The sequence below is a fragment of the Molothrus ater genome, chromosome 16 (assembly GCF_012460135.2).
Source record: "Molothrus ater isolate BHLD 08-10-18 breed brown headed cowbird chromosome 16, BPBGC_Mater_1.1, whole genome shotgun sequence".
Taxonomy (NCBI): domain Eukaryota; kingdom Metazoa; phylum Chordata; class Aves; order Passeriformes; family Icteridae; genus Molothrus; species Molothrus ater.
In genome coordinates this window covers 6524764-6668942 of record NC_050493.2, presented here as the reverse complement: position 1 = coordinate 6668942, position 144179 = coordinate 6524764, and the positions used below count along the sequence as shown (strand labels likewise).

The following is a 144179-nucleotide window of genomic DNA, read 5'->3' as shown; positions in this document are numbered from 1 at the left end:
CCTTTACCACTCAATTTCCCAGCTGTGGCTTCTTTTCCAGGAGAAAGCAGCCATAGGTAGAAGACTCTTGGGCAGATGTGTGCCCTTGCTGCCTTGCTTTGTGTCTGTGTGAGTGTAGCACCTCTAGAGTGACCCACAGGCTCCTGTCACCCCTGTGTGCCAGTGCTGCAGTTCTGCAACACCAGCTCTTGTCTCAGCTGCTGCCTGGAGCTGGTGGAAATGAATAAACCTAATCAGGGAGGACCAGGAGAAGGAAAGTCCAGCTGCAGGGAGAAAAAACTTCTTCCTGTGCGTCTCCCCTCCCACGAACAGTGCCAGCATCCCTCGTTAGCGCTCGGGCTGCCCCGGGGCCACGTTGCCAAAGTGATGGAATCGGCTACTCTGGCTATGAGTGAGACAGAACAGGCTCTGCTTCCCTCAAAACTTGCCAAGGATTTGGTTCCATGGCACCACAGCTGAATCCTGACTGGGTCAGTTCTTTCTGACTCTGCTGATTCTGATTTATTTCCCCTCTCCAAAATCCCCCACCAGTATTTGGGTCATAGGGATGGGTTTGCTCCTTGTCCCAGGGCTCTGTGTGTGCCATGTCCTGAGCAGGGCTGCTGGGGGGGAGGAAGCTCCCAGAGGAGACAGCAGGGATAACCTTTAGGAGTTGCTCTGGACTGTGCAGAAGCTGCATTAACTGCACAGATCTGATCTTGATGGTGAGGAGAATCATTCATGTTTTGATGCTCCCCTACTTCTGTATTTCCATTTTTCCCTGGGGTTGCTGAGTCTTTCTGGTTCAGCACATTCCCCCAGCCCTTGTGCCCAGACACATTTGCACCAAAGCAGTTGCAGAGGGTTTTCCGTTGTGGTTTTGGTGAAAGATGTATGTATTTCATTTCAGAGGAAAGCCTTGATGCTCAGATTGAATCAATGCAATTTTTTACTGATATAAATGAAAGACTAATCACTTATCTTCCTGTAAATAATTGTTTGTATCTTGGACTGCATCAGAGTAGTAGGAAAACAAAACTAGTCCTGTTGTTGGAGCACCATTTTTGTCAGTAAATCAGCAGTAACTGTGTTTCTGTCTGGTCTATTATTTTTATTCCAATATTATAGATCTGAAGTTCTCTGTTCTTACTCCAGGGAAGAAAATAACAATTCTGCTATGCCATAACTTTTAGTTAAGTCTTTTTCCTACTGAGCCATCACACTGTTGCTCACTGGTTAAGTGTGCTTAGTGAGACATTTGCTGTGGGCATTTTTCAAGTTGTCATCTCTTAATGCAAAACAAGACTTGAAAAAACCAAGGCAATATGGTTCTTCTCTTTTGCACAATTTTCATTTTTGTGTCCTGACCCTTGCAAAAGAGCAGGCTTGGTTACATTTTCTGTCTGTGGTGTTCTACCATCTCTGTGCCACTCTGGTGGCCAAGAAGAGCCTGGCATTCCCATCTTCATCAGTCTCACAATGGTAATAGAGGGGGTGAATAAAAAATAACTTGAGAAGCATTTTGGGTAAAATTTCATCTACCAATATTGGTTTCATTGGAAAATACAGGATCTGAGTTATTTGGAAATAGACTTTGCCAGACAAAAAGAGGGGAAAAGTCTAAATGTTTTCTTTTGGTATTTCAAAATGCTGGGTTTATTTCTGTCTAGGTAAACAAGTGATTAGAGTTGCAAAGATTAAGCTGTAAGAGAAATGTCTCCAATGAAATTAGTGGGAGAATGTTGGAAGAGCTGAAATAATTATAAATTTCTGTGAAGATGGAACAACTATTTCTTTATCTTGGATTAGCTCTGGCAGGTTTTTAAGGGGGTTTTATAAAGGGAATTTGCCCATGACCCTTCAGAGAGTTAATTTGCCTGGGTGGTCTCAACTATACATTTATAATTAGCTCTTAGAAGGAATGAAGTTTCTAAGCAATGTGAGTATGGACAACTTCATTCTCCACTGGCTCTTTCCAAGAAGTGTTTGCGGATTTTTTTTTTTTGTGTGTGTAAGGACAGTACAGTGAAAAAAAGAGAAAAGTATTCCCTTCAGAGTAGATTAATGAATTAACAGCCCTCTCTGGAGTCTTGGGCTTTTCTTACTTCCCAATAATTAAATTTTCCAGGTTCAAGTCAGATTTCAGGCTGTCTTGAATTACGAGAATCTACAAATTCCACTTACCAAAATTACCTACAAATCCTCAATGTAAATAAGAGCTGTATTTGAAATTCATATTATGACCTAAAACTCCTCTTTGTTGACTCTTACCATTTTTGCTGGCATTCTGTTACTTTGTTCAAGTAGGGAATACAAGCAGTACAAGGAGGCCAATGACCTCTCTTCAGCAAAAGGACACCTGAGTACTTGGCTGCTGTGCTGGGGTCTGGATTTGCTCTTCCAGGTACCTTTTGAAGATGGGCTATGTGACACTCACTCAAAAACTGATGACACAAAATTCCTTTTCTTCCACCTATTAGAAGTGCCTTTCTATCAGAAATTTCTTTAAAAATTAAGATTTAATTATTCTTGCAAAGTGTAACGTAATACATTAGTTTTCATCGTAGGAGGTATTATCACGCTGTAAATAATTGAAGAAACCATAAATTAGAGTTGATGATCTAAATGAAAGAAGCACATTTTCTGATGATTTTTTTCTATGAGTTTCCTCGCTGAATTCTGCAAATTAGCAAGTAATTTGTAATGCTTATCCTGAACATTATGTGAATTAGAGAGAGTCCATTGTAATTAGATTTTTTAAAAACCAATTAGCAAGTGAGAAAGGTCTCATTGTTTATTTAGAATTACTCAGTAAAAAAAGGAGTATAATTTTATTTGTACTGTATTTTTCCAAGATTTTAATGCTTTTATTTCCTCCTAATAAAGGGAGGGCACAGAGAAGAGGGATGATAAAATCCTAAGTTACCTCCTTTCCTGCTATATATGTAGGCTCCTTCTATTTTCAAAGGTTTCTGAATCAAATCAAATGTGATAAATGCAGTGTTCTATAGGGCAGGGAATTAATTCTGTTTTCTGCAGATACAGTCTAATGTCTTCACTTTGAGATAATTCTTTTTCTACATGTCTTTGCACGCATCATCCTAGAATGCTTTTAATTTCCATTTTAACAGAAATAGAACTTCTTTTTCACTTAATAGTGAGTGAATTGCAATAGAAGCAGAATTTCATGAGTTTTATGTGGGGAGATAGAATGTAAGAAAATAAAGGTAGTGCAGAAGGTAACCTCACCCCTGAAGAGTTGCAGCTGTACTAATGACCAAAGATTAGGAACAGGCCATGGCTGGGTCTAAAAAGGATGAGTGCTATCAAAGAGTGGGTTAGCTGGGTGAGGAGAGAGCTGGGGCTTGTTGGTTGTGCTCTGAGGAAGAAGGAGTCAGTGCTGTGAGGAGATGCCCATGAGAAACCACCGAGAAGGCATGGGAGCTTTGTGATAAAATGACAACATGTCCATAGAAATCTTTAGTTTTCTTCTATTTTTCTATGAAGAGTCTTATGATAAGAGCCTTGTTTTTCTTTGCTGTTGCCTCAGGATGTCAAAGTGAAAAGGATTTGGCTGCTGTATATTCATGAGTTGCTATAGGAGGCTGGATGAGCTACTTGGCAGAGATTCCTGGAACAGCTGAGATGTTGACTTCTTGGCTACTGCAGGAATAATGTGGACACTACAGCAGGGTGCACAGCAGGGCTGCAGCCATCAGCACCAAGAAAAACTATTTTCTCAGTTCAGAGCAGGGGCTCAGTCCCTTCCTTCTGTCACATTGCTGGGCACCAGCGTGCCAGGTGATAATTGGAATCTGTGGGTGATGAAGGGCTGGAGATCCTTGGCGTGAAAGATGTGACCTGGGTCTGAGGTTCAGAGCAGTGAAGATTTTCACATGGTTTTGTTTGCACTGGAAGGCCAAGACCAGCTGAGGGATCCAGTTGTTCCTTTGCGAGCCCCTCCACGGATGAAAGTCTCAGGCTGCAGCACAAAAACTTTTTTTTCTCTCAAGTCTGATTTTATTCCCAAGATTCATAATGAGATGAAGTCCTGGAGATTTTTTGTGCATTATTCAGCTGCAGAAGTATTCTCCTTTTCTCCTTTAAGCAAGGTATTTTGTTTCTTTTTCTATTTCTCCTGTGAAAAAGAAATGCTTTGTAGTTTAAGTGTAGTAGTGTGGTCTGTATGTGTCCTTTTCTGCACTGTTTTTGCTGGGTTCTTCTCCTCTTGGTTTTTTTTACCATCTTCAACAAATCAGTGGGAGAGTTCAGCACCGAGATGCTCAGTAAATTAGAGCAGTTTAGTTTATTGATGGGACCAGGCTTAGAAAAACTGAGTTAATGCCCAAAGCTAAGTAAGTGTTTCTTGAGTAGATGTCAGGAGGAGGAGCAGGGAGAACCTGGCTGCTGCTGGAGGCACTCGGGGCTTCCCTGGCCCTGAGCCCTGCCAGAGCTCGGTGGCTGGGAGGCAGAGCTGCTGTGATTCCAGTGGTGGGGTGCAGGCAGTGGAAATAACCTGCTGGTTCTGACTGTAAAAAGTCTGGAAAAGACAGAAAGCTCTGGTAAAGCTTTTCTTCCCCAGTCAGGGTGCCTGTAAGAACTGGCATTAACTGACAACAGAGGAAATCACAGGAAGCTGCAGAGAATTGTGGAATAGGGCAGATGCATATAAAAAAAGTTAACCTGTGCTAGAACAAATTGAAGAGTGACTGTTGTAGCATTTATCATGTTTCATTACAAGCTGACTTACTGACAGCTTCTTTGCTTGAGATTCCTCTGATGCTGAGACTTAACTGGCTGCCTCTGAACACCTCACACATCTTTAATAGTTTTAATGGTTTGTTTGGTTGCTGTTTTTTTAACAACTGAATTTTGTGGCTTCTACAGACACTACTTTTCTTTTTCTGCTATACTTTGAAATGCTCATCAAGAATTCCAGGCAGTTTTGGTGGTGGAAGAGAATTTTGCTAAGTACAGCAGTCATAGTAATACCTGAACATCTTGCTCAGGTTTTGGAGGGAAGAACAGGTGGGCTTGAAGATGGGTAATTATGTGACATATACAGTATCTGGCAGAAAATTCCAGTAATTTCCTGCTCTGATACACACTTATGAATAGATATATCTTCTGATTAACCTGCTGTGGATCACCTCTTGCTCTGCATAAAGGTAACATCTGGCTTAAATAAGAGGAGGGGAAAAAAAAGGAGCAAATTACCCAGAAAGTAATATCTATCTCCTCCCATTTTCCAGAATAGAAGCTTCAGTAGGTAGTTTAAATTGAATGGCAAGTACTTAAAAGTCTTCTTTCTGAAATATGAGTTTTAAAAATCTAAGCAATGCATGAAAATTTTAAAGACAGGAAAAGAATTTCAGTTCTGGTTCTGAGCTCCAAGTTACTCCTGTTTGGTCTGATTCTTAGAAGGAAGAAAAGTCAACCCACTCTTTAAAAACAAACATCAGTAGGATGTGTGTGTGTCCTGGTACCTCTAAGCAAACCAAGAGATTTCACATTACATTAATTTGCACGGTTTGCAAACATTTCTGAAGCAGCCTCTTGATTAGATTTCCCATTCCTGAGTAATGGGATCTTTACAGGGAACTTAAAAAATGTATTGTTGGAAAAATACCTTAAATTATTTTCTTAGCAGATGAAGGGAACTATTGAGAGAATATGGGCACAATGTAAATATCACCTGGGCATATATAGGTAAGAATGTGTGGGAGAGAAAAGGACTTCCCATGCTTACTGCTCTCAAAAAGAGATTTGTGAGTCTCATGTAACATTGATAATAGTGGCAGCCTCTTCCTTCCTCTCAGCAGGAATAGCTATCAAAGATGAAAGTATCTTTGTAGGCCAGCATGAACTGATTTCCTCAGTCCTGTGCATGATAATATTTTAATTAGGCAATTCCTTGTGGTGGTGAGGAGATTTTCAATTAACCATGTTTAAAAAGCATTCTCACTTTCTCCAATTACATTACTTTAATTTCTTAGTGAAGGAATAAATCTCATCAGACAGGAATTCACTCACCTGGATTTTGGGGTGCTATAAATTTGGTAGAAAAGCCAGAAAGCAATATGCAGTGGATGAAATATTAATGACTACTCTGTTTCCTATGCAAGTTATTTGTGATTAGGAAAACGGGTGATGTGTGGAATTTCTTGCTTTTTAGAAGACTAAAACATGAGACATTTTTTATAGATTGAAAATACTATAATGTCTATTCCTTTGGCCACCACCAGTTGTCAGCTCAAACCTTGAAAAAACAAATTATTTCCCGATCAGTGGAATCAAACATGGAAGAAGTCAAAATGTTTACCTGAAGATCCTTGCATCAGTTTTTATTAGCATTTCACAGAAGTTACATGGGGGTTAATAAGCCACTAAGAGATGCTACAGGTGTCATGACGTGTCACACAGGCCTTCAAGTGCTTGGACCAACAACATTTCAGATGTTGTAGAGGACTATAAGTGAATGAAATCACTTATTTTATATATAAACTGATTTTTAAAAAGTTTATATGTAAATTATAGGCAAATGCAAGTGCTTAGACTCTGCAGTGACTTTCTCACAAATCTATGAAACATTTACATGTTTTGCACACTGTTGAAGTAGAATTTTTACTGCTCCTCTCCTAGTTCTGAAAAATGAAGTATTTTGATTGTTTCTGCGTTTTGATACACGTAGCAGCTTAATTACTCTTTTGAAACCCACGAGCATTTCAGAGGAGATGAAATTAAAAGCAGGAATTCTTATCCCAGTGGTTAGTGGGCCTTTTAGTAGTGAAGAAACTGCCCACTGATGAGAAAAATCTCATCAAGCAGATTCAGAAACAATTGGGTAAGGCTCAGCTATTCTTCACAAAAGGAGAAAACCCCTGGAGATATTCAGATGATTACTAGCTCATGGTTTTCCAAAGAGCAAGGATCTCACTCACACTGGCCATAACTAGAATCTAATTATTTTCTTCATTTTTTAAATTTAAACCTTTAGTTGTCATTATTCTTGCCTGAAGACAGGAAATATCGTTTGTCTTTTTTAGAAGTTGTCATAGGGACAGTGGGGACCTGGTAACAGGATACTGAAACTAAACCCAGTTGGAAATGTTTAATGGAACAGCTCTTCCAGTTCAAAATATAGCTTGAAGGGTGGCAATCAGGATTTAATATTAATTAGAACATGTTGACATTTGACCAAGAATTCTGATAAGGAAAAGCCCAAATAAATATAAATATATTTTTTATTTTCTTGATTTCATGCATTTCTATGCCAATTTATATTTTAAATAATATAAATTATATAATAGATATTATATAATATATAATATGAAACTTTGATAGCAGTATTGTTATTTTATAAAGTTTTTTCACATTTGAAGTATTTATATTTGGTAGCAAATAATTTTATCAGAATTTTCTTTCTGCAGCTAAATTAAAATTTTGATTTTATATTCCAATTCAAAATAAAACAAGATTTTGAAATGGCAGCTTTTCCTGCAGGAAGAAAATTTGTCTTTTTAAGCAGATGTATATTTGTCTTAATATAGTTTCAGTATCAAAAAGATTTTCACTGCATTTGACTGATTAATTGGAGGGGACAGGTGGTGGTGGCAGTGGGGAGGAAATCTCTCCAGCATTGTGTAGAATTGATAACAGGATATGCAGGACTAGAGCTGGTGAAAAATGCATAAATATCACTTATGCAAGAAATTGATTAGTTGAGATTACAAAAAAAAAAAAAAAAAGAGAAAAAAAATCCCCAGTATAAATGTAAACTAAAAGGAATAAAAAGATCCTTTTCTGTTGTCTTCATGAAGAATCCCTGGAAGTTAACTCTTGTGCCCCTGCACTGGTGAGGTCACACCTCGAGTGCTGGGCCCAGTTCTGGGCCAAGAAAGGTGAACCTCACCTTCATGGGGGTGCTGGAGCAAGTCCAGAAAGGGGCAGCAGAGCTGGTGAAGGGTCTGGAGGGAAAATCCTGTAAGCAGCAGCTGGGGGTGGATTTACTTTGGAGATCCACTGGTTTTGCCAAAGGAGAATGTGATCTGCTGAGCTGTCAGGCTGGTAAACCAATGGGGTTGGTTCACAGAAACTAAGTAGGCACTGATTCAAAGCCATGGTAATTAACTTTCAAAAGTTAGTATTTATTACCAGAAATCATGTCATGTTGTTGCTCATGTTTAACTCTCATAAAACAAGGCACAATTGAAAATTTTCAGAATAGTGAGATTTTTTTTTCATGCTATAAATATTTATTTCTAGATAACTTAGAGAGAAGAGAACTATGTAAATTTATATGAGGTACTGAAACAAAAGAGTAGCTGCCTAGAAGTAGAGAATGGTTGTTTGGTGCCCCATGGCTTGGAAAGCAACTTCTTTCTAAAGGTGAGACTCTGCTTTCCTTCCCATAATTTCTGCCTTTCCTCCAGGCACTTGCTCAAAGTGAATCAGCTCAAGGATTAATACTTCTGCATAAGGATTTTGACAAAGTGTGTGATATCAGACTGTGCGAGCTCAAGCATTGCTGAGAAAGGGATTTTGCAGAGGAGCAATATTGTACCTTGGAACACCTGTGTGAGCCACAGAAATACTTCAAACCCTTTGACAAACAGCTCTGGAAACAGAAGTGAAGTCTCTGCCTGCAATACTGGAGAGGAGGACCAAGAGAATGGTTTTGCCCTTTTTCCAGCAGTGGGTTCTCAGTTTTCTGAGCTCCTCCCACTTTCAGCAGTGCTGCTGAGTTTGGGCTTGGTGTGGCTGTGGTTTCCATCAAGAATAATCAAGTTGAATAGCCCCTTGCTGGTGGTGATCTGGAGTGGTCTGGGTTTGCTAGGGCCAGTTCCCAGTTGTGATGTGTGTAGGTGGAGCAGATGCACAATTTAAAACTCTGACCCTACGTCTTGTCCCTGTTGGGTTTTTGGGGGGAGACATGGCTAAACCCTGTGGTAGAAGTGGTCTGAGGGAGCTTAGCTGTGGTGGGGAGAGACTTTCCACTCCCCCAGGGATCCCTGCTGAAAAGGGCTGCTCGTGGTCACGTCAGGTAATTTATTTGACGTTTGTTTGGCAGCTGGGTCAGGTTTGAGGGTGCAGCCAGGGCAGGATGGAGCCTGGTGCGGTGCCCTACTGCAGTTATTCATCACCCCTGTACAGAACCTGCAGCACTGAAGCAACATCATCACTGACTTATCTAGGGATTGTGTGGCTAGAACACTTCCCTGTGCTGCACTGCAAATGAGAAGCTGATAGGAAAAGGAGAATGGTGCAATGGGCTCTCCTGAGCAGAGCTGACAGGCTGCTGCTCCTGCAGGGGCACATCTCCCATGGCAGCTTCCTCGTGCATATGGAGATGGTGATGATCCATCAGTGACTCACTGAATGCTTTTCACTTCATCATAGCAAATGATTAAGGAAAAAAAAAAAGGAGAGAAAAGAAATAATACAATTTCCATGTACTTATAAATGCAGTAGGAGGCTGTGATTAGAAAGAAGCAGCTTAGCATGCAAAGTAAGAGCACGGCAGCAGTAGCAGCAGGTTGGATGTTATTGCTGTTATTGAACAGAGCACCAGGGTGACCACACTTTACAAGGGCTTTATTGGTTCACTCTAGTAAAAATGAATCACACCTCTCTCCCTCAGCTCCTCATCTTTTTCCCTCAAAAGACTGATAGGAAAAAGGATGATTAAAAACCTCCAACATGAAAAAAGTTCGACTTTATACGTCAGTGCTGTGTACAGATGGATGATTCACCAGAATCCATCTCTGTGTTTTTAAGCTGTTTTTTTGTTTGAAGTGTTAGCATGTCAGACTTTATAGAGATTCCAGGTTTGAGCCTCTGCTAGTACCTGCTTTTATCTGGTAAAATGTTATGTGGTGGCACAGAAGGGACTCCTGCTGAAAAGTGCTCCCCTTTGCTAGTTTGATGGAAAAATAAAGAGAAATCTATGTGGAGTCTCCATTTCTGTGCTCTGAGGGATTATTTCCATGGAGGTTTATACTGGGCACTTAAATGGCATCTAGAGGTGCTTTTCAATATCAGATACCCTCCTTTGCAACATTGGAGGGGGTGAACTAGACAATTTTCCAACTCTCAATCAATTTTTGTGACTTTCCAGTTTCTGTTAAGCAGCTTTTAACTTTTGTTGCCTTTACAGTCTTGGGAGTTACAGGCAGCAGAAGGCTCAGCTATTCACCATTCACCAGGCAAGAGGCTTCATGCCAGGGAGTGCAGTGGCTGAAAGCCATTATTTAGGAGCCCATATCCTAAAAGTACTTGCAGATGTAAAAAAGGATGGGGCACTAACCTACAAGCAGGAAAGAAAAATTGAGTTTATAGTCCTGTCATATGTGCATTTAAACTGAGTTTGTCATTGTTGCTACTTGCAACAAAACTCTACCAGTCAATGTTCAGCTGCAGCAGCACCACTTGCCAAAGTGAAGCCATCCTGTCTGTGACATGAACACATCTGCAGTGCCTGGCATCTGACAGTCCTGAAGCATTTTGCAGCACAAATGCTAATTAAACTTTACAACAGCTTTGTAAAATAGGTAAATGCCATCAACAGACATTTCAGCTGAGGCACAGGGCTCCCTCTCCTGTGGAAGGGTGTCAGGGTGTGAGAGGGGGCATGCTGGGTGGGTAGCCCAGTGTGTGGGGCCAGATTTGTGTTTGTGAGAATAGGTCTTCAATTGCTGCATGACCTTTTGTGCTTGAAAATTGGGTCCTACGTCACAGCTGGGACCTCTGCTGTGGTTACAGCAGCAAAACTCAATACAGCAATAGAAATGTTCCACAGACTGGAGTAGCACTCTGGTCTGTCTGCCAGGGAATTGTTTTGGATTTCCCCCCGATGAGACTGTAGTTCAGCTTTTGATATGCACCACATCTCCTCTTGCTCCCATGAGCCATTCCTTGTCCCAGAAGTGTGCCCCTGTCCCTGGGCTGTGGCCCTGTGTTGTGTGTTCTGGCTCTGCACAGCTCTCCAAGAGCAGCCATGTGCCCTCTGCTCGGGTGTGAGCCTTCATTTCAGCCACCCTGCTCAATTGTTAGCAGTGTGTGTGCATGCTGTCAGCCCTCCATGTCCTCCCTTCAGTGCTCTCAGTTTCCTGGCAGGAGCAGAAGATGCCCCTGGCTTGTAGCTGGAGCCCTTTGCTGTCACATGTGCCCTCTCTCACCCAAGGGCGAGCGCTGTGTCCCCCAGCCCACCCCTGAGCTGCTGTCTGACGTCCAAGGCTTGTGCTGAGTGTTGTTCAGACCCATCTGAGGCTGACGTGTAAACCCTGCAGAATCTCATGGCACAAGGCTGTGAGGGAGGAGGAGGAGGAGGAGGCAGACAAAGTGCCCAGTGCTCTACTTAGCAAACGCCTAAAGCCTGGCCCGCTGCATTGCCTGGTCAGGCTCTGCATGCTGCAGAACTGATTAAACAAAACCCCGACGTGTTGGGGCCAGAAATTGCCCGGTTCAATGTTAACATTGTGTAAACACTCTCCAACTGACTAAATTCTAGCAGATCCAAAAGTTGCCAGGAGCATTTTCATGCCTTCCCTCTCTGCTGAAGCTCTGCCTGCAGCTCCAGCTCCCCGGGTCTCCCTGGGACTCATTAGCATGGCACCGCTGCTGCTGCTGCTGGCACAGGCAGCCACGGGGGACAGTGTCACACGTGCAGAGAGTGGCAACCTTCACACAGGAGCAAAACACTGAAGCAAAACTGTGGTGGAGGGAGAGGATCATGTTTAATAATATGCAAATCAATGTAGCATCTCACAAAGATTTGATTTGCGTTTCGAGGCAGCTGCTAAAAATGTTGTTTTAACCCCTCTTGGGAGCGTAAATATATCCACTATACACAGACTAGATGGAGGGTGATTACATTTTCTAATAACTTTAATTTTACAAAGCAGAACATTTGAAAGCTGACGTGTCTTTCATCCTTGGACCAAGTGTGTTTGGGAGATGCCCATGTAAAGGTAATTGCATCAGTGTTAATTCAGCACAGCCCTGCCAACCGCACAAAGAAATGCCCTGCAGACTTGTCAGGATGTGAGGAAGTTTTGCTGTACATAATGAAATGTGAAATATCATTTTTGATGCACAAAGGACATGCTTTCTCCTTGCTTTTTATTGTTTCATCACAGGCAGCCCAGTGCTCAGTGGTGCTTCCTGGGCTCAATTGTTGTGTCCTGGGCTGTGCCTCTGCCTCGCTGAGCTCAGTGCTCACAGACTGACTCGGGACAGTCAGTGAAGCCTACGTGTTGTCCCAATTATGAGGGTAAATGATCTGGGTCCTTTGCCTTCCTGTAATCAATTCCACACATTGTTAAGCTTGTGTAACTCAGGTGGCTTTTTATTGCCTGTGCCTTGCAGAAAACAACACTAGGCTTAATGCAGTTGTTTCCATGTGACACAGCTGTAAGAAAGAGCAATATTATGGCCCAGTGGTGCTGAGAAGCAGAGAGGTTCCTCTGGATGCTGAGACCTACACAAGGGCTGGCTGGGCCCCTGGAGCCAGGAAATTAATAAATGAGCAGCACACTGCTGTGCTAACACTCAGGGAAGGTTTGTGTCCTGCTCTGCTAAGTTATTGTTCAGGAGATAGAAAATTGGTATTTCTGTGGCTTGGATCCATTTTGATTTGTTTTCCTGTATTCAAATCATCTGCCTCCAGCTGCTTCTTGGGCTGAGTTAGACAGAGATGCACAAACTGTCTGTCTCATGGCTCATCTTCTAAAGAAGATCTGTAGTTTCCTCTCTTTAGTTTTTGTTTGGGGCATTTGTGGCAGCAATGTCACTGTAAGGGACCAGGATTCCCTGCTCTGCAAACACAAAACCAAAAGGCTCAGGGAGTCTCCAGGCTCTACTTTGTTTAGACATATGTTATTGATGGCAAATACAAAGGTATTGATGGACTTCGTTGTACCTCAATGCTGCCATTGACAAAATTTTCTTATCAGCTGAAATGAGGCCAGGTTGAATGAGAAAGGGGCTGCCCAAAGGCTGTGCCATACTCAAACAGATGGAAATGTTTGTATAGGTCAACCAGGAGCCCATTTCACTTCAGCCATGCAGGTCTTGCCACCTCCTCACGCCCCTGCAGGCGCCGCTGTGCTGAGCTGCAGGATTGGTGCTGATCTCTGACTGACACTTGGTGCCTTCAGCCTCTCCATCACGGGAGGGATGAAGGAAGGGAGGGAAGGAGATTCTATCACCTGGAGCAATCTGCTGTTTCCCTGGTGTTTGCTCAAACATTTAATTATTCTCTGTGTTACATGTCTTGCATGGCACTGTTTTGAATTTGTCTCATCTGATCAGATGAAGGAAAATTTATTAACAACTCTTCCCCTCCTGCCTCTCCTTCTCTGAGATCTCCATACACTGCAAACCAGGCAGCTCTTGGTCTCTGTTTTGGGCTCTTACAAAACCAGGAATGTGCTCTTATTCTCTGCTTTGCACCTTTGCTGGTTTTCAATGTTATCTTTTAAAAGTGAGGTACTGGGGGATTATAGAATATTCAACACCAGTCTCACAAGTGCTGCAAATGGAAATATATTTACCTTCATACTTGTCACTTGTTCATGCATCTAAGGATATTTTTCTAGGTTGCAGTCCTCTGTTCTGTAGCTGTGCCTAAATACACTTCTTGTTCCTAGATATACAACCACAAATCTGGCTTTAAATGAACCTGGTGAATATGAATGGATTTCACTGAGATATCAACATTTATTAAAAATTAAAAAGATCTCATCTAACTCTGCTCCAGCTCCTCTGTGTAGACTCTCCTTAGCTGGCTTAAAATGTTTATTCCTAGAACTTTAACATCCTCCTTAGTTACTCAAGGATTGGAAAACAATTAATTTTCCTACTGCCATTTTCATAAATGGAAAAAAATATGTATTGAACATGTTATCTCTTCTGCATTTTAACTTTTCTGATTGTGTAGCTGCTGTGCTGCTGAAGTTCCTTTGCTCTCTTTAATTCTGTCCTTAGCCAGGCCTGAGATGACTTTTTCCTTTGTCATTCTTAGTTTTCCTAATAAATATTTCATCTTTTCTAATATTGTTTACAGCAATTCCTATTGATTTCCTCCCTCTCAGTCATTTTATATTGGCTTTTTGCTCCTAATTGCCTCCTTTACTTTTCGTCAAATGAGACTTTGCTTTTAGCCAAACTTGTTTGGGTTTTTTTTTAAATTGTGGTATTGTGCCTCTTATCTCATGATTTTTTCCCCAAGAACTCCCCAATCTCATCCTCTCTACTTTTTCAGTCAGTTTTTGGGCATCTTATGTTCTTTAGTTTTTGGGCAACAGTTCTTTTGAGGCCTCTATAAAATTCTGTATGCCACATTTACCCTTCTTTCTCTTTTTGTCCTCATTTTTTAATATTTTTGGTCACTTTTTGCATAGTGTAACATTAAACTGCAATATGTGGAGCAGCAACAGTCTTACCTACATGTTTGAATAGCACTTGAAAATCATGTCCCATATTTTTGTAGTCCAGAATCTTTGGAGAGACTGTTTTCTGTTCTAACCTTTTCTCAATTAGTGCAGGGAAGTTGGAACTTCCTTGGACTCCAAGGAATTTTGTTGCCAGTTTGTTGTTTTCATTTCAGCCCTGAAGAAGTTCCCACTCAGGTTCTTCAGGCCATAACTGTGTCTCTTTTCTATATAGATCACTTAGAATAACAAAAGATATTCCTCCTTGCTTGCATCCTTACTTTCCTACAGCTACACTATTGGAAAATAAGATTTGGTTACAATCCTCTTTAGCAGACTGCACTAAACAAGGTTTCCTGACAGTGGGAATATACTTCTGCAATGGTAATTTTATAAGTGGAAGAGACTATCCCAGGAATAAAACCTCTTGTTTGAGGGCCTGAGTTATGAGACCTGTTAAAAGCTGAGGGGTGGCATAAAACCAGCATTTGCTCATAGATCTGCTTCCAAAGCCACTGCTGCACCAACTGCTCCTGTTGTGGCAGTGATTTTGGGTAATGTCTGTCAGCCCAGGCTGCCAGAATGACCTTGCTCTTACTGCATGGCTGTCCAGTGAGCCGTGCACAAGCTGTAAAGCCAGGCACTCACTGATTTGCAGGAACAGGGCAGTTTGAGTTGGCATTCCTGAGTCACCTTGCCTTGTCATAGCTGAATCACTGACACTTAATGATGGAAAGCTTTTCTCACACAGCAGCTGTCAGGCCTTGCACAGAGGTCTGGTGAGTGATCCTGGGCTCCAGGACTCATTGGGAAGGTTCTTCAAGTCAAACCAACATAGAGACAACTTTACTTTTCCCATACTGCACCCAGGCGTGCACCCTAAAGGATGCTTTAGTGGCTGAGTGTGGTCATATTGAATGCCACGATCACCATTTCCTGCAAGTCTCCCCAGAAGTATATTTCTTGAAGAATTTCTCTGAGATGTGAGAGGGCATCATGATTTTCCATGTGACAGAGGACATCTGGTAGCCGCCAGGGTGTGAGTGAGGTCATTGTGCTGTGTAGCACGAGGTGTACACCTACCCAGAGGAGACCCCGAAGCACAACCAGGCTGTATCTGAGAGGCTGATGACAGCCAGCTCAGGCTTGCAGAGCATTCACAATGTGGTTTTTAGTGCCTGGGAGAGCTCTTACTTTCACAGAAAATTTCTTGGAGATCCAGATTTGAAGAGTGTCCCTGACTAAGGTCTGCTGCCACTGAGCTTCTCCTCTCCCCCTTTTCCTACCCCACAGCTGTAGCTGGAAAGGAAAGGAAAGGTAGAATCTGGCCCTAACTGTCTGTGGTGATGCTGTGCTCTATTTGGCATTTGTGCAATATCTCTCCCTGCTTTTTTCCCTCCCTCCCTCGAGTCCCTAGATTTTTAAACACGTCCTACCAAGAGCACTCAGTGAGCACAGAGCAGATTGACTGCAAGCCCTTGTGATGCTGAATTCAGCTGACAATCAGCTCCTAATGCCAGCAGCTATTCCTGTTTTGTATCCTCTTCCTTCAATCTGATGCCGACAAGGTCAAGTTTAGAAACTTCTAACAAATGTTACTTTCTCATTAGCAGACAGACTGTTGGGTGGCAGCTTCTGTTTTGTGTGTGCCAGTTGCCATTTTAATCAGCTCTGTTCTTCAAGCTTTGTGTTTGAGGAGCTGGCCATGCCACCAGCAGGTCCCTCTGAATGTGTTCAGCTCTTCGTGGTTTTCCTAAGAATTTATATTTGAATCCCATTTTCCAAGGGACCCTGAGTGTTCTCTGCTCTTTGAGAAAGAAGGGATGAGGTGACATCAGAGAAAGGAGGAAGGGAAGGCTGGCTGGAGAGCACCATGGGCAGGTTGTAACTGGTCCACAGGGCCATGTTTATTCAGTGAAACTTCCTTCTCTGAAGGAGTCCTGGTTTCAGATTCTGTAATTCCCATTTTTCTATACTGCACCTCCAGCATCCTCTGCTGATCCACCATTGGCAAAGGGCCACTGAAGTTTGCAAGGGACTCCAACCCAGTGAGTACCTTCAGTTGTGCATCCTGCACAGGAAAGAAAATGAACTCCCTGCTGTATTAGTGTTGGATAACAGGCTGAAGTAAGAGTCCTGCTTTATTGTGACCTGATTAATGTCTCTTCTCACCTAATGATCACAGTGATCTCTAACCTAATGCAGCAGGCTTGGCTTTGGATATGCACCCATGGCAATTACATAGGGTAATAAATCAAATGTATGTATATAAGATATATAATAGGGTGATTTAAAATAGTATTGTGAAGATGTATATGGAGACTTAAAGTTTTATCAAACCCATTTTAGGTATTTGGGAGTATTTCCACTGCTGTCATAGAATCATAGATTCATTTTGGTTGGAAAAGATCTCTAAGACCTTCCACTCCAACTCTTGGTAGCCTTTGCTTTGTCCTCTTAATGATTTGTCTTTGTTCCCGAGTTATCCAGAGGCTGTTTTCCCATGGGCAGTTCAGGGCTGTCAGGTTGGAGGATGCTGTGCTGGGGTGACGGTCCTGGCAGTGAGCATCTGTTGGTGATAGAGGAGGGTGGGTGGGATTGCTCTTTCAGTCCTGATGAGGGGCAGTCTGGCTGTTTAAGGATGAGTGAGGGTGGAATGGCTTTCCACAGACTGGGAAGAACATCTCCAGAACAACATTCTTATCCAATATGCTTTGGAATTGATACCCACCATCAGCTGCAATGAAATGGCCTCTCATTAACGCTAATCACACTTGCCTCTTACTTTCTTATTAGATAATGAACATAGTTAAGTAGTGGAAAGCCTGCTCTCTCTTTTTCTGCTGTGACAGCCTTAGATTGTTGTGATTTATACTCTTCATATAGGTAGTAATATGATTATCCAGTTAATCTATTATTCATTTCACTCATGATCTATTCTTTTCACATCCTTATTCTGTGAGTCAATTTCTCTCTCTGCTATTTTAATAGAGTAGCATTTTAAATTGTGAGAACACCGCATTAAACATGTATAAGATTTAATCTAATTTAAAATGCTTTCTTCTAGCAGGATATGCCTAATAAGCATAAAACTAATAATGTTCAAAATGCTATGGGATATTAACATGGCACATTGTGAGGGATGCATTTTTCAAGTAAAGCTAAGCACTAATTAATGAATATCTAAACCACTTTCTTATTCCTTATCCTGAAACTGTGTGATTGACATGGAAAAAGGCCTTTTGACAGAATACCATTGCATACAAGCTGCGTTGAAGTTTACAAATATTTTTCCTTGCTGTGTAATGTGATATCTTTAAAATAACACACATATTAATGTTATATGGACACTGAAATACTTGGGAATCATTGATCTGCACTTGACTTAGTGCTGGATGTGTGTGTGTGACCCACTGGATGAAATGGATTTTATGTTTCCTCTCTGCATCTTTCTGCAGAGATCATGGGTCTGTCCCAGCCTGCAGTGCCACAGCCTGGCTGTTGTATTCTATGTTTGTGGTTTTAGAGACGTTTGGAAGAGTTTAATAAATTTGGGCAATAATTATTTTTGTTTCAAATTTGTTTTACAGTAAAATGAAGTTTTGGGTTGAATGTAGATTTGTTTGAAGCAAATTCAGTCTTCTATCTGCTTCTGCTGCCTGAGAACTGAGTAATTTTGTTTTATGTTAAATATTTTTGTTTCCTGCTTTGAAACCAGGCTTTCTCTTAGAAGTTAAGTCAATGTACTCTTGTGAAAATAAAAAACCTGCCCAGATGCAAAAAACCCACGTTTTAGTATCAATTGAATAGAACTTATTCTAACTGAAATAGAATCTTGTTTATTTGTTGCACTATTTTTAAGACCCCATTTCATGCTCAGTTTTTGACCACATGAAGATAGAGAAAACAGTAAACACTTGATTCTGCAGAAAAATGATGGTGAAACTTAGGGTTTATTTAGTCTGCACTGGCTGACAGGAACCTGTTTTTCCTTTCTGGGCCAAGCACAGCAGAGGGCAGGAAGGCAGCAGAGCCTGGTCCCTCACTAGGACACTGGATTTTGGCCAAGAGCCCCCACTGTGCAGATCTGGAAGCCTCCTCAGCTCTGCTGATTTCCACGGAGCCGCTGGGAGCCGCTTTGTAACCCCCAATGGGAAAACTCATATAATTAAGCACATCTTTATGTCTCTGAATCTGCTTTGTAAATCTCCTCTTCGTTCTCATCGCATCAGTTATAATTATAGACCTTCAGCAGAGGCTGACATGCAACAGGAGGGCAAATTGCGGGTTGGTTTTCCGGGATTGCTCACTCCCTCCCAGCGGGGGCCTCCGGGCACAGATGGTGGCATCGGCCGGTGGCTCCAGCGCAGCATCCCCGTTCGCTCTGCGCCGCCACCAGGGCGAGCCTGCAGCGATGCAAAAGAGCCCTGGGCAGGCAGGTGATGTGTGGAAAAACGCCAACCTCTTGTTTTTAAAATTTTAAAAGTTTAACAGTAATAAATGGCTATAAAAATAGTAATACAATTAGAGTAATAATGGTTTGGACAATTTGAATTAGGACAATATGAGACAATAGAAACAAAGTTACAGATGTCTGGGTACCTTTTTCTGGGCAGCACAAGCCCGAAAAAAGACCCACGTCGTTAATAGAGGATTAACCCTTAAAAACAATAGCCTGTTGCATATTCATTCATCTCATACGTGATGCATAAATTCCATTCAAACACAGAATTCTGTCTGGTCATCATCAACTTCTTCCTCATAATCCTAACAGCGTCATCCTGCCCGAGAGAGGTAGGAAGAAGTTCATTTCTTCTGATAATGGAGCAATAAATTCTCTTTCTCTGAAAGATTTAGGTGTCCTGTGGCTGCTACCTCACTGCAAGTCCTTTCTTTAAAAAAAAGTATCTTACATAGCATAGTTTCTGTTTTAACATTATGTTATAACCTAAAACTATATGTAACACAGTACTAAAGAGAATTAATACAGCATTACTTTCTAACACAACACATACAATATTCATTTTAATATTTTAAAAAAGTCAATCATAAAATACCCATTTTTCACAATGAGCATTGAGACAGCTCACTGCAAGCTCTGCCTCTAATGGTGTAGAGAAATGACTAAGGCTGTGAGTTCCAGAATACAAACTCCAGAGGTATCAGGAGTGCTAGAAAAAAATTCTTTTCTGTCAAAGAGGTCAGGAGGATGTTGGTTCTGAGCATGGATTGGATTCAGCAGTGTTTTTCCTTAAGCGTGTTTGGGTTCTTGCAAGGTCAGAGCTTTGCTGAATATTTCTATTTATTATTTGTGGCTTGCTAGTTGCTATGTACTGCAGTTGTAGTATAGGATCCACTGTGCTGGTGGTGTTTGAACATGAGAGAAAAATAAGAGTATATTTGAGGAATGTATTAGGAGTGTACTTAACCCTATGTTATCTCTGCCCTGGAACTTGCATGAAGTAAGCTTTTATGGGTAATTAACTTTCCTGAGCATTACAAAGTTTGAGTGTGTATTTGAGTGTGTGTTTATGGTGGTTTTTTATACTGAAGAGGTAGAATTCCCCTTTGTAATTCTTTGTCCCAGGAGATACTTACACAAACTGAGTTACAGGGGTTTGAGAAACCCAGACTGAGGTGCTGGGGCTTCAGTGATGCTTCCTGGTGTGCTGGGGAGACTCACGGGGAAACTGTGGCCACTCTTGCAGACATACAAAGTTAAAGAAATCACCACTTTGGAACTGGGAAGGAATTTTACCTGTGTATTCCCCAAATGCTGTTAGGTGCTGCAGATCCTAAGGCTGCCCACCCCACTGTTTCTCTAACCCTGCAATCCCAGTGAATTTAGGAAAACCCAGTGAGTAGGTGATTCAGCTTTCTGTGTCTGCAGGTGAAACAGCATAACTTGATGCCAGTCCTTCTGCCACCAGGACTACAGTTCTATTTGCAACTACATCTGCACCTCCACAGCACTGGCAAACAAGGTCAGCAGCTGACCTGCCCTGCCCTGAATCTTTGCAACGTGCCCCAAAGCCCCCCAGAAACCTCCAGCAATGAAAAGTGCTATTATAGCATGGCTTGGTTTCACAAGACACTGCTCCATGGGTGACACCCTCCAGACAGTAAAAGGGTTGGCTTTGGTGTATAAAGCTCTTCCTATTTAGGATCCTGGGTGCCTGGGCACAGACTCATCTCATGTTGACAGCTGGTGTCACTGACTGTTTGAGAAACTTAGGCCTTGGGTACACAGAGATGCAGCACTTTTGTTTTTCATGTCTGCTTCTCCTCACATCTATCCATCTCAACAGTGATGTTATTTCTGGCCTTCATTGTTTTGTTTCTGCTTTCAGCAAATAACAGAAGAGAAAGGTCTGTGACAATTTTAGGAAGCTTTATAGAAGGAGGTTATTGATGGCTGCTACTTCTTCCACGGGCACTTGGAGAAATCCTTGAAATGATGTTTGCTGGCGTTGTGAAGCGAATTATTACTATGGTAACAGCTGCTGAAATGTTACAGGAAAGTTTAACTCTACTTTTCCTTTTTTTTGTTTGTATGCTGACATGAAATCTTGTAGCCTTATTGCCAAGACGGTGGCCTATTTGTTATGCAGCTCAAAAAAAAGAGGAGAAAGCTTGTCAAAATCTTCATATTCAGGATCTGAGCAGCAGCAGAAATAAACACCCCTCTACCTAAATAAACTAAAAATTGGGGAGGAAGGATCTATACACATTGACTGGAGGAATCTTACTTTAAATGCTAGCCATTTTTTAAAATTAAAGTATTATTTCATACTGGATTGATGTCCCAATTCTACAGTTATAACTGTGCTTGAGCTAAAAAATAAATTGTCTCTACAGTATAATTTTAATCTTTTTCCCAGCAGGGCCAAATCTGCTGTTTGGTCTGTGGGTAAGCAGTAGAGAAAGAAGAGCTGAGTGCTCTGCCTGCGCATTCTGGGGCGGATTTGGCACAAAATGTCACGTCCTCCTTGCCGGAATAAATGGCCCTAAATTATCAGAAGTGTAAATGTCTGCATGAAGAGAGACAAGAAAGTAAGCTCTGGGCCTCTGAGTGTAGAAGTCTCAGTTTAGTATCACAGTGGACACTAAAGGACATGAGGTGGAAGTTCAAAACAAACGTTAATAGAAGTTTATTGCAGCCTTTCTTAAGTGGGAAGAAAGGGTGGTTTCCTCATTCAGTTTTGGCATGTAAATGATGAGGACATAGAAGTGGTTGTCAGTGGAGGTGGACACAAAGAAGTGAATGGGCTGTCTTCAGCATCCAGATGTATTGGTCATCATGGACAGACCCCAGCCCTGGCAGCTCATCCTGCTGTAGGGGTGAAAGGAACCTTGCCAAGCTAAGTTCATTTATCTGCACTTGTGAGCATCCTCTGCACTCAGGAAAGTTCAGCACTGACTCAGTTATGAAAGTAGCTTGAGAAATATGGAGCTGTTTTTCCTTATGAGATTGGAGAAGCTTTGTAATGAAAAAATGTACCCACTGTGCTGGGTACATTGCAAGCTCTGCACAGTGGTTTTCACTGCTCATTCTGGAAGAGAAGTGGAATCCAAGTCAAGGGCAGCAGCTCTTTTTAGCACAGAGATTGCTGATGCTGGTGCTCATGACCAAAAGAAGATGCCAGTCTCTAGGTTTTCTCCTGGACACTTGACTTATTATTTATTGCAGGAAACAAACTCGTGCATCTCAACAAGGTGGAATGTCAGAGTTTCTGGGTTTCAAAACTCAAAAGTGGGGCCAGTCCCAATGCTGCAGGTGATACCAAACCAGGAGCCTTTGTCCAGGTGTTACCAGCCCTGGAGCCCCAGAGTTTGGGGCCACATGATTCCCTTTCATCTCCAGGCTGTGTTAGCACTTGCAGAGCTGCTGTGGGAGTGTAAAACCTGCTATGTGTACTGTAATGACAGGCAGTTCAACTTCTTCACTTTCCTTATTTTTTACCAGTATTTTTGGATTAGGACAATGTCAGGAAGGTGTTATTGAAGACACAACAATCTCAGGAGAACTGAGGGCAGCTCTGACTGTAGTCAGCATGAGCACAGTCCTGCTGCTTAACCACAGATGTGGGGAAACCCTGCAAAGGGACATGGTTTAAGGATCTAAACCCAGGTTTGAGACAGAGATTCATCATGACAATGGGGAGAGAGGCAAACTGGAGTCTGCTCCCTGGAGTGTTCCTGGGAATGTTTGGGCAGCTGATGCACGACTTCACATCTTGTGAGGCTCAGCTTTGGTTCAGTGGCCTGACCCTGGTATGTTAAAAGTTATTGAGGAGTTTTATCATTCAACTTCTCTGGAATTCTGGCCAGACTTACTGTAAATACAAGTACCAAATAGGTTCAAGTCTTCATCTCAAGGAATGGCTTCTGCTCTGTCCTTTCCAAAATCCCATCTTTAATGTACTTTTTGAAGTTAAACCTTTTGTGATGGTTAAGGTGATGGGCTTTGTCCCAAGCCACAATCACTTAGAAATATTTGATTGTATATGACCCTAGCAAATACTGGGAAATTACTGGCAGCTTTACTCCTTTATTTGGGATCTTAGTCCTTCTGCAGCAGCACAGAACTTAAAGTAATTTTGCTTCATGTAGCAAAGGCTGCTTGGGGCTGTCTGGCTACTGCTAATTTAAGCAATGGATTGAGGAACTTTGTGCCTGGAAAATGAAAAACTACAAGTGGATCAGACAGTGGGAGGAAAAGTGGGTTTGTGTTCGCAAACACCCCAAAGCACTGGCACCAGGGAAGTTTTTTTGGCAAATCCTGAATCTTATCCTCTATAAATCTGTGGCAATTAGGAGCAACTCCAGTGAAATGAATGGGATTATTCATGTAAGTAGAGATGAGATCGTATTTATGCTACTGTGCAGCTAGTCTTAGCAGGGAGTGGTTCCTGAACAAATTGAGAAGATTCAGGTTTGAATGCATTTTAACTATCCTTCCCATCACTCCTGCCCCTTTAAATCCAAAATAAAATATTGCATGGAGTGCTTTCATAAATAATTTACTTTCTGCCTGACACCAGTCAGGGAGGCATAAAGCTTTCTGTGTGTGCATGCTGCTTCCAGAGCTCAGCAGTAACTAGATCTGAATTTAAAACAAAAAATCTGAAGACTTTTGTTTTTCTATGAGGATAGAAGAAGTTCAGGGACTTTGAAAGAGTCAATTCAGGCCCCACCACATCAAACACTCTCTGTGGTGCTTGAAAAAGCACTGTTCATTCATCCTGAACCCCCAGATGGGAGAGGGATGACGTGAGGAGAACTGCCCTTGTGGTTGAGGAACTGGGTGGAACTCCTGGGATTTTGGCTCAAGTCTCTGCTCTGCTCTAGGTGATGCTGGCCAGACACAATGCACTCCTGTGCTGGGATTTCCAGGCTGCTTCCAAACAAGCTGGGAAGCAGAATAGCTGCATTGATATGCTGTGCTCTGGAAAGATACCTGCTGCCCATCGGGCTTAGCTAACACAACGGGTGTGTCTTGTTTTCCCAAACGACCTTGCAAAATTGCTACATTTCCAGAAGGAGAGTATACTGGGCAAGTTGTGGAGTTGGGAGGTGTTTTTCCAGGAGTCTTTTATGACCTTGGGCAAAGCACTCTAGGCAGAAATGTAGTGAGGTATTAAAGCATTTCAGTCCTATTGAGGACTTATCTCTGGTTCATTTCAGTGGGATTTAGGGTTCCATTTTCTACTTAAGCACCTAAATAATTTTGTGATCCATAAAAATCTTAAAGTTTCTCTGTGGGGAAAAAAGGGAATAATAAAATATCTTGTCTCATAGGGGTGTTTTGAGAAGAAATTAAAGATTGTGAAAAATCAAAAAAAAAAATCAGGCTATGTAGGTGTGATAAAGAGAATGATCATGTATTCCCTAAAACAAATCCTGGAATACATACGTGTCCTGAGTGTTGTACAAGTGTTTCCATGCTGGCAAGAGCACCTGACCCACAGTGCACAAAGTTAATTCTATAATTTACAGCAAACCTCTGGAAAAAACATTTCTTTCACTTAAAAAACCAAAAAAACTCTGCCTGTGGCGTGGCATCTGGAACATGCTTAGCAAGCAGCAGGAGCTCTTTATAATTCATCAAAAAGGCCACACAGATAATGAGACAAAGTTCCTCACTGTAGCTAAATATTTCTTCCCAATGCTGCTTGAAAACACAAAGTGCCAGGGTGGTGGGTTTGGGGAAGCCTCACTCCAGCCCCAGGGTCTGGTGTGCCCCAGGCAGGAGCAGTGCCCAGAGCTGGGCTCGTGTCTGGTGGCGCCATTTGTTCCCCCACTCCAGGGATGCTCCAGCACAAAGCACCAAATCATAAAACTCTGGCACAGAATTTGGGCTGAAGTGCCCAAGCTGAGGCCACATGAGCTTCAAAAAGCTCTCGGAGCTGTCTTGGGAGCTCTGCTGCTGCCCTCTGCCACCACCATGCTTTCAGCTGGGCTGGGCTGGGAGAGTTGTCTGCTTCCAGACAGACCCAGAAAATATTGTTGGGAGAGAGGGCAAGCTGGGTTTGGGCTTGTTTTGTTTCTAGGTGACACCATGGACAGGGCTGAGCTGAGCCTGCCTGTGGCCCTGGGGAAAGAAAACGTCTGTGGGAAATGATGCTTTCACTTGGCACCATTTCCAGTGGGAATCAGTTAGGATTTCAAAGATGTTCCCCCTGATGTGCTAAAGCTTAGCTTAAAAAAACAGAGAGATGAAAGGGCAGCCTCCTCTGGCGTGCACTGAGATGTGACGGGGAGAGCTGCTGTAATGAGCTCCTGGAAGGGGAGTCACAAGCACTAAAAAGTCAAATGAGCAGGAATGGCTGTGTGCAGGGGGATTCCAGCCATGCCAGGGCTGCCTGGGCACATGGTGCCTTCAGTCCCTGCTCCTTTGCACGGCTCTGGAATTCCATGGGGTTGGGGGGGACTCTGAGGTGTCTGGGGGGAGAGAGAGGGAGAATTGCTGTACCCCAGAGGCTTGCTCTGCATTTTGGCCACCTTCCCTCACTGTGTTTGTTAATTTTTTTCTTTGTAAGTGTAAACTGCAGAGACTTTGAAACTCTAACAGAAGAGAAAAGTGAGGCTCCTGTACTCCACTGAAAAGCTGTTGGTTATTCCCTGCTCTTACAGCTGTCTTTTCCAGTCTGCTGTAACTGTGGCTGAAGCTGTAATGCAGAGATAGGGAATTTTCCATCATGTTGTGTGAATCTGGGTGGGTTGTGAGGCTCTGTAATTCTGCAAGATTTTAGAAGCACAATCTCTTCATGGGGTTCTGTCTCTGTTCTCCCTCCTGTATTGTGGCAAACTTGTAGGTGTAGTGTGTGTTTCCATCAATGAATCCATGCGTTCCTTTTTCCTTTTCTCCTGTTTAGTTTTGTGAATCTGTTAGAAATTAGTAAGAAAGACTAAGAAATTGCCCCCTCCCAGTGTCCGTGGGGTCCAATGTCAAATGGAAGAGGGCACCAAAGGGGAAACAGAACAGTGGAGAGTATGAGGGGATGGAATGCTTCCACCTGCTCTGCCTTCCCTGTGCAAGCTCTGTATCTGGTTGTAAACTAAGAATGGGAAGCAACATGACAGAGATGTGTTTGAATGATTTGCTTATAGTTGAAAGCAGAGGTTTCCCTCTCTCCTCTGTCAGTTTGGAGCATGCCTTGTGGCCTCAATAACACTGATGAGAGATGTACACTCCTGCCTTGGGGATGATAAATGGCTCTCAGTGGTTAGGAATGGAACTACCTTCATCTCTGGGGTAAGTAACTAAGCTAACTCTGTACACAGTGGGGATGGAGGAGTTATTGTGGCAATAACCTGTTGAGTCACCACTTTTTATTGTACAATTATTTCTGTTTGGGTCTGATGCCTAAATGATGTGCAGTGCTGAAACCTTGCAAAAAAAGGAAATAAATGCAGAGAGCATTGCTGCACATGGCAGAATGGCCCTGATAAATAAAATCTATAGCTATTTCCCTTAAGCTGTAGTTAATAAGGTTCAAAAAATGATGGCTGGACTCCTCAGGGACTGACATCGGAGTGCAGTTCAGAGGAGTAGCCTGAAGTTCAGACACTTCTCTGAAGCCTCTCATCCATTTGAATGTCATAGGGTCTTCAAAGCTGGGCTGAAAACCCTGTGAGGACACTTCTCAGGTAGCCCCTGGAGCACAGAAGTGCAAAGGCATGCAGAACTCATGCCATTTCAAGCCTGAACAGAGAAGTTTGTGGCGTATTGGTAATAGGCAGAGATTTAGGGCGGAGGAGCATCTTAATGACTGGTTTCAAACAATGGAAAATCTCACCTTTGTTTAAAGTATGGAGTGTGCAAGGCTTCTTAATAACAGAATAGGGAGGGCTTTGCAGCCTGTCCCTGTTTACTCATTGTTCATCTGCCTTATTACCTATCCTGTCTAGTGCAAGGTTGGTTATCATAACCCAGCCCAGCGTCAGCACCCTAACACAAAGATAAAACACACTCCCATGTTTGAACTGCTGGGTTTTCTCGAGGAGCTCAAATAGCACAGGCACATCCTTCAGCACACACAGCCCCAGGGCCCAGTGCTTTTACACAGACTGAGAAACAGGCAGGGCCCTCCTGCAGGGCAGCAACATCCACACCCCTTGGATGTGGTGCACACATGCCTGCAGGACATGACCTGGTCACATGCAGATCTAGGCTGTGGCTTTCCACAAGGCAGCACCCTTAGGAGGCATGGCAGGTTTCCATAACAGATCCACTTTCAGTAGGAGCCTTCTATTCTGAAGAGAATTCCATTCTTTTTTTGTGTGAGAGTGAGTGAGCAAGCAAGCCACACAGAGCCTAGCAGCTCTGGGTTTCTGGATTGAATTCCTCAGCACAAGAGCTGGCAGGCTGTCAAGGATAGGCTTTAAGTATGCACATATATTTTTGCAAATTGGACACTAAATGTCTTAGCAGAAACCTGGTACAAATGGGAGATGTTTCCAATCAAAAGTCAACATGCTGCTGATCCAGCTCATTGCTGTATCTTGCCCTTGGGGAGTAAACACGTGTACCTGGCTTACATGAGAGGACAGATAAAGGAATTGGGTGGTTGGGACAATTACTTGTTGACTCACGTGTCTCTCAAGCTGCCACAGTTCCTGCACCAGCCCTGCAGCACACTGTTCAAAATACCAGCTTTATTCCCTTTCCTGTCTCTGGTTTACCTCCAGTCTCCTGTCCTTGAAGTCCTTTGACACCAGTGTGAGTTCTGAAGAATCTTTGTCTGAAACATTATTTAGACTATTTAGCAATTGTGTGATTACAATTGTGTGACTGTGTGCCAGATCTGTGAGTGTTGTCTGGGGCTTTGAAATAAAGCACACATGAAGGAGCGAGGAGGAAGTGTATGAAAATCCTTGACTTGGGTTTAAACAATGATGACTAAGGATTGTCTATGCAGGAGTTTCCTGTGCAGTGAGGTAGGTTTGGAAGTGAAATGCTTTACTTAGCTGCCATTTCCATCTGCAGTGTCTGGATCTATCTCTCCCACAGGTTTCGGAGGTAGGAGCATAGCTGAGTTTTCCAGGGACAAGAGAGTGGCACCTGAGGTGCTGTTAATCAAGACCTTGCACAGAGCGTACACAAAACTGGAAATTCATATTGTTGTTTAGAGGTCTGTATTATTTGTGATATTGCTGAAAAATCTGTGTTCTTTAGAATATTGGAACAGAGATTGGGAAAGTTCATCTGCAGTGCTTATGGGGCAGTCAGAGGCAGGTGGAAGATGCCCCTTGTCATATGATCCACACATATATATTTACTGTATGTCTCTAGAGCTTTGCATTCTAAGAGCATCTTTGCTGCTTGCCCTGAGTTACTGGCAGATCTGCAGTGCCTCCAAATACCTGAGACTGTACAGCTAGCATGGTACTCTGCCAAACATTTCTAATAACTCGTTATAAAAGTCCAAAAACAAAGAACTGCAAAGGTGCATTCAAAATAAGTGAAATTCTGCACTTGTGGGTTGTTTATTTCATAAAAGCCATCTTGATAAGCAGGAAAGTAGAAGCACAACTTTCCAAAGCAGAGGTGGAGTTGTTCCTGGAAGGACCCCTCCTACTTTGTTGGCTTTCAGAACTGCCCATGGCCTTACCTCTTCTCTGGGCTTCTAAAATTGTCCATGCACTATTGACACAATTTTGTGATAAAAGATAAAAATGCTTTATTGTGTGCAATTTCCTCTCAATCCACTAAAACAAAGCCCCTTTTTTGTTTTGTTTTCTTTTCAGATGGTCTATGTGACATTCATCTTCTAGGCTGTGGCATTAAATGCTATATTCAGGTATTAGAGAGAGGAGGAGAATGTCAACAGCAGAATGGGTTGAGGGTTCTCAGGTGAACTGCATTCAAGGTGTTGGAATGTAAGGACCCTTGTTTTCCTCCCTCCCCTCATGGCGTCTCTGACTCTTGCAGAGCACCAGAGCTCATCCTCCTTGAATCCATGGAGAGAAGGTGAGGAGTTGTTTCAGTGCACCCTCCTGGATCTTTGATGCACTCTTGAAGACTCTTTGATTGCAGTGTTATTTCCTCTCAGAGCTGATGTGATTCTCTCTGCGCCACAATAAAACTTAACAATCTTTCTTCCCTTTCAAGAGAAAGGAAGCAATTTTAAAAAATATATTGCCACATATATCCCCAGCATTTCTAGGCTAAAAAATATATCACATTTAAACTGTTGTGGCTTTGGCTCTGCAGGCTTTCCCACATCTGAACAATGCAGTGTCATGCTCCAAAACTTCATGACTCGTAAGATTCAGTGCTGGGTTGGTAACTTATTTGTTGTATTTTTTGAAATGTTGCAGTGTTGTATATCATTAGAAAGAGAAAATACTTATTTGTCCTCTGATACTGCGCACTGATTGGTAGCCATGTCATATCTGAATTAGAAATATTTTAAATTGTGGCACTCACCAGCATATAAAAAGTATATTAGATTATCTTAGAATGCTTTTATGGCTCCATGTGAGTAAGTCGACAGATGGTACAAAGGCACTTGGTTATAATGTTAAAGGAATGTAAAAAATTGTCTTGTTTAAAATAAGAAAGTAAATTCTCAGAAAATTCTACAACAGTTTCACAAGTGTGCTATGTGCTGCATAGATAAAGGAGTGAATGTGAATCCTTAATGCCATGCCTGCCTTAGAAACTCAAGTAAAATCTCATGAAAGTAGTAACGTTGTCCCACATGTACACTGAGAAAACATTTGCATTCCATGGCTCTGTATCTGTCTTGAAGATCAATGTGCATATGCAGGTACAGGCCGTGTTCAGAGAGTACATGAGTTAGGGAGACGTATCCAGCTGCTGTGAAATCAGGCAAAATTTGAAGCACAAATTAGGTGGAAATTTTCCAGATTTGTATTTAAAACCAGCGTACTCAAGAGCTTTGGAACTAAACAAGCCCCATCTGTTTTAAAAATTATACAGCACTATGAAACAGCCACAGTATACATCAAAATTTGGATTGTTGTGTAAGAAACAGCAATTTCTAGAGTAGAAAGATTTTCCAAAAAATTTTGTATGTCTCTTCTAGAAGTAGTTGATTAAATGCACTCATTGCCTTAAACAGTATGCTAAGTTTTTCATGTTAATTGTGAACTATTTCCAAGTCTGACTCTCTGATGGAAGTGTTCCCTCACACCTTATGGCTGAGCTGTATTAGCTGGTAGGTCCTGCTCAGCTAGGAGAGGGCTCTCTGTGGCACCAGCCAAGCCATGGTTAGTGTTGAATGGGAATTTCCAGTGGAATGTGTATTTTCCACTGTCTGTGCATCACATAACTGTGATTCCTGGGACACAAGGAGGAGAAGGGGCTCAGGAGCAGCCGGCACAGATTGAGGAAGCAGGCCTGCCTGACCTGATTGCCTTCAGTGATGAACCAACAGCATTTTTGGGTGGGTGAGGAGCCTGCCTGTCATCTGCCTTGACTTCAGCAAGGCTTTCATCAGTCTCCTAGACGGTCTGGCTAGTGTGGGACATTACATTCTGGATGGACAGAGAACTCAAAGAACCAGATAACTTAGCATGTTGATCCCAGGCACACCCATAGGCATATACCAAGTGTGGTACTCTGGTATCTGTCCTGGGACCTGTCCTGTTTGTGACCTTTACCAGTGACCTGGAGGAGGGGATGGAGCATGCTTTTGTCAAGTTTTCAGGTGACACCAATTTCCAGGTGCTATCTGTCTGTAGCTTGAGGGCAGACTCGGAGGGACCTTGATAGGCTGAAAGGCCAGCAGGAGCCATACGAAATTCAAGAAGGATCAATACAAACTCTTCATGTGGGAATAAAAAGCCCTGTAATGGTAAAGTCTCCAAAAGGCAGAGCCAGACTCTCCACTGAAATTGGTGGAAGGATCAGAGACAGCAGGCATAAATTGTACAAGAGAGATTCACACTGAGTGCAAGGAAAACTGTTTTCCCAAGATGACGCTCAAGCAGCAGAGCAGGCTGCTAGCAGGGCTGTGAAGTTTCCATTCTTGGAAGCTTTCAGAACCTGACTGGACAAAGCCCTGAGCCACCTGGTCTGACCTCAGGCTGGCACTGCCTTGAGCAGCAGGTTGCACCACATGGAGATTTCCTGGGCTGCCCTCCAACCTGAATTACCCTCTGTGATCCTCTAAGAGCTGAACATTTGGGATTGAATATTTTTCAGGCTTTTTAGCTGATGTTAACAAGAACTGACCACGGGGGAGTCAGACCTTCATATATGAGCCTGGGATTTGGTATTTCAAGTCTCCCAAAGAGTCTGGGACATAACAGGAGATGCAGTTCTGTAAAATGACAAACCTGCTGTACATTTATTGATGGAGTCTAACAGGCTTGCTCAGCTCTGTTTTCTTTCAAGTATCTCTGCTGGCTCAAACACTGGAATGTGTTACTGTAATAAACAGGTGGCCACTCATCTGGGGTTTGCAGGAGGGCATCTGTATGTTCATTTTATCCAGGAGACACTATTGCTTGAATTACTGATAGTAGATTTGCTGTTCTAGCAAGAGAGGGAAGAAAACAGAAAAGTTGACTCAAAGCTCCTGTAAACAATTAGTAGTGAGTAGAGCAGGGTGTGAGCTGAGAGCACATCAGCTAAGGCCCTGAATTCCTCTGTGTGAAGCAGCTGATTGCACTCACAAGGTGCAGCAGGGGCACTGGGCAGATGGCCCTCTGCAGGATCAGCTGAGCACACAGAAGATGCTACAGATTCAGGTGTGTTCCCCAGTGCTGCTGTGCCCAAGGCTGCTGCCCCTTCCTCCTTGCTGGCAGAAGGGGTTTGCCCGAGCACAGACACCTTTGGTCAGGCAGCATCAGCACAGGTGGCACAAAGTAGCCATGTGGTGGGTGTGAGCTGCTCCCAGGGGACTCCCAGTGTGAGCCAGGGAATGCTCCTGTGGGCTGCTCAGGGGGGCAGAGCCAGGGCAGGGGCAGGTGCCAGCAGCACCTCGCATGGAGGAGCATCTACCTGAAAAAGGAGAGGAGCAGATGAGCGGTGAGTTCACACCCCTCTCACTGCACATTGGCTTTGTCACTTCCAGAGGGTGATTAAATTGCTGTGTCACTGCCAGTGAACGATGGCACCCACCCACATTTCCTGAAATGTTGTACACAGGCCTTGATTATCATTGTCTTCCTCATTGACTCTCAAGAGTATGACTGTTTTACAGAAGCACAGATGTTACCCAGAAAATTCCAAAGTTGTAGAATTCCCTCATACTCTTAATGCTTTTAGCTTCACTTTGATATTTCCCTGAAGGATGTAATGCCTTCTTACATCTCTTTCTGGACAGAAAGTCCCTTTTTAATGTCCTTATACTGCAGCACTTTGTTTCTTCTTTTTCTTCTTTTTTTTTTCTTTTTTTTTAAATTTAAAAGCTTGCTTTGGGAGTTGTTTCACCTTACATGACAGTCAGTCCCCAGGAATTATTTTGCTTTTACATAATGTGTTCTGTCTGTGGTGTGAAAACCAATAGAATGTTGGCTGTTAATAACAATATCATACAATATATATGTTAATAACATATATCCACTGCTTTCCTATTGCCCCTATGACCCTCCCCAAAGTCATTGACAATTCATCATCTTGTAGTAACTCCTAATGAGCAGCATGTAAGGGATGAATTCCTGCTGGTTTAGTGCGGCTGTTGAGTGTCCTCATTGTCCCTTCTGTCCTGAAGGGTTCTGTACTCCAAGGACAGTTTCAGTTCACCTGTCACCCAACTGGGACCACCTCTGCAATGGGCATGGCAAGTATTGAACAGGCTCCATTTGATCCAAAATAGTCTCTAAGAGTCTCTAATCATCTCTTGATGATTATTTGTGGCAGAAGTTTGCCTGTCCTGCAGTGACATGGGAGAACAGCTCCTTAAATCACAGGACTGCCAGCAGCTGCAAACATCTGCAGATGTGGGATCTGTAATCTCTCCTCTCAGACCCTGACATTGCTGCTTAATCTCTCGTATTTGCAACTACACTTTTGTTTTTATTTTATTTTTTATAGAAGTCACATAAAATCCCCGGCAGGAAGAAATCACTGCACGTTTCTCATTTGAATAGCAGTAGATATTGCAGGAATACATGTATATGCCTGGATGTGTGTATCTATACACACATACAGACATATACATATGTAAATAAAACCACAGGGAGCTCTAATGCAAACATTACCACATACTGTGAAGCTAAATGGAGGTAACAGATACAGAGGCATGGGAAGGAGGTGTTGAGTTTTCAGGTGGTACAATAATGAAAAGTTGATGTGCCTTGTTGTCCTGGTGGTGACACCCATGAGAGCCCAACACCTGCCTCAAGGACAACGCACCCAGTGAGGTGCAATCGCTCCCTATTAAAGTGCTCATTGTTTTGGAACCAAGGACTTCCTTTACTGATCAAAGAGCTGCCTTTGATTAATCAGTTTTGAAATAAATGAATTTCGAAGTTCTTATTTTTTGCTTTTCTTAGGGGAAATATTTCAAAAGCCCTTTGATCTTTGGTGATAGGCATTTAGTAAAAGACAGTTATGCTTTTACAAAAGGAACCTGGGAAGTCTTGTTGTAAAGGGTAACGTGTATCAGAAAACATTCAGAACATGTTCAGCAGGTCTATTGGCTTCATAGACCCCTGCACACTCACAGAGTTGCTCTTATGCTCATTCTTTAACAGGATCAACAGTTTTAAAAGGTAAAATCAGGCTGCTGGTTTGTGAAAAAACGGGGCAATATCTACTGCAAAGGTTAGAAAATATTAATGTGGCATCTAACACTAACAGAGTACAGGCAGCACAAATCTCTACAAATAGGCATCCTGCTGGTGACCAATTGAAATGTAGGAGGTAGTTAATGTCTTTCAATTGTAAGTGTCATTTGATCCCCAGGGAGACATTTAATGGATGGTATTTTCCTACTGAGTCCTGTCTTTTCTTTCTGTAGTTCATTAGTAATAGTTCAGGGTCCTCATGTTAATAAAAAATGTATGCACTGCTTACCTGATTTTTCACATTTCACACGGTGTATTAGGAAAATTGATGTTTTTCTTACAGAATTAAATAGAATACTTTACCTTTAATTATATGGTGTCTTCCTGTCTGCAAGCAGGTTTTCCCCACTACTTATTAACAAGCCAAAGAGAAGGAAAGAACAGAACAGAAAAGATAACAGTGCCTGAATAAAATAATGGTTATTTGCAAATCAGCTTGCTGTGAAAGTTTCCCCCCCTCCCCATCCAAGCTGTGTGGTCTAGATTGGTCTTGGGGATTGTTCAGAATGCAGGGCCTGTCTGAGGTATCTCTGGGAAATGGATGCCTCACTTCTGCTGTGGAGGTGGACCTGTGATATGAAACACTCATTTACCAAGTATGAATAATTTTATCCATAAGTGGAATCTTGTAGTTGTTTGACAGGGTAGAGCACTGATATCCTACTGCCATTAAAAGGGAAAAAAATCACTCAAAATTCCACAAGTAGAGCTGCCTGGAATAATTTCAGATTCAAAACTCGAGCTGTTTCCCTCTAAGTGTTTCCCTGGTGGCTCAGGGAGACTACACTGACCCATCTCCCTTCCCCAGGATCGGGGTCTGGCATTCATTTTCTGATACCATCTTGGGTGACTGCTGTCACATTTTCACAATGTTTTAACTCAAACTTACTTTCTGGTAACCTTTAGGAACTCCCCAATAAGCAGATAATTTAGTAACAGAAATATCTTATTTTAATGGTCTGACTAAATACAAAAAAAACAGTCTAACATGCAAATAGAGAGCATAGAGAGCCTGTGTTTCTGTGTTGATGGGGTTCAGTTCAGAAGTGCAGCTCAATCCCTGTTTGTGGCTGCAGTTCCTGCATGGGACACTTGTCTGGGATGGCAGAGAACAGGCCATGCTGTCTGTCATAAACCAGTCCCCTATGACCCATGAAAATACCCTGGATTCATTGCAAGTGAGTTCACTGAGGGTGGGAAAAACCTGATAGTGGCTAAAAAGTGCTTTTTGGTGTTAGACATGAGTTCTGCAGGCGCAGGAGCTCATTGCACATGTACAGCACAGTCCTGAGCACCTGCTCTTGTGCTGCTCACCTTTCCATCGGGCACTTTCCACCACCACAGGGAGCTGCCCCTCCTGTGTTTGCACTGACACACGTGCTTGAGTGCTCTGCTGGAGCAGAATCAAGCGACCAGTTTCAATATTGACTTGTTTTTGTAAAGTTGAGCATGTTGTGTTTTGTTACATAGCTTGCGGTGGTGAGAGAAATCCATTAAACTTGAAGTTAATTAGTATGGGAAGACTGTAATTTATCGAGATTGCCTGAATGGAAGTAAGGGCATTGCTATTTAATTAGCAAGTGCATTTGGATTTTTAGATTATTTTTCCTTTTTGATTTTATTAAAAATATTGTAAGTGCTTTGCATATAATGAAAGAAGAATAGATTAAGGACAGGCGACTGAAAAGACATTAAAAACCTATGGCATAATATTCATTTTTTTTGCTATTAAGTGCGTGCTTTTGATCAGATAAGAGAACTTTTATTGCTGTGGTCTATTCTCATTTTGTATCTTAATTATGCCTGAAAAGATTCCTTAAATGACAAAGTCCTAATTTATATTACCACAAAGGACCAATCTTACATAGTTATTAAACCAGAACATGCCTGTTTGTTCCTCCTTCTGCTTCCCTGTTTCTGAGACCTTCCACTGAAGTCATGGGCACCCTCAGGTGATTTCTATAAATGTTTACACTCAGCTGTGTTTTATTCTGTGGGCTGCTTTCATTGTTGTCCTTAATTTAGGTCATTGTAAATTGAAATGCCCCTAACATCACTACTTCACCAAATGAAAAATGATGGGACAAGAGGAATGGCCTCAAGTTGCACCAAAAAAAGTTTTAATTGGATATTAGGAAAAATTTCTTCACCAAAAGGTTATCAAGCACTGGAACAGGAAGGCAGTGGAGTCCCCATCCCTGGAGGGCTTTAAAGGATTTATGGATGTGGCACCCGGGGATGTGATTCATCGGTGCCCTTGAAAGTGCTGGGGCAGTGGTTGACTTGATGATCTTGTTTCCAACATCGGTAATTCTATAATTCATGGGGAGTGACGCTGCTGCTGCTCACAGGATGGACCTTGTCCCTCAGTTCCTAATCACACAGCGTGTCCCACTGAGGGATGGTGGGACGGGGCACTCAATGCACTGAGCGAAGTAGAGAAAATTCTTTCTGAGGAGCGCATAGCATGCTCAGTCCATCCATCCAATCCATCCATTTAGTGAGGGGCTGGACAGGACAGCATTTTGGCACAGCGGTGACCTCGGCCTTCGGGGCGGTGATGACCCCGAGTGTGGTCTCAGGGCTGCACGGGTCGCCGCTATTTTTCAGGACGGCGGCCGCCCCTCAGCCCGCCCCTTGTCCTGTGTCCCTGTCCTGTCCCGTGTGGCGGCCATGACGCTGAGGCGGCCGAGGGCGATCCCCGCGCGGCGGGCGCCCCCTGCCGGCCGGCGCATGCGCCGCGGGGCCCGGCCTGGGCCCGGAGCCGCCCTCACTCCGCGGGCCGCAGCAAACCCCCGAGCCCGCCGGGGAAATAAACTCTAACAGCGCCTTTTTAAACCCTCCGGGGTAGATAAACCCTCTGACACCTTTTAGTGCCAGCGAGGAAGGTGCTGCTTTGTTTTTGCTCAAGAGGGGGGTGTGTGTGCGGCCGACAAAATTTTCTGGCCTCTGCACAAGATGCTGATACAAAACTTCTTCACCTGTTTGTATATTTTTAGCAAATAAAGAGATTAATGTTCACTGATTCCAAATCACATAATTAGTTCTTTAATTAGCATTCTGTTCTCTCTTGGTTATGGATTTCTCACTGTTCCCGCTAATTCATATTTTTAGTTTTTTTAGCTTCTTTTTTCCTCCAGCAGGGATTTTCCAACACAAATATACTGAGTCTTTCTTATCTTCTTCTTTACCTTCTGGTTCTTAAAAACATCTTTGTAGTCCACAAATTCTTCCCTTCTTGTATCCAATTTCAGCAATATGTCACTCTCTCCCAGGCCTTGCTCATTGAAGCATATCAAAGTTAGCTTACCAAAACTTTAAGTTTCTGTAATTTTCCCGAGCTGTATTCCCCCAATACCTGCTCATGCTAAGTTCTGGCTAAAAGTGATTTAACACATTGCTTATAATTAATACACTGGTTATGATTAAATAAAACCAATTACTTTAAATTAATTAAAGTCATTAATTAAAAATTAGAAAAGTTATCTAATTTCAACAGAAGGACAAGGATTTGGTAGATGGCTGTAATCTTTTTAATCTCGAATTTTATGCAGGTATTTGGAGCTGCCTGTGCTCGAGCAAGCTCCATATCTCTGCACGGCTCCCTTCTGCCTCCTGTGAGCTGTGATAATATCACTTCTCTGCCTCCCAAGACTGCTGTGAGTAAATGCATTAGAAAATTATTTGGCTGGGCTGGTCTTTTCTCTAGTGCTCTAGTATGGTTTGTTCCTGTAGCTGGGACAGTTGGACAACTGCAGTATTTTATGAAACACCAGACAGAGGCAGGGTGTTCTGCACCCCTCAGGTGAGACCCCAGCACAGAGCTGCCCCCAGCACAGCACAGGAAGGACCTGGAGCTGTTGGATGAGTCCAGAGGAGATCACCGCGGTGATCAGAGGAATGGAGCAACCCTGCTGTGAGGGAAGGCTGAGAGAACTGGGATTGTTCAGCCTGGAAAAGGGAAGGCTTTGGGCTGACCTGATTCCCCTACCTGAAGGGAGATGACAAGAACAGTGGAGAGACTTTTTACAAGAACGTGTAGTGACAGGACAAGGCAGAATGGCTTCAAACTGACAGAGAGGAGGTTTAATTTAGACACCACTGTTTACTGTGAGGATGTTGAGGCCCTGACACAGGCCCAGAGTTGTGGATGCCCCATCGCTGGAAATGCTCAAGGCCAGGTTGGATGGGACTTGTGGCAACCTGGTCTAGTGCAACCATGGCAGGGGTGTGGAATAAAATGATCTTTAAGGTCCCTTCCAACCCAGGCCATTCTATGATTTCATGATTCCATGATCTGCTGTGACTACTCTCCTTGTGCACGCTGCTGTAGGAATTACACATGCTGGTGATGAGTATACCCAGCTCTGAAAGAAGTTTCTGAAACTTCTGTGTTCCCCACTTTTGTGGCTGCAATTTAAAAATCCACATTTGTAGTGCATGGTGTGTTGTCAAAACTGAGATCTGCAGGATCTGAGCAATTTTGTGACAGCTGCAGGATGGCATTTCAGTTTCCGTGGAAACTGGCACAAAAATCAAGGTGAAGTGTTGGCTGATTATCTAATAATAAAGCTGAGCATTTAAATATGAAGTTCTTCACCTTCCTTTTGCTGAGAAAACTTCTGTTCCTACAGCACCCAGCAAACACTATAGAGGCCTCGTGTCTTCAAACTGTGGACACAGCTTGGGCTGTGTAATCTCCTTTCCAGAGAGGAAAGACAAAATTCAGCCTTGACCCTATTCAGCTGTGGAGCCTTATGCTCTGCTTTTAAGATAAAAGGCTGATTTGTCCTCACAATTACTGCACAAACCAACACCATTGTTTACATGACAAATTACAGAGTAACAGAAGTTCTTTTGCTGTATGTTTTTCTACTGTGCATTTCCAGAACCTTTCTGTGCTTAAATGCATTTCCTTGTAAAAAGTTCTCATTGCATACATTTTTTATCTGCCCACACTCTTGCTTATCACCTGAATTTAATGGCTCTTTGGCTTTGCACTCACTGGACTCTTGTTTTGACTCAGTGAGTTTGATCCTTGTGCTGAACATTCCTTTTTCAGGTCATTGATTTCTAAGGTTAACAAAATGAATCCTCCTTCTGATCCTTGCTACGTCCCACTAATCTCAATGCTATATCCTGAACTGCTCAATTACCTTTTGTCTTCAATTTCAGATGCATTTATCAAACTCACAGATCAGTCTTTTGTGCAGGAAGCAGTTTCATATTGGATTCAAGAACACATTTGTGTGAATATTTCTCATACTTATATTTCAATTTGCTAAGGCTGTTTAAATTTTCTTGGTTAATTTGCTTCTTGACATACCCTTTTAAGTCTACTTTCTCCACTGCTTATTTTTTGCCAGAGATGTCTTTCTTTCTAACCTCTATTCTTTTCTGCTCTTGAAGAAGTGTCTTCCAGTATTTGATAGTGTTGACTTTCTACTTTGCAGCACTTTATCTTTTCTACCCTCCTGAATAATTTGGTTCATTTGCCATCCTTTCTTCACTCTAGGCAGAGAGTAAGAGCCAATGTTCTTCTGAAGGACATTTGCTCTGTTTTTCTCAATAGGAAATCTGGGATTTTCTTAGGCCTGTCTTCTGTATCTCTAACTCCATGTCCCACTTTTTTGATGGGGGTTTGATGCCTACTTTGCCAGGTTTGGCATGATCAGTGGTATCTTGGCTTGGACATATGGAGGAGAACACAAATGCAAAAAGTTCATGGCCTAAGTCCCCACGACACCCTTTGGATCACCTTGGTATTAATTCAAAAGGGAGACAAGCATAAGTCTTATTCCTTTCAAATGACCTGTTTCAAACCCAAAGGATTCCAGTTTCATGCATGTATAACAGAGATACAGATAGAGTCTGCTCTCACAGATATTGTCTTTGCTAGCAGTACAATATGGAGAAGAAAGGGCTTTTTACACATCCATTAATGTGTCAATGGGTTGTCTTTAAGTCTGTTACAACAGCAAGGGCCACATGTCTTTCACAAATGTAATAAAAGAAGCCCAAACTAAATTCTGGTTGCAGAAGCCCCTGTGCAGTCTCAGGACTCTGTCACTCCGAGCTGCACTTTGCATATCAGAAATCTCTTCTTTCCACTGCCCAAGGACCATGTAGCCATTTACAAACTGCACTGACATCCCAGAACAAGTCACTGCCTTTGGCAGTGGCTCAGAGGGCTGGGATCTCAGCAATAAACAATTAATCTGAAGCTTTCAGGCACAGTAGCTTCTTTGCTAAAGAGAGGCACATTCTTAGCAGTAACTGAATATGGCTGAAGATAAGAGTTTGATACCAGAGCACTGAGAAAGAATACAAAGAACACCACTCTCAATCAAGCTTGCTTAGAAATACCATTTCTCAGGAAGAAAAGCTGAAAGAAGTTCTGCTTTGGAAGGGATTTTTTGACAAAAACTTGGGTTTATAGGATTTGTTATCTTACATGATCCCATTTTATTTTAAATGTATCAAGTCAATTAAGGGTCATGTAATTTCTTTCACAGAAGAACTGAAGCTCTGGGCTCCTCTGAGGAAGCATAGAAGTTGAACATGTGAGATGACTACCCCAGAAACCTCATGGTAAATTCCCTCACATTCAGACAATTATCTTCTCATCATTTGAGATGCTATGAAAAACCTTAAGCCCATAATACCCATATGCTTTAAACAGAGGTGAGGAGGGTGTGTCACATTTAAAAAAAGAAGTGGACACAAAGGCACTGCTGTTTAAAAGCCTCCAGGGTACTCTGAAATGTCAGTGGTAAAGCCTGGCTGAGCAGGAAGCTGATAGTAGATGATAGTCTGCAGCAGGCATGGAGTTTATACAGCCTTGAACATTCATTAAGAATTTCAATTAAATATGTTTTGCTGAACAGCTTTGAGCTACTAGTTGTTGCATTTTTTTGGAAGAGGACCTTTGATGGCTAATTAGGGAGCAATATGAGGTATAAAAGAAGCATGAATAGCCAAAAACCCCCCAAAAACTACTTATACAGATTAGAGTGGTATTCTGTTTTAGAAAGTGGTGGACATGTCGAGGGTTATGCAGGACCAAAATACTGCTAGCAGGTGAGTATGTCACTACCACTGCAGTCTGACAGAAGTCCATTAGCTTAAAAAGGGGTCTTTTAAGACAGGAAGAAAAAAGGACAACATAATTAGGTAGTCATTGGAAACACCTCCTCTGTTTTCAACATGGACACATCAGTTCCTTGATAGAAGAAATACACATTCAACAATATTTTGGGTGACTTCCATTTCCAGTAATGTTGTTGTACATAGGAAAGGAGGTATGTTTGTCTTAGGCATTTTCTTCTTTGGAACAGAGAACAGAAGGAACAGAGAAATTACAAGAGGTAGTGGATTTAGCAAACCTGCACATAAAACAATCTTTCATAAGAATAAAATGCTGCATTTACAGCTGTAAATGTACACACCCGTATACGTTAAAAATACAAAGCTACTTTTACTGTGTTTCTTGTTCTTTTTAAGTTCAGAAAATGAAGTACTCAAGTGCTGGACTTAAAGTGGTGAACCTCATTGCATTGGTAAAACCAAACCATTCATGCAGCACCAGGCTTTTGACTTAGGTTAAGTGAGAAAGTTAGACAGTTAGTGTAACCAAAGTGCAGTTGTGTTCTTCACAGTGTGTACATTTTGACTGGCTTGTAAAGTGAATGTAGAAGTTCATGACTCTCCCAGGCAGCTTCTTTTGATGGTTGAAGAAAACATGATCTGCAACATACTGGGCCACAGCCTGACTTGGGATGATTAGACCGGTGTTCATCAGACAGTGGAGAAAAGTCAAAGTCAGCTACCTGGGAAAGGAACATCAAAAAGATAATTTTTAGTTCAATTCCCACTGGCTCAAGTCCAGCAAGAGCACATTGGGCTGCAAATGGCACTTGGTCCTCAATCATTTTCACTCAGTCACTAACTTCAAATAGACTTCTGATTTATACCTGCTGTGCACATGGCTTATAGACAGTGTCTCTAGAGGTGTATCATTATTGTGGCACAGTGTAAAGGGTATTAGGTACTTTCCAAAGTACATGAAAGCTGCTTTTGATTTAAGAACTTATGCTTATTGCAAACACCTTTTGTAGCAAGTGAAAGTATATTAGAGATGGTAGGCAGCTGGGGAGATGAAGGCTACATACAAGGGGTAGGTAACAATTTAGGGCTGCTTTAGGTAACATACCCCTCCTTTTTTATTGTCCTGTATCCTCCTGCACTGTCTTCTTGCTTTCTTTCATGTAACTACTCTGAGGAAGATCCTCTGGAATGAATACTTCAATGCAAGCCTCTGCTTGGGAATATTAAAAACCTGCCCATTATTATTCTGGCAGTTTTGAGTTGTCTGCATGGCTGTTTCTTCATTTGCCTACACTGCTTGGATTTTTTTTTTTTTGTGGAACAGATCACAATTACCTAGGAAATTCTCCCTCCCACTCTGTTTGTCTGGGGATTAAAGAACCTTTCATATCAGATACCTGTCATGGCTGAGAGCTGCCTAATTACTATCCCAGCTCAAAGTAAGAGTAACTGAATACCTCCACAAGATCTTTTTGTTGTGTGTGACTTCGAAAAGTTGTGTACAGCACCAGTACCAGCATCACTGAAACCAGAGCAGTGCAGAGCAGGACAAAGAAAGCTGGGTGGATTCCTAGGAAAAAGCACAAGGACACATTTCTGAAATGACAAAATATCCCAGAAAAAGGCAACAGTGAGAAGGAAATGATGAAGAAATTTTAGGAGAAGTTTTAGAGAAAAGAAGGAATGTGTGTAAGAAGGAATAAACTTTTCAGCCCTGATCACTCCAGATTTTTCTGAAATCTCAACAGTGGGAGAGGGGTTTGTGAGGATCTGTCCCTTTATGCCCTCTTTTGCACTTCTCCATCCTGTTACATGTTAGCCCCTGACTCCCCAGGGTGTTTGTGCTACCCCAAGAGGGCTCCGAGAGGATGGGAAGGACTCTCACCTCCACAGAGGATTCAGCCCTGCATGCTCACCAGTGCCTTCTGCAGTGAGATGCCCTGTCTGAGCACAGCTGGCTCACAGTGCCATGGTGTGACCACTCTGTGTCACAGCCGGGCTGTGCCCCATCCTCTTCACCTGGCCACCTATCCCCTCTCCGAGGTGGTTTAGGGACCCCAGGAGGGCCATGTGTGACCATGCATGGGGGTCACTGGCAGGAGGGACAGAGACTTGTAATGAAATGGAGGCCTAGAAAAATCTACCCTCAAAATTCCATAACTAAACTAAGCAATAAGAATTGAGACTGTTTAATTAAGATGGTGTTACAGACACATTTTCCTAGTTATTCTCTCTAACTACAAAAGCCGGACTATTTAAACTGAAAAATATTTCATTTAAGTAATACAGCCTTCCCAGAGTACTTAGTAGCTTCAAGACACTCTTGGGACTAAGAGTTCAGCAGAACACAAGAAGCTCAGAGCAATTACAGCAGGCACATTATAAATTCTCATTTCCCTTTTTGTTCCTCTTGTTTTAGGATCTACACCACATTCCTGAAACCTCATCTGCAGGCTGGTTAATCCACGCTTGTCCCTAAGCTGTTTGGGACTCTCCGTGCTGCTCAGACTCCCTGTCCCTCACCTGCTGGCCGCACTTTGATCCCGTGGTACGTCTGCAGCATTGTCACGCCGTTCTCCACCCTGACACTGAGGCAATACTGCCCCGCGTCCCTGAAGGTGTGGCTGAGGTTGTAGCAGGAGCCACTGATCTCCACCAGATGGCATTTGTCACCTTCAAGTGGAATGCACTCAGATTTTATTAGCCAGCATAATGCCAATGGTGGGCTGAAACGACAAGAGCAAAAAGGCAAAATAAAAAAAAGGTGAAAACTCTGCAAAAAAAATTCAGCAAAGTGCTTGGTTAAAATAGCAGAATAATTTTGAAACTAATGAAGCTAATTTAAATACAGATAAAGAAATAATCAACCGCACTGTTTGGTTTATAGCATATGCCAAATGGAAAAGTTCTTTATGATGCTTCTATAAAGGCAGGTCTTTCAGCTGAGAGCTGAATACCTGCAAGGGTCATCAGTGGGCCACTGTGTGTAGAAAACTCCATAGTCCTTCTTCAATAAAGATAAAAGGAATCTTTTTTCCTGCACTTCCAAGGGAAGGTAGCTTTTTCTTTGTCCTTCTCACACAGAGATCACTGTCTGTACCACTGAAGCACACACAAGACTGTTTTAATTAAAACACCCTGCACATGAAACTGGAAAGAAGATGAGCTCTGAACAAAGGACTAATAGCTGGAAAATGTAAGTAAATTTCAAGGATCACAGCATTCCCTAACAATAACAAAAGGGTTTTTATTTGCTCTCAAGCAATTTAGTGCACTTCATGGCCATGTGGCTTCTCATTTAACTGAAGCCTTTTTTTACCTTTCCAGATCCCTGTTTCAACTGATTCTGCTTGAACTCACCTTATGCGCTATAGACTGATTCTGGCAAACAGAGATTTTCTTTACCCTATTTTATTACTTTTTTGTTTCTTATCTCATGATTACATTCTTTGCTAAAGAAAGCATCAGGTTTATGTGTTTAGCTAATTTTCTAGCTTTGTTTTTGATAACCCATCTCTTTGTCACTGCATCTCTATCTTAAACTCCTCTTGCATCAGCCCCAGTCCTGTGACTAGGAGGTCACCAAATCTGTTCCTAGTGATCTCAGGTTTACCTGTCATAGTTTTTGGCTGTTCATCTTTACTGGGATGCCATCTCCAGTTCCCATTCCTGCCAATATGCCTTTCTGAATGCAAACTGTGCTGCTTTGTCTGTTGGGACTGTTTATGCCTTTGGTAAATGACTCTGTTTGCTGCTCACTGCAAAACTGTGCTCTAATGCTGCAACTTGAGAGAACTTGTGCTTGGACTGAGGTGCTCATAACTCTCCTATTTTTCTATGATCCTTGCTGCATGAGGCTTCTGTGTCTTATTCATCTTGTGGCAATCTGAACTTTGCCAGAATCATTCCCCAAACCCATTAATCCCCTATGCCGGTCAAGCTTTGCTGCTATGCAACAGGACCTGGAATATATTTTAATTTAATAATAGGGAAATTAGTGAAGGAGAAAAGTTCAGAAAGAAGTTTTCAGATGTATTTTCCTCCCACTATTTCTCTGGCTACTTGTCTTTTAACATTCCCTTTACAAAGATTAAAAAAAATAGCATTTGCTTTACATAAGAGGATTCTTTTCTTCTGTAAAGATGCAGGGTCTTTCAGGCTCTTAGAGCTCATGGCATTTCAAGTCAGGAAATGCAATATTCAACAGTATTTTTGGGGGGAAGGAGGTGGTTTTTTTTTTTTAATAATTGTTCTGTGGGGTTCAACTGACTATTTTTAGGAAACACTGGGGAAAAACACTTAAAGAGACAATTTTAAGGAGGAAAGAAGTTGTGTTTGCGACTTACGTGCCATTGATATGAAGAGATAAATTCAAGTTTTCCATTACGTGAGTTTCTCTGGAGCCCACTATGTCAATACTTTTAACAGCATCTGAGAAGAAATGAAAAGCCAGCATGTCACACTCCACATGTAAACTTGAGTCTCGCTGGTTTCCCAGTGAAGGTTTATTTCCACAGACTTGCAGATTGGAGCCTCATCAGTGACACAAATAATACTGTTTGTCTCACACCTCTAAAGGAAACCTACACTAGAGATGTTGTAAGTTTCCTGACTTTTTGTCTGTTTCCTTTTTATATGTATAATCAACTTTATTAATTCTTTTCATTTTTAGTTCTGTGTTTCTTTACTCCCGAGGCTGATCAAATCAATGAGATTTTCCTAATGCTTGATTTAACTGATTTATTGTTTAGGGATAGCTGGTGTAAATTAAACAAACAAATCCACCATAAGTTACCATAAATACTTTGTTGTTTGAATGGTATGTAAGACTTTTACAAAAGACAGTAAAATTGAAACTGAAGATTTTATCAGTTTCCGCCCGTTTTTCTGCCCTAGAAGAGCAAGCAGTCAGTTCTGCAGTGGAAACACTTCACCGAATGATGTTGACCAGTCCTTGCACATGAAACAATGTTGAAGTTGTGTTACCATGCCAAAGCTAGATTGTATCTGTGCATACTACATTGTATCTGTACATACACAGCTCGTTTCATGATTACCCAAGAGCTCCAGAGCTGTGGTAAAATCACCAGTTTTCTGCATCACTTCTCTTTCGTGTATGATGCTCCCAATCTGCTCCCATTCAGCCACGACCTTCAGGTGCACCGTGCGGTTCCCCATGGAGGAGCAGTTGCAGTAGACAAAGGGTTCCTTGGTAATCTGGTAAACTCTGTGTGCAACAGGAAAAGATTTAGAATCAAAACTGCCTTTTACCAAGTGCTTGCATATTTCTGGTTTAAAAAGGGACAGGTTCTAATATATTTTCTTTGCAGACAACATTCTAGTGGCTGTGATTCTAATTCTACTTTATGTCCATGTAAACAAGGATATATATTTGTGGTATTTCCTATAGAACTACAAGACGCAGAGTAAATCTCTGCATTTTTAATTAAAGAAACTAAAGATAATGCTAAAAGAAATCACAAAATTGAATAGGAATAGTCAGTAGGTTATGAAAACAACATTTATAGCAGGCGGACTATTAGCTAACTGATCTTATTGGGATTTTTCTCTAGATGAACATCTGAATCAGAGCCACCTTGAATATTCATTAAAGCAAAAAAGTAACCACACCTACCCATCTCCAAAATCCCAGTTGTAGACAAATGATGCTGACTTGAAGTAATGACTTGGGTCATGAAGAGAGAAAGAAATCCGGGTCACTGTGTCTGTGGAGGAGCTAGAACCATGTGTGGCAACTCTGCTGTCTTCTATCTGGGCTATAGTGAGGTTCCCTGTGATAAATTCTGCAGAATAAAAAGGGGAAAGAAGAATGACAGCATCCTTCCACAGTATGCTCTGTGTGTGTATCAAAACATTCTTTCAGATGTACTGGGTAAGTCTTGCTGTGTCCCAGTCCAAGTGGTTAAGTGTATTTTACATCTATTACTCAGTGTTGTCATGCGTGTGAACGAGGCAGTGAAATGAAAATATTCATTGAGGGTTATACAATGGGTTATGATAAAACATCCAACAGAACGAAGAGAAATAATCCTAGACTGATTGAGCTCAATATAAACTTTTACTATTTATTTTAAAAAACTGGTATTAATAGCAAGCATCTAGATTCAGAGTCAGGCCAGTACACATACTCATCATGTCTGGGATGGTGGTCTTTGTTTGTTTTGTGAGGTTTTTTAATGTAGCTTCTTTTCCCCCTTAGTTTCAGCTATTTCTACAGAAATTAAGATTTGACTATTGTGAATAACAGATGTGCTATATATTATGAATACAGAAAGGGGGGAATGTTTTTATCTATGAGAGGTTCTTTGTTGGACAATGAGTGGCAAGGACTGATCTAAAAAATCCTCCCTAACCTACAAAGAGATATGATGAGACACCACCTCATTATAAAATTAATGGGCTATTGATTACCAGTAACAGACTCCTATCCTGTTAACAATTCATTAAATCTGGTTAACAGGCTTTTTGGTGATGCACAAATAATAATTGCAATTACTGTTGGAATGGGGCTGTAAATCCCTGTATCAGAGATTTGGTTAACCATAGCACACCAGTAGTTAATTTGTAAATAAAAAAGCATATTTATAGTAATAGTTATTTATAGCATATTATAGTTACTATAACTTTATAGCTATGAATATTCCCAAAAAAATGAAGTTGCAGTTAGCAACATTTAGAAATGCAGCCATGATTTCAGATCCAATTTCAATACACTTGGACAGAGCTTTAAAAGAAAATATAATGCTCTGCTGTGCTGATTTGCTAAGATTTGCTGTGTCATGCAACAGGGAAAAGCAGCAGATTGGCACTGCTGATGGTCATCCTAACTTTAGGCCTAGAAACGCTGGAAGGCAGTAGAAGAAGCATTGTTCTTGGAGTTTGGACATTTCTGAGCCATGCTGATGTGTGAACTGCAGCTGCTGAAGCACCTGATTTCCAGTTCAGTTTCTCTAAGTGACAGAGGTAGGAAAACATGGGCAGCACCACACTTTCCTGTTGCTATAGGACACGAAAGAACACAAGCTCACACTGCTGTTCTCAAGGTGAAGAAAAAAAGAAGTTTATTTTCTAACTCTAACATTTATAGTTTTCCAAGAGTGACAGTAGATTGGAGGGTGACAGTGCCACCTCTCCAATAACACTAAACAGACTAACAGTCCATCAACTTTCTCTTCCTCCATAAAAAAATGCAAAACAGTGAATTATTTACAAAAAGTGTGTGAGAAAGTTCACTACAAGAATGTCAACATCAGAAAGCTTAAAAAATCTTAAAAAACCAGGGTGACACTTTCCTCCTGGGTGTAGAGAGACTAGAGCATGGCTGTAATGGTACTGATTGCACCATGCCCCTCAACCCACCTTCAGCCCAGGGCTACAAATCAAATCTGTTGTCAGATTTGCCATATTTACACTGGCTTTCTCCCTGATGCTGCAAGGGCATATATACTGAGCTCCTGGAGAGGTACAGGTTGTAAAACCATTTACCCATTTTACCTGTAATCTGGAGCACGGTGACGTTCTTGCAATCGGCCGACACAACCAACAGTTTTTGTGAGTCACCCAGACAGACACAGGGAAAGTGCCAGGGAATTCACCAGTCACATTAATTGTGGAATTAAACTGCTGCTCAGATTTCTCTTTCAGAATCAGAGGAGCATAGACCCAGTTAAAGTGATACCAGTTTGATGTGGCATTTTCATTCTTCATTCTTAGCCTGGCTTGAACAGTAGCTTGAGCTCCCGTTGTGATGGGACCATTGTTGGTAATTTCCAGGCTATACAACTCTGTGGAAAGCAGAAGAAAATGAGTAAACCAAACCTTCTTGTATGGCATTTAAAATTTAATTTATTTATTTATACATTTGAACTAGTCAGCTCTAGTTATATAACTCACAATGACACCTATCCCAGCAAAGAATTTACCACCATCACTTTTTACTGTTTAAATATCTGGAACAGAAACTGTTGCATATGTATATGAGTTCAAATAAATAACAGTAAACAATATCTCAGACTGGGTTCTAGAAATGTTCATAGTAGAGACAGCTTCAGTCTAGAACATCACAAAAGCTTTGATGAGGTTTTACACCCAGCGCTGGGTGCTGGCTATAGGTTCATTGTCACTAATGATCTAACATGATCACTGGACTTGCAGCTACTGGAAGAAGCTCAGCTCTAATCTCTGTCCTAAAGATGTAAACTTTCAAACTCAGGTGAGATTTCATTCACTAGATTCCTTTGCCAGCTCTGTTGAAAAGTTTATCTAACTTTCCTGATAAGTAAACATAAAAGAAAAAACCTCAGTAAAAAGCATCTTCTGTGCTATGGTTCACCTTAAATTTCCTTTTATAAGGAAGGACCAGAAGTCCTAAGGCAAATAAAAGATGTACCATGCTGTAGTGGCAGATCAGTTGCTGTCCAGAGGGACCTGGACAAGCTGAAAAAGTGGGCCCATGGGAACCTCATGCGGCTGAACAAGGCTGAGTGCAAGGTGCTGCCTCTGGATGGGGGTAACCCCTGGTATTCAGTACAGGCTGGGTGATAAAGGGATAGAGGAGGACTTGGGGGTACTGGCGGATGAAAATGTGGACTTGAGCCAACAATGTGCACCCAAGAAAGATATGAGGCTGCATAAAAATCAGCCAGCAGGTTGAGGGAGGTGATGTTTCACACTGAGGGTGGTGAAACACTGGCATGGGTTGCCCAGTATAAACATTCAAGGTCAGATTGGACTGGGCTCTGAGCTACCTGATCTAGCTGAAGATGTCTCTGCTCATAGCAGGGGGTTAAACTTGATGACCTTTAAAGGTCCCTTCCAACCCAAACTGTGCTATGATTCTATGAGACATGAAGGCATGAGAGGTGCAGGACCTGTGATACTGAGCCAGCTCTGCTGCTCTGAATGACTCACCATTATCTTCTCTGCCATGTTTACTCAAATTACTTACTTCAGATCTTGCAACTACTGCAATGGACAGCGTTGAGTTTTGTGGAAAGAATACGTCAGACTTTTCCCCCCAAAAATAGCAGTGCAGAAGCAATAAAGAATGTGCATGTGTTAAACAACAAAATCAACCCCCAAGCCTCAAAACAAAAGGAAATGCAAAATAGCTGTAAACTGGGACAGAGCTGGGAGCAGGGTCTGGATGCTTGCCTCCAACATGGAGCATGTTCCCTTCCCTGTCAGAGCTCTGCCTGGTTCTGTCTCATCAGCAGTGCTGGGCAGAGCAGCAGAGCTGGGGGGCTCTAGGGCAGGTGCCTTTCCTTATCCTCTCTTTCAGCAGCCACCAGACTGTTACCAGGGACCTGAATCTCTGAATTTCTCCTTTAGAAACTGCATTTCTCACTCATTCGTGGCCTCTAATGTGAGGGGAGCACTGGGGCTAGCTAACTCCTGTGCTGGTTTTTCTGCACCCATCAGCTTGGGATGAAATGAAAGAGATGGCATTTGTGCCTGCATTTTATTTTACAGATCACAGGTGCTGAACAATTCTGGAGGCAGAAGAACTGTGAGAAATGAACTGTAACACTGCTGCCTGAGAAAGAACTCCACTGTTCCCATTTCACAGCACAAGAAATGGCCCTGAGTTCAGTTTTCTGAGTTAAAAGAGAAATGCTTGTGATTTGATTAAATCTGACAGAGGGATGTTTCATGTCTCTAGAAGATTCAGGCTATGTTCCACTTAGTTTCCGCAGAATTCATGGAAAAAAATAGCCGACTGCCTCATGCTTATCTAGCACTGCTTGGAGGTTATCACTGTGCTTTACAAATCAGGGCCATACCAGCCCAACAGCTGCAGCAGCTGGAGGTTCAGTGGCTACGCCAAGGTCACCCAGGGAGTGACCGGCACAGCAAAACACTCCATCCAATTCAGGGACTTCTCCTGCCTTTCCGACCTCTCTCTGCAGAATGGAGCTCTGTGAGAGCCACAGCGAGGGACAGCACCTGCCCAAGTGCCCTGTGACCTGTGGCTCGGGGTCAGCGGGGGAAGCAGAAGCTCAGCTTTTGGGTCAGAAGTGCAAATCAGAGCCCCGGCTTCCCGGGATGCCCCACCTCCACTGCAGGCACCAAGATCGCAGCGCCTGAGAATAAAGTCTGGGATGGAGGGAGCGTGCCCAGAGCCGCTTCCATCCCTTGTCACATCTATCAGGCTCCGGCAGGGAACCACCCCCACCCGTGATGCAGCTCAATATTGAGGTGTGAGCCCTCGCCCCCAGCACCCCGCACCCCTCGCCCTCTCCCCGGCGGCGATGCCAGCGCAGAGCGGCGCTCCCTTACCTGCGGCCGGGGAGCGGCCGTGGCCGAGCTGCAGCCGCAGCAGCAGCAGCAGCAGCGCGCAGAGCAGCCACCGCATGCTGGGGGCCGCGGGGACGGGCTCTGGGCCGGCTCTGGGAGCGGGAACGGCTCTGGGCGCGCTGGGGCCGCGCTGCCCCCGCGGCGCTGCGGCTCCCGTGTCCGCGCCCCCGGTGCGCTCCCCCGCGGCAGCGCCCAGCCCGCCTCTCCCGGGGGAAGCTCCTGCGGGATCGCCAGCGCCGCCGGGATGCAAAGCCGCCGGCGGTTTAAACAAATAGTCAATAAAAACTACAAATGCCTCCCATATGCCGAGAGCGTGGGGACATCCCGGAGCGTTCGGGAAGGGGTTTGTACTGCGCTTTGGTTGAGGCAAGCACATATAAATGAAGTATTCCTGCGGTGGCGCGGGGATGGCTCTGCCGGGGGCGCTTCGGCTGCTGTTCCCGGTCCCACAGCGCTCGGAACGGTCTGTAACGGGTGCGCTGCTGGAGAGAAGCGACAGCAAAAGCGCCGGAATGTGGTTTTCTAGTGTTCTTTTTTTGTCGTTTTATTTTGTTTTTTCCTGTTTTGTTTTGTACCTTTTGGTTTTAATTCGTTCACTTGTATTCTTTTTATTTTCTTAAACTCAACGTTCGAAGCCCTTTCTCGCTCCGGCCCGCCGTTCTGTTTCTGCAGGCAGATCAGTTTCTCTGCGCGCTTCGCTTCCGGTGGTGCCGCCGCTCCCCCCGGGACACCGGCGGGGCGGGGTGGGCCGTGCCCTGGCCGGAGGCACCGGCCGCGGCCGCCTCTGCCCCGGTAACCCCTCGCCCGCTGTTTGCGGCGGCCGCGGCGCCAGCGGAGCCTCCGGGGCCGCGGGGACGGGCGGGGCGGGCCTCAGGCGGCGGCCCCTGGCAGCGCCCAGCCGGGGCGGGTCGAGGCAGGGCCGTGCGAGGCTGGCGGGGCCAGCGAAGGGAGCGGGCGGTGCCGCGCCCGTCTCCGCCCGGGGAGAGGCGCGGGAGGCGGCACCGGGAGGAGGCGGCCGGAACTGAGCTCGGGCGCTTCCGTCGCGCCCATGCGCTGCCGGCGGCCTCCGGGAGCAACAAAGGAGGGAGCCGGGGGGCCGCGGCCGGGCGGCCCCGGGGAGCCGCGGGGTGAGGAGCGGAGCGGTGGCGCCCCGGTGGGGCCCAGGCCTGGGCGCGGTGGAGCGGGGCGGGGGAGGCGGGAGCGGCGCGCTGCGGGCAGGAGGGGCCCCGCCGGAGGCCTGGGGCCGAGCGCGGCACCGGGAGGGCTGAGGGACGGGGGAGACGCCGCTGCGGCCGCTCACGGTGCCCGTGTTCGCAGGGCGGAGATGGGCTCGGCGTGACGGCGCCCTGGCAGCGGGGAGCGACCCGGGCGAGCAGCGCTGCGGCGGGGAAGGTGAGGGCGCGGGGTCCCGGGCTGGCTCGGCCGGACCTGGCCGGGAGCGAAACTGACGGGGACCCCAGGGGAGGAGGGAGATCACCGGTCTCTCAAGCCAGATGTGATTTTAGGCTTCTTTAGGAGCGAGACAGGCAGCCTGTGGCGGCAGGACAGCTGCAGGCGCCCCTGGCAGCGAGTCCCGCAGGGGTGTGTCCGAGGGGAGCTGTAGGTGTGCGGCAGAGGGCAGGTGATGACAGGTGTGCGGTGTCGGGAGCATCCCTGAGCCTGGAGCCTGCTGCTGGCAGAGAGGAAACCGCGCAGAACACGGGAATGGTTGTGCTGTGAAGAGCTCAATAACTCCTCTTATCTGTTAGTGCACTCCTGTCACAATGAGAGCTCTGCATGCTTGGTGTTGTATTTGTAAGCCTAAGTAAATGTTAGTAGTTTTTGGAAAAGGTCGTCCTCTTCAATATGTTAGAAGAATGGATGTAGGTGATGGGATAGCTGCTGTTTCCAAGTAGTGTAAACTAACAAATACTTCTGTATTCTTTTGTAGGTTTGTTGATTTTGATTTTATGTACTGAAAGCTGATCTTTACTCCTCCAAGATGGCATTTGTTTCAGCACAAGGGCCTACGGTGGTGGACCAAACCACTTTGATGAAAAAATACCTTCAGTTTGTGGCTGCTCTTACAGATGTCAATACACGTAAGAGACTTTTTTTTTCTTGTAAATTGCAGCTCTTCATTAGTTTCACAAGTGTTGCAGACTTGTTTGGACAGTTGGTGGAAGAGACAGTGAAATCTGTCAAATTCACTTTGAAATCTGTTTGAGTTTTGATTTTTGAAGAAGCAAAATGATGAGAAGCACTTACATGAGCCAAAGTGAGTGAGATGTGTGTGTATGTGTGTGCAGTTGTGTGGTGGTTGTATGAGAGAACTGTGTGTATTATAATTGGGCAGTGATAGCTAAACTGATAAGATCTGATTGCTTCTTTGATCAATGAGTTTGTTGTTTTCCTTCATGACCTAGTTTTGCACTCAAATTTTTCTGCTTAAATTTCCATTTTCAGCTGATGAAACCAAATTGAAAATGATGCAAGAAGTCAGTGAGAATTTTGAGGTAAATAAAAAGATAACCCCAAGCAACAAAACTCCCCTGACTTTCTGCAATGGCAGCCTTTCATGCGCTTAATGTATATTATCTGAATTTCTGATGTTATGCAGTTAAAATATTCATAGTAGTATCCTGTGACTAATGATTTATATGGTTACAAGTCATTGATTCTAGGTTTGTATTTAGGAATTAACCAGGTTGTTGAAGAATTGCATTTGGACTTAGTGAGCTTTCATTGCCAAATCTTTATTCATTAAGCATTTAAATAAAAGTGAAGTAAGAAATTTTTCTTCTGTTTTTTGAATGCTATGAAATGCCTGTATTTAAAGCTTTCTTTTATTTAGTTCAAATGAGTATTGTGCTCTTGTGAAACAGAGGCCCTTCTGATTCCTCTGAGTATTCCATGGTGTGGAAGTAAGAGAGGAGTTGTCAGATGCAGAATCTGACATCAGGAGTGGAGATGTCTCCAGTGACATCTTTTGCATGGTGATGGACCATCTTTTTAGATGAGCAGCAGAGAAAATGTGAAACACAAGTTAACTCAACCTTGTGTTAGCAGAAATATTTTACTTTAGTTGAATACTTAGTTGTCATGTGCCTGTTCTGAAGTTATAGCAAACTAAAATAATTCTTGTGGAGTTTTTTATTTGCTTAAGCTATTTCTGAAACAATTTATCTGACTAAAATAATAGTTTTAACTGCTTAGTCTGGTGACCTGTTAGAATCTGAAGACTTTGTTGATTCTCTTTGCTCTTTCCCTCAGTAGGGAAAGATTTGTATTTATTTTGCTAATGTTCTCTTGGAACTCACGTGGTTCTGTAGTGTCAGCAGATACTTAGTCACTGAATCTATTCAAAATTCACTGAAAATGTTTAGTAGTGGCTTTGATTGTAACTGAATGTAATCTGTGTGATGTCTGTAACTCCCCATTTTTTGTTCTTAATTAGAATGTGACATCATCCCCTCAATATTCTACGTTCCTGGAACACATCATCCCTCGGTTTCTCACCTTTCTTCAGGATGGGGAAGTTCAGTTTCTGCAGGAGAAGCCAGCGCAGGTAAAGTGTGTAGAGCATTTCCTGCCTTTTTGCTGTCCTTGATTAACCTAATGAAATGATTTAAGACTTGCTAAAAATAGATCTGTCATTTGGAGTGGAACTGAAAAAGTCCTGTTTCTAAATAAGTTACTTATAAACTTTGCTAATCTGGGCTTCTGTGAAAAAGGAAGAAAAGTAGGCGCAACAGAATTTGCTTTCTTACTGAAATACTGCACATTGTTACAAATTACTGACTTTACTGAAGGTTAGGAAAGAAAGGCAAGGGTTGAATCTTTGTCATTAAATACTTAAAATTGCATTCCTTAAAAAAAGTCTGATTTTCCAACTGTAGATTAGTTAAATTTGCCTCATTCACATAGATGGGTAGCAGAGAGAGTTATGTCTTTGTATACAAGCTTATGTCTAGATGAAATAAAATGGCTTTTTTTTCATTTCAACATGCAGAATTATTAAGCTGAAAAAAATACTGCAACTAATTGTTGGGTTTTGTGGGCTTTTCAAAAAGTTCTGTCATATCATTACTTTTCCTTTTTTTTTTCTCTTTTTCTACAGCAACTCCGGAAGCTTGTGCTTGAAATAATTCACAGAATACCAACAAATGAACATCTTCGTCTTCATACCAAAAATATCCTGTCTGTGATGTTCCGATTTCTAGAGGTATTTTTTACTTCCTCTTAAAACTGCTTGAAATTTTCTGAAATATTTTCCTCTACTTTCTTCATCTCCAAGCTTTGCTGGAGTAGGATTTTCAATAGCTGTGCTGCTGGAGCAGGAATGGAAAGACATTCTATTTAGGCTTCACCCATGCCTTCTCTTACCATCTACAGGTTTTCTGCATGTTCTCTTCTGCCCTTTACAAACTTGGATTTTACAAATGCAGGGAGCTGTTCTCATGCTGGGCAGGATTTTCTGGCAGATAGCTGATTCTTGGGAGTTTGTTTTCTGTCTAGGAATTCACAGCACTCTCATTTGAAGCTCACCTGGGGGTCTCTGTTTGAGGGGCAATGAGAGCAGACCTGATGGTACAGAGTGGTTGAAATGTCTGGGTTTTACTCCCCCAGGGGTGGATTTAATTTCAGCCATACTCTGGGACTGCAGGGTATCCAAGGCAAGGCATCTTGCTCACACAAACCCATATTAATGGGGCACTTCAGACTGTTGAGAAGAGCATAATTTTTATAATTTTACAGGATTTTGAAGTACCCACTGAGTAGTAGGAGAATTCAGCAGTGAGCTCACTAAAAAGTTTCTTTTTTTTTTTTTCAGACAGAGAATGAAGAAAATGTACTGATCTGCTTAAGAATAATTATTGAATTGCACAAACAGTTCCGACCAGCAATCACTCAAGAAGTAAGTCATAACTCTTGTTACATGGTATAAAACTTGCTGCCATGCTCTTCAGAATTGCTGTTTTGTTCAAGTGGGTTGATTGGTTTGTTTTGCTGTTGTCCTTTTATGTTGTCTGACCTGTTGTTGTAACCATGTGTTTAATATTTTTCCCTTTTTTTAATATTAAAGTGATTTTTTTAAAAAGAGAATTGCATAATGCTAGCTCTCCTGGGGAAAAAACCAAACTGTTAAACTTTAGTTGTACTTGGTTTAAATGTTTGTGGACAATATGAGCAGTCTAAGGAAAAAAATTCCCACACAAAGGAAGAGAATTGATGCCCTTTTAGTTTGTAAAGGAAAATCCTGAGAAAGGAATTTACTCTGACTGACTTCCCCCTGCCTCCCCTCTTCTCTCCTGTGACACATCAAGGGAATTTGGAAGTTTGCGTTGTTATTCTCTTGCTTTTTGCCTTAATTTTCTCTTGGGAAGACTAAGTTGTTTCATAGTTATTATACCTAACAATACTTTATTGGAACTATGTAAAGATGATAAGTAGATCAGATTCTTTCCAAGTGAAATTTGAATTAATACTAACAAAGCAGAAGGAGGTAGGAGAACACTTTCAGATTATTTTCAGTTATCATGAAAAATGCGCTGTACCGAGTGGAGTTTTATATATTTGTACTGTTAATACAGAGATTCTAAAATTGTGGTTTTAAAATTCATTTAAAAAGTTTCTTTATGGTAACTGACTTCTTCCTTCCTAGATTCATCATTTTTTGGACTTTGTGAAACAGATTTACAAGGAACTTCCAAAAGTAGTGGTAAGCTTTTTATTTCTTAAATCACCCTTGCTATAGTCAGAAAACTAGCTTTTATTTCTCAATTTTATCTCTAAAAGATACTGACATAATTATTTTGCATCTAGTGATGCAAAGTAAATATAGTTTTAGTGAATCCATTTATCAATACTATGTCTAAAAATGGAGACGTTTAGATTTTGCTTTGGAAACACCTTGTGTTTCTGGCACACTGTTAGTGGTAGGAGAAGATGGAGATGAGCTGGAGTTCTGCAGCAGGGTGAGGCTGGCTGCAGTGGTCTCCAGGTGCCCAAATGTGTCTGTTTTTGAGGGAAGGATGAGCTGGAGTTCTGCAGCAGGGTGAGGCTGGCTGCAGTGGTCTCCAGGTGCCCAAATGTGTCTGTTTTTGAGGGAAGGATGAGCTGGAGTTCTGCAGCAGGGTGAGGCTGGCTGCAGTGGTCTCCAGGTGCCCAAATGTGTCTGTTTTTGAGGGAAGGATGAGCTGGAGTTCTGCAGCAGGGTGAGGCTGGCTGCAGTGGTCTCCAGGTGCCCAAATGTGTCTGTTTTTGAGGGAAGGATGAGCTGGAGTTCTGCAGCAGGGTGAGGCTGGCTGCAGTGGTCTCCAGGTGCCCAAATGTGTCTGTTTTTGAGGGAAGGATGAGCTGGAGTTCTGCAGCAGGGTGAGGCTGGCTGCAGTGGTCTCCAGGTGCCCAAATGTGCCTGTTTTTGAGGGAAGGGTGAGCTGGAGTTCTGCAGCAGGGGGAGGTTGGCTGCAGTGGTCTCCAGGTGCCCAAATGTGCCTGTTTTTGAGAGAAGGGTGAGGTCATGAAGGGAGGCTCCAGTCTGATCCTCCCTCCCTGATACAGAGTAACTCCTGGGATGTTTTCCTTTAGCTCTGCCTCGGCTGGGGGACCTTTTCTGCTCTGTGCAGGGCGGGAGGTTGCAGGGTGTGTGTCTGCCCTGGGGAAGATGCTGCAGTGCAAACATCACTGCAGAGAGGAGAAAACGGCTCCAGGGGAGGGTTATATGGAGAGTTCTGAGGAGATGGATGGCCTTTTGACTGTTACTGGCATTGTGATATTTTTCTTCTGCTCTTTGTGTGTAGAATCGGTACTTTGAGAACCCTCAGGTGATTCCAGAGAACACTGTTCCCACTCCTGAGATGGTTGGCATGATTACAACCATTGTGGTGAAGGTGAACCCTGAGCGAGAGGACAGTGAAACGAGGACAGTGAGTGTTCTGACTGCTCTTAGCTGGGGGACTCTGTAGCACAGGACCACAGATCGTAATGCCAGGCAAAAATAACAGACTCTCTTTTTGCTTGTTTTTCCTATCAAAACTTTTCTGTAGAAGCTGATTGAAACTTTCCAGGTATTTTCTATGCAGCTGTAATTACAGGTTTTTTTTTAATGTAATACCCAATGCTTTTTTGTTTTAAAAATGTTATTGTTAAATATATTGCTACTAAAATGGGTAGTTTCTGTAAAAATGTGTTTTACATACTCTTTTGAATTAATAATTAGACTGTTTATAAAGCATGTATTCTTTCTTTCAGCATTCAATAATTCCCAGAGGATCTTTATCACTAAAAGTCTTGGCTGAGCTACCTATTATTGTTGTTCTCATGTACCAGGTTAGTACACTTCAGTATTTTGCATGTAAATACTTCATTACTGAATGGCTCATGTAACTTCTGTTGGCTATCATATTAGTAAAAATGAATGTGATATACTTTTGAAATTAAAATATCATCTAAAAATAAAGCTGGTGAGATGCCTTAATTTTTTTGTGATTATATCTCCAGTAATTTGACTGCAAGTGTGACTTGTGAATTTCTCTAATAATACTTTCTTTTTTTAAGCTCTACAAACTGAACATTCATAATGTAGTAGCTGAATTTGTGCCCTTGATTATGAACACTATTATAATACAAGTTTCAGCTCAAGCAAGGTAAGAGCATTTAACAGTATTTTGATGATATTTGAGATAAACTACTTAAACCTGTCACTCAGTATTGCTCAAAATATTTTTGTCTTCTATCTTGTGATTTTTTGATTCTAGTCTTATGCTTTTAATCTTAAAAGTAGCAATGATTATTTGACTAAAAATTACCAAGTTTCTGTAGGTGAAGTAATTGTCATTATATCTCATTGGTAAAGTCCATAGTTGTGCAGTATGTGCCAGTTTATTTGATAATGAGTAAGTATAATAAAAAATTATGATTTGATCATTTTTTTAAAATAGAGCTTCTGACAAAAATCCACATTGTCACAGACAGTGATGAAGACCCTTAGAGTGTGGACATTTGTCATTGTTTAATCTTCTTCCATGCCATCAAGGATGGATCTGTGCTCTTCAAGGTGTAGCTTACATGAAGCCTTGTGATGTTGCAGGGAGAGGTGCTGCTTCTCCTGCCTCAGAGAGGGATGTTTCTGAAGAGCAGCAAGGGGTTCTGGTCAGGGCAGTGGGAGCAAGATCTCTGCCTCTCCCTGTCTGCCTGGATGACCTGGTTACGTGGTTGGAGCTTGAGAGAGACAGACAAGTCTGTGGGAGGGAATATTGCCTGGAGAAAAATTGGCCCCAGTTAGGGGAGCTGAGCCAAATGTGTGCTGCCTTGTATTGGCTTGGCTTTCTGTAGGAAGGTGCTGCTGGGAATTTGAATGGCAGAGGGCTTGTTGAAAATGGGCTCTTTCAGAGAGATTGTATTCTTTTAAGGAGCAAGAAATTCACTACAAGTTGATGTAATTTGAAGCTTCACTGAATTTTCTGAGTGAAGGCACTGAAGGGGAGGAGCAAAATTGTAACCACTGTTCCCTTTAATTTCAGACAACATAAACTTTATAACAAGGAGTTGTATGCTGATTTCATCGCTGCTCAGATTAAAACATTGTCTTTTTTGGCTTACATTATCAGAATTTACCAGGTAGGATGAATTTTTAAAACTTTGGTACTTAATGCATCAGGTTTCGAGTTGCTTTATGGCAGGCAAGTGACCTGCGTGACTGCAATGCATCAGGGGCTGGAGATGGGTGCATTTGTGTGGAATATCTGGAGGTGGAGCTGTACTTGGTTATCCTTTCAAAAGTATCCTCATGTGAATACAAAGTAAAAATATGCCATTCCCCCTCCCTGGGCATTTATGGAATGACTATTGTAGTTTAGTTTTAGGATTAGATTTTGCAAGAGAAACTAGTGAATTTTAGTGGAGTGCTATTTTGCAAATGTAACATAAACCCTAAGAATAGAACGTTGTAGTAGTTGTACTCACGTTACTCTTTTTTTATTGAAGGAATTAGTGGCTAAATATTCTCAGCAAATGGTAAAAGGAATGTTGCAGCTACTTTCCAATTGTCCAGCTGAAACAGCACACCTCAGGAAGGAGCTCCTGATTGCTGCTAAGCACATCCTGACAACAGACCTGAGGAGCCGTATGTAGCACTCTCTACAAGTGTACCTGTAAACGGGGAAGATTTCTGCTATTGCTGTCAATTCTAGAAGCATACTACTTATTTGTATTGGACTATCACAAGGTGCCAGGCCATACAGAATTGTTGTGCAGGGTTGCCCCATTTGTCATTTCCAGTAACTCATTAGTTGTATACGAAACGTTTTTCAAAGTTGTAAATAACCTGAGCCCTTTTTTTCTCTTTGCAAATACAATTGGCTTTGACTGGGTACTGCAGTGTTACTCAAGGGGCAAGTGTCAGTGGAGTAGACAGTCACAAGAGATTGTTTAAAAACTTCCTTGTAAATGGCACTGCCTTTTAGAAGCTTCAGGAATTAATTTGTGGATAAAATCACTTTCTAACTTCAGATTTAAATACCGAAGTTAAGTGGTCTCATGCTTAACTATCTTATTTTGATTATTTCCTTTGCCAGTTGTTGTGTATGGCTTTTTAATTTTTCTGTTTTTTAAATTCTAGAGTTTATTCCATGCATGGACAAGCTGTTTGATGAATCTATACTGATTGGCTCTGGATACACTGCCCGGGAGACGCTGAGGTATGAGAAAGTTGAGAGTAATGATCTGAGTGCCTGCCAGGGCTGCTTGAAAATCATTAATATTTACAGCAGCTTCTGTATAGGGTCCTAAATCTTTGCTTCAAATAACCAATTTTACTAGATTGTTTTATTGGCAGAGCTTCTGCTGCTGTAATGGTGGCTTTTGTTTACCACTGATGGCACAGCATAGTAATGTGAGTGTCAGGACAAAATAAGAAAAATGGGTGAATGAAGATGATTTCAGTTTTTTGAATTGTGGAGGACAACAAAAACAGGGAAACCAACTCTGTATCTGCCCAATATTTCATGAAACACCCTAAGTCTTATATCCAGTGTAAAATCTGAATGAGATTTAAACTGTTTTGTCAATGAATGCTTTAAAACTTACTTGTTTGCAATTGAAGAAGTAAATGGAGAGAATACCTAACTTTCTGTGTCTTCAATAGTCTAAATTTTAGGTGAGCTTGCTGACCAAATTAGTATCTGAACTAGGAGAATTACTTCTTTTTCTTTAAGTATCAAGTGTACCTTACTGACAGCATGTATTAGATTTAGAAGTATTTTCTCTGCTAGAATAATTTATGATTAATTATGAAACAGATTACCAGCACTGCTCAAAATGTGGCTAACATGCATGTTAACTGCATGTAGATGAAAATATGTGGTGGGGTGTTCTGCAGTGAAGGAAGAAAGATCAGAGAGGCAATACCAGAGTTGTGGGATAGATTGATGCATCATGGGTTAAATTGCACGGCTTAAAATTTCCTCATGTGACTGAAAAAGCCTTGTGAGCTCTGGGTTTGCATATGGAAATAGAAAACTTACATTGAGAAACTTGTAAGTACCTTCAGGCAGTATTTATTTGTTTAGTGAAATTAGGAAACTTTTTAGTTGTGCTCAGTGTGTTTTCCTCATTCCTTGTTTTGGCTGTAGACCCCTTGCATACAGCACCCTGGCAGACCTGGTCCATCACGTCCGGCAGCATTTGCCTCTCAATGACCTCTCCCTGGCTGTCCAGCTGTTTGCCAAGAACATTGATGATGAATCCTTGCCAAGCAGTATCCAGACCATGTCTTGCAAGCTCCTGCTAAATTTGGTAGACTGTATCCGGTCTAAAAGTGAACAGGAAAATGGAAATGGTAGAGACATCCTTATGAGAATGCTGGAGGTATTGATTTGTTTAAAGCATTTGATAATTGCTTGGATATCCTGTTTTGTAGTATGTTGTCAATCACATTTTACTTTCTCCTTTCTTCAGAAATGAGAATATGTAGGAGCAGCCTGTGTACTGTATTTCACTTCAGTGCTTCAGAGGAGGGCTCTTTAAATGCTCTGCAGCTGGGATAATATCTCAAGTGTAGTGGAGATGCTTTGTCAACTCAGCTTCATTCAGTGGGTAGTTTCAAAGCAGGAAATTGAATGCCTGTTTTAAGTAGCTTGGGTTTTTTTAAAAAATAATTTTATTTCTAATTTTAGTTATAATTTTTTTTTTGTTGTGTAGGAGTATGCAAGAATTGTATTTTTTAATGCCTTATGGTTATGGGTGTGCTTTTTGGTGTGGTTTCTTTTTTAAGCCCTGAAAGAGGATCTTCACATAGGTCCTTGGCGTGGCACAATACAATCTGTACAATTAGAAATATCTGCTCTTTGAAGACCTAATGATCCTTTTTAAGAATCTTTATTCGGAGTTTTTTTTAATATTTTTGAGAATCAAGGGTGCACTACTTGTTTGAAGAAGGCAAACTAGTTTATTGATACACTTAAAAATGTTTGCTGTCATTTGAATGACTTCAAAAATAGCTGAAAGTTTTATTGATCTCACTATGCTGACTTGAAATATCTGTACTATTAAATTTAGGATGGTTTTTGAAGAAGCAACTTATTTCTTTTTCTTTCCCCCTCCTCTCTGCTGCTTGATCTGCCTCTCCTCCTTTGCCTTAGGTGTTTGTTCTGAAGTTCCACACCATAGCACGCTACCAGCTCTCTGTCATTTTTAAGAAGTGCAAGCCCCAGTCTGAGCTCGGGGCAGCTGAAGCCGCCTTACCTGGAGTGCCCACAGCAGCAAATGCAGCCCCTGTTCCTGTCCCATCTCCTGCCCCAGCCACTCCTGTGGCCCCTGCACCTGTACCTGTGTTTGAAAAACAAGGGGAGAAAGAAAAAGAAGACAAGCAGACATTTCAGGTCACGGATTGCCGGAGCTTAGTGAAAACTTTGGTCTGTGGGGTCAAGACGATCACATGGGGCATCACCTCGTGCAAAGCTCCTGGTGGTAAAACTGCATATTTAATTGCATTTATCTCTCATAATTCTACAGAAAAAGCCTCTCTAGAATGAAAGCAAATAGTATTTTTAATGCTGAACTATCTTCTTCTTCTTTCAGAAGCACAATTCATTCCTAATAAGCAGTTGCAACCTAAGGAGACTCAAATCTATATAAAACTGGTAAAATATGCAATGCAAGCATTAGATATTTATCAGGTATGTAACCTGCCCACATAGCACTTCTATTTGTACAGTTACTGTATGTTAGATCCTTTAATAAAGATTTATTTGTCAGCTAAACCACAGATTATACATATAGTATATTTTCACTAAGTCTTTAATTGGGACCACAACTGTTGAGAAATGCTCATTATGAAGAATTAATTTCAAAAGTGAATTTCAACCTACTTAGTATTTGCAAGCAACAGGTTTTTTTCTCAACAGCCATTTTTGTCTGTTCATGCAGGCAGGTCAGACTGGAAGTAATAGTCTTTCATGTAGTGAAGTAAGTCCATGAAAGAGATAGTTTAGCTAACAGTTGAAGCATTCACATGTCTGTGTTTGTCTTGTGTAGTTACACAAAGTATTAATGAAATGTAAATGTGTTTGGTTGGGTATTAAGTAATTTGTAAGTACACTGATATTTCCTACTGTTGTTTTTCTCTATTTTTAACTTCCTAGTTTTAAATTATGTTCTGAAAACGCTTAGTTTTAGTATTTTTAGTATTTTTGTCATGGTTGGCTCTTGTGCCCAACTTCTACTTGTGTGGGGCATGCATGTAAAACCTATAAAGTCTTGGTTACTTTCAAAAGCTGTTTTAAGAATGATGGGGAATAAGCTACTCAAATTCTGTAAGCAGTGTATGTGTTTTCTCAATTGCTGTAGGTGCAAATAGCAGGAAATGGACAGACATATGTTCGAGTAGCAAACTGTCAGACAGTCAGGATGAAAGAGGAAAAGGAAGTTCTGGAGCATTTTGCTGGTGTGTTCACGATGATGAACCCTTTAACTTTTAAAGAAATCTTTCAAACTACTGTTCCTTACATGGTGGAGAGGATCTCTAAAAACTATGCTCTTCAGGTATGTTGCTGTTTACTTTTTAAATTGATAATGAACAGCATGTAGGAAAGAGCTTATGTCTTGAGGTACATATGACTGATGTAGAATTATAAATAATATTGAAATTAGCACGTGAGATTTGAAGCAGTCTCTACCAAAAAGAATAGTCTATGAAAATAATTTAAAAATGGATTTTCAAAAAACCTTACCTAAGTGATTCAATACAAACACAAACAATTCAGTGTAGAAGATATGAATGGACTTCATTCTTGAAAAGTACTGAACTTTATGGACTTGTTTTGTTCAGCTTGTTGTGCTAATGTTCTGCTGTTTTACAGAATGCAAATCCTATAACATCCATTTAAAATTTAACCTGACACTTCAATATTAAGCTACATACATTGTTGTTTTCCACTGAGGACAAACAGAATCACTTGGGTAGCAGTGGAGATGCGGAGAGAAATTTATTTTAGGGTTTTTTTTAACGGATAGTGCATTTATCCTTTTGTTCTTTTTATTACAGCTGTAATAAGTTCTTTGTGGTTTCCTTTTATAGATTGTTGCCAATTCTTTCTTGGCAAACCCTACTACCTCTGCTCTCTTTGCAACCATTTTGGTGGAGTATCTTCTGGATCGTCTGCCAGAAATGGGCTCTAATGTGGAACTCTCCAATCTGTATCTCAAGCTGTTCAAGTTAGTCTTTGGCTCAGTTTCACTATTTGCAGCTGAAAATGAACAAATGCTGAAGGTAAAGGTCATTTCTTTTAGAAATAAGTCTGCTTTAAAAACAGCACTCTTAGGAGTTTTGCAGAGTAACATTTGAGAGTCATTTAATGTTTGAAGCACTATTTGTGACACATTTCCATTTTTTTCCTAATTCCAAGTACATTGTCTTGTTTATAAGAGATGCTTTCTGTGAATATTTTCTTTATATATGAAACTATGGAATGATGTACTAATTCTGAGTATAAATGGCTGATTCATGACTATGGTCTGTGATTGCCATAAGCCCATGTAACTTCATGGTCAGGACATGCATAAATTCTTGCACATTTTCTCTTTGTTTCTGTATTAACTTAAGAATTTTGCTTGGATTGAAATCACTTTTTTGAGTGTTGGTGAATCTTGTTCACTCATGTCATATTCAGTGACGTGTACTTCTTGAGTTAGATTTTTCTATGCTCTTGGGAAGTCTGGGCTTAAGGAATGCTATTCTTTCTACTGACAACATATTATGTATTCCAAGGATCTATTTATGTTGATGAGATCATCTCATTATTCAGTGAATTTAGAAATGCTGAGCTTGTAGCAAGAGTGCACTTTCCTCATAAAAGCAGCAGCTGCCTGTATCTAGAAAAGACATTAAGAATTTAATGGAACACTGATTGTTCTCTCATACTTTCTCTTTGTTTTTCTTCCTTGTACTTTATACCAAACAAAATTTCTGATACAGGTAACTGTAGAACAGAGTGGGGATTACCAATTTCCCAGAATCTTTGAAAACTAATAGTAATAGAAAGCAATATTCATATAATCTTGCTATAATTCTTGCAGTTTGTCATCAGAATCAAGGTCATTTGGATTTTATAAGATGGTGATGAAGTTTAAAGAGTGTAATTTACTACCTTCACAGTTTCATGCTTCTGTTACTTTTTTTTGTTTCTGTAGGATGAATGGTAGGGGCCTTGGGCAGACAATGTAATTGAATGATGAAGGCTGTTTGCAGCATTTGCATAGCAATGTAGAAAGCTTTTTAGATGTTAATAATATCCAGACACGTTGCTGTTTGTCTCTAGTCCATGAGGTTACTGATATTCATCAACTATTTTTAATAAATCTTGTTAGGTGTTCATGTCCTCTGCTCTAGAAAGGCCACCGTAGCCTCTTTTACTTGAGAGAGTTTGCTTTCAAAATTAAATTTTAGCATTAACAACTAATGATGAAATTAGATCAGGGGTAAATTAATATTGTTAAGTGTCCTCTCTTTTCATTCTGACACCTCTGATTTCTGCTCCCCATTCTCAAGTGCTTGAGAGGAAATATTTTTCATTGTGTCAGATTTGCAGAATCTCACGCTGAACTCTTGTACAGTACGATGATGACAAAATTGGTATTTTATTAATCTTCAAGCTTTATTTTCTTTATAGCCACATTTGCACAAGATTGTGAACAGCTCTATGGAACTTGCACAGACTGCCAAAGAGCCCTATAACTATTTCCTGCTGCTCAGAGCACTGTTCAGATCTATTGGAGGAGGCAGTCATGATCTGTTATACCAAGAATTCTTGCCGCTGTTACCAAACTTACTGCAAGGTAGAACAACACCTTCTTTCCCTGCCCCAGCTTCTGATTTTTTTATGTGAATAGTAGTAATAAAGTTATGTTATGTAGTTGAAAACCTCTCAAAACTAAAGCCCTACCCCTGATAAGTAGCTTCTGATTTTGAGTTTAGTGATTGATTAAAATACATTGAATGTGCTTATTTTCATTTACTATCAGCTGCTTCAGGCTCCATAGTTTTGGCTGCTTCACAATTTCTGCTGCTTGTTTTTCTTCTTTTCATTGTGGGGCTGTTGGGGTTTTCTTGTTTGTTTCTTTTACTTTTTTGGGTTTTTTTGCAATGGGTAACTTTGCTGGCATAAAGCATTTGGGGGATAAGTGAGTAGGTGAGGCAATGCTGCCAGGCCACCGCTGGTTTTGTGGGGAGAACATGGCAGTGAAGCTCGGGCTGTTCTGCAGTTGAGGGCATGTGTGTGCACCTGCAAGGGCATGATAAATAGAAATTCAAGTAGTGCCAGACTGCAAAAAGAAATGTAAATAACAATCAGTTTGGTTAGTTGAGCATTTATGCTTGCAAGAACTGTGTTCAGAAGTACTGAGGGTGAGCAAGGAAATTTGGAGAGCTACTTAAACCTAAGGACAAGGTAATCAGAGCTGTTCCAGGACTGTAGACTGGTTCAGAGCTACAGCTGTAGGGACAGTTTTTATTGTAGTTAGCAAATATATATGTTATCAATAAATCATTATGTAAAACTTATGCCAGTAGATTTTTGGAATATGTGAAATATTTATGGGGAGAAAAATCACTTGCGGAGTGTGCTTAGTCTGTATGGGGCAGTTAATGCACTTGAACTCGCTGAATGTTTCTTTTCAGGATTCAAAATATTTTTAAAAAGTTCTGTATGGGTTTATTTTTTATTGTTACAAGGCTGAGGTTTGAGTCAAATTATCTTTTTTTCTTTTCTATTTGCTGTATTCAAATGCTGCCTTGTTGATTCTAATACTGAACTTTAAAGTATGTATAGATGCCTTTTCTTCCATATGTGTGTACATAAAAAAGCGTTCACTGCTTGACATCCTTAGATGTAAGTTAGAATAATGAATGGTAATAATATTTTGTAAATCCATTATTTACAGAGCTGTAAGCTCTACAGTGTTTAGAAACATCAGATTCTCTTGAATTGAGGACATAGCAATTTTGAACAGCAAACTGTGGACTTTTTTCCTGTGAGTGTATAACTTATCCGTAACTTTCAGGACTTAATATGTTGCAAAGTGGCCTTCACAAACAGCACATGAAAGACTTGTTTGTGGAGCTCTGCCTCACTGTGCCCGTTCGTCTGAGCTCGCTGCTGCCTTATCTGCCAATGCTCATGGACCCCTTGGTGTCAGCCCTCAATGGATCCCAGACCCTGGTTAGCCAGGGCTTAAGAACTCTGGAATTGTGTGTGGATAACTTGCAGCCTGACTTTCTGTATGACCACATTCAGCCAGTTCGAGCTGAGCTCATGCAGGTAAATGTGTTGTTTCCCGTTAGACCACAAGAGGTCACTGATTTGCTGAATAACATCAGAAATTTGTGTGAAGCTTTGGTTACAAAAACTTGAAAAATCTGTCATGAGACCCGTACCAGTCTGATGTGAGTGTAGAAGGATAGTTGATGTTTTGCTGTTAAGCTGAAAACTCTGAAAACTTAAAAAGGAATGAATTGTTTCTCCTATATACTTTGTTAAATGGTTGCATTCTATTTACTTTTTTTTGCTTCTGTATTTCAAAACCAGCTCTGAGCTTAACTCAGTTTAGCCTTAATTGGCCTGCTTTTTTAATTAACAATGCTGTTTAATATTCATCATAAACATGAAACTACACTCCAAGATAGCAAAGATGTTCTAGCTGATGACAGTAGTCTAAACTAAAACTGCATTTAGGACAACCTTGTTACAAAGCACTTGGGCTGTTGTGATCTGAGACTGCTGATATTCAGCTTTGATAAGAAACTTATGCAGGGTCAGTGACCCAAATACAAGAATAAAGTGTTTTCTGTGACTTTTTTTTTACATTACTACTTGAAAAATGTTGGGAGTAAGATTTTTTTTTTGACATGAACAATGTTGAAGTAAGCCTGGACTGCCCATGTACCTTAAACCCCCAGGCTTTGTGGAGAACACTGCGCAATCCTGCTGACAGCATCTCCCACGTGGCTTATCGTGTGCTTGGGAAATTTGGTGGAAGTAACAGGAAGATGTTGAAGGAATCACAGAAACTACAGTATGTGGTCACAGAAATCCAGGGACCCAGTATCACAATTGAATTTTCAGACTGTAAAGCATCCATTCAGCTCCCAATGGAAAAGGTAAGGGCTTAAGTTACTTTCAGTGCTGAGAAACTGACTTAAAAACTATCTGTCTGGAAGTTCTTTCTTGATTTCTTCTATAAACTGTAAGATTTCATCCCCAAAATAACAGATGTAGGTATGCTGTACTGCTCTTGCAAAGTGATTGCAGTATGGGTTAAACTGCCCCAAATAAATGTTTTCACAGAATGGGTAAGGTTGGAACTTCTGGTATATTGCTTAGGTTAGGAGCAGGATCCTCATGGAAAAGTCCCTGTTTGCTTTTTGAAATGTATCAAAACTTCACTGTAGAAATTCTTCAGTGGTGATTGTTCTCATGACTCCAGTGATTTGGTTTTGTTTGCTGTCTCTAGAAGCACTTTGTACTGTACTGGCTTTCATCTGGCAGTCATGTTGTATCACAAGTGCTTGGTTCTCACTAATTACAGCAATCTAATATCTGAGAGTGAAGCTGGATTCTGAGATAATTTGGTCTGTAGAGTTTTAATACTTACCTTTTCAATTAGACTTTCATAAGTAGATACCATCTGAATGTAGCAAGCAATTTTCTTCACAGGCAGCTGGCTCTCTGGCTCCATCCAGCCAACAAGCTTAAAAATAGCTTGGAAAAGTGATTCTTAAAATGAAGATTTACTGATTTCTCCACTGTACTGAAGCTGATGAATTGAATACATATAAATACTGTAGTTGCTGACATATACCTGTCCTGCTAGGTTTAATTCAAACTAAATTTTCCGAAGGATTTTAGCATCTAACATTGATATGGAGCAGTCTGCAGTTGCTCAGTGTTGATCATGAAAGTGCTATCTGCTGAAGACTTTGTATCTATGAAAAGGAAATGTCAAAGTACAAAGAAAAAAAAGGTGGAATAAATTGAAAACAAGAAATCCTTGTTTTCTTTAAGTGCCCTGGTAGACTTTTGTGGTCTGTCCAAAACTTATTTTTCTTTTCATTTAGATGCTGTGATAAAAACTTGGGATGATAAGTTAAGTAAGTGGAAATACCAAGGAAGGAAATGCCCAGTTTGTAGCAGGGGCTTTTTCTGCATAGACTTATTAAACATGGATGGTTAGATTTTACTTGCAATTGATAATTTCTTTTTTCATGCATTCCAGAACAATTTTTACTTTTTTTTTTTTTACTTAATGCCCATCTCATTTATCTTCCTGTCTTTTGTGGGAGAAGGATAGAAATTAGGCAGTTGTGCTTTTATGTATTATCTCTACATATAAGCACAAAATAGAAATTTCCCAAAGAGATGTACTCCCCCTTTTTAATCATCCTCATGTCTTAAAAGATTGATTTGAATTATTCTCAAATGTATTAAATCTTGCAAAGGAAGAGTACTATTTCCATTAAATAACTGGTGTTCAGAAGTTGCTTACAGGGACGTTTCATCATGCATGGAAAGGTACCTTTCATATATGGATATAAATGCATTATATACTTGCAGTATAAAGGGATTTGATGCAACGATTATTGCTGAAGGGAAGACAAGGAAATTTTATTTTTGGGAAAGGGGAGGGACATAGTGAAGGTTTATTTCACTCATAGCTTGAAATGCTTTCTGACCATGGAGGTAAATGTATCTGCCATGGAAAAATGTATATATGTTTCATATGTACAAAAGCTCAGAAAATAGCATGGTGTTTTCAAGCCACGCTCTCAGGCCCTCTCTGCATTTCCTAACTTGCACACTCCAAACTGTGCCTACTTTGAAAGTTACTTTTAATATATATTAATGATACCATTCCCTTGATTAATGACCTTATGGTAAATGCCAAGAGTAAGAAGTGTGGGGGTTCTCTTGTTCCATTGCAGGCAATCGAGACGGCCCTGGACTGTCTGAAGAGCGCCAACACGGAGCCCTATTACCGCAGGCAGGCCTGGGAGGTCATCAAGTGCTTCCTGGTGGCCATGATGAGCCTGGATGATAACAAACACGCATTGTACCAGCTCCTTGCACACCCCAAGTATGACAATTCTTTAAACGTAAATGTGTATGTAAAATTTATGGTGTCTTTGGAGCAATCTAGTTTAGAGACAGTGATTAGTCTGTGCAATTCATGGGGTTTTTGGCTGCTGGTGAAAAGGAGTTTTGTTAGCATGTTTTTTAATGCCAGTGACATGTTAATGTTTCATAGTTTAATTTTCTTCCCCTAATTACAATCCTGTGTATAATCTATTACATATGATCAATATGATTAATTTTACTTTCATTTATTTAAATAATTGGAATATTCTGGTGTTTAATTTTATTTTAGAGATTAATTTAGATTGTGACATTTTGTATGTACATCTAAGCTTTTACTAAAGTGAAAGACAAAATTCAGTTTCATTTAGTGACTAAGCTATAGCTTAGTCACGCGCAGCCTCTGTTTATCTTGGTGTGGGAGCCTTTTATTAGAGCTTTTCTTACATGTTTTGCAATTTTAGTAATTGATATTTCACGAGTTTATTGCTTTTAGACAACCTTAACATCTTTGCCCAAGAAGTGTGGGCTGACTTTGACTCTTGCAATGTAGTAAGTGTACCTAAAGAGCATAGTAGCTTTCACAGTTTGGGCTTGTTAGACTTGACATAAATATAGCTTTGCAATGAATAAGTTTTGTTGGGCAGCGATTTGATAAAAAATGTTTCAATCATTCAAGATTAAAATCAAATGTCATTTTAAAAAAGGCAACAATGTCAAAATATTGAAAATGACATTCTGTAATTGAGTTGCAGTGTGATGCCTGTATACCTATTATTGTATTTACGTGGCTTCTTCTGAACCACTGGCTTTAAATGTTCCTGATGAAATTGAGCTACCACTGGCTTTAAATGTTCCTGATGAAATTGGGCTATCCATCATGCTGAAGAACAGTGGCTGACAAAATTAGTTCATGCTGAGCGGACTGGTCTAACTCTATCAAAATGAGGGCAAAACAGGAGGTGGAGGAGGAGTTGGATATGGAGAGCAAACTTTGAATGAACTTTGAGCTGGGGGGTCCTGCAGTTCAGGGTTCTGTTGAACACAACCGTGTGTTCCAGCTTCACAGAGAAGTCCATCCCCAGCGTGATCATCTCGCACCGCTACAAGGCCCAGGACACGCCGGCCCGCAAGACCTTCGAGCAGGCCCTGACCGGGGCCTTCATGTCGGCCGTCATCAAGGACCTGCGGCCCAGCGCCCTGCCCTTCGTGGCCAGCCTCATCCGCCACTACACCATGGTGGCCGTGGCTCAGCAGTGCGGTGAGTGAGGGCACACAGCTCTGGGAGTGCAGGGGAGCTGGGCACAGCTCAGTGCTGTTACACACAGTGCAGTGAGTGAGGGCACACAGCTCTGGGAGTGCAGGGCAGCTGGGCACAGCTGAGTGCTTGTACACACAGTGCAGTGAGTGAGGGCACACAGCTCTGGGAGTGCAGGGCAGCTGGGCACAGCTCAGTGCTGTTACACACAGTGCAGTGAGTGAGGGCACACAGCTCTGGGAGTGCAGGGAAGCTGGGCACAGCTCAGTGCTTGTACACACAGTGCAGTGAGTGAGGGCACACAGCTCTGGGAGTGCAGGGCAGCTGGGCACAGCTCAGTGCTGTTACACACAGTGCAGTGAGTGAGGGCACACAGCTCTGGGGCTCCAGGGCAGCTGGGCACACCTCAGTGCTGTTACACACAGTGCAGTGAGTGAGGGCACACAGCTCTGGGAGTGCAGGGGAGCTGGGCACAGCTCAGTGCTGTTACACACAGTGCAGTGAGTGAGGGCACACAGCTCTGGGAGTCCAGGGCAGCTGGGCACAGCTGAGTGCTTTTACACACTAAAATCACAATATTGTACTTGCTTCTGGGTAGCTGCACTGGATTTTTGTTTGACGGTAGAATTATGTTGTAATTCTTTAGAGCAGTGGGAATTATTAAACAAATTTTAGAAAGCAATCAGTCACCTAATAATGCTCTGTAAATGCTACAGCAGTGAAATAACTGCAGCATGGAACAGCTTATACAGTTCCAGAGCATTTGTGTAACTTAATACAGTACTATTTGCAGATGGTCTTTAATTAGTTTGTTTCCAGTTGTGGTTGTGAAGGACCTTGAGGGGAACTAAGTAAATGTTGGAGCATTGCAGTGTCTTATATCCAAGAAGAAAACTTTTTGTTTGGGCTGTATGACAAGTAATTTGGGAAAAGCATATTATGAGCATATCACTCTTCATTGTCACATTAATGTAACTGGGATTTTTATGACTCCTCAGTTTTAATTAATCTTCTTGCAGTGCATATTCTAGTGCATAGAAGAAGATAGTAGATGTAATCTTTTTTTCTTCTAGGAGTGAAGGATGCCTTACAATCCATTTATATGCAAATAGGCAGAGGGCTTACTGGTTTTGCCATCAGCTAGTCCAAGGAGTCGTAAAATCTAATTAAAAGACTATTCATATTGAAATATCCATTGTTTTATCTTTATTTCCCCTCCCCCCTATTCCCTGTTACAAATTCCAGGTCCTTTCTTGCTGCAGTGCTATCAGGTTGGGAGCCAGCCTAGCACAGCCATGTTTCACAGTGAAGAAAATGGGTCCAAAGGCATGGATCCCTTGGTGCTCATTGATGCCATAGCCATCTGCATGGCATATGAGGAGAAGGAGCTCTGCAAAATAGGAGAGGTGGCCCTAGCAGTGATATTTGATGTTGCAAGCATCATCTTGGGCTCAAAGGAAAGGGTAAGATTTTTAAAAGTGTATTGAAATGATTGAGTTTCAGCCAATGCCATTTTGCTTCTAAAATTCTGGAGGCTACCAGTTAGCTGAGAAAAGGAAACTGATCAATTTCTTTGTTTCCAGGCTTGTCAGCTTCCCTTGTTTTCATACATTGTGGAACGTTTATGTGCTTGCTGCTATGAACAAGCTTGGTATGCTAAACTAGGAGGTGTTGTGTCCATTAAATTTCTTATGGAACGGCTGCCACTGATCTGGGTCCTCCAGAACCAGCAGACTTTCCTGAAGGCACTTCTCTTCGTTATGATGGACCTAACTGGAGAGGTATGTAATGAATGAATTTCATCAAATAGTGTGGGGAAAATTTGTGGCCTTAAATTCACACAGCTTGAACTCTTAGTAATCCTGATTTTGCTGAACTTCAGAATGCATTTCACCTGCAAAAGTTAGTGAATTCTAGTAATTTTAACTTAAGCCAAGATCTGAAGTTAGGAATGAGGTCAGATTTTTCCACGTAACTTTGCTGAAGTTTTTGAGATTACACTTACTGCTTTTAGACTAGAAATGTACAGGCCACATGTAGATCACAAAAGAACACAGATTCACTGTCACTTACCACAGAATCACTAAGCTTTGTTGGAAATCAGAATCACAGGATTCATCAAAATCAAATTCTAAGTTGATGAGTAATGTGTAGATTTGTCATCTTTGTTCTGTATTTAGCTGATAAAAATGATCTCTGATGCCTCAGGTTTCCAATGGAGCAGTTGCTATGGCAAAGACCACATTAGAACAGCTCTTGATTAGATGTGCAACTCCTTTAAAAGATGAAGAAAAAACAGAAGAAATCCTTGCAGCACAGGAAAAGTCTTTCCATCATGTCACACATGACCTTGTTCGAGAAGTGACCTCTCCAAACTCCACTGTGAGAAAACAAGCCATGCATTCCCTGCAGGTGCTTGCACAGGTCACTGGCAAAAGTGTCACAGTCATCATGGAGCCACACAAAGAGGTAAGCAGAAATATTTACTGAACCAGAGCTTAAAGTTGTTTTCCAGTTTGGATTTGCAGAAATGCTTTCTTGGTATGCTTTTGCACACTAATGAATTAAGTTCATGGTGCTTTGATGGCATATGTTTGTCATTTGCTAACTTTTGTTGTTCAAACATACACAATACAGAGATTCATACAGGCTCTGCCTGACTCTTAGCCAGTAGTTATACTGTCTTCAGGTTGATTTACTTCCTTAAATTATGGGCTGCTTATCCTGCCACCAATCAGACGTAGGCTAAGCCATATAGACCCTACATTTTCACACTCAGTTTTGTTATTCTCTAAGTATGTGGCATTATTGCTATGCCTTTCCCTATCCAGAAAGAGACTATAAAATTCAAAGCTGGTTATAATAACTTTTGGCTGGATACTCCTTAAAACTGACATTGTTTAGTCTTTTGGAAGATAATTGAATGCACATAAGTCTTAAGGGCCATGACAATATTCCAGATTATGCTGAGATTCCCTAATTGATATCTTACTTTGCTGAGGCTGTTTAATGAGGAATGTGAAAAGTCGATGTAATGGAAAAAAACTACACAAACTTTCTTGGTTTTCTGATGTTTTAGGAGCTTAAAATATTCTTGGTTTTTGACTGTTTGAAATGCTTCAGTCTATGAATTTCTTTGTTGTTCATGATGTTGTGTGAAGTTATTTAATATCATTGATCTGTTCACAGAGAATATGTATTAATTACAGCTACTCCACTCTTTTGTGAACTGACTGTGAATCAAAGTAATTCAGAGAATTACTTTTCCTCTAGCTTAATTTCTTCTCCAGACACATCTGGAGCCACAGTAGAAAATGGATAGAAACCTAGAGCCATGACTAATGGTGTTTTCTCAGTGGCTGGGTCTGTGGGGTCGTTTCAATAGCCGCTAATTCAGTAATCTAAATTCCATCATGTAGGTCCTCCAGGACATGGTTCCTCCTAAAAAGCATTTGCTGCGGCACCAACCTGCAAACGCCCAGATTGGACTGATGGAGGGAAATACATTTTGCACAACCCTGCAGCCCAGATTGTTTACAATGGATCTGAATGTTGTGGAACACAAGGTTTTCTACACAGAGGTACTTTGTTTTTGTGTTCTCATCTTTGAATGTAGATGCTTCTATGTGATGGTGTGAGTACTTTCATTGTTAAAAATACATATTTTTCTTTGTGCATTTTAAACTTTGAGTGAAACGCAAGAATTTCCCTTTTGAAAAATCAGGTGAATTCTGCTTTGCCTGCAGCAGTCAATGCAGAAGATCCTCTGCTTTTGAGTTAAGACAAAAAAAAAGCTGTAGATAAAAAGCTGTCTGTAAAGGTGGGGGTGGGATAGTGGTGTTTTAAATGTGAGTAGCAATATTAAAATGATTGTTTATTTTTTCCTAGTTACTGAATTTGTGTGAGGCTGAAGATGCTGCCCTAATGAAACTACCTTGTTACAAAAGTCTTCCATCACTTGTACCTCTTCGAATTGCAGCCTTAAGTAAGTAAAACCTCTAAATAAGGCTTGATGCAGTTAAATGTCCTTGTGAGCAATGGGCAGTCTGCTTCCTGAGATCAGCAGAAAACCTGGGCACTGGAAGACTGATGACTGCTCTCCTGAGGTTACAGTTTAATGGAGAGAATAATGGGAAAGTATTGCTGCCTTCTTAATCACTAGAATTCAGTTTTCTGAAAGGAACCCAAAATATTTTAAGATTAATTATGTTATAAAGCATTAGGAAAACTATAGAATGTTAATGGAATTCTCATTCTTTTACTATTTTATGATGCCTGTTGATTTTGGCAATGCTTACAGTACTTTAGTTGTCTGCAATTTGAGATGACATAAAAAGAAACTATAAGAGAAGCAGTGTAGAATTAGGGTTTATTTTCTCCTCTCCTTTGAAATTGAGTTAACAAAGAGAACAAATTTACTTTGATATTTGCAGATGCTCTAGCTGCCTGCAATTACTTGCCTCAGTCAAGAGAGAAAATCATTGCTGCACTTTTCAAGGCGCTGAATTCAACAAATAACGAGCTGCAGGAGGCAGGAGAAGCATGCATGAGAAAGGTGACTGTATTAAAACAACATTCCTTTTGAGATCATTGTTCTCTCTGCTTTACTTCCTTGGTACAAGACTTCTTGGGAAAGTTCTCTACAGGAAATATTGTTGCTCTGTTCAGTTTCTGTTAGTGATGCTGATAAAAGTTTGTGTCAGATGTGTTTGTTTGGGATTTGAACTTTGCCATAAAGAATTATCCAGGTTGCAATTAAGAATTATAAGCTCTTGGATAAGGACCATGGTAAATCTTCCAGTCTTTCTGTGCAGTCTTTCCCTCTTTCTGTTGGTCTGGTCTTTGTAAATGAGTCTTCTAAATAGCTTCAGTCCTTTTCAACTGTTTTGCAAATGTGCAGGCTTGGCTTTATTGTAAAAATTTTATGTTTTGTCTGTGTTCCTAAAAGAAGTGGTGGAGATCCCATAGTTGGTTTTGGACAGCAGAGTTAGACCTGCATCACAGTGTGATGGTTACCTTAAGGAGCAGGACCCTGGCTGTCCTGTTTGAGGTCAGAATTAGTCCCTGACACTGCCCTGTCTGACCTGCGGATGCTACATTATCCTCTATAAAGGCTGAAAGAACAGGAAAGGATATTCTTTCATCATGATTTGTTGTTCAATAGCTGTGCCTAATTCTGATTCAGCAAGGTTTTAATTCCATATTTTTAAATGAAAAGAAAGAAGCTAATGAAATTAATTACAACCTCTTTGTAGTGCTGTGTAGATGGGCTGACATGGAGCAGAGAATGCAACTGCAGTAATACTGGTAGTTTGCATTTGTTTGTGCCATTGACTGGCCAGAGGTTATGTGACTTTTCATGTCACTGTGGTCATGAGAGGGAATGTACTTATCATTTATGGCTTGTTAACAGCATAGTTGGGTTGAGAGGTAGCAAATAAGGGTTGTTCTGACCTATACATCAGATTTGTGTGATTATTTTTTTTCCTGGGATAAACTCATGCCCACAGGATATTTGGTTATGACAGGAAATATTCTCTCTGGCTGCTTGCAGCCAGGCTCTTTTGACCTTTTCTCTTGCTCAGGATGCATGCAGATTGTAACACAGAAATTTGCTCTACTGCCTTCAGCCAGATTCAGAGGCAGTTCTTAATATAGTGTGTAAGTAATTTGTTCATAGCTGTGTAATTAATTTGTAGCTGTAGCAGATTTTCAGTCTGTCTGTAATTACAGTCTCCTACTTGATTATTTTATGGAATATCCTGCTGTGTGTCAGAAATACCTCAGTGCTTCCCAAATCCATCTTGTCACTGTGTCAATTTCCAGCACTAGATGTTTGAACTATTGTATTGAAGGAACAAAATAAAAGGAAAAATCAAGTCAGCTGAATCTATTTTAAGAAAAATGCTTGCACAAAAGTCACGTCCCTCTCCACCTGTATCTTAATTGTGCACTCTCCTGCAGTTCTTGGAAGGAGCTACCATAGAAGTTGATCAAATCCATACCCACATGAGGCCCTTGCTGATGATGCTGGGGGACTATCGGAGCCTGACCCTCAATGTTGTGAATCGTCTGACCTCAGTCACTCGGCTTTTCCCAAACTCTTTCAATGATAAATTCTGTGATCAGATGATGGTAAGCCCATCCACACTTTTATTTTAGCTCTTCCAGAAGAAATTTTCTTCTAGCTACTATTCTTATTGGTGAAAAATCAAAGAAGTTCAGCAGTGACTCAGTGTATATGTTGGAAGTAAAATATTTTTGTTTCACAATTAATAAAAAGCTCCAATTTCTTTAAACATTTTGAGTAAATTTCTAAAGGGCTTCTAAACCAAAAAGTTAAGAGATTTTATTTTTTAGTGAAGACATAACTAGTTTTGCTAATGTTTGTTTGGACAAATTTATCTTTAAGCAAGGTGCCACTTGCACCTTTAACAATTTTACTTCTCAATGCACTTAATCTGTTTTGGTGCTTTCTTGATTTATGAAATTTTAGGAGGTATTGCTCTGTTTATTTGCAGTGTTTAAACTGAATGTGTGAATTCTTTATCCCCTTTGCATGAATATTTAAATATTTAAATACATACACATCAAGCAAGTCATCACTGTGTAAGACTATCAGATTTAAGTTTTTTTGTGTGTATATATATATGTGTGTGTGTGTGTACTTATAATCCCTGCTTTCTTGAATATGGAGAGGACTTCTAGCAACAGCAAACTTTTCAACTTGAGGGAATGAAAATAACTGATAATTTTTCCCTTTGTTTCCTTCAAAGAATTATTTCTGCCTCTCCATTGTCTCCTGTAGCATATGCTAAAATGGAACAGTCTAATTAGAAGAATAATGCTAATTATCCTTTCTTTGTAGCAACACCTGCGTAAATGGATGGAGGTTGTAGTTATTACACACAAAGGTGGACAACGGAGTGATGGAAATGTAAGTTAATGAATGCTTTTGTGTGAGAAGAGAAGAATAAATAGTATTAATGTTTTGGAATTAAAGAACTCATTCAGTTGTAAATGCTGCCATAACTGATTACACGCTGATGCTTTGTTACAAGCTAACAGACTTGTTGGATTGAATGTAGAATATTGAATATCTGTTAGAAGTCTCAGTAAGAGCAGCTTCTTATCTGCTGACAGTGGTTACTTTAGAGAGTGTTCTAGGTTAGTGTGGGGGCAGCTCAAGCTCAAGCATTTTTATTTCTTTTCCCCCTCAGGATTTTCTGCTTAGAAATCTGTTCACTGGAATGGCTGATGAGCTCAGCAGCGTAATCTCCCATTTTTCATTAATATGTTTGATGTTCATAATATGGCCTTTTGAAAATTATATGTAATGATAACATAATCCCAGTTAATTTAAAATGTAATTTACCTAAACCAAGTTCAATATTTACTAGCTGGGATCACATTAAAATCACTCTCCCAGTGAAACTAATGACCTCAGTGTAGAAGCATGGGAAGCTGATCACTTCCTTTATAAATGGAAAACTGTGCAGTGTAATGTCAATACTGTGTGCTCTTAGCAATACTGATGGGAATTCCTGCTTCAGTGCAGTTTCCTGTACATTACCAGAGGTCCCACAATTCTATTAATATTTTACTAAATGCTTTTATTAAGTGTTGAGATTTATGATTGCACCTAAGAAAAAATGAGGGGAATTCTATTAATGTCTTTGTTTCTCAAATTAGAATGAAAATTACATTGGCTTTTTATTTCCCTCAAAACATGGAAATGGCTTAATGGCTTTTCATTTCTCTTTCCTGTCTTTGCAAAGAGAGCTTTTAATCTGAATTTGGTCATTGCTTTATATTAGACCTAGATGTTCTCTAATGAAGTAGAGTAAGGTTGGTTTCTTATATTTTAACTTAACACTGTGCATTTTTCAGTTAACCTCATTTTATTCATGCCAGAGTAGTTCTAAGGCCTTCATATACTTTTGGGATTCACTTTTCCTCAAATGTGATGATTACAGATATCTTACAGATCTTTTTGTAGCAATAATCTTTTAAACCACAATGTGGCACTTCCAGTACAGTTTTTGTCACTAAGTCATGTTTACTTGTGAATTCCCCTGATTTTCATGTTTTTTGTTGACGTTTTCTGCGTAGTTATGTATTTAGATAGATAAGTTGAGTGGGGAGTGCACACCAGACACTTGAGAAAGAATCTGCTGTCACATCTTGAGGGACAGGAGAAGTCTGGAAATATTTCAAGTAGAATTGTGTCAATGCAAAGCTGATTGAATATTACTTTTCTGCTTCCTAGTTGTTGCTCCAAAGTTTCCTTAAAAATAAAAACTCTAAGCAACTGCAGGAGCACCCAGCTTGGTCTTTGTACAGTTCCTGTGGCAGGCTGTGTTTATGTGTCTGTATGTACATTGTGCTGTTGAAAAACAGGGACAGTGAAACTGGTGGTCAGTTATTGCAGCTGGCATTTCACTTCTCTCCTTTCTTCACGATCCTAGTGAGATTCCAGCATCTGAGACACCCATTAAAAGCAGTGTTGGGAAGTAGGCTGGATCATTCAGACTGTGTGCTTGAGTAGAGGAGCTGCTAAACACTCAGTGGAGAACAGAAGTTACCAGGAAAGCCTGATGTGCCCTCCCTGTGCTGGTGCTGGTCCAAGCATTCCATCCTTTTCCAGCAGCATGGGATGAAGGTGCCCTCTGATGATGGTGTCAGGCAGTTCTCCAGCATTGTGCAGATAAGGGCTGGTCAGAAAAGCCTCTTACAGAACAGTTAAAAGGTTTTGGAGTGAGTTTTCACATGAAAATGGTAACTACAGACAAACCGAAAAATTAGAAATGCTGCATAGTGATGACTGCTGTAAAGATCCACACTGATGCCAGAATAACTGAACCTTGTTCACCTAAATAATTTATGGCAGTCCTGCTGTGATCCTGAGCTGTGAGCTGGCTGCTTAGAGAAATGAACAAAATAAAATGTGATATATTAAGTAGTGATTAAAATCTAATTCATTGGTCCAGGGAATAAAATATTTAAATCTTTCTTCCTTCCTCTCTTCCCTTACTTTCCAAGGAAAGGCAGGGGGTTTCAGGTCATGTCTGGTAATTGAAGAATAAGTTTTGAGTAGATGGTTGCCTCCAGCTGTCCCTCTTGTGAGAGGGTGGAAATTTCCATGGTGGAAATTCTGCATCACAGCCTAGGAGGAGTTTAGAGGACTTCATAGCTTGGTAGCTTGAGTACTGAAAGTGATTTTGTAATAGATGGTAGCCAAACTTGTCTTCAAAGATGCTAAAATGCTGTTTCCCCTGACCTAATCGTCTTTATTATCTTTTTATTCACTTTTAAATATTTGAGAAGCTATTTCAGATCAATGTAAAAGTAGAAAAAAGGATGAATTTCATTCAGTTCTTTGAAGGACAGTTTGGAACATGTGAGATACTCATTGTCTCTATTCCTTCTGTTTGAGATGAGGAAGTAACTGAGCTGAAGTTAGACTGCAGCCTGAAGAATGGCATGTGCTGATTTGTACATTTATTTGATATTTTTGTGGGCTTTTTCCTTTCATGCTGTGATATCTGCTTTGGTTCAGCCTGCCACGGAAGGGTAGAGGTGAGAAACTCCGTGCAGGCACCAGGAACTTTTTTTGTTGTCATGGTTTCTTTTGTTGTTGCTTTGTTTGGTTTTATTTTTTCTTTTAACTTGTGGTTTGTTAGTTTTATCGTTGTGTTTTGGGCACAGTGCATTGTGCCTTTGAGTGCAGTGCTGTGAATTGTCTTTTGTTTGTCTGTGCAGAACTGTTTTGATCACGTTGCAGTTAAGGATGTTGAGCATGTTTGTACCAGAAAGAGCAGGATTTTTAGTTTCTGTGAAGGCATAAGTGGTTTCAAGAGGTTTTTATGTATTCTCAGCCTTGAACTTCAGTCCATGAGAGGGGTCTTGTGGGGTCTGTCTGGGCAGATCAGGTTAAAGGAGTAGAGCCTAATGCTTTGTGTTTAAATTCAGTTGAGAAAATGTAATGCACTTGATAAAATCATCTTGGATGCTGGAACTTGGTTTTAGAGAGATGGTGAGGGTGGTTTTGTTGTTTTGTTTTTTCCTTTCCCTTTTCTTACTGCAGGAAATCTACGCTCTAGCTAGTTGAAATAGTCTCTATTTAAATCACACAATGAAAAAAATGCAAAATGATTTTGGACTTCTGGAGAATTTAATATCTAGTGAGAGAACAGAGCTGACTTTAGAGTAACCAGCTGTTTGTGAGATAGGCTGAACAGTGCTGTGAGAGAGCTGAATCTCTCTTCATGTGTAATCTGGGCGTGTGGGGTGTATGGCAGAAATTCTTTAGGGGGGAGGTCTGGCTGTTTGATACTTGGCCCACTTGGTGCAGAGCAGTGAGCACTCTGTAACTCCCTCATCAGCAGTATCATTACAGTGTTTAGCTCTTACCTGCAAAACACCACTCTGCTGGAAAGGAAAATAAAATTTAAACCATGATATTACCAGAAGGGGTAGGGCAGACTTCCACAGGTGCAATTTTTTCATGCATTATGGTAAGTAGATGCTGTGTTTATGCTAACCTTTTGCATTTGGCTGCTGGCTATGCTAATACAGAGGGGAAAAAAAAGAAGTAAGGTGTGTGATACTGTTTTTATACATTATAGCCAGTAATATTTATTTAATTGTCCTTCTTTTTACCTGTAGGAAATGAAGATTTGTTCAGCAATCATAAATTTATTCCATCTGATCCCAGCTGCCCCACAGACTCTGGTTAAACCTCTTCTGGAAGTTGTTATGAAAACAGAACGAGCAATGTTAATTGAGGTAAAAGTGGAAGTTAACATTGCTGAAATTTTTTTGCTTTATAGTCTTGAACATTAGTGTATGATAATTACAATATTTTAAATATGGTGTGAGAACATTTGATCCTGAAATATGCTCTTCAAGCCTTTAGGAGGTATTAACATTTGCTTTACACCCTTAGAAGTGAAATTTTGAAAGTATCAATAAATTCTCATGCAAGTTCTGAACATTTTGTATCTGTATAAATGCCAAGTCAAATGTATTTTTCTGAGTGGTAGTAAATTAATGGGAAATACTGTATACTCTCCATTTTTAATTTAAGGTTTATGAATTTTTCAGGCTGGCAGTCCATTCAGGGAACCACTGATAAAGTTTTTGACACGTCATCCATCCCAGACTGTGGAGCTGTTCATGATGGAAGCCACTTTAAATGATCCACAGTGGAGCAGAATGTTTATGGTAAGCTGTGTGGGGAGAGGAGCATGAAAAAACCCTCAACTTGACAAATCTGATGAACATCTTTTGTATGTTTTTTGCTTGTATGACCTTGCAGTCCTTATCATGGTCTCACTCTTGACTGCAAGGTTCCTGTTTCTGGTTTTGTATTTGTTTGTCCTGAAGTGTTGATTTTATACCTTTCCAGATCATGTAAGGCTATTACTGAAGTGTAGATGTTATTTTTATATCCATGAAATACAACCTCTGCAACTTTAGTGTGGCATATAAAAGCTACAGGATGATATAGTCGCCTGATATTTTGGCTTTTAAAGGTTATTAAAATTATTTCTTCCCCTTTTGCAGAGTTTCTTGAAACATAAAGATGCCAAACCTCTGCGGGATGTTCTGGCAGCTAATCCCAACCGATTTATCACCCTGCTGCTGCCTGTGGGTGCCCAGGCAGCCGTGAGACCTGGCTCCCCCAGCACCACCACCATGCGGCTCGACCTGCAGTTCCAGGCCATCAAGGTACTCATTTATCTTGTTTGTCTCTGCACTGGATAGCTGAAACCTCTTCAGCTACCAGAAGGCTCTTACATCCAGGCTTTCAGTGACTGTGTGTGTGTGTGTATTACAGCTCAAAGAAAAGCACTTGTAAAAATGTGGAGTGTTTGTAGCCAGAGCTGCTTTGAGAAAGGAAAAGAGACTCAAATTATCTCTGCTTTTTTTTGTCAAGTAGGATACAAGAGGACAGCATGACAACAAAACATAAAATTTATTTTTTCAAATCTAAACTATTTTGTATTTCACTCTTTTGTTTTGCTGTTGAATATTTTAGCACCCTTAATTGACCTTAAGCAAGTGCTCATATATCATTGTTTCTCCTGACAGATCTCTTGTGTGTTGACTGTGCATTTGTCTTGTTTTGCTTTGGACAGATCATAAGTATTATTGTTAAGAATGATGAATGTTGGTTAGCAAATCAACACTCCTTGGTGAATCAGCTGAAACGTGTCTGGGTGAGTGAAGCTTTTCAGGAGAGACATAGGAAGGAGAATATGGCTGCAACAAACTGGAAAGAGCCCAAGCTGTTGGCCTATTGCTTACTGAATTACTGCAAGTACGTAAAAATCTTTAGTTCCTAGGCCCTGCATGTATTTTTTTAATTTTAATTTTGAAAATACTGTAAAGGTATATAGACTTACTAAAAATGGTTTGCAGTTATTGAAGAGAAAGTGTAATATATCTCATAATACTGCTGTTAGCTTTAAAACCATGCCTGTGGTACTGGCTGCTCTTGCTTCTCTGCTCATTTAAAAGATGAATTCCATCAGCATAGTAGTTTGTGTATTTTTTTCACAGAAGCTTTGTATTTTATGTGTTTTCACAGAAGGAATTATGGTGACATAGAGTTACTCTTCCAGTTGCTTCGAGCTTTTACGGGCCGATTTCTCTGCAATATGACTTTCTTAAAGGAATACATGGAAGAAGAGATCCCCAAAAACTACAGTATCCCCCAAAAACGAGCTTTGTTCTTCCGGTTTGTAGACTTGAATGACCCAAACTTTGGAGATGAGCTCAAAGCCAAGGTAACTAAAGCAATTAAATCAAAGAAGCCTGGTATTTAGGTTTAATTTTCTTCTTGGGAACTAGGGCAACAAAACTTCCTTACTTAAATGTCAACGAGTTTGATAATTGGCAGAGTCATTTAGGTGAAAATATCATACCTGAAGAAGAGCGATAATAAACAGAGACAGCAATTCATCTTGTGCTCAATGCTTGCTGCTTTAGTTTACACTTTCTAAGAATCTATGCCCTTGGAAGGAAGAAAGAGGGGGGAAAAAGTTGGTGTGTGTCTTTTTTCTTGGGGTTTTATGTATAGTTTCCTTTTGTGACTCAGTGAATGTGTCCAACAGGCAGGTTTACATGTGGGAGTACTTGAGTGTTGGCTGCCATTAGAGGAATATAATAGTACAGTAAAACTTGCTTTGTTTATATTCTGTAGGTGCTGCAACATATCCTGAATCCTGCTTTCTTGTACAGTTTTGAAAAAGGAGAAGGTGAACAGCTGTTAGGCCCCCCAAACCCAGAAGGAGATAATCCAGAAAGCATCACTAGTGTTTTTATAACAAAGGTAACAGTCTTTGTTTACACCGAAGTATTTGAAAATTAAAACGAAAAGATGTTCCTCTCATTTGACTTTTCATCCTGCTTTGAATTAGTTGTTCTGTCCTGAATATTATGGTCTGTTATGTTGAATTGCTTCATAATGTTGAATGTGAGGTCCATTAGTCGTCAGTAGGATGGGTCTACAATTTTCAGTTTATGCTGTTTTCAGATTTGGAATGTGGCTTTAGAAATGGGCCTTACTTGGCTATAATCCCAGTGTTTTTTGTAAGGAAAGCTTTCCATGACCCAGCATCAGTGTCTTTCTAATTCACTGCTATTTCATGGAACCAGTCAGAGGTTATAAAGCAAATGTTGTTGTAGATGAGGGTTGGGGTATTTTATTTATATCTTTCTATAGGTTAGCAGTTTGGGAGTTCCCAGATGTGCTCATAATTTAAAGGTTCACACTTCAGGAGGTTGTTTTTGGGTACTGAACTGAGTCAAGAAAGCAATTATAATTAGTTCTTAGTCTTCTTAAAAACCACTCAGAGAGCAAAAATTTGGGACTTTGCCTTTATAATAATAAAAGTCATTTTTTTGTCAACTTCATTCTCTCTTTGATCCTGCCTGGAACTAGGTACTTGATCCAGAAAAGCAGGCTGATATGCTGGATTCTCTGAGGATCTACCTGCTGCAGTTTGCCACGCTGCTGGTGGAGCATGCCCCCCATCACATCCACGACAACAACAAGAACAGGAACAGCAAACTGCGGCGCCTGATGACCTTTGCCTGGCCCTGCCTCCTGTCCAAGGCCTGCGTGGACCCAGCCTGCAAGTACAGTGGCCACTTGCTCTTGGCACACATCATTGCCAAGTTTGCCATTCACAAGAAGATTGTTCTGCAGGTATTGACCACGGGCTTGTGTTAAGTTCATGGAGTGCTTTCTTTTATTGTAAGATTCGGAGTAGAAGCTGCACAGTGGTTTTGAATGCTGAGTATAATTCAAACACTACAAACAAATGAAGAAGCAGCAGGCCAAAGGTTTAATACAGATTTGCTTGGGAGTAGGAGAGTATAGAAAGAAGTGTGAAGAAAAATGAAAGCAGGAAGGGTAAGTAAGACAAGTAGACATTTCGGTTGAATTAGCAAAATTGGGAATGTTTCTTCACTTAAGAGGCAGATGCTTCAGTTGAGACACAATGTGGGGACCAAGGGAAAACTTCAAATTGGACAGTGAAGAGGGAGGAAGAAAAGGGAATGTGAAGGAAACAGGGAAACGGAAGTATATGCTCTATCCTTCTGCTGCTGATGTATCATGGTGTTTCTAGCAAATTATGTGCCTTTAGAGAAAAATTGTGGTTTTTAGAAAATGTGTATTGTTTCCCTTTCTTTATAAATGCTTTGTTTTTGTAAATGCATGCAGTATTGATGTTGATGAGAAGCTCTGCTGTTCAGGTTTTTCACAGCCTTCTCAAAGCACATGCAATGGAAGCCCGGGCTATTGTCAGGCAGGCCATGGCTATCCTGACTCCAGCTGTGCCTGCTCGAATGGAGGATGGACACCAGATGCTCACGCACTGGACACGAAAAATCATTGTGGAGGAGGGCCATACAGTGCCCCAGCTAGTACATATTTTGCACTTGATAGTACAACATTTCAAGGTACTTGTACTGTTACTCTGGTACTCACTGTATCTCCTGTATCAAAGACTTAAACAGTTTGATTAGAAAAACAGCATAATTTATATGGTTTAGTTTCAAAATGCATCATTTGTCTGTAAAGATACTTATCTATAACTGAATACAACTGTTTAATAGCAAATAATTTATTAAGCTCTGTCATGACTGAAGTTAGAACTCCAAATGTCAGTTTAGAGTCTGCAAGATGAATTCATTGCACATGCATTAGCAGCGTTCTTTAACAGGTCTAAGAGTTCTTTAAACAAAGTGCACAGCCATATTCTTTGCCATCCTTGAGTAATCCTTTTTTGTATGATTTTATATATTCTGTGGGATTAACTAGATCACTTTTATCTGCAGCCAGTGTATGTTGGGAAACATTAAACAAATGGGGGAATGGTGCAGAATGTCAACATAGGAACATTTTTGAAAACATGTATTAAAATGCAATCCAAAGGGACAGCTAATACACATTTTTCAAGAACTGATGCCTCAACAGATATTTTTGAAAGAATATCTGAGTATGCTCAAATGTAAGTTGAAGCTCTTTAAAATGTTTGGAAAAAAATTGGTATGATTGGTCCTTGAAAAAAAACATGAATCTTAAAAAGAACATGTTTATTTGAATGCATGAAATCAGTAGTCACTACTGAAAGTTGTAGCCAAAATACTATTTTCAGTGCACCAGTTAATTTTCCATATTGCAAAATTTGAAGTGGTACAGGTTTAGCAAACTTTGGAATTGATGACTGTTTTACAGTTTTGCTTTATTTCAACTTTATAGGTTTTGTGTAGAATGTTACTAGTTAATGACGAACATTTCTGTGAAACCATTTTTTCAGGTTTATTATCCTGTGAGACATCACTTGGTTCAGCATATGGTTAGTGCCATGCAGAGACTGGGCTTCACTCCCAGTGTTACAATAGAGCAAAGAAAATTAGCTGTGGATCTTGCTGAAGTTGTTATTAAATGGGAATTGCAAAGAATCAAAGACCAGCAGGTAGGAAATCAAAATAAATGGGTAAAGATTGAACTGTTCCACAGTTTAATGTCCTTTTTTTTTAACATGCACATTGCTGATATTTCAGCCAGATTCAGATATGGACTCAAGTGCAAGTGGAGAAGGAGCAAGTTCTGCCTCATCTGCTGTTAAAAGAGGATTGTCTGTGGATTCTGGCCAAGAAGTAAAACGATTCAGGACAGCTACAGGAGCAATAAGTGCTGTAAGAGAAAATCAGGATTTGTTCAGAGACTCTAAGTAGTGTAATTGTTTCTTCCACATGACTCGAAACTCCCTAATTTGAATTGGTTTTAGCTTTAGCAAGTGCTTTAAATGTGTTCTTGTTGTTTTCCTCCTTCAGTCTGGCTGAGGGCTTTTGTGTTTCGTGTGCATGCAGGTGTTTGGACGGAGCCAGTCCTTGCCAGGAGCTGATGCCCTCCTTGCCAAGCCCATTGACAAGCAGCACACAGACACTGTTGTGAATTTCCTGATTAGAATTGCTTGCCAGGTACTGTGGTTATTCTGATATGCAGATACCAGTGTGGAGTAGCAGCCAAACCCATAAAACCCCCTCTTTTCACACAGCTCCTTTTAGGCTTGGATTATTCTAATGTTTCTATGCTTTTTCATGATTAATTTACATATTTGGGTGATGCTGCAATGTATGCTTGTTCTATTGCCTAGGTTAAATGTCAAGAATACTTTATCCCAAAATATTAAGAGAGTTTTATAGGGAATGGCTGTATCTAGGGGTAATGATTGTAGTTTTATTTTCAAAATCCTATACGTGGAATTACTTTCCTGCAGCATGTAGAGCTAAAGTTTTTCACCAAATTTGGAGGGAATAAACTTTTCTAGAATGGGAAAAATTATCTGGGTGTACCTCCAGGCTGACAAATTTTATGGCTTCTGCTCCTGCAGCAGACTCAGCTGGTAAGTAGCATGGGATTTTATATCCCACAGTCCATTGCACAAAATAGATGTGCTCTTAAGTATAAAGATGAATTGAGTAAAGAGCTGCACATGTTTATGGATACCTTGCAACAGTAAAGATAAACCATCTTGAGTATGTTCAGAGTTGTAGTAATATAGGATAGCATGAAACTTTTGTTTAAATACACCTTTGATGGGTGATTTGGGTTAATTAGCTAGCAATTTAGACACCAGTTCTGGTGTTTACTATTAGTTGTCAGCTTTTTATGCATTAAATGCTGTGTGACTGTACTGATAAAACTACATAAGCTCATCCATTTCAGAAATAAGAAATTACATGCTTGCATGGAATGAGTAATAAATTAATGACTTGGTTCCAAAAGGGTGTCATTTTGTTAACTCTGATTAATTGCTAGGTAAATGACAACTCCAACACTGCTGGATCCCCTGGGGAGTTGCTGTCTCGACGCTGTGTCAACCTTCTGAAAACAGCTTTGAGGCCAGACATGTGGCCCAAGTCAGAACTGAAGTTGCAGTGGTTTGATAAGCTGCTCATGACTGTGGTAGGTAACATTCTGGTCCTGTAGGTCTTTAGGCTTCCCTGGCATGTGGGATGATTGAATACCAGTCATATCTGGATATAGATTTTTACAGTACTAATCTTTTCTTTGTAGTGAAATAAATAAGTTGTTAAGTTTGTGAATTGCAGGAAGTGGTTATAATTTGTAGAGCTGCAGTACTGACTGGTTGGTGTGGTTTATTTATTTTTGGGGATTTTTTTCTTAGTAGGTTTTAACAGATTTGATCTGAGTTTAGTAAGCTGTGTAATTCCTGTTTACCCTTACTCACTGCCTTTTTGTGTGCTTTCTCTTTAGGAGCAGCCCAATCAGGCCAACTTTGCCAACATTTGCACTGGCTTAGAGGTCTTAAGCTTCCTGCTGACTGTGCTACAGCCCCCTGCTATCCTGAGCAGCTTCAAGCCCCTCCAAAGAGGGGTAGCAGCCTGTATGACCTGTGGGAACACCAAGGTTTTGAGGGCTGTCCACAGTTTGCTGTCTCGCTTGATGGGAATTTTCCCCACAGAACCAAGTGAGTGGTGTTTTCTTCCTCCTTTTGTCCTTTATTGCTGCATAACTTAAGTGGTTGAGGGGTGTGATGAAGGCACTCTTTGGAATGTGCTAATACTCTGTTTTATGATTCCTGCATTTAATGGTCCATTTTAGCTTGCACTTTCAACCTCTGATTAAAAAAGGAAAAGCTGAAAGAAGTAATCATGTGGAATACATCATTATCCATTGACATAAAAACTTAATAACCTGTGGCTGTCATAACTTTAGTTCAAGAAATGCATGCTATAAATTTAATGTATTTTTGCAATTAGAATTTTTCAGCTTCAGAAGTGCAATTTTTTAGTTATTAAGTTTTGCTGTTTTGCTGAAACAAGGAAGGGAGATAAAGTGTAAAAAAGAAAGGCAATAAGTAATATGCTGTGTCTTAATAGAAGCTAATTTAGATAATATTTTCTTGGAGAAAAGTAAATCAGTAATGTAAGACTGCTCATCAAATTGAGTTAGTCAGAAGAAGTGAATTCTCAAAGACATACTGGTATAATAAAGAGGTTTATATAAGTGAGGGATCTGCTTGTGTCATCTTAGATTGTTGACAGTGTAAGACTCCAGTGATGTTTTAGTGACTGCACATTCACAGTGGAACTGTTCTTTGCCTGTTCTGTGGGTAGTGTTACCAAAACTAAAGACATCTCTGAACTCTGCAGGTACCTCAAGCGTGGCTTCCAAGTACGAAGAGCTGGAGTGCCTTTATGCTGCAGTTGGGAAGGTTATTTATGAGGGACTGACTAATTATGAAAAAGCCACCAATGCCAACCCTTCCCAGCTCTTTGGTAGGTGTCCCACACCCCTGGCAGCTCTTTGGGAATGCCCCTGAATGAGACATGTCTTTGTCACAAATTTCCTTTTCCATAAATCTGATCTAATGCAGAGGAAAAGCTGTGGGAAGCTTTTGAAGCTAACTTGAGAAATGAGCTTAGGATGTCATGTCTGTGAAAAAAGGGAATGGAGGGGGGTTCATCGTGTTCTGTCTGCTCCCTGAAGTGACTTGGGAGCAATTTTTGGAGGTGGGGAGCTGTAGATCTGCTAGGTGGAAGCCTTTTGTATTCAAAGTGCATAGGGAAAAGGTGCAATATTGATATTAGGCAGAAAATAAAGTAAAAGTTACTGGCACCTTCTTACATGGAAAAAACCAAATCCTGCAGGTCCTCTGAGATACAACAGAATAGTTCAAGGAATCTGTATAGAGTCTTATGTATTCCTGCCTTTCTGTTTAATTTTTTAAGCCTCATTTATTAGCTGATTTAGGTAGTGTATTAAGATTTATGTATTTAAACTCTCAGTAATCAAGAAATTACAAAAATACTATTTTTTTGGGTGGCAAAATCTGAATTTTTAGCATAGACCATTCTGAAGAGCTGAAATGGTTTTCTTTTCTTGTTTTTTTTTTTTTTTTTTGTACTTACTGAACTGCTAGACAACTCAGCTACATAATAGAATGACAGAGATATATAGGAATAATAGAGTTTGGCCCAGAACTGGTTGTGTTGGTAATACAGACCTGAAATTGTACAATGTTGGAAAACCTGCTGATTTAAATGGCAAATGTCCTTCACTGTTCTGTTCTGTGAGCTGTGTAGATGTCTGTAATTGTACTTTGGGAATTGCCTATTTGTCAGATGTCAGCAGGTACTTTACATCAAACTAACCATGAAAGATGTTTCTTACATTTTGTCCAGAGCTCCCTTAAAAGCAGCACCACAATCAAGCTGTCAGGAGGTGCATTTTGTAGTAATTCTGTGGCTCAGAGGCTGAGCTTTGTGGGACAAATTTTGTGCCCATCTGATCAGAAAAAGAAACAAAACTTTGGCAGGAGCCATTCAATGATCAGAGCATGCTTCTGTAGATATGCTGTGTAGATCCATTGAATTAGAAAGTTGCAGTAGTTTGTTTATTTTTAGTAGGGATAATTGTACAGGATGTGTGTGCTTTTTTTTTTTTTAAGGGTGAAGTAGTCAACTTGAATTAACTTCTTCAGTCTACAGAAACTGATTTATTAAACTTTATAAAGTTTCTAGATTAGAATACCCAAGTTATGATTTTTTAATTACTAACCCCAGGCCTGCTAATTTAAAAGTTTTTCTACTTTTTTCTTCTAAAATAAATGTGCAATGTTAGGAGTAGTTGCATTTTTTAAGGTCTTGGAAGTATTTGTTCTCAATCCCTTTCTTCCTGTCCTCCCTTTTTCCCCTTGCTGTTCATCACACACTTGTGTGCAAAACTTTGAAATACTTTAATTAGTGCAAAATTAAAGTTGAGACTGAAATTGAGACTGAAACTTTTCTCCAAATCTCTCCAGATTTCTAATGTTTGTATCCTGGGTAGTCCCATCCTTCTTTCATGGCATCTGTACCTTACTCAGGTCGTGCCCAAGAGAAGTTTCAATTCCTGAAGCCTTGGTTTTATCTCTAGGGACTCTGATGATTCTGAAATCTGCATGCAGCAACAACCCCAGCTACATTGACAGGCTGATCTCAGTTTTCATGAGGTCCCTGCAGAAGATGGTCAGGGAACACCTGAATCCACAGGCAACAGCAGGAGCAGCAGAAGCAAACACAGGTATTACCTTGTACAGTCTGTTAATGATTAGAAGTATTGGAAAGTATTAAAATATCTTCACCCTAAAGGGATTCAAATGACTCTGCAGGGTTTGTGTGCATTGTAACTTGTTGAAAAATACTTCAGCCTTAGTGAGTAGTGCTACCCCAAAGTACTGACAGCTAAAAATGCACTTATGAGTTCCAGTTACCTGCTTAATATATGAATTTCAGTATTAGCCCAACCTTTTCAGTGAAGGGTTAGTGAAGCATTTGCTGAGCTGCAGCATAAATAGAAGTTCTGAAATTCTTCAAAGCTTTAGAGGGTTGAGGGGAGAGGGGCTGAATTTTTTTGATTGCTTTGTGCTTTCACTTTTTTTTCTACTCCTACCTATTTTACAATATTGAAACAACTGTGTTTGAATGAACTTGTTGAAGCGGATGCTTTAGCATCTCTTTCAGTCAGTATAATGCTGTCTGTTGTCAAATGAATTAGAAAAAATCAGATGTTCTTGTAGAAGAAAATTAAGTGCTGGTAGAGGGCCCTGTAATTTACTAATGGATAAGCTACTGAAGTAAACACTTTGAAAGAATTGTTGCTGTTAGATTCCCAGCCCATACTTAATTTAATTTTTGAGAACCTTGTAAATTTTATTAACACTGAGAAACAATTGGAAAATTATTAAACTTCATTGATAAGCAAGTCAGGAAATTAGCTGAACAGAATTAGAGAATTAGCTGTATCACAGACAGTGTCTTTCACAAAGTTAATTGTAGTTTTTCAGAATTAGGGGTCTATAATACCTTCTACTAAAGAAGGGGCACCTTCCACTAGACAGTTGCTAAAGCCCTGTTCAAGCTGGCCTTGGGGTGTGCCTTAGTTGTGTAGGAATGTAAAGTAGTAATTCTGAACATATTATCTCTGGGGATAAATTTCCAGGCATGTTTTAAAAATTACAGCATCTTATCTGGAAAATCTTTTCCTTTGTGGTTCATAGGTGTGTACACAACTCTAAACCTTTTTTTGCATCCATAGCAGGTACAAGTGAACTGGTAATGCTGAGTCTGGATCTTGTGAAAACTCGCCTGGCTGTGATGAGCATGGAAATGAGGAAAAATTTTATACAAGCTATTCTAACATCTCTCATTGAAAAATCCACTGATGCCAAAATTCTTCGTGCAGTGGTAAAAATAGTGGAGGAGTGGGTGAAGAACAATTCCCCAATGGCAGCTAATCAGGTAAATTGAGTAGATGAAGTCATTATTGCTCTCAAATACTAAATTACTATGGTTAGCCAATATAATTCATCAGTTTTGACAATGAGGTTTGTAATGATCTGTTATATATGTTTAGATACCCTTGATGGTATTTAGACTATTTTAATTCCCTGTGAAAATAGCTGCAGCTATAGATACTTGGCATTTCATAGGCTTATATTTGGTGTTTGATCTCAAATGCTGCTTTGTGGAGAACTTCCTTTAAAGTTTTAAAATATACTTCACATTAACCTGGATAGAAAGACTCTTCAGGGGGAAGATGACTAATGCTGGTATAAATTGTGTTACTCTGTAACATTTTGTGGCCTCCTCAATCTGCCATATTTTTGTTAAGAGTTGAGCTCTTACAGCCTAGTGCTGTACAAAAGGACCTACACTTTTTATAATATACATCAGAATTTTTTAATCCCTGAACAACTTAAACTTATTTTTAGTCACAGTTTTAAAATTCTCCAGCATATATTAGAAGGATAAGTGCTTGAGTTATTTTTCTTTTTCAGAACTATGACCTACCAAGCTCTTTTTCAGTACTTTAGAAGCAGAGTCCTGTAAAGAATGGCTGAGTTGTAATTTGAATGTGCTAGTTCTCTGTATGTTTAAAGATGAATTGACAAAATTAATCTTGTGTTCTTTTACCACAGACACCTACTCTCCGGGAGAAGTCCATTTTACTGGTGAAAATGATGACTTACATTGAAAAGCGTTTTCCAGAAGACCTTGAATTAAATGCTCAGTTCTTAGACCTTGTTAACTACGTCTATAGGTAATTATAGCAATTAATCACTTATTGCAGCTTATTGGTTCATAATTTGTACCATATATGAACTTTATAACATGTCATTAATCCTTTTAGGTCTGAATTAAGGGATTTTTTTTTCCCTAAAATGCAAAATCAATTCACTTTACTGAGACCACAGTGCATACTTATGGAATGCAATTTGAAAACAGGAGTTCCTTAGTAAGGATTTTTACTTTTGGCACTGATAAAGTACCTCCACCCCAACTTCTTCCTTTCCCGAGATACCAAGGCATCCTTGTAGCTGACTGTATTCTCAACAATGTGATTACAGCTAAGGTCTGTCTTTTCACATTCATGGGATACAAAGATTATTTTTCCTTGAAACTTAATTGTAAGTTACACTTTCAGGAGAGTTACTTTGCTAGGTAGACTTGAAGATTTGACTCACAATGAAATAATTAAAATAGTCACCTTATCAACAAATGCCAGGTATTTAATGTTGTGCTACTCCTTCACATTATTTTGCAGTCACTTTGCTGCTGTACTCTGCTGGTTCACTGTGCAAAACTTTTGTGTGCACACAGTGCTCAGAAAGTTTCATCAATCAATACCATTTGTCATTTCAAACACCATACAGGTGTAGCTTGGTGTTTCACAATTATGATAAGATTTTATCCTGCAAGAGTATTTCTGGTAGTTCTGGGCAGTTTTACAACAAGCAGCAATGTTTTCTTTGCTGTTTCTCTCAAAAACTGGATGTTTGTCATGCGTGGGCTTTTACAGAATGTTATCTCTTGGAGTTTTTAGTCTGTTATACAAAACCTAGGAGTCTTCTTTCTAATGGCTCTGTTATTTCATCTTCATTCATTTTAGGGATGAGAATCTTTCTGGGAGTGAACTTACAGCTAAACTGGAGCCAGCATTTCTCTCTGGTTTGCGCTGTGCCCAGCCACTCATCCGAGCCAAGTTCTTTGAGGTCTTTGACAATTCCATGAAACGCCGCGTGTACGAGCGCTTGCTTTATGTGACCTGCTCCCAGAACTGGGAAGCAATGGGAAATCACTTCTGGATAAAGCAGTGCATCGAGGTAGGGAAACTGCTTGTATCAGAAATGCAGTTAGATACATGTTTTAGTCCTTATTTTGCCTTGTTGTGTGCAAAAGCATTGTGTGGTGTGTGTTTTGTAGAGTGTATTTTTTGTATCAAAGCTGAAAATACCAAGTCTGCTGCCTCAGCTCCTGTGGTGCTTAAAAATATATACAATGGCTAAACAGTGAAATGCTGATGCCTGGGAAGTGGCTTTAATAGAAATGTTTAAAATCTATTTTCTCTGCCAAAAGCCTAATGGCCAGTTTAATACTTCTTAAGGAAAACAACCCTTTTTAATTGATAATGACTATGGAAAAAAAACCCCAAGAATTGTTATAGGAGAAGATTCCAAGAAAACTGTTAAAGCTATTTCCTAATTGTATGACAGCTGTTAGGTGGGATTGCATTGAAATGAAATTGCATCTTTGCCTGTGTTATTTAAAATAAAATGGGACAAACCTTTTATTTTAACAATATGGATATTAAAGCATGAATTTAAGGTGACTGTGAATATCTATTTTAGGGTAAAAAAGTCTGTATTTATTAGCAGATTGAGGACACTTAATACATGTTTTAAGAAGTACAAAATACAGCCTTTAGGCCTAGGAGATTCTATTAATAAAGGTGATAAATAGGCCTTAAACTTACTATTGCAACTTTTTCTTGTTTTTAAATATTAAACCGTAGTGATGCTTTCTTTGAAGTTCTGCAGTAAAATGTATGTTCAAATGCTCTTGTTATTTCTCCACGTGGCAGCTGCTGTTGGCAGTGTGTGAGAGGAACACCACGATTGGCACCAGCTGCCAGGGGGCCATGCTGCCCTCCATCACCAATGTCATCAACCTTGCTGACAGCCACGACAGGGCAGCCTTTGCCATGGTCACTCACGTCAAGCAGGAGCCTCGGGAGAGGGAGAACAGCGAATCCAAAGAGGAGGTAACTGATGGAAATACTGTGGAGAAAGCAATCTCTCTAATGGAATTCAGCTCTTCCTAGTTTCTCACCAGATACCTTTGGAGAATGAGTGATGAAGATGATGTGTGCAGATTGTTGATGTCTCCTGTGGTTTAAGCATGCTTGGGTCTCTCAGAACTCCCATTTATTCATTTAGCCTTTACTTCAGCACTCTCGGCAATTACAGATTTGAAGAAGGAGCAGAAACAGTGAGGTCTGAAATAAATTGATCAGGAAGGTGTTTTCTAGTGTGGAAAATAAGCAAAAGTACACAGAAGATGCCTATTTTTACATACTGTGTTGTTTATTTCTGTGTAGGATGTTGAAATAGACATTGAATTGGCTCCAGGAGATCAGACCAGCACTCCCAAAACAAAGGAACTTTCAGAGAAGGACATTGGCAACCAGCTGCACATGCTGACCAACCGGCACGACAAATTCCTCGACTCCCTTCGGGAAGTGAAGGTGGGTGCAGGTTGTTGGTGCCAAGCCACTTTAATCCTAAAACTTCAAACTGATCTATCTCACACTTCTCATTTTTCAGCTGAGTTTTCTTATGTAGACATCTCTTACAATCTGCAGTTTCTTATTTGCCTATGGTAAAAAATTCTTTAGCCTTCACTTCATTGCTAGTTATTACTGTATCTCTTTCCTACAAAATTAAATATCATCCTTCTTCACCATAAGTATATTTTAACAATTCAGTTCAGAAACTAGTGATGGCAAACACAGGGTATAGGATCAAAAATGTGTATCAGCATCTTATGATTAAATAATTTCTAAGAAAATAATTTAGCTGAAAGCTATGTTTAAATAACTCCACAGTAGCAACAGCTGTATCCAATTAACCTGATTATTCCTATTACCAAGATGATGAACATCTTCCTTTTTTCCTTCTTTTTTTTTTGATGGTTGCAGTAATGAATCAGAGTCCTGATCAACATGAAAATAGGATTAAATTTTTTGTTGAAAAGGCATTAGTATTACTACTGAAACAACAGTATAACTGAACTGTTTTACCACAGGATTAATTGTATGTTCCTATTTCTGTACATCTGTCTGTTTCCAGACGGGAGCGTTGCTGAGTGCCTTTGTTCAGTTATGCCACATTTCTACACCTTTGGCAGAGAAGACTTGGATACAGCTATTTTCACGACTTTGGAAAATCTTGTCTGACAGACAGCAACATGTGAGAACCTCTCTCTCTCTCCCATTTGCAGATTCCTCTTTGTAAATGACTGCTGTTACAGGAAAATGTGGTGACTTTGTTTACTAGCTTTGAGATATTTGCCATTCTCAGCCTGGTGAATGCTGTGTACCTGTATCAATACATCTTTTGAAAGAAATAGGGCCTTTCATTTTACAGAGAGAAATGTACTTATTGAAGTGTTTGTTCCCTGTACTAAAGAGATGTTAAATCTGATTTCTCTAATTGAAGAATCTGAATAGACAGATAGTATGATGTTTTTTCTTCTAGGCTCTAGCAGGGGAAATAAGCCCTTTCTTGTGCAGTGGAAGCCATCAGGTGCAGAGGGATTGCCAGCCAAGTGCCCTGAACTGCTTTGTGGAAGCAATGTCACAGTGTGTTCCTCCCATTCCCATCAGACCTTGTGTCCTGAAATACCTGGGGAAGACTCACAACCTCTGGTTTCGTTCTACACTCATGCTGGAACATCAAGCCTTTGAAAAAGGACTCAGTCTGCAGATTAAGCCTAAACAGACAACAGAATTTTATGAGCAGGAAAGCATAACTCCTCCTCAACAGGTAGTGTTATATTTATTGAAATACCTTATGAAATATGGAGAGAAAAACCTAACACTGACAAGTCCTCCACTAAACCATGTCCCCAAGTGTCACATTTTACATGTATTTTAAATACCTCCAAGGACAGTGACTCTAGCACTACCCTGGGCAGCCTGTTCCACTGCTTTACAACCTTTTCAGTAAAGATATTTTTCATAATATCAAATCTAAACCTCCCCTGGTGCAACTTGAAGCTGTTTCCTCATCCTACTGTATTATTGACTTGTTTAAAAATTTTGTTTTTTTATGATTTGATCTGTTGTGTTAGGGAAGATAGGCAAGAGTCAGTGTACAAGCCTTAGGATGTTTTTGTCATGCAGTGTTGTTTTCAGTACATGGTTCTTACTAATTTCTTGCCTTTTAGAGTTTAAAAAAAAAATTATTAAGTTTTATAGGCCTTTCTCTGTTTCCATGTTTCTCTCAGCTTGTCTTAGTGTAGAACGTGGGGTTTGCTACCTACTGTGCTTTATAAAGACAGCTTAACTGTGGAGAAATCTGTGTTCTTAACCTTGCAGGAAATCCTGGATTCCCTTGCTGAGCTCTACTCTTTGTTGCAAGAGGAGGATATGTGGGCTGGGCTGTGGCAGAAACGCTGCAAATTCCCAGAGACAGCAACAGCCATTGCCTATGAACAGCATGGCTTTTTTGAACAGGTACAGTCTTGATTTTAGAAATTATCTGAGTGGTTCTACCTGTCAGGATAAATATTCTGGTCAGCAGGGAAAAACCTCTGAATATTAATTATTAAGTTCAGTCTTCTAAAGTGGAAAGTGCCATGGCTTCTCTGCTGTCTACAGTAGTAGTTTGAAGCCTTTTAATACTGAGGTAAGGTGAAATTTTTGTGCACACCCATCAGATTTTCATGACATTTGTCAAGCTGTCAAATAATAGCTATATTCAGGAATGAATTTAACACACTTGACTTTTTTTTTTCAAGTCTATGAAGGTTTTCTTATCACTTGTTCCTAAAAATAAAAGAGCAGTGAGTTATTGTGTACACAGCAGATGGAAACCTGGAATGGTTGAATTTTCTTTAGGCACAAGAAACTTATGAAAAAGCAATGGAGAAGGCTAAAAAAGAGCACGAGAGGAGCAATGCTTCCCCTTCCATCTTCCCTGAGTACCAGCTTTGGGAAGACCACTGGATTCGGTAAGACTTGGAAGCTGATGTGGAACAAGTATTTTTACCCTGCAATAGAAGCAAAATACCCTGCTCTTGGTTTAAAGCATTAGTTATGAGAATAAACTTACCTCAGGATAGCTCAGATACAGAGAAAACCTGAGGGAATAAAAAAAGCTATTTTGTATTCCCTTAACAGAGCCTCAGAAGTGATATGGCTGAATTGCTGTAAAAATGTAATTTGCTATTGGTGGAAACAGACTGGAGTTAAAATTTGTTTTTCCTATTTAAAATGGTTGTTCTGGGAGACACAAAATGCAGCTCTTCCCTGTTCACAGATTTCTGTATTATAACTGATAATAAATAAATAAAAAAAAGTCTTCCCATCTGGATAAAACTTCTGCAGTGCTTGCAAAGCTGTTTGTAGACAAACAAATACGCAGATAATATTCTGATACACAAACATTTATTGTCACTTTTATTGAAGTTTTTGGGGTTTTTTTGGTAACAAAATTGACACTGCATTTGTTTTTCTTAGTTGCTCAAAAGAGTTGAACCAATGGGAGCCTTTGACAGAATATGGCCAGTCCAAAGGTCACATAAATCCTTACCTGGTGCTGAAGTGTGCATGGAGGGTCTCAAACTGGATTGCTATGAAGGAGGCTCTGGTGCAGGTGAGTGAGGGGTTTTTGTGCTCATGTTTAGTTTCTCCTCATCCTGCCTTGGGTAGCTTCATTCTGACTGTTTAAGAGCCATCCCATGAGAATAAGCTATGGTTATTGCTCTTGAGGCTCCTAGGACAGCCAGGCTGCATGGACATCTTGAACTTCTTGGGGCCAATGGCAGACTTCTGTTGGAGTTGCCAGTAGATTGTCTGGAATTTTTTTTTAAGTGTTGTATAAGGTGTCACTTACCTAAACAAGATGGAAATCATGGTGGGGGGGTTGTGTTTGATTTGGTTTTTCTTTGGTTTGTTTTTTCTGTTTTGTTTTAATTTTAAGGAAATATGTTCTCTATTCATGGTAGGTAGAGTTGTTCAGCTGATGAGTTAATATAGAAACATTAACCAGATGTAAAATTGAAATCTAAAAGGTGAGAATACTGCATGAAATCACAGGTGGAAAGGAGCTTGCAGATCTTTCTTGCACTGTTGTATACAGTGGGGCAATACTGGAATTAGTCTGCTAAAGATGCCAGAATTTGCTATAAAAGGGTGAAGTACGTATTTAAAATACAATGTGAAGCCAAATGTCTAAGCAGCAAACTGCAAATGTGACAAAAACTGTCTTATGGGTACTATTTACATTTTAATTAATTTCTTTTGTTCTTGTAACACTTAGTATTCTGTGTCCTATTTAAGTATGCAACTTCAGAGGCTAAGTATGGAAATATTTGAGAAAGCTTTAAAGCCTAAAATAAGAGCTATATTGTACTGTATATTATAAGCCTTGGGCTTGAAGAAAGTGAAATAGATCATATCTGACAGCTTCTGGTTTTGGACAATTGCAAGTTGAGTGGAAGTGACAACCCCGAGTAAGTGCTGATATGCTGTAGCTGCAGTTGTATTAAATGAAGTATTTTCAGTAATGAGACATTTATTTTATGACTGAGGAGAAGATGCTGCTGAAGCCATAAATGGAGCCTTTGTGACTCTACTCAGGTTCTTGTAAAAGTGTCAGCACGTGTTTGCATAAATATTGGGATCTAAAAGAATAATTGATTGTATGCTGCTGTACCTCACTACTCCAATTATATTGATATTCTTTAATGTGGCTGTTTTTTGTCAAGTTCCATGGTTGATTCACAAGAGAGGCCAGGGATGATGGCAAATATCTATCAGTTTTCTTAAATCTTTGTGAAAGATTTTTAATAATCTACCCATTAAAGTTGAGCTATTAAAACAGCAAGTAGCCCTTGATAGGACCCAAGACTCATTTCCATTTGCTCACACTGCCATTGTGTTTAATGATCCAGTAGATAACATAATAAAGAAGGAGATGATTTTCACTGTGTAAGTGTAAGGATGCTACCTGGCACTTTCTCTTTGCTGGTTCAGGCGTAAAAGTCAGCTGAGGATAACAGGAATAACAATTGTAATGGTCACCATACAGTTTATCAGCAGGAGGATAATGTAGGGGGATTTCTGTGTTGCACATCAAACCATTAAGAGCTTGGTGTAACGTGGAGGAAAAAGAGGTGAGAAAGTTGTAGATTAAAGGCCTGCAGTGTCAGCTGGTGAGCACTGGCTCAGTGCAAGTTTGCTGCAAAGTGCTCACAGAATTTAGGTGCTGCACAATTCAAGTGCTTTGCTGGGTTTAGATGCCATATTTCTACTGTTCCAGAATTCTGAGGAAATGGTTTAAAATTATTTTATAAATTATTTTAGCACTGTGACCTGACTTTGCACCTGTGCTCAGGAATTACTTTACCATATGAGAAGTTGGTTGTGATTACTTGAAAAAATATCAGCTGTTTATTTTCATAAATTTAGCAATGCCCTAGAGCAGACAGGGAGTACAATGCTGCATGATGTGGGACAGGTAGGCACAGGATCCTTTTAGGTAAGAAGTTGCCATTACATGTTCTGCATTTCAGATATGGTGCGTGTTATCTGCTGAGAAGCATCTTCTGGCTTTGTGCAGGGTGAATTGTTTGCTGTGAGCATCCTGCTCCTGTGGCAGGGCTGCTTTGGGCTGGCTCAGCTCTTTGAGATGCATTACACTTGTCAGAATAAAAATACCCCAGCAGTAGATTGGGCATGGGCACTTCTTCTCTTGTGCTGAATTGGCAATTCATGTGCTAGCCTGCCCTTGCCAGTAACTTTAGGAGAGCTGAAACTCCTCTAGTGACATAAATGTTAGTACTTCAATCAGATGTTTTTAAGAAACGAGATTATTTTTAAAACATCAAAGTTGTTTATTTAAGAAAGCTTAAAAAAATTACCTGTTTGAGTAGGAACGATCTTTACTGGATGTTTTTCCTATTCCATGACCAGGTGGAGCTGAGTTGTCCAAAGGAGATGGCCTGGAAGGTGAACATGTACAGGGGGTACCTGGCCATCTGCCACCCCGAGGAGCAGCAGCTGAACTTCATCGAGCGCCTGGTGGAGATGGCGAGCAGCCTGGCCATCCGCGAGTGGCGGCGCCTGCCCCACGTCGTGTCCCACGTCCACACCCCCCTGCTCCAGGTAACAGCAGAGCTCTTAGCTCCAGGTGTCCTTCAGCAGCAGGTCTCAGAACTGTTGGTAGCTGCAAGTGTGAAATATTTTAGTGTGTATCATATATATATATATATATATATATATATTTATTGCTGATAGTTTTTGTATCATGGCATTTCTTTTTTTGAAGTTGCAGAATGTGTCTTTCTGTTTCTTCAAAGTACTTGTTGCTAATCAGGAAGAGCTTGTAAGTGATTAAACTCACCTTTTTTCGGATCTCCAGAAATATTTTTGGGAAGCACCTGGTACAATTCTGATTGTATGGAATATGTAGTTTAACTATTATGTGAAATGAAATAATGTGTATTACATGGTGAGAAACAAATGGTGGTGTCCTTTGAAACTTTCACCCACATTTTACCATAACAAAAATGGATTTCCGTTTCCTTTTGAAATGTATAAAATATCAGCGCCCTGTTGTTTTCTCCATGGTTTAATCATGTAAATAACTAATTTTCAACTGCAAGAGAAGAATTTTTGAGAGTAGATGTTTTATTTGCAAGTATAATCAAACAGAAGTAGATACCTAAATCCATCTTTTAAAAATCTGATTTGGCCTAGAGTTACTTTCAGAAGATTCTTAAAAATGAACCTTGTCTCCTCTGATGTGTGTGGAACCAGTGTGGAAGTGGGGCTGAGGCAGGATCGTGCTGGGCTTGGCAGTGTGGGATTTAGGCAAAACATTCCATTCATTTGACATTTAGGCTTTGTCCCTGTTTAGGTACCCTATAAATATATACCTGACAAAGCTCTTGTTCCTGTGGAGGGAACCTTTCATCTCCAGGGGAGAAATTGTGGAATAGCTTAGTTTTCATAATGGATGATTTCTTGATGGGCCATTGCTCAGAGATCTGACACTGAGTGAGCCCTGCCTGTGGAAGTGCAGAGGACTTTGCTTTGAGTTCTCTTTGATACAGAGGCCTCTGTGATTCTGTTGAAGATCAGTGGTTTCATTCTGTGTGTGTGATTCATAACCAATCTACACCATATATGAAGTGACCTCTATAAAATGATTGCTCCTGTGGGTAGAGCTCACACAGCAACTCATACCTTTGAATTTTTATAATATATATTGATGCATCAGATAAAGTGAATGAATATGGAATTTTTCTCCATATTCAGAAGAAGTTATCAAGTAAATAAGTACAATTTGTGAGCTCACACAATACCATTAGATGGCTTCTCAATGAATGTAATTCCTTCCTGCTAAGATTTCACCTATATTTCAAATTGCCCCCCCTCCCCTACTCAGGAATGGCAGCATCTGCAGCAGGAAAAGATTAATATTGCTAAATAAAATATTTAAGTGCTTTCAGGTATCAATTAAAACAAGCTTTTAAAACAATCTAATATGTATATATCCCTTGTGAAGAAATGATAAATTAGTCAGTGACTGACAGAGGTACAAATGCAGCCTGGAATTTGCACTGCAGTAATTACTTTTTTTTTTAAATATCAGATAGTATGTGATTAAATACCCATGAGAAAATTAAATTTATGTGATGAATGGGTGTGGGATGAAGGTTAAGCTATTGTGAGAGCTGATACGGAGATGATTGTAGGAAAATATTACTTTAATTTATTTTGTTTCAAGAGATTTCACTCTATAAATTTGCACTGCCTTTTTTTTTTCTCACATAGTTATCTCATTTGGTTGATTAACAGTGAATACAACTGTTATCTGCCAAGTGGTAGCTTAGAGAATATACACTGGTTTTATTGTACTACAGGTAATTAAATTCCATTAAAGTTTGTGGGCCTTTTATTCAGGTGGTCGAAGTTTTAACAAACTGTCTAGTTCCTTTAGGGGGTTCGAGACTGCTGCCATCTTCTGTTTGTTCCTTATTTATATTGTTTATGTTTTCTAGGCAGCACAGCAAATAATTGAACTTCAGGAAGCAGCCCAAATAAACGCAGGACTTCAACCAACTAATCTGGGGAGGAACAACAGCTTACATGATATGAAGACTGTTGTCAAGACTTGGAGGAACAGGTTACCTATTGTGTCAGATGATTTATCCCACTGGAGCAGCATTTTCATGTGGAGACAGCATCATTACCAGGGTAAGTCTGCCTGGTCCAGCATGCATTTGTCATACAATTTTCCAGACAACACATATTGTATTTGCAGGGATCCCCATGGCAGGGAGGAATGATGAATCTGACGCCATGTTCTCAGAAGGCAAATTTATTATTTTATGATATGATATGATATGATATGATATTATATTATATTATAGAATACTATACTATACTAAAGAATACAGAAAGGATACTTACAGAATGGTGAAAAGATAATAAAGAAAACTCGTGGCTCTCTCCAGAGTCCTGACACAGCTTGGCCCTGATTGGCCAATGAGTCAAAATAACTCACACTGGAATCCAAAGAAACAATCACCTGTGGGTAAACAATCTCCAAACACATTCCACATGAGCACAACACAGGAGAAGCAAATGAGATAAGAATTGTTTTCCTTTTTCTGAGGCTTTTTCAGCTTCCCAGGAGAAAAATCCTGGGCAAAGGGATTTTTCAGAGAATGTGAATGCCACAAACACATAAGTTCTTGGTGGCTTGATTTTGGTGAATTGTAGCTTTTATTCATTTTTCATTGAAATGTTTGATTATCTGAAGTCATCCCCATCTTAAGTCATGTGTGTTGCTATGTAAGGCGCTGCCCCCTGTGTAACACCATTTCCAATGGCAAACGTTTCACCTTGCCTTCCCAGCCATTGTGACTGCCTATGAGAACAGCTCCCAGCACGACCCCAGCTCCAACAACGCCATGCTGGGCGTCCACGCCTCGGCCTCGGCCATCATCCAGTACGGGAAGATCGCGCGCAAGCAGGGGCTGGTCAACGTGGCCCTGGACATCCTGAGCCGCATCCACACCATCCCCACCGTGCCCATCGTGGACTGCTTCCAGAAGATCCGGCAGCAGGTCAAGTGCTACCTGCAGCTGGCTGGAGTCATGGGCAAAAACGAGTGCATGCAGGTAGGGCAGCTTTGCTCCTGAAGCTGTTGTCGGGTCCTGTAACCCCACGAGCCATCAGATGCATTGATCTAAACAAGCTGCCAGTATCCAGAGCAGGGGCTGGGTTGCCTTGGCCATGTTATACCCTGCAGGCAGTGTTGTTTTGAGTCATGCTGGCAATCCAAAGCAGTTAATGTCCTCTGTGAACTGGGCACTGTGAATATATTAAAAATTAGCTGACCCAGAAGTAAAGTGGGAGAAGGTTTTTTGAAATCTTACAAGATGTATAAATGGAAGGACTTTAAAAATGGCATTATTTGTAATGGGGAAAAACAACACTGTGTCTGACTCGTGAGAGATGGATGTTGTCAAACTGAAGTAAAATTGTATGTGTTGAAAAGGAAAAAGTGTGATTTTAGGCAAAACCCACTAGGTTAGGCATGTGGTTGACCAGCAAATGAACCTTGTAATATAACATAAGTATAACATAAACAAGGTGGGAAGATAACCTGCTAAATGTTGTCTGTAGTATTTGGTTTGCATAGGCCAGTGGAAACTTAAAATTGTCAGTCTGTATTTTTTAAAATGAGAATGAAATATTTGAAAGTCATGCTATTTAAATTTCAAGAGAATATTTTGGCTGTTGTTTTATTGCACTTTCATTTAACAAACTTCCCTTAACTTCCCTTTTAAAAGACTTTTCTCACTAAGGCCTTTTTTAACAGGGTCTTGAAGTTATTGAATCAACCAATCTGAAGTACTTCACCAAGGAGATGACTGCAGAGTTTTATGCTTTAAAGGGAATGTTCTTGGCACAGATTAACAAGTGAGTATGCTGGCTGCAAGAGGTACTAGCACACATCTGAAAAAAAATGCAGTTGAAGTATTCAACAGCGTATTTGAGCAGAAAAGCCATTCCCTATCTTTTTTCCAGCCTAAAATTTCTCACTGCTGTAAGAAAGTAAAAGTATCTGGGAGAGTTCCTTTGCAGTTTGGAGATTTAATGATTGGTCCTATATTGAAGCCTTGTAGGACAGAAGTGGTAATGGTTTTGCTTTGCACTGACAGGCATTTACTATTCTGAGGAAGATCTCTCTTTAATTCAATAAATAAATAGCTCATTAATCAAATTTTGTTTGGTAATGCCAAAAAGACCCCTTCAGATTTCAAGAGCACTTAGTGGGCCTGGGATTTAATGACAATTTTGTTATGTGTTACATATGGGTGGAGTAATTCCTTTACCACTGCATTGTGGCCACTTATAGGATGAAATCCATCAGGTCTCAAGCTGTACACTGCAACCTTACATAGCAATTCAAGTCAGGAAATTATGAATATCTTCTGTGGATACAAGAGAGAATTTTATGTAGGCAGAATGCAATTACTTGGATGGAAAGTACAGTGGGCTTTTTATATGGTCACTGGCTTAATTGTAGTTGAGATGTAAAGAGAAGAAAGTGTACCTCCCCCATATTGTTAAATTTTTAAAAATTCTTGCAGAAAATTGTCTCTGTTCCTTCAGGATTAAATGGATAAAGGTTTCTGTTTAAAAATGTGGTTCTGATGTACTTACAATTTCTTAATCTTACCAAAAACCACACAAGCATTTTTTAGCACTACAGTTGAGGTCAGGAATTTAGGAAGGTTTTAGTCAGGACCAGTGGCAGTGTTGAACTGAAAATGGGACTGCTGATTGATTACCTGTGTGTCAAAGAAACTGAAGTTAAAGGTCACCTTTGCTCCTGCATCCTCCTGTGCTGCTCATTGGCTGGGCAAGGTGATAGAAACCATTTTAAAAAAATCACCTCAGGTGTCAAGAGTGATGGATTGTAGAGTGGGAGAAAGAAAAACGGACAGAGAAGTTCCTTTTTTATAAAGGAGCAGTAGTGATACAAAGTCATCCATCAGGCTGCTGCTGGCCTGGCTCACTTCAAACCTTCATCCAGGGTGCAGGGAGCTTCTGAAAGCAAGGACATTAATGTAGCAAAAAACTAACACATGACAGACAAAGCTGTTTTCCTTTTTAGAGCTATGCCTCAGTAGCTGGTACTTAATTTAGTATGATAATCCTCCGAGCTAATATTGTTATGTTAAAAATATATTACAAGTAATTTAAAAAAATGAGTCAAACAAGCATTAGGTTACTTTGATATTGGTTATTTCAATGCTTATTCTGCAAGGGAGAAGTGAAGCTCTTGCTGTTCATAAAGAGTCTTGAAAAACTTTAAATTTCTTTATTTTGATAATGCTTATGTGAGTTTTTTCATCCTTTATTTTTATGCCTAAGAACTAACATAGATTCAAGGGCTGTATATATATTGGGATCAATCATGCCAAATTTTGGACTTGTGACACTTGGGGAAACATGGAGAAAACCTCAGAAGTAACCAACAAATAATCTTTTGGTTACCCAGAACTGTGTGATTAACCTTCAAATTCCTTCACTTTTCCTGTTGAAAAAAAGAAACTATTGCAGCTGGTGGGATGAGGACCTGACTGTTTCCAGAAAATGTTGGGTGTTAAATTTTTCATGACTTCTCTGGAAAAGGAGTTAAGTAAGATGCCTTCCTCTAAAAGATAACTTAAATAACATGTTCCCAACATTGCTTTACTCCTTTCCTGCCCAGTGGAGCAGCATGTTTAAATGATTTTGCTTCACTCCCCTTGTGTTATTATTTGCTCTTCTTTGTCCCAGTTTCACTGCTTGGGTTTCCACTGCAGTGCCCTGGGAGATTTTTTTATTTTTTTTAAGGGAGTATGTGAGATTTTTAACACTTATGAGACTGTTTTCATGATGAAGCATTTGTGGTGCTGAACTGCAAGGAAAGCAATGACAAAAGTTGTAAGGGACATTATTAAAAGGTATCACTGAGTATTAAGAAACTAATTGCTTGCCCTATCAGAAATCTGACTTACACCAGCAAACAGCTACTAAATCATATAAAACTCATATTCCTACTTGTCACCATGCAGGTCTGAGGAAGCAAACAAGGCTTTTTCTGCAGCTGTGCAAATGCACGATGTGCTGGTGAAGGCGTGGGCCATGTGGGGGGATTACCTGGAGAACATCTTTGTGAAGGAGAGGCAGCTGCACCTGGGGGTGTCTGCCATCACCTGCTACCTGCACGCCTGCCGCCACCAGAACGAGAGCAAATCCAGGAAATACTTAGCAAAGGTGAGGGCTGGGGGGTTAGAACAACACCCAGAGCTTCGCCCCCTTAGGAAGGGCTGGGAGGATGTTCAGTGCTCAAGTTTTTGCAATTAGAGGAAGGGTTACTGAGGGAAGGCCTTAATTTAGATGGAGGGGCTGTGTGTGGCTGCTCATAACTCATTTCGGGGTTTTTTATGTCAGTGGGATGTCTGGATTTTCCTTTAGATGTGGAACCTTTCTGTAGGAGGAAAAGGACAAATCACATTCAGCATTTCTACTACTTAGAAAATTTCCTTACTTGTAAAAAAGCATCCATTGGTCTTTTAAAAGTAACATAATTTGAGGTCTGTTTATCATTACTATGGATAAATAATATTGATGTTTACCTAAGTATTACATTTTATTCTAGAAAAGCATTTTCTGTACAGTTTTACTCTGAAATTCAGCAAAATTTTGGCCAAAAAAGCTATTTGTGTTGTATGTTTCTCAGTTTAGGGATATTTAATCTCTCTCATGAAGAAAATTGAAAAATTGTACCAGACCAGGGAAGACAATCTGTTCTGACCATGAAACAAACACAGAAAATATTGTCTGAGATTAAAAAGGTGGCCTCAACAGCACTCTGAAGTTTATTATTCTCCCTGTCTGGTTGCATAATAGTTAATGATTTTTAGTCAATGTTTAATACATTTAATTTAAATTAAACTAGAGGTGGACAGTTAAAATAATTAAGAACACCCAAAGAAATAATCAACTTCCTGTATCAAGGTTCATTTATCTGAGTTGCGTATTTTAGGTTCTATAAAATTGCTTAAATTTTTATCCACACCCCCAGCCAAAACCCCAAAGAATTTCTGGAATGCAGTCATATTCATTTGCTCTTTTCTGTCTTCATAGTAAGGAGTACACTTACATTTAGTTTTTACATCCTTTAAATATTATTTCTGAAGGAAAAAGAGCATTGGCCAGGTACAGTGATTGTAAGTTCTTGTCTCTGAGGCAGCTTTAACACTTTCAGGGACTCCACAGTCATATTAATAAAATATTTCTGCTTTTGTGCATCGTAATGATTGATGTGTATTAAATTTAAGCACTGAGAGATCCTCTTGAAATTCTCTCCTAGGTTCTTTGGCTGCTGAGTTTTGATGATGATAAGAACACCTTGGCAGATGCAGTGGACAAGTATTGTATTGGTGTCCCACCCATCCAGTGGCTGGCCTGGATCCCACAGCTGCTGACGTGCCTGGTTGGCTCAGAGGGCAAACTCCTCCTCAACCTCATCAGTCAGGTACTGAAGATAATCCCTAATTCCTTTTTGTCAGTAATCTTCATTTGTGAGGTGACACATGAATATTATTTGAACCAAATTACAAAAATGCCAAGCTTTACGAATGGTATTGTTTGCAACTGTTGATGTGTTAAAAAATGGTAATTTCTGCCTTTGAGCAGGATATTTTAAATTTCAAAGTGAGTTTTACTCAGTGAGATTAAATCCAGTGAAATTGTATCCTTATTTGCATAAGGCATTTTAGCTCTCCCTCTGGAATTCTATTTAATGTATTTTTGTGAATGGTATAGAACACATAAAATACATAGTTAAAAATGCTTGTAATGTAGGAGTAAAGATTGGTTAGCTTTAGTAGCTTAAGGGCAAATTCTGTCTGGAAGTGTTTTGGCGTTTGTTCATTCAGGTTGATATAAAACAGTGAAGTTCCATTAATGCACAGCTGGCCATGGGAAGTTCTCATAATACCTGAATTCCAGGCCTGCACTGCTCCACTGTTTCCTGGAAACTGGCACAGGACAACCATTGTGCTGAATTCCTCACAGAACTCCTTTCTTTCCCTCCCCTCTTGGTTTTTGAGATATGAACTTACTGACCAGGCAGGTCTCTTCCAGTTCAGGGTATTCTGTCCTGTGAGATTGAGCTCCTTTTATCCTGTCCCCTGTCTTTGCTCTTTCAGACCTCTAAGAATGTGAGTTTTTGTAGCTAGAGAATGTCCATTTGTGTTGGCATGGCTGTACACAGCTCTGGATATGCACAGTCTGTATGTGCAGAGGTGCTCATGTTCCCTTCCCTCCCTCTTCATAAAATTAAAATGTAACTTTGGAGACCATGCTGCCAAGCAGCTTAAGATGCCAAAGTAGGTAAGGCAAACTTTGATGGGTGTTGCTTGGTATTGTCTGGCAACACCAGTGTGCTCTACTGTCTTCTGGCAGAAAATGCTCATTTCATCACTTAGTAGACACATTGTTTGTTGGCATCTGTATAAAATTTGTAGAAGTGAGTGTTTGCTCAGAAGTCATACACTAGTTGGAGCTTAGACTTGTAAATATCACAGATACTTCTGTTTGTCTTACCTTTAAACTTTAGGTACATAGAAAAAATATGAAATCAAAAGATACCATATTTTCTGTGTTACTGTTTTAAAACTCCACAATTCTCTTCAAGTAGCTTTTTGAGTTACAGCATGTAGCATGTGTGTGTCAGGTGAAGTATCAGATTACTGAAGGCTTCAATCCCATTGCTACATTTCCACCACTTACCATATATCCATTTAGGTGGAGGAGGATCTATGATTTAGTAAAATTGTGGCTGAAGAGGCTTCAAATGATGTCTTAAGATGTGCTCTACTGCAGGTAGTAGACACATGGTTTCCTTCCTTTAATAGATACTGAGATTTACAGATTTAAATGGGATGTTGAATGTCAACATCTCTTTAGGGTTGTTTTTTTTAATGGAAGCCATAAAATCCTGGTTTTATTTTTGGGTGCAGTTGGTATCCCCTTACATTAAGTGCCACAATTAGGTGGAGTAAAGTTACTCTCTAATGGGCTTTCTTATCAAGTATGGTGGGGCTTGCTGGGAATTGTGGCCTAATTTAAAGACCAACTGCTGTCATCATGTCTGTTTTTCTTCCATTATGCACATGAGTAAGATCTTTGAGCTGGCCCAGCTGGAGCTCTGACATTATGCTGCTTTCAGGTTTATTAGGCAATATGATCTGGAAACCCTAATTAGGTAATGTCTTAACAGTGTGTGCAGGGAGCTACCAATTCATCCTCTTCAGGTTCCTGTTACTGAAAGAATCTTTAATTTCCATAAGCTGTTATTTAACACAAAGAGCTGATTATTCCTGAATTGGACTCATTTACAAGAGAATCTGTGTGTGTTGATGTGATCTGTAGTCAGTATTCCTTAACTGAGAAACGTGTATCTCCAAATAGGTGGGAAGAGTCTATCCCCAGGCTGTTTATTTCCCTATCAGGACCCTCTATTTGACCTTGAAGATAGAACAGCGAGAGCGCTACAAGAGTGGTGAGTTTGGTCCTCATGGAATTGTTTGGGCTCTTTGGAACTTAATTGTTTCACTGGACATTACAGAGAAAACAGATTCTCCAGAAAACATAGCAACTTAACAAGGCTAAGGAAGAAAACTCTTGATAAGCTCTGCTTGCATTGATTTGTTTCTGTGGAGTTAAACGTGCAGATGGCTTGAGATGTCTTGAATTTTCTTGATAAAATACTCACCAAGAGGAGTTTCATCTCTTTCATTCTCATATCACCCTAATTTTTGAGAATCACATGTTCTTTACTGGATGTTTTTCTTGTTAAATTTGTGGAGAAGTAGAAAATTCTTGTTTTATAAGTACAGGAGAATGTCACAGGTTTTTAAGATTCTCTAGACTAATTTTCATTGGAAGCATGAACCATGCAACATTTAGGGGCCACACTTAAACTTAAAAAATTGTATCTCCATAATAACTTCTTATGGTGAATTTTCAAGTAAAATGAGCATCTCAATGCTCATAAAAGCAATGTTGGCTTTGAGAAATGCTTGGGAAATGGGAAAAGCATTCAGCAACTTGCACAACAACTGTTTTCCCAAGAACAAATCACATCTGGAATAGTTATGTCAAATGATTCCACAGAATTTAGTTGTTCTTTTGTCCCACATAATTTCCTGGGAATCCTGGGAGAGCTACTTGAAGAACTCTCATTTCAGTTTCTGTGTTCTTTATTACAAAGTACATTGTTTATTTAATTGCCCTTTCCATTTGGGAATTAGTTCTCTAAACTTCTGTATAAAATTGAAAGGGCACTAATTAAATAATGTTTTATTTTTGTTTGGGTACTCTTTTGCAGAAAGAGATGCCCACATACCCTCATAATTTATTCTTTTTCAGCAATATTAAAATATTTCCCTGTAGGTTCTGCTAAAAACCACTGCTGGGTGGGTGGGTTGTGTGAGTTATTGGGGGTCATCTGATAAAGCACAACTGCTTAATCACTGTCTGATGGAGTTGTCATGCTAGAGATGGTTTGTGCTAAAAGATACAGACTATGACAGTTTCTGTTGTTGGCATCAACAATTTATTCTTTAGTTATGTGTGAAAGGTCTCCCCAAAGGAGGAGGGAAAAAATGACCCATAATTCAAATAATTTGAATATGAAACAATGTCTGTTACTTCAAGAGTTTAGGTTGGTGATGTAAAAGCTACACTCCTATGTGTTTTTGAAGTGTGTTTATTTTGCTTAAATGTTGGCAAGTCCGTACCACTAAATAGCATTTGGTGCAGAGTTTTCTCTAAAAAACCCCAATTTTCTTTCTAAAAAAATTCTTTCTGAAACTCAGGAATACATAATTAATATTTAATGTAAATCTCAAACCAAATATTGGAACAATTTATTTTATTTCAAAGAGACACATATCAAGTTCATGACAGGTCATTCTTATTTCCTTTTTAATGTTCACTTTCCAGATTCAGGCCAGCAGCAGCCTAGTTCAGTTGGAAATCAGTCCCACTCTGCCTCAGACCCCGGGCCCATCAGAGCCACTGCCCCAATGTGGAGATGCAGCAGGATCATGCACATGCAGAGGGAATTGCATCCAACCCTTCTGTCCTCTCTGGAAGGCATTGTGGATCAGATGGTCTGGTTCAGAGAGAATTGGCATGAGGAGGTATTTGGCTTCAATGCACCTTGAATGAATGTATGGATTGGGAAAGTCTAAGGGAAAGTTAACTGCAAAATATTTACCCAGAATTAATTTTAAACATCAAAGCATAACTGTTTGTTTTGATTAATAAACTGCTGTTTGTAGAACTGACTGTTCTGATTGGAGTTTCAGGATTTTGGTTATTTCTGGAAGCAGTACAGGGGTTTTGCAGAACTGTTAATGTGATGAATGCCTCTAGGATTTGAGCTGTTGCTCTTACTAACTGGAAATGTATATTTTCACATTAAGTCTCAGAGATACCAATTTCCTTCTTGATCTGGTGGTCTGTGACAGGTGGTGATTATTACCTGAAATTTGCATTGCAACAGAGAGCAGATGGACCTGCCACTCTGCTGTTCCTTGCCTCTCAAAGAGTTGGACTACTGTTCTGTCTGCCTAGCACAGTGTTTATTTCAAGGTTTCCTAGCATCACCTTTTTTTCTTATATCTCAAAATATGAAATCTAAAAGTTACCTGCTGTTGAAAGAGCAATTTGTCCTTTGTGAGGCAACATTTCCCCTGCTCAGTTTGTTGTTTGTTTGCAATGCTAATGAAATTCAGTGCTGTCATTCTGATTGACCCTCTGATGCAGTTCAAGAGTAGAGTTTTAAGCAGATGTTTCTGAAAGCATAATTCTACTATATAAAATGCAGTGGGAATGAATATTTGTTGTCAAATCAGAAGCCTGATGTTCCTGACTATTTTGTTTTTTCTGTTTTTCATTCTTAGGTGCTCAGACAATTGCAGCAGGGCTTGGCAAAGTGCTACTCTGTTGCCTTTGAGAAAAGTGGAGCTGTTTCAGATGCCAAAATCACTCCTCATACACTGAATTTTGTCAAGAAGTTAGTCAGCACCTTTGGAGTAGGTCTTGAGAATGTCTCTAATGTGTCCACCATGTTTTCTAGTGCAGCCTCAGAGTCACTAGCTAGGAGAGCACAGGCAACAGCTCAAGACCCCGTGTTCCAGAAGTTAAAAGGCCAATTTACAACAGGTAAATGTTTGAAACTTTTTTTAAATGTTGCTTTTAATCTCAAGAAAATTTCCCCCCACAGTTCAGCTGTGAGGGCATTCTACTTTTTTATTCCAATATCTTTCCTGAGATAAAATTTAGAAAATGGCACTTTTCTGTCATTCAGCAAACCTGAAATAATTTTGTTCCTGTCTTTTGTGCAGCAATAAATGTAATTCAAGTGGAAAACAGACATCAATCTAGAGAATAAATATATTGTTGTATTTTTATTATTGAAAACTGTGGTTTGATTACATATGTGTTTAAAGATAAATTAGATTACTTCAGTGTAATGTTTTTGCAATTTGAACAGAACTGCTGGCTGTATGTGAGGGACAGTAATGATCTCTGTCTCTCTATGATGCCAGAATTTAATGAAATTTTCACCCCAGAACTCCAAACTGATGATTTTATGTGAAGTCTTTCAAAACAGCCTACTTCTGATGAGTAAGATTACTTTAGTGTTTTGGGTAACTAGATTATAAAAATTCTATTACCCAAATTTACATCATTGGTAAATTGAATCAATAACTTTAATCAGACCTAATAAAAAAAGATACTTAAGGAAAGTAGCTTTTTTCCTTCATTCATTTTCTCTTAACCAGTGGTTACATATTTGAGTATCTGATCTTGATTTGAAATTCTGAGAAAAGCTTGTTGACAAGCTTGATTTGTTTGGTGAAATGTGTTAAGGCCGTGCAGCTCATACATGACAAAGTGACACTGATTGGCATCAGTGCTTTGGGTTGCCAGAATTTTGAGTTTTGAATAAATTCCTTGGCTTTTCTTTAAATGTAACTGAGAGTGTTTGACAAGCAGACTTGAGGTGTTTTTTCAAGCATTTTGCTGATAATATTGTGAAAGGAAGGGAACTGGTGGGAATGCTGTGAAAGGGAGTGAGTTGTAGAAGTGACCCACGTTTCTCGTGCATGCCATGCTTTGCACGATGTCCTTTCTGAGGCACAGCAGTTGCATGACAGCAGATAATGAAAGTCCTGAACCATATGATTAAATTTTTACTGGATGAAGTGTACTAGGAAGGGAAATGGAAGTAGAAACACTTTGTGTGTCTTTAATGGGAGCAAGTAGGGGGGAAAAATCGTTGGATAATGATTAATGGGGTGAAATTTCACCAGTCCAAGTGCTGGATTCTGTACCTGGAACAGAGGAATAATGGCAGGTACAGGTGTAAATGGAGAGAGGAGAGCAGCCCTGGATCAGTGATCTGGGGATGGTTGTTGTAGATCCCTTCCAGCTGAAATGCTCCACATGAAATACAAGTTTGGACTTGATTTTGATTTTTAATAATGGTTCATAGTCTTTCCATTGCAGCAGAGGTATAGCCTTATTTATTGCTGTGTTGTTGATATGCTTGGTTGGATTTGAGTTATTTTTGGTCTGTCACAGTAGCTCCTACTTCCTTTCCTGTGAGCATCAGAGAGCTCTGGGGTTTCTAAGGTGTAAAGGAAAAGTAAATAGAATGCCAGACTACAGTCTCCAATATCTGAAGTAATATTTTAAAACATTGCTAGAGAAACATTTAAGAAAGTTTAATTATGATTCAGTTACAATTTTTAGTTAAGAAGTGGAGAGGATTTCCAGTATTTTTTATGCTGTTTTTATTTTTTGATATCTTTGTGATATATAAATGGCTGTTAAGGTTTTCAGATGTTTTCTCTTAATTAAAGAATTATATGGAACAACATATAAACCAAAGTATGACATAGGCCTGATCGTAAAAATCATGTAAAGTCATCAAATGCAAAGTGTTTCTTAGTAAACTTCAGTTAAGTAACAGTAATTACTTTCTTTTTTTTGAAGATTTTGTGTTTTATTTTTCAATACAATGAAAAATGAATGTCTGCAGGATGCATGTAATTATTTTTCTCATTGCTGGATTAGATTTTATTTTAATCTATTACATTCAGTGTTTAAATTTACAAATTAAACGTGGGAAAACAAAAGAAATTAAACCAATCAGGATAGTTAATAATTTCTGTAATCTAATTTGTTATGCAGAAAATGAAAATGAGTGTTTTATTGATTTTACAATAACAGTAAAATATATGCAAATAACTGAATAGGATTGTAATTACTGTACTGAAAATTGCAAGAGTTTTTTAACATTACAAGAAACCAATTGTAGAATGTGCCTGATCTGTCCTTCTGTCACACCACAATGTCCATGTTTGTTTTTCCTGCTCTCAGTATCAGTTGCATTTGGATGATGGACAAATAATTACAGTGGTTGCCTTTCATTTCAAAAGTGTCCAAGCTAAGGAGCTGTCTTGGAGTAAACTTTTTGTCAATTATTCCCAGATTAATGTTGACAGCTATGGTTTATAGACACTTTCAGCAGGGTTTGGTTGCATAATCATTTCCATCAACAGCAGAGTTGTATTTTGATTCCTGTTTGGAGCCACTGGAGATTCTCACACCATTTCATACATTCTGAATTCTTTGTCTGTAGCAGTCTGGATTGTTTATCTATCCTAATGTTGTATTATAAAAACAAATTTTACTTTGAATTTTTTTTCTAGAACTTCAAATGCATAGTTCTTTGACCATCTGTTCTTTGTTCTTTCCTTTTCTGCTAAACCTTTTGACATCAAAGAAAAGAAAATGCTGAAAAATGCTCCCTTTGAGATCTCTCTCAGCAGTGAAAGCAGCAGAAAAGCTGCCTCAATTGTCCTTTTGTGGACAGATGATAGTTTAGAGTTTGGATCAGCTTCTTTCTGCAGCCATCTCTCCTCTCAAGCTGAATATGAATGGAGAGCTCCAAAATACCCCCTTGAAGGGCATGGTAATTTCCTTGAGACTTTGTCCCCCAGCACAATGAATCCTTCACTGTGCTGGTGGCTCTGTAGTCAGGAGGAAGCTCTTGAAACCCAAGTGTGGCTCTGAACTGTTAGGAGGGGGCAGGGGGAAGAGCTCTGTGCATTTTCAGCCTTTTAAAGGATTTTTTTTCCCCTTTTGCTCAAGAGTGAACATAATGTACTTTGGTAGCTCTTTCTTTGCTTCCATTGTAATTTTTAGGTAACAGGATGTTATCCAGGAATTCCAGATAAAGAGATGGATGATATTTGACCTTGGTGTCCTGTAGTTTTGGTTTTCTGGAGCTGAGTGATAAACCAGAAGTTCTGCTTCACATTTCTGCTTTCCTCTCACTGAGATTTTTCATCTTTATTGGCTTTTTCCAAAAGTTCTTGTGAGATTGGAAAGAAGTTTTGGGAAGTAGAGTAAATAAATGTTTGAATATTATCTTCAAAAGCAAGACAGCACTTCAATTTTGGAGAATGCTTGGATCTTCTTCAGTGTCATGGGCATAAAGAATTGTCCTGTTCTGTGCAGCTAAGCTCACAACTCAGTCCTCAGGGACACTTTACATGTTTAGTGCCTTGGCTTTTCAGCTGGAGACCCTTGGGATGTGAACCTCTAGTGGAATCAGGCTTTTCCTATGGTCAGAATAATCTTAAAAATCTTCAAATGAACTGTTTCTTGCTCTAAAAGCATTAATAGCCTGTTGCCTTTGATCAGAACTATTTTCTTCCAGTGTAGCAGAAGGGTTTTTTTATATAGTTCTGGAGTCTTAGTTTGGAGGTATTCTTTGTTTTCTTAATGCCATGTCAGTGTTGTGTAGGTCAAGGGAACTGGGGAGACACAGGGTTTGATACTCTAATTTTGTTACCTCGAGTATATTTTTTGGTGTTTCTTCCTGAGGAGTGATGGTACAGCCTTCAATCAAAGTGTGTTAAGAGGCATCAGGATTTTTTTAGATCTGTCTCACTGGGGAGAAGATTGTGCCCCATTTCTCCTTTCATTGAGAGTGGCAAGAAACTTCAGCAGCATTGAGAAGAGAGGGGAAGCTGCTTCCACTGCAGTCTGTGCCATGGCCTTCTGTGAAAATCCCTATAAGGATCAGGGGGAAAACTTCCCATCCTTTATAGAAATAGGTGGTGCAAGTAGTGAGGTACTTCAGAGCAGTGTGTGTTAGCTTGAGAAAGGTGTTGTCCAGTACTAAGTATGGAAGAAATGGAATTTTTTTTTTAAACAAAACTACTGTTTATATAGATTAAGATGTCTGCAAAGCAGAGAGACTTTTTCACAAATAGTGTTTGGTCTTGTATTTCCCTTTCTTCCAGCTGAAGTGATTTTTCTTCTCAGATGGCTCTCTGTGACACGAGAGAGACTAATTGAAAGACTAATTGAACTCTCTGTGTTTCCCATCTGCCACTGGGAAACAAAAGAACAACAAAAATCCTAAAACAGGCATTCAGCAAACTAGAGCTGCTCTTGTGGTGAACTGAGTGACTTTTTTTTGTAAGGAAAATAAATTGATGTGTGTTTTTACCTCTTGGCTGATTCACATTAGTACAAAAACTAGTTGCAGTTTGAGGGTACTTTCCTGCACTTCAGAGATTCGGGAGATAAATGATGCAATAATTTTGTCACTTTGATGAAATGATTTACTCCCACTGCTCACTAGAGGGTAGGCTTGGGATTTTAATAAGAGTGTTTTACAGTGATATTGCAGTAGATGCACTGCCCACAGCAGGCAGAAAAAGAAAAGGGAATATTACATCCATAAATATGAAACTGTATTTTTCATTATAAACTTTTTTCTTACAGAAGTGGAAAGGGTTTTGTATGTGCTGGTTTTTTGTTCTCTTTTAGGCTATTAAACTTAGGTCTTTCACTGAAAGATTTTAGCATATCAGTTTATTGTGGATGCACAGTGAAATATGTTGGGTAATATGTTCTCTGATATTTAAGTAACAGAACAGCAAAATGAAAGCAATTCTAAGGTACATTGTTTTCTTTGGCATTAGAATCCTGGCTTAAAGAAAAAAATTTAGGAAGGTATATGTGTAGAATGACAGAAACTCTGCTGGCTAAATGAATATTTTAAGTTGCTTATAGGAGTAAGTATTTTGGACAATCAGAGTTTTGAGTGGTTTAATTGTGGTTGAAAAAACTTATAATGCAGCAATTGCTGTGTGCACATACTTAATTCACTCTTGGCACACTTGCAGGCAGATGCTTGTAGCATATTTATGTGGTCAAGTTTTCTGAGCAGTGCTCATGTTTATTTGGCTTTTGGTATTCTTTTCAATTTAGGAAAATATTGAGTGTATATATAACATATTGAAATGGAGGTTCTGCAAAAAAATTTGAACTAATTTTTAAGACTTAATTTTCTATTGTGTTGAATAATACTGAAGATTCCGTTCTGCTCTAGCTGCAAATCTCAGAAATACTGAATTGTCATTCTCTGTTTTTTTTCAGTTGCTTTTTCACTTGAGACATGTTAACCTTAAAATGGCATCTTCTAGGGAGTGAGGATGAGTTAAAAATTCAAGTCTGTTGGTTAACTTGCATAGTTTGGGATGCCATAACTAATGAGGTTTACAGAGAGTAGTTTGTCTTCTTATCCAAGTGTGTTTAATTTTTCATTGTTGTGGCACTGAAGTGCTGAGCCATCATTTCATGTATGTGGTTTATTCATTTTCCCTCTTTTGGGAAATTCAAAGGCATTTATTTATTTATTATTTGCTTTGTCTGAAACTGTAGTGAGAGCAGTGTTGGGAAGCTGGTGTTGGTGTGGCCCAGAAAATGCTCAGTATTGCAGTGATTTCTGTTACAGAATTACTTGCATAATGTACTGAAGTCCATACTGACCTTGAGAAAGTTCCTTCTTCACCTGCATGTGGATTAAAGGAGATATTCTCACTCTGTGGTACTGTTGACATTGCAGTGGAAAGAGCAGGCTGTTGGCATAATATTGTCATTTTTCTTGGGCTGCTGTGGCTGTTCTTCCTGTAGTGTCTTTCAATTGTTGTCTAAGACAGGAAAGAATAAGAATTTTCTTGCACCTGAGAAGAGAGTAGTAATAATAACAATTTTCTTATTTGTCCTGCAGTTCCTCATGGATTCTGTGTTGTATCCTTAACTGGGGCTGTTTCATTTGTTTTAGGAGTAAAAAGTCTCCGCTGATTTTAAATAAATAAATAAATGACTTGTAATGGTACAGGTAGAAAATTATAGTGCTATAAAGTAAGCCTACTTTTCCTCTTTCACTGAGTGGTCTCATGTAATAATTTGGGGTTTTGCTGCTTTCTTTCTATGCAGTATGTCTGGCTGCAGTATATAGAGAATTCAATACAGTAATAGTATTTAAATTTTTCACTATATGCTTTACAATGTTTGTGTGACTAAAACAGAAAAATCTTAGGAAGTTTGTTATATACTAAATAACAGAATATTTTGAAGCTGTATACAAAAAAGAGGTTGTAGATTCTGACAGGTTTAAGTTATTGTTCTAATAATAATTTGTATAATGCTAGGACTTTGCAAAAAGGTTTTCTGTAGAAAACAGAAATATTCAACAGAGCCTGTCTTTTAAAGGCAGTTCAGCTTAGTGGGGGTGTGTGTGTTTGGTTTGCACTATTGAATTGGGTGATGTGTTTTTGTTTGCCTTTCTTTTTTTAGATTTTGACTTCAGTGTTCCAGGATCAATGAAACTCCACAACCTTATCTCCAAACTAAAGAAATGGATCAAAATTCTGGAGGCCAAAACTAAGCAGCTTCCAAAGTTCTTCCTCATAGAGGAGAAGTGCCGCTTTCTAAGTAACTTCTCAGCTCAAACTGCGGAAGTAGAGATACCTGGAGAATTCCTCATGCCAAAGCCAACACATTACTACATCAAGATAGCAAGGTAACCTAAAAATCCATTTTGGTAGCTGTAATTCAGAAAACAGAGAAGAAAATTAAAGCCTTCTCCATCCATCCATCCATCCATCCATCTGGATCCATCCATCCACTCTGCAAAAGTAGATAGATACTTTATAGTAGATAAATATTTTATGTATGTGTATTAGATATATAGTCAAGCTTTGGTGTAAGACCTTTTTAGTTTATCCTCCTTCAATAATTTTACATTTGATCACTAAACACCTGCGTTGTTCAGAGCATATTTAGTTTCCTTGTACCTTGCTGTAAGTTGAGATCTGTGCTTTTATTGTCACCACTAGAGATGCTGTTGTTCAAAAGAGTTACAAAGCTCTCTCCAAATGCTCCTGGCAGGTTCATGCCCAGGGTGGAGATCGTGCAGAAGCACAACACAGCCGCTCGCAGGCTGTACATCCGCGGGCACAACGGGAAGATCTACCCCTACCTGGTGATGAACGACGCCTGCCTGACCGAGTCGCGCCGCGAGGAGCGCGTCCTGCAGCTGCTCCGCCTCCTCAACCCCTGCCTGGAGAAGAGGAAGGAGACCACCAAGAGGCATTTGTTCTTCACAGGTACTGCAAGGAGAGAGATCTGTATTGTTTTTAAATGTAAGTTGTGCTCAAAGGTTATGATGGCTGGAGGTTTTGGAATATTCATAAGGTAAATTCACATCTGGCTGGGTGATTAGTCTTGTCTGGATCTGTAGCACCCCTCTGGAGGAGTGCAGCTGATTGCGTGGGGTCTGGGGTGATTTTAGAAATGCTTATGTGCATTGCTTATGATATCAAGTGCACCTGTGAATATTTAAGGCAGAGATGCCCACTGGGCCTGTTGGTGTGGAAATGGGCACACATACTTCAACAACATTGAAGTATGGGAAATATAACAGGAAATACAACATTTAGAGACAACTGAAGAGGGACAGACCAAAACCTTTGCTCCCCAAGTTGTGATATACAAATATTGAATTTTTTTTCCGTCTTCCACATAACACAGAAGAAATAATTTTTCTTTTTTCTGCTGAATTTCATCTAAACAAAGTATTACCCTCTTTCCTGAAGGTAAAGAAAAATAGGAAGAATGATGAGTGCTCAATATTTTTTTGAAAATACCATCGATATTTCTGTTAAGATTAAAAAAACCCTACTTTTTTTACCTGAGCTTGTAAATTAGTTATGAGCACAGCATTCAAGTTTTCTGTTGATAGGCTCCAGTTGATTATCAGGGTTGTGTTTCAAGGGCCGGTGTGTCTGATGCACTCAGATTTGCTTTGCTCTCCGTGCCCCGCCCCCTGCGCAGTGCCGCGGGTGGTGGCGGTGTCCCCGCAGATGCGGCTGGTGGAGGACAACCCCTCCTCGCTGTCGCTGGTGGAGATCTACAAACAGCGCTGCGCCAAGAAGGGCATCGAGCACGACAACCCCATCTCCCGCTACTACGACCGGCTGGCCACGGTGCAGGCTCGGGGCACGCAGGCCAGTCACCAGGTACTGCAGCATGGGGTTAGCACAGGGCTGTGCCCTGAGCACTGCACCCTGCCCAGGGCAGTTCCATCCAGGGCTGTGCCCTGAGCACTGCACCCTGCCCAGGGCAATTCCACCCAGGGCTGTGCCCTGAGCACTGCACCCTGCCCAGGGCAGTTCCATCCAGGGCTGTGCCCTGAGCACTGCACCCTGCCCTGCCCAGGGCAGTTCCATCCAGGGCTGTGCCCTGAGCACTGCACCCTGCCCAGGGCAGTTCCATCCAGGGCTGTGCCCTGAGCACTGCACCCTGCCCAGGGCAGTTCCATCCAAGGCTGTGCCCTGAGCACTGCACCCTGCCCAGGGCAGTTCCATCCAGGGCTCTGCCCTGAGCACTGCACCCTGCCCAGGGCAATTCCACCCAGGGCTGTGCCCTGAGCACTGCACCCTGCCCAGGGCAGTTCCATCCAGGGCTGTGCCCTGAGCACTGCACCCTGCCCAGGGCAGTTCCATCCAGGGCTGTGCCCTGAGCACTGCACCCTGCCCAGGGCAGTTCCACCCAGGGCTGTCCCCTGAGCACTGCATCCTGCCCTGCCCAGGGCAGTTCCATCCAGGGCTGTGCCCTGAGCCCTGCCCTGCCCTGGGCAATTCCACCCAGGGCTGTGCCCTGAGCACTGCACCCTGCCCTGCCCTGGGCAGTTCCATCCAGGGCTGTGCCCTGAGCACTGCACCCTGCCCTGCCCTGGGCAATTCCACCCAGGGCTGTGCCCTGAGCACTGCACCCTGCCCGGGGCAATTCCACCCAGGGCTGTGCCCTGAGCACTGCGCCCTGCCCTGGGCAATTCCATCCCTGGGCAACTTCATCCACAGCTTTCCCCAGCACCCTGCCCTGCCCAATTTCATCCAAGGCTGTCCCCAGCACCCTGCCCTACCCAATTTCATCCAAGTCTTTCCCCCAGTACCCTCCCCTGCCCAATTTCATCCAGGGATTTCCCCAGCACTCTGCCCTGCCAAATTTCATCCAGGGCTTTTCCCAGCACTCTGCTGTACCTTGGCAAATTTTCCCCAGCACTTCTTCAGAATTTAGGAAGTTCATTATGTACTAAATAACAGAATATTTGAGGTTTAGGAAAGAGGTAGCAGATTTAAGTTATCGTTATATATAAAGCTAGGACTTTGCTAAAAGGTTTTCAACAGAAAATAGAACTATTCAGCAGAGCCTGTGTTAAAGGCAGTTCAGCTTAGCAGGGATGTGTGTGGTTGGTAAATGTCATAGATATCAGACAGATATACAGTGCATGGTGGTGGTTGTATTTTTTGCATATATTTTGATTTTGCATTATGAGAACTCTATATCTCTTCAGAGTTTTAGGTGATCTTGGAATGGTTTTATTTAAAAAAGCTGTATTCGTATTACTGGAAATTGTTTTGGGTAAATGGAACTGAAAACAGGCAGGGTGCTGATTGATTTTTTTTTTCCTCTCGTGTATAGTGCTTTAAAAATAATTAATTGACAGCATGGGAAGCAGCATTTCTAATGTACATAAGCAGCTACAGCATGATATGTGAGGCAGGCTTCCCATGTTCTTCTAATATTTCTCTTAAAATTGCCAGTGGATCCATTCATCTAAGCCAAACAGAAGCAGTTGGGCAATCTCACCTAATAAATGAAGTACTCAGAAAGAACAAAGCTCTTTCTCTTTCTGTAAACTCCACCAAACAACCAGTTGTGATATATTAGCTGGTTTTATGTTGTTTTTTTTTTTAGTTAGGATTAGTGCAAATTCATAGATAAAATGCCAGTCCCATTCCAAATGCAGCTATTAGAAAATACACAGTGAATATGTATTACAGACATAGTTTAAACAATTCTCAGACTTTCTTTGTTACAAAATAAAAATGGGAGTGCTATGTAACATTTGTTTCTATTTTCAGAATTCTTACATTTGAAACTTTAACAGCCCTTTAATTGAAGTCAACATGACTATCATGCTTCCTAGTGTAACAGAACAGATCCTTCTTTTTCTAATTAGGCCTAGAATATGCTATAGTAATTGAATATTTTAGTAGATTTTTTTTTTTGCTTTTCCTAAAACGAGATACAGCAATTAAGAGCAGATTGGTAGTTGCTTTAGAGCGTTAAAAATGCCTTTTCCAAGTAACCCTTTTGCTGTGCAGGTTCTCAGAGACATCCTGAAGGAGGTGCAGAGTAACATGGTGCCTCGCAGCATGCTCAAGGAGTGGGCCCTGCACACCTTCCCCAACGCCACGGATTACTGGACCTTCAGGAAGATGTTCACCATCCAGTTAGCCCTCATTGGCTTTGCAGAATTCATCTTCCACTTGAACAGGCTCAACCCTGAGATGCTGCAGATTGCCCAGGTGTGCTTCAGTTTGCTCATTCTCTAGGCCTGGATCAGATGGGTATTTGCACTGTGCTTTTGAAATGAGCTGAAGTTCAACACAGATAACTAACAGTGCATTTCAGTTGGCTTTTTATTTCTGTGTGATAGCACATCCCTTAGGGAGCACTTTAACCTGCAGTCCCCATGGACATCAACTCTGCCCTTTGTGGTGAGAGTTTAGAACTTTGTGAAATTGTTCTTAGATATTTGAACTCTTCATGTAAATGACTGATAAGTCTCTCTTTTTAGTCTTCTTTCAAATATATTGCTTTCAAAATACCTTTGTATTAAATCAATTAGCTGTAAGAAAAATAAAGTACAGAGCTTCATTTTCTTAAAGGGCTACATCCCTTTTCAAATACCATTCTATTTTGACCGTAACCATCAAGCTACAACTCCTATTAATCATGATTTTTCTGTTTTAACCCAATATTTAAAATGATGTTTGCCACCTAAAAAAGAACAAAGGTGGTATTTATTAAATATTATTAAATTATTTATTAAATTATTGATCCCTCTATTAAGTGTTCAGCTTAATTTTCAGTTGTTTACCCACAGTGAACCTTGGACATTGAATATTGTCCCAGATGTGTCTATTGGCAGTGACTCCGTACAGATCAGGATCCAGAGGAATCTACTCCTTAAGTTTGGTATTACATGTATTTAGTAAGGGATTTGGACCCAACATGTTGAGAGAAATACTTACCTTTGTGCATGCCATTATTTATAACTTTATCGCTCAAAAGTTATTTGGCTAAACAAATAAAACGCTTTTGAAGTACTGTTGAAACTCAGCATTAACAGACACAAAAACCCAACTACCTTTGGTTCCATGAAGGAAAATCAGTTCCTTTAATTGCTTTTGTGCATGTTTGTGTTACTCCCAGGACACTGGCAAGCTCAACGTGGCGTACTTTCGCTTTGACATCAACGATGCCACGGGAGATCTGGACGCCAACCGCCCGGTGCCCTTCCGCCTCACCCCCAACATCTCGGAGTTCCTCACCACCATTGGGGTGTCAGGGCCCCTCACTGCATCCATGATTGCAGTAGCTCGCTGCTTTGCACAGCCAAACTTCAAGGTTTGTATTTGACAATTTATAAACAAAACAGCGCTTTTTTGGTGAAGGTAGGAACTGAATGATGGTGCGGTTTTGTTTTAAAATTTTACCCTGAGGTCATCACAAAGGCCAGCTAAAATGTTGGAAATGTTTGGAAATGTTTTATGTTATGTGTAAACATTTAATTTGACTCAGATTCAGCATAAAAGTTGGCTTTTGAAGCTTGAGACTTCTGGAGTTGGTAGATTAATACCAGTAACTCAACTCAGTGATGAGAAAAAATAGGAAAGTATTTGTTGCAGGAATTTCTTTTTCATCCAAGGATAGAACTGGCCAATATAACATATATGTGTATATATATTAGATACATATGTATGGATGTTGTAGTCAGTTTTCTTTCCTTGTGTACCAGAAAATAATATTCCCTGAGAGTGTAATGACTGCAAAAAAAAACCCTCCAGCTTTTCAAAGTGTTCCAAATCTTTGCCCAAGACTTCTGTGTGTGTGTGTGTTGTAGAAGCTATGAATTTAGTGGAGTAATTTAAAAATAGGATGTACACAACTGTATCTGTGTATCAATATCTCAATATATGTTATTAATTTCTGTAGGAGTCATTGTGTTGTGTTTTTGTAATGGAAACTTTTTTATGAAAAGGAATACCTGGAGAGGAAATAATAAAATGTCTGGAAGCCAGACTCGTCTTGAAAAGTATGAAATTGCAATGTGGCACCAAAAGTGTCAAAATGCTGTTGACTAAAATCTAGTTACAATTCTGTAATCTCATAGAACCTGAGCATTCTGTGGATTAAGTGCAATAATCTGATTTTTCTTCTTCATATAGGTTGATGGCATCCTAAAAACTGTGCTGAGGGATGAGATCATTGCGTGGCACAAAAAAACCCAAGAGGACACCTCGTCTCCACTGTCAGCAGCTGGGCAGCCCGAGAACATGGACAGCCAGCAGCTGGTTTCTCTGGTGCAGAAAGCTGTCACTGCCATCATGACTCGCCTCCACAACCTGGCCCAGTTTGAGGGAGGGGAAAGCAAAGTCAACACCCTGGTGGCAGCTGCAAACAGCCTGGACAACCTCTGCAGGATGGACCCTGCCTGGCACCCCTGGCTGTGACTCGAAGCTTTCAATAGTTTGAGGGGGGACTTTGTTGTTTTTGTTGGTTTTGGTTTTTTTTGTTGTTTTTATTTCCTCCTGTTGCTTGTGGTGTGAGCCATATTTTGTGTTAAGAAAATGTGAAAAAAGCTTTCCAGACAACAGCTTACCTGTCACACTGCGTTTTGTCGGTTTTCATTCTAGCTGTGTTTACAGTAGTATGGTGTTTTTTACTGGTTTTAATTTCATGAGGAGACATTTCCTCCTGTTCATGCAGTTGATATGCAACAGCAGCTTTTGCAAATAGATTAAAATGAAGAGAGAAAAATAATATACAGAAAAATCTAATTTTATGATGAAGACTATGAAATTAGCATTGTTAGATTTAGGCTCTGCCATTCCTAATAACTTGCAGTATATGAATTTTTTATACAATAGTAATTACTAAAAAAAAAAAAGAAAAATACAGTAATCCCAGTTACTGAGTTTTCCTCTGTGAAATTTTACTTAATCACTCTCTTCATAATGCCGAATTGAAGGCACAGGTAAATGCTCTTAACTTTTAAGTTTGCTTCAAATTTACATGAGCAATTGCTTTGTACAGACAATTTTATACCAAATGTTATAGAGGTGAGATTTTGTTAGGCACTGAGAAAATGATGATCAAATTGTGCTGACTTTCCCTGGAGCACAAGCTATGTACAGTAAAAGTGTAAACCATTTAGAGTATTTGGTTTAGTTGTGGACAGTGTTTGGGGGGAAGTTTATAAAAGGATGGAAAAAGTCATCCTTTGATATCTGTATTTGTCTGTAATAGAGAAAAAATGAAATCTTACAAGTTCTCTTTCCTGTTTAGAATTACAGTAGCTTCTTTAGAATGAACCTGTTCCTTTGTAATTTAAGAAGAGCAGTTTAATGTTTTACTTGTCTTTCTGTTGTGTTAGCATTTTTATAAAACTTCAGTGTTGAGAATGTTAAATTTGTACAGAGTGATTTTTTTCCAAATAAATATTTTATAAAACTCTCTGTGGTATTAATTTCATTTATAATATTTTAATATCCTATGAGTATGATTTTGCTTCATTGTATGATGGATGAAACAAGCATGGCCCTTCATTCCCATGCTTGGTGCTCCTTTTGTATCAAAGAGAATTTTGCTCAATGGCACTATGTACAAGGGGAAGCTCAAATAAATGGGTGCCAAGGACTATATAAGGATTTGAAAAACAAACTTCCCTTTTTTTTTTTTTTTGCAAAGAATTACTTCCTTATCAAAATCATGTTGGCAAGAATAATCTGCTTATAAAACGTAGCACTTCCTGCATGTGTCACAACACACTCTGTCTGCAGTCATTCACAACTGAGCTCAATGCTTTCATGACTTGAAGGGAATTGTTGTCTTCCCTTTATTGAAGATTGTAATATTTGCAGCTGTGAAATACAGCACATACTGCACAGAGGAGATGCAGGATCATTTCTAATTTGCGCATCTTGGCTATGTCTGAGAGATGACAGCATTCCCTGACAGGAAGTCATCAGATAATTCAGCCACTTTTCTTTCCATGATAGAAATCTTAATGGGAAAATGTGAATGTGATTTAAGAGACAAACTTTGTTATCTTTAGATTTGTGACATCTCTCTTGTTCTTGGCATGACCTCAGATATACTCCTGAAAGAAGACTTGGGGTGTGAGAGAGTTATTTATTATATTTAGCAGAGAGTTACTTTAATGAGCTCCCTGATGGTGTTAGTGTGCAAATGTTAATACCTGCTTCTCTTTCATGATCATCTGCTGTGGATGCACCTCCATTTGTGAGAAGGCTTACGCAGTCTTAACCCAGAGTTTCACCACCAGCTCCAGGAGATAAATCTGAAAGCTTTTAGTTATACATGAGCATTCTTCAGGGCCTGGGGAGTATCTGACATCTCTTGTATCAGCAGCAGCTGTCCATTAGCAGGAGAGTGGTTTGACAAAGTACAGGGGAGGAAGTTCCTGATTATCTTCACCAACATGTGACATCTATCTTAGCTGCATTTAATTTTTTATGACTGTAGATAACGGTTGCCTCTGTCTTGTTAGAGATCCATGCTCAGAATGCATCTTGCTGAGCAGATACTTGAAAGTGAACTACATTAAATGTCAATTCACTCTAAGTATTCCCTTCAAGGTTTCTTCCCTCAGATTAGATACTACACAAAAAAAAGCCTGTGTCATTACTCAGTAAAATCAAAACACTCAAGAGAGGTCAAATTTAAAATTCTCTCTGAAATTTGTGTGTATGAGCATTATGCCATTCTGAAAATTCCTCCTGTTGTGTTTGTTTTTTAACCTCCTGTTGTGTTTGTTTTTAATCTGTAGTTATGGACAGATTTCACCAGATCTTCATGAGGGTAACTAGTCACAAGCCCTTGACACCAAAGTTGTGCCAGCAATAATTCTGTATAAAATACATGTTGCTAGGCTTTGGCACATTTACCTGTGTTGGTGTGAATTGGGCACTCTGGGAGGTCACTCAAGGCACAGAAATACAAATAACTAAGAAGCAAGTTTGGCATGAAAACCTGGATACAAATGTAAGCTGTGGAGATCATATGGAGAATAAATAGTTGTCAGGTTTCTCAAATTACAGTTTTGCCTCCTGACTCTTGTAATAGTGTTTGACTCTGTCTTTATTAGATGATGCTGCTGCAATTTAACTTTTTATTATTACACTCTGCTCTCAAGTAGATGATCAGAACTTGTTTGCTTAAGTGAATTGTACTCTGAAACAAAAGCCTTTAACAGGAGTTGAGTCTTTGAGTCCACCCTCTGGAAGTGGTGTGTGCCACTTTCCTCTCCTGTAATTGGGCTGTCCAAGAATTGTCAGGTACAGAGTGAGCAAGGGATTAGTTATTACTGGAAGATGATGACTCAAAGCCTTTCAGAGCAGACAATGAAAGCTCTGTTTCATAATGGCAGTCGAATAAAGTTGCTTTTAAGGCTCTGATCTGTTTCAAATATGATGTATGAAGTGTTCCTTTGTGGTGTAGAAGCCTATTCAGAGAGAAGATTTCACACTCACAGGAGCTTTTAATCAGCTCAGTCTGGGTGCATTTCACATTTAAGAGGTTCAAGAGAGTACATGTGAAACAACTGGTGACTTGTATGTGGTTTATCATCATCATCCCTTGTCTGTGTCAGGCCTCACTGTCCCTGTGTGCATGAGCTGTGAGCCAAAGGGCAGAGTCACCTCACCTGGGACCTCCTAAACCAGGGCTCAAGGTGCTGAAATGCAGAAAAAAGAAAAAGAGGAAGTCTGTGAAATTGTTCACTTAGACTTTTATCTCTTCACTTTGGCTCTTTCATCTTTAAATGAGCATTGCCTTTCCCTGAGAGCTCCAAGCATGGGTTGTGCTCCCTCTCTGCCTTGAAACTTCTCCCTCCCCTGTTATAATCCAGTGCTTTACTCTGAGAAATCTTTTTATTTCTTCCAATTCCTCCCAGAAAACCTCACATTGCTCCAGGATTGGAGCATCCTGGTTTCATCTGGGACCCCTCAGCTGCTTGGGAGCTCCTGGGACTGCAACTCCCCCGTTCCTGGGGGACCCCATGGTGATCTCTGTCAGCCTGAGGAGACAAATCCTGGGGAGGAGAAGGGAAGGAGGGAAGGGATGGCTGATGGGCACCATTCTGTGCTGCCCCTGCCCTTCTCCAAGGGGAGGGACTGAGTGGAATCCACTGCAAAACCAGGGAATTTTAGGCAGGGAAGCAGAAGTGGCAAAGCTGAGCCTGGTGAAACAGGAGGAAAGAGGCTGCCCTAAGATTTGTTTCTTTGTTTCCCCTTAAGAATGGAGTTTCATGTTAATTGCCAACAAATGGAGTGGAGTCCCCCAGCCCAGACTGATTGGCTGAGGACAATGAGCAGCCTGGTAAATGTTTTCTGCTGGGTTACCTTGCTCTGATGGCTGGGTCTGGCTCACTCAGGGCTCAGGAACTCGTCTGGGAGTCTGGTAAGAGACCTTTTGGTGTTACAAAATGCATTTTATTTGTTTGTTTGTTTTGTTTGAGGTGTTTTTGTCCTTTGGTGATGCTTTTCACTCTGACTCCACTGGAGGACTTACATGTGGTTAATACAGTCTTTGAGAATCCATCTTGAGTGAGCTGTAAAACCTGTGCTGACCTTGTCCAGCCCTGGAGGGTTGTGTCATGCTGCCTGTGAGAAATGAGGTGGCACAGTTGGCCGTGTCTGTGCTTCCAAGGGAGAAGCACTAACCAGGGTGGGCACCTCTCCCTGCCCCCTGTTTGGCAGTGAGGTCTGGGCAGAAGCAGTTCATTCATTTCTCGTTGTGCTCAGCAGCACAAACCTCGTTAGAGCTTTGTATGAACTCTTATCTTGCCATTTAATCCACAATGCTTGGATTTCCTGGAAGAAAACACTGAACTGTCACAGAAACCAGCTGTCATAACAAAGCACTTGTAAAAGCCCATTTCCAATCCACCTGGTTCTTGTGCTGAGCATGCTGTAGACATTTGGTATATTTGGAGGTGCTATTAGCTTTGACTTGTTAAATTCATGTGCTCCACACCCTAATACTGGGCTTCACTTGCTCCTGCAGCCTGATTTTATTTGATGATTTTATTTTATTTTTTTGGAAAGGATATTTATCCAGGCCCTAAAATACTGTCAGGATTGTACCTTAATCAATCAGGCATTGCTTACCCTCAGTGCAGCCCCTGAGAACTGTTACAGTTCAAGCTATATTAGAGCAGCTTGCTCAGTCTGATAGCTGGGAAAGGACAGACCTTTGCTGGCTCTTTGTTTCTCTTGATACTAACACATTAATTACTGTCTCTCTCCACTCCTTGCTGCTGTTTGTAAGAAAGTGGCGTTAAAGAACCTATTCTGCTTATTCAGCAAGAGTTCCCATCAGCAGCAATTCATAAACCACTTTGGAGTGGGTCAGTGTTGCTTTACCATCCCTTGAAGCAATACTAAGTGGCACAGAACTTTTAATTGAGGTCTGGTGGTGTCACTGAAATGTTGTTTCTTTGTGTAATAGCTGTTCCTATTCCTCTCTGTAATACCAAAAAATAGCCATTATCGAGTAGAGAAAGGTGCCATATTAATATTCTGTAAATTAAAAGCATCCATTATTAAAAAGCCTGTTTTTTAACCTCTCATGCAGTACATTATTTATTTTTTAGCTTGAGCATGTGAAAGAACTACTCCCCATCTTTGTGAGGTTTTGTGGAGGAGTGGGGACTGGGACTTCAGGGCTCCTTATCCAGCTCTGTGTGTGGTGCAAACCCTCTGGTATGAAGTAAATCTGTTGGGGAAAATTGATATTTTTGATACTTAGGATGTGTGTGCTGTAAAACACAGTGGCTTTGTGAGTGAAAAGAATTGTCTCCAAGTTAAAACAATTTTCTTGCCTTTCTTGTTTAGATACTGCAGTCTGGGTGGTCCAAACTCAATTTTGTTGGGATTAAATGAATTTAGAGAAAGTTTTCTGGGAGAGTGTCCAAAATTCTGTGATCTTCCACAGCCCCTTTGCCCTCTTCCCCCTTCCACTCTGTGCCTGGCAGACACAAAATGCATGGGCAGGCACAGACCCACAGGAGGGGCACAATGACACTAAAACTGAGGCAGGTCAGATGAGTTTGCCCTGCAGGCTGGGTCTGGTTTCCAGATGTGGAGCTGGATGCACCCTGTGTGAGATGTGCTGCCCTTGCCTCAGCCTTTGGAAGTTTCTGGAGAGAAAAGAGTAATTTCTTACTGTGGCCTGTGAGCTCTCGGTGAAAGTGTTGGGATTCTTTTGTATTCTGGAAATGGATCAAAAATGGAAGATTTATGAAACAGACAATGAGGAACTGGAATAGTGGGGACCCTTCCTTTGACCACCTTCTACCTGTTTTTGATCTGGTAATCTGGGGAAAGGAAAGATTCAAACTTCCTGAGCTTTTCAGTCTTGCAAAATTAAACAGAAGTCTGGGGTGAAATGATGACTTGCTTGTCTCTGCCTTGGCTGTTTCATTGAGGTGGTATGTTGTGAATGAGGTAACTATTGCAAGTGCCAAAATGCTTGTTTTATTCCTGCTGTGACAGATGTGATGCTGTAGAGCTGTGGGATGGTTCAGTACAGAAATGAATTCTGTGTGCAGCTCTCAAACAGGCTGTCAGTCATGCAGGGGAAGATACCTAGCTCAGTTTAGCTTTCAGTCATGTGTATTTTTTTCAGGCATTATGTGCACTATGGGGTTCATCTGTTATTTTCTATGACCTGAATGAAGGTATTTTGCTATATTTGTAGTAATAGTTACATCCAAGAGTGCTCAGCTTCCTTTGGAGCACTCTTCTGTAAATCCACCTAGAAGGAAAACTCAGCTTTGGTAATTGTGTTTTTACCTTTTTACCCCACACATGTTTTTATTTTTTTATTTTTTTTTTTGTGAAATAAATTCACAGACTGACACAAAACTTATTCTTTAGGGGGGCTGATTTAATGTCAATGTAACTCAATTTTGTGTCTAAACCCCTACTTCTTAATAGGAGGTTTTATTTTAGAAAACATTTAGTAACTTTTTGTGCTGTTTCTGAATAAGACTGGATACTTGGTTAGGCTGTGCTTGTGTAGCTCTTGGTATTTATTGCAGCATGACAAGCAATGCTTGAGAAGAGGATTTTCACCAGTTCTTAGTCCTGTCTTTGTAAAATATCAGAACCATAGATTTTCAGGGGTTTTGTTAAGAGCAACATACACAGAATTAATGGCACAATCCCTCAACAAGACAAAACACTGATGCATTTCCTTTGCAATGAAAAACACTGCCTTTAGCTTCTCACTATTTCTCTGACTTTCAAATGTCATTCCGTCAAAGAATGGCCTTGAGTTTTCTAAAGAGCAGAGTAGCTTTCTCAGATCACAATCTTAGACACCTCACTGTTATTTCCACAGACCTAAATGTAGATGCAGAATTGGAATTATCCACTGGCTGCAGTTCATTCTTGGAGGAATGCAGCTGAATGGTTGGAAACTCAGTTTAGAGTTCCTCCACGTGAGGATGGGAGAGAAACTCTGACACCTGCCAGCCATGGCACAGGCTGGCAAGAGCCAGGATCTGGTTGGTGTTTCTCATTGACTCACTTTGTCACCTTGGTTGAGTTACTTCATCCTCCTTCTGGTTTCCCTGCCACTCTTTTACATTTTTCTTAAAGGGAAAGCTTGAACAGAGCTTGGCACAATGCAGGACCATGTCTTTAAGTGTCCCTGCTGTGTAAATAATGTATTGCTCTTCAGCTGTGATTAGTTTCATCACTCAGGAGCTGCATATACACAGAAAAGAAATGTTACCCCTTTTACCTTTAGGAGAATTGTTCCCATTTAATTTGTCTGTGTTTGGCACTTTTGAGGTATTTTACTTTTCCTAGAGTGGAAGAAAACACAAACACACAGGTTAATTGGCTTAGCTGCAAATTTTTTCCTCTCTGTATTTGCAAATTTGCTTAACAATTATATTCCTCTTTTGCCTGAATCGATGGTAAGAACTGCACACCTGGAGTTGTGTGATTCACCTCTCTGTGTGCTTTTACTGTTATTCAGAAGGAGCAGGGATAAATGCTCTCAGTTGAAGCAGGAGATTACAGAACATGAATCAGTGATAAAAATGTGCAAATGGACCTGACATCAGTGGTGTAGCTGAAATATTTTTTCATGATTGCTCTTAGGGATTTGCAGTATCTGTCCCCACCATCTTTAATAGGTAGCTGTGCATGAATCAAATAATACAATTTCAGTCAAGAAGCAACCTGCCAGTGGGAGGAAGTGTATGAACATAAATTACATAATTATTATTCCTCTTGCTTCATGCATTTAATCACAAAACAGCAGAAGCCTGAAGACACAAAATAAACCTTAAAGGCATCATAATCTTAAACAACAGTAGCAACACACCAACATGTGCCCTGTAAAACAGAAAAAGATTAGTAAAAGAGTGGCACTTCTTAATTTATTTTCCTCTTTGGAGATCATTAGGCAATAACACTAAATTAACTTACTGTATTTGCTTACCAAGTCAACAGCTCTTGAAGCAAAGCTGCAGAGAACTGGAAACTTACTGGGATGTGTGGATAGGTACCTCCTCCTACTAGAGGAGAAGAAAAAAGAGGGATTTTATCTATATTCTCTTAGGGCAACCCTCCCTGTGTGTTAGATGTAACTCGAAGCAGTGATGTCTGCCTGAACTTGCAGAGAGCCTGCAACAATAGACCTGAGGGGAAAAGTGCTTCATCTTTTGGAACTGGTTGCTGACACCAAGGTCAGCCGTGGATTTTTTAGTTGTGAACTTGTTCCTGTTTATGAAAGGAGAGCAAGAGTCATGCAGTGGATTCTCATCACCAAGCAACACAATTTCTTTTGTAGTCAGTCAATAATTAAAATAAAATTATTTCTTCTTGCCCATGGATGGGTATGAAAAAAGATTGGATTCTATCTATATCTCAAATCTTTATCTCTTCTATCTATATCTCCAGTCTTTTCCCTTTTTTGGGTACATTTCAAATACTTAGCTTGTCTTGGAAGTGCAAGAAGCAGAACAAACATTTAGTGCTTGAGTGTGGCCCCAGATGTGTCTTGCAGTAGGTTACACGCAGTGCACCTTGGACTAGAGACACTGGCCTAGGGAAGAGGATATTTTAGATTTAGATGTTTTGGGTATTTAATCATGGCACAGTGTGCTTGCCACTGGCTTTTTGCTCCTTCAGCAGTGATTTTGGCTGTTTGCTCATTTTCAGGGGCTGAGCCATCCTGGTGTCTGTGAACCAGAGCCTGCAGTTTGTCCCTGAGCCACCTGCAGACCCAGGGCAATGTCACACTGTCACTGCATGAGCTGCCACCCTGACTCAGCCTGCTGAAGGGCAGAACTCACCGGGGTGGTGGGACAAGAGGGGAGTTTGTGCCCAGAGCTGTCAGGGGGATGTGGCCCCGTGGGTGCCCTGCACAGCCAGGGCTGCAGGAGGGGCAGGGGATGCCAGCACAGCTGGCTCAGGACTCAACTGCACCCCGGAAAATGACCCTGGAACCTTATTTTGGTTACTTTAATTCTGTGTACATCACAAACAAACAAGCCATAATGGGAAAACCATTTTATCAATATCCTGTGTCAATGATATGGAGATTAAGGGCAGCTGGATCCCAGCACGAGCACAAAATGTTGGGCAGAGCATTCCTATGCAATTTAATCCTTTAATCCATGCAGTAAATAAATGTTTTTGATCTGAAACACAATCACTTTGATTACAGCAGCAGAGGGGCATATTTTTTATTCTGCATATTTTTTATTCTGCTGTGTTATGTGGACTAAATAGGAAAAAGCCTGATGGGGGAGATTTGACAGGGTAGGCCCTATAAATGCACTCACTTCCTGGTACTTAGATAAATTAATCTGTGGGCAAGGGCATTGTTATTAGCAGAACAGACCAAGGCTCAGATTCTTGTCACCCATCTCTCAAGTATGATAAGTATTCCCCCCTGAAGACTTTTGTTTTCAGAAATGTTGCTTTCAGAAAACAATATTATTATTGTTCTTTTTAACACTATCTTAAAATGAAAATAATTTTGATTTTTAAAAAATCCAACAAATTTTATATGGAAAATTTTACCTTCAAAGTCTGAAAATAGTAAAAATCGATTTTTAATTTTTTTTCAGTTTGACCAGACACACAGTCAATCCCAACTTTTTCAATGGGATGCTGTTGGGGTGCTCTCAATTTTCCAAGCACTCCATTTTCATGTCAAATTAATAGCAAACCTTATGCTTATTTTTAAATGGTAAAAAAATACAACAGTTGGGCTTTCTCAGTGTACTAGTATTGACTTATATTTTCAGCTGACCTACAGCTGGTATTTAAAGGAACCTTATGCTTTGGGGCCACCCAATTAAAATAATTGGGTACAGCAGAGACCCTTCCACAGTGATGGGGGAGCAGATCACTGTAATTAAAGGTGGTGAATTATTTTGAGGATATGAATTTACATGAGGTAAAACAAAAAAAACAAACAAAAGATTTTTGGACAGAGATGCATTTAACAAAGAATTTGAAAAGTTCATTCAGAAAATGACGAATCTTTGCACATCCTGAGTGCAGCACTAAGTAAATAAAGCAGCATTCTCTGTTCCCAGGCTGTATGGAACATTTGTGGGGTATGTATAAAAATGAAAGAAGTGAGGGGGGCTGAGATGTTCCATCCCAAGCCCCCCAGCCCTGGCTGTGGATTCCCGTGGAGCCCTGCCAGGGTCCCTGCCAGAGCTGCCTCCGTGCAGGGATGGAGCCCCAGGGACAGAGGGAGGGGCTGGAAGTGAAGGAGAGCCTGAGTAGGATGGATTAGAATAATCTCGTGAAATGAATTGAGATCTGAACGGGGCAGGCCTTTGAACATCTCCTGAGTAAATATTGGCAGGATTTAGGGAGAGCTGAGTTTAGTTTGTCCTTCACAGACACCTCTTGGCATCTCTGTTCTGTGTTTGCAGTGTGGCTCTTGAGAGCTTCTGGGTTTTAGCTACCTCTAATTAATGACAGTGGTGCACTTCAGAAATCTCAAGTTTATTCTTGATTTGCTCTAGTCCATTTCATTAAAGGGCCACTGGGCCCATTAAAACAAACTTTACTGTCCAGTGCCTATGTCTGATTTCTCTCTTTCTCAGTTTTGCATCCCAAACCTGTTGCCCTTTTCCAAAATTCAGAAAATATCATCCCAAATCACATGTGGATCCAAGCTTGGTGGCTCTTGGAAGTTTATTTAAATTATAATTTGTTTGTAAAATCCTTTTACTTGAAGTGCTATGGAGAATATTATTCCTATTTATTTTTCTTTAAAGAGAAAAAAGGAAATGTTGTGGATCCAATTTTATTTTTAAGATAACAATTAATTGTATTTTGATTTTTGATTTATCAATCCCTTTTGATGTCTCACATAGATATTTTTAAGTGTAGAGCTTAAACTTTTTGTGAAAGAACTGTCATTTTCTTTATCTACATGCTGCCCACTACAATGGGGTTTTTATTCATCTGAGCTGTCCCAAAGTAAATAGTGAAGTGATGAGGCACTTTCCTCAGAAATCCAGAGGGGCTTTTTAGTACCGTTTTTTTAAAATGTAATATATTTTAAGTCTGATTTTCCATCCTAGGAGCTATAAATCATACCTGTTTACAGATATGTTTGGAATTCTGTGGACTAATGATTTGAAAGTGCTATCACAGGAAAACAATGGTGTTGCACAATAGTTGACTCCCCCAGGAAATTGCAGAGCTATCTCAGTGCTCAGGAGGTTTAAAACTGTCAGTGCTTGGTAAAGATGAGTAATAGCAATCCTAGGTGTTCTCAGCCTTGAGTTTTAAAATTGTTTTCAACTCTCAATGCAAATGTCCCTTTCAAGGTGAAAAATGTCACACCAGAAAGGCTGAAAAGTTTCCAGGCAATTACACTGGTGAATAAGTGTGTATGGATTCTTGATAACTTCAAAATAAGTTCTTTTAAAATAAATAATAATAGTGAAAAAGACAAGAGGCCCTTGTAATTTATGTACAGGTTGACTGGAGAAAATAAAGCATTGAGTAAATCTGTAAGGCTGTTTAGTGATTGTTGAAGTCTAGAAATTATTTTTTCAGTTCTGCACTAAGGTTGCCCCTATAGACCAGCTCCACCAAGGCTGTCAGGTGTTATCTAATGACATGATCTAATGTCAAGGATGTTCAAAGCCTCAGATTTCATTTTAAATTGAATATAATACAAACCAGTATTAATAGGCAATAGCCCATCCACAGTTTATCTCTTGTTAATTTGACAGAATAAATAAGCAGCAAACGTGGTTTTGCTTTTTTCTCAGCTACAGCTCTCTGCTGCAGAGAGCATGAGTCTTTCACAATAATCTTTTTCATGTTCATATTAGGACAATAATGTGGGTACCTGTTCAACAGGTGCACAAAGCCACCTTTTGTCTTTTCCTGGCAATTTTAGGAAGTTTGAAGACAGAGACACAGAAGGAGTGTTGTCACTGCTGTAATTGCAGCTGAGCAAATGAAGGTGAATATTTCAGAGGACAAGCAGGAATTTGTTTAATGTGTGTTGTGATTCTCAGAATTTTCTGTTGGCATATGAGGGTTGGTTGATGGGCACCCAAATGGCAACATATCCATGTTTGACACAACTGAGATTTAATAGCTGTGTTGTCCCTCTGTAGAAAACAAGAATCCCTGTATGTCAGGAAACAAACATACTTCCTTGAAACTGTTGTTTGTAGGCACTTTGAAAAACAACTTTTTAATCCCTGTTCAGCAAATTCCCTTATGCAAAAGAGAATTTTTCTTATTTAAACAATTTTTATTACTTAATATGAATTTGAAATAATCCATTTCCAAAGGAATATCTACACCTGACTGCAATTCTCTCTCCCATCATTATCCCTTAGGGGAATAGTACATAGTGTGCCTGGAGAAACCTGGAGGCCCTCTTAGTAAACCTCACCATGTCTACAAGGAAAGGGAGTATATTCAGATGCTTTAAAAATGGCAGAATTAATTCTGGTGCCATTTGGTATCAGGCACAGATTTGTAGTGTAATGGAAAGAGCAAATATTTCTTTTAACACTGTGACTCTGAAGCATAATAGGTAAAAGAGCTGAAAATACAAATTTAAAGCAACTTTTCTTCAGGCAAAAAGGAGCAAAGAAGGATTAAAGCAGGTAAAGGAAGTACATAAATGGATAACTGGAGGAAAGAATATGTGAATCATGTACTACAGACAACTTTCAAAGATATGAGGCTCTACAACCATTTTTATCCAGTGCTTTATGGCTGCAGTCTGGAAAATTGCTCACAGACGTATGACATGGAAGCAATTCCATTGCTCTCAGTGGGTCAGGAACAAATGGGGCAGCCACATGTGAATGTGTTTTCCAGCTTAGAGCTATCAGACTCTCCTTTGTGCCTGTTCAAAGCACCCAGTGAAGTCAGTGGGAATTTGGGCCAGTTGGAGATTTCATCTGGAGCTCATTTGGAGCAGTCTCACAACAGAGCTTGTGTTTCCTTTCAGGATGTAACTCACACAAAAAGAAAAATCAGGCATCACTTCAGCCTTTCATGTGGTCTTTTTGGGGAAAAAACACATTCTGATTGCTGCTCAGGAGGGAGACCTCGGGCACACCATGGCCTACCCTGGAGGGATTTACCCTCCCAGCTCTCTGGATTGCAGGGTTGAGCCAGAGCTGTGAGAGAATGGCCAGGCAAGCCTCATGCCAAAGACACTGCTAGCTGCTGAATCTCTTCTTCAGAGCTGAAATTTGGGCTTGTTGACCACATGGTGAGTGCCATGAACGGGCTGATGTCAGTTTAGAAACTTCTTGTCCTGTACCCTCCCTGCCTGGGGTGAGCACTCCTGTGTTTAACTAACTGACCACCCTCCACTCTTTCCCAAATCTGGCTTGGGAAGGACAAGCCCTGGGTGAGCTTGGCATGGTGAGGTAGTTTGAAAGAATGGGCCAAATATGGCCACTTGCTAAATTATTTGTAGTACAGCTGAAAAGAGCAAAGATATCAATGTCTGGGTATCACTGCTCTAGTCCTGAAAATGTTTACTGTGATTTCAGCTACAACTCCTACCTTTAAGGATCAGTGAACGGTGTGTATAAAACTGCAAGCTGTTTCCATTATGACTTATCAACAGAATAATATTTGTCTTTTTCTCATAAGAAATTCTCTGTAGTACATGATTCACATATTCTTTCTCCTTTTTGCCTGTGAGAAAAAAAAAAAGAGTTTAAAAGTATTTTTCCCAAAGGAATAATTTTTCATGATATATTCATACACATTTAAAAGCAGCACCTATCATGAAAACATCATTCCTTACCTACCAATTCCATGGAGTCAGAGAGTTGAAAGCTCCTGTACACTCCTACCAGGAGTAGATCAACACCATGCATCTCTGAAGCAGTGCATTGATATGGACCTATTTAGATTTTTATCAGTTTCAGCTATGTGTAACCATTTAACTATAATTGACCTGGGTTTGTTTCTACATGTTTCCCTCATTAAAATGTATAGCACCTGGGCTAATGGATTTTGTTTCTATCAAGATATAATGAGGACTGGCATATCTGCATATTCTCTGAGTGCACCAAGAGCAGAGACAAATACTCCATTTTATTACCATCTGACAGAGACATAATGATTGCTGAGAAACTCATTACCATCATATTATGCAATGATTTAACTCAAAACCCTTGCTGTGCTGCAGCCTGGCAGTGGCAGAGCTGTTGGAAAGGTCTGTTTTTGTGTTTGAGTAGTGTGAGCTGAGCCTGTTCCCTTCACCCCGTGTGCTGCACACAGTCCATTTGCTTTGCAGATTTCTGACTGACTTTGAGTGTATTTCATTACTGTGTAATTAAGGAATATCACTGAAAGATGGTTAGAAAAGCACACGTGGTGAAGGTACAGGTAGTGAGTGAGCTGGTGCAAGAGGGAGAAATAAATATTTTTCCTTCTCTCTCAGCTCTCCCTCATTTCCACACCCCATAACCCTGTGGTTTATACCACCACCCCACCCTGTGGTTTATAGGGGAGGCACCCCGGCTCCTCCTCTTTTGAGGCAGCTGCTGAGAGAGTTCCAGCAGCCCTTGGTCAACTTTTCTGCAGCTTTGCAGACACAGACAGGTACTCAGAGATAAAAGCTTTTCAGCTGCAATTTGTGTCTTTGTTCTCTGTACAACTTTCCTCTTCCAAATGGTGCTGCTGAGCTGATTCCTTCAGAGCTCAGTTTAGTGCAGAGGACCGTGACAGAAAATGCCACTGAGCACAGTTTATCATCTGAACACAAAACCCCTCAGTGATGCAAAATAACACGGTTCAGCTGGCAAATGCTGGCTGCAGTCATTCTGCTCCCATGCTAGACAGGGTGAACTGATAATTTGTCTCTGTCATCTGAGATAGGAGGTCCTTAAGTGTTCTAAATATCTATATAATAGTCAAGAAGGTTCTAGTCAAGTTCTAACCCCTTCCAGCTTGTTTGACAAATTCACCTCAAGGTTCAGCATTTCACTGTATGAGATGGGATGGGAGCAATGTTCCCATTTCTCCTTCCAATGTGTAGAATCCACAATGTTGAAATATGTTGAAGGGTTCATCCTTTCATATATGTATCTATAGAGAAATGCACAATTTTAACAGGGGGATGGTAAGAGAGTTTTGGTATTTTGTAAACTTTTTCAAGTTCAGAAATTGTGTTAACATTTCAAATTTCAAACACTGAGCAGCACTAACCAAGTGTCAAGCTGGCCACATGTTTGGGATGGTAATGTCATTTTATATCGCTGGACAGCTTCTTCAGCAACTTGGATACCTTTAAAACTAATTTGTTCTTTTAAGTAACAGTTCTTCAGTTACTAAAGAAACATACAGTGTGTTCACACCACAAAGATGTGATTTATTTGGTAGGTGAGAGGAGGAGTGCTTTAGAAATCTAGAAATCCAACTTTAGCAATTTGATTTTAATACTGTAAAGTCAGTGGATAGAGATTAGTCCCTGTATGCAGAAAGAAAAATGCCAGGGATGATTATTAAACCTGTTTCCATCTGATCAGCAATGAGAATTTTGCAGTACAAAAGTCTATAAAGACTAAATTCAATCCTGAGCTTGTTTACCTGTGTTTTAGTATTTAAAAAAGAGGAGAGTAGGTAAATTTCTTCTGTTTATGGACATTGGTGAGCAAGTTAACAGGTTCAAATGCTTGCTGAAAAAGGTAATGTGAAATTGATATAATAGGTCATGCATACCTGAAAATAAATGCAAAGCTTTCCTCCATATTCAGTGTTTGATCATGTAAGTAATTTAGTTGTGTTACATCACAGAATTGTGAGCACAGGATTTCACCTGGGAGAGCTGCTATGGGTTTATAGAGCAGGTTCCCAGTTGGAAAATGAACCATATGGTGCATATGTCAAAGCCAGGGAAGGAGATAAACCTTACAGAGACCTACAGATTCACTCTTAATTAAGATCAGATGGTGCCTGCCATTAATCACGATACCCAGGCAGTCATTTTATAGATCTTGGGTGTGAAATTGTTGCATGAGCAAATTCCTCCAATCACCTGAAATCAGTGGAGTTTCACTGATGTGGATGAATGTTCAACATGACCCTTTGTGCTGGGGGAATTCTTGTGAGTGGAGATGGAAACATCTCTGGACCAGCCATGTGTCTGCCCAAGCTTGGAGGAGGACAAAACACAGAGCAGCAGGGGATTAGGAAGAGTTTTGTGTGATAGAGCTTGTTTCTAAAGTGCAAAAAGTAATTAATTTTTCTTAATTTTCCCTTAATTTCTCCCTTTCTCCTAATTTTTTCCCTTAATTTCTCCACCTCCTTGCTGTTTCCATCTAGCTCCTTGCTCTTGACTGTGCATTCAGACTCCAGAATGCAAAAAGGCTTTTCAGGCTGTTGTAAATGGCTCATTTGCTGCTGAAAATGAAAGATTATTTTACAAAATGGTGATGTATA

At 40.4% G+C, this 144179-nt stretch overlaps 2 protein-coding genes across 2 annotated transcripts; one reads left to right on the top strand and one right to left on the bottom strand.

The window, feature by feature from the left end:
* Positions 1-40849: 40849 nt before the first annotated feature.
* TMEM130 (transmembrane protein 130) lies at positions 40850-51190 on the bottom strand. Its single transcript, XM_036392074.2, is given in 9 exon segments — positions 40850-41509; positions 42245-42357; positions 43311-43513; positions 45134-45218; positions 45845-46014; positions 46423-46591; positions 48303-48329; positions 48332-48592; positions 51087-51190. Coding segments are annotated over 9 exon segments (1281 nt in total). The 5' UTR covers positions 51163-51190; the 3' UTR covers positions 40850-41332.
* Positions 51191-52145: 955 nt separating this feature from the next.
* Positions 52146-128679, top strand: TRRAP (transformation/transcription domain associated protein). The gene is made up of 72 exons (XM_036392260.2): positions 52146-52231; positions 52422-52496; positions 53035-53185; positions 53550-53599; positions 54541-54651; positions 55204-55308; positions 55918-56001; positions 56749-56805; positions 57887-58012; positions 58338-58415; positions 58644-58732; positions 59609-59705; positions 60072-60210; positions 60706-60784; positions 61718-61952; positions 62726-63053; positions 63165-63262; positions 63933-64127; positions 64663-64854; positions 66254-66419; positions 67644-67900; positions 68539-68739; positions 70561-70712; positions 71773-71972; positions 73215-73432; positions 73553-73750; positions 74178-74438; positions 75389-75550; positions 75858-75954; positions 76403-76524; positions 77934-78104; positions 78838-78906; positions 82638-82757; positions 83076-83195; positions 83538-83702; positions 84113-84294; positions 84565-84763; positions 85180-85308; positions 85921-86187; positions 86739-86945; positions 87806-87964; positions 88053-88187; positions 88362-88472; positions 89314-89460; positions 89773-89986; positions 90672-90797; positions 92437-92583; positions 93598-93800; positions 94481-94602; positions 95452-95665; positions 96424-96603; positions 96940-97086; positions 97691-97810; positions 98099-98386; positions 98941-99078; positions 99463-99575; positions 100084-100219; positions 102541-102732; positions 104634-104829; positions 105493-105758; positions 106463-106563; positions 108711-108912; positions 110012-110176; positions 112117-112207; positions 113653-113852; positions 114618-114879; positions 121387-121612; positions 121981-122198; positions 122926-123110; positions 125262-125465; positions 126376-126570; positions 127392-128679. The coding sequence occupies exons 3-72, from the start codon at positions 53086-53088 to the stop codon at positions 127674-127676; spliced, it is 11514 nt and encodes a 3837-aa protein (XP_036248153.1). The 5' UTR covers positions 52146-52231; positions 52422-52496; positions 53035-53085; the 3' UTR covers positions 127677-128679.
* Positions 128680-144179: the final 15500 nt, after the last annotated feature.

Coding starts and splice junctions, on each gene's coding strand:
- TRRAP (XM_036392260.2), top strand. CDS start 53,086: ATGGCATTTGTTTCAGCACAAGGGCCTACGGTGGTGGACCAAACCACT. Junction 75,551..75,857: donor ACAAGGTTTTCTACACAGAG/GTACTTTGTTTT, acceptor ATTTTTTCCTAG/TTACTGAATTTGTGTGAGGC. Junction 83,196..83,537: donor AGTGGAGCAGAATGTTTATG/GTAAGCTGTGTG, acceptor CCCCTTTTGCAG/AGTTTCTTGAAACATAAAGA.